The sequence below is a fragment of the Adiantum capillus-veneris genome, chromosome 27 (genome assembly GCF_014529385.1).
Source record: "Adiantum capillus-veneris isolate H3 chromosome 27, ASM1452938v2, whole genome shotgun sequence".
NCBI classification, from domain to species: Eukaryota; Viridiplantae; Streptophyta; class Polypodiopsida; order Polypodiales; family Pteridaceae; genus Adiantum; species Adiantum capillus-veneris.
In genome coordinates this window covers 127,153,809-127,297,987 of record NC_140957.1, presented here as the reverse complement: position 1 = coordinate 127,297,987, position 144,179 = coordinate 127,153,809, and the positions used below count along the sequence as shown (strand labels likewise).

The 144,179-nt window shown below is 42.7% G+C and overlaps 2 protein-coding genes across 4 annotated transcripts; one reads left to right on the top strand and one right to left on the bottom strand.

Moving 5' to 3' along the window:
- The first annotated feature begins 36,713 nt into the window (after nucleotides 1-36,713).
- Nucleotides 36,714-98,724, top strand: LOC147422730 (diacylglycerol kinase 1-like). 3 transcript variants are annotated; one of them, XM_086503174.1, is made up of 8 exons: nucleotides 36,718-38,319; nucleotides 96,905-97,082; nucleotides 97,185-97,283; nucleotides 97,375-97,451; nucleotides 97,534-97,653; nucleotides 97,728-97,889; nucleotides 97,966-98,103; nucleotides 98,189-98,724. In XM_086503174.1, the coding sequence occupies exons 1-8, from the start codon at nucleotides 37,117-37,119 to the stop codon at nucleotides 98,336-98,338; spliced, it is 2,127 nt and encodes a 708-aa protein (XP_086359300.1). In that variant the 5' UTR covers nucleotides 36,718-37,116; the 3' UTR covers nucleotides 98,339-98,724. The 3 variants fall into 3 exon arrangements, with proteins under 3 accessions (XP_086359301.1, XP_086359300.1, XP_086359299.1); XM_086503173.1 differs by having other exon boundaries at nucleotides 36,719-38,319; nucleotides 96,905-97,283; XM_086503175.1 differs by lacking the exons at nucleotides 97,966-98,103; nucleotides 98,189-98,724 and having other exon boundaries at nucleotides 36,714-38,319; nucleotides 96,905-97,283; nucleotides 97,534-97,664; nucleotides 97,728-97,883.
- A 24,483-nt stretch (nucleotides 98,725-123,207) lies between these two features.
- On the bottom strand, nucleotides 123,208-124,682 carry LOC147422729 (uncharacterized). Its single transcript, XM_086503640.1, has one exon. The coding sequence runs from the start codon at nucleotides 124,142-124,144 to the stop codon at nucleotides 123,521-123,523; it is 624 nt and encodes a 207-aa protein (XP_086359766.1). The 5' UTR covers nucleotides 124,145-124,682; the 3' UTR covers nucleotides 123,208-123,520.
- Nucleotides 124,683-144,179: the final 19,497 nt, after the last annotated feature.

Genomic DNA, 144,179 nt, shown 5'->3' with positions numbered 1-144,179 from the left:
GCTTGAGCTCCAGAATCAAGCAATGTCGTCTATTGAACTTGGTTGCTACCCACTTTGACTTCAATTATTAACTCCACTTTGACGTCATCAAACTTCGTTAGTCGAATGGCATTGATTCGCAATGGTGCTCCACATTGTTGTTGTTGTCACAGAAGTCTTCTTTTTGCAATGCGTTCTTGTGCTTCTGCTTGAGCTTCTTCTCGTACCCTCTGTTTCTCCTTCATTCATTGTTTTCCTTGATGGATTTGTTGAAGCATATCCTGTGTTAGTGGTAAATGATATTTCTTTAATCGACACCCACTAATCCAATTTGACATTTCTTCACCTACTAATGTAGCAAGCTTGACAGGTCCGCTTTGTAATAGATCACTAATCACAAAAGGTCCCATCCCTCGCTTTTTAAGTTTCTTGGCATGTTGCTTCAAATTATAAACAAGTACATAATCACCTGTTTTGAACTCTTTTGTGCGCACATGCTTGTCAAAAAACTCTTTTTGTCTTCTCTTTTTAGCATAGATAGAAGCTACAGCTCTCAAGCAAAGTTCATCTAGCTTTTCAAGGTCATCTATTCTTGAAGAGAGCTCATGCCCTGTCCATTCTAGGCGTTCCGCTACTCGTAGAGTTGGGATTAAAAACTCTATGGGTAATATAGCATTTAAGCCAAACACCATGTTGTATGGTGTCGTTCCTATCTATGTTTTGTAAGCTACCATGTATGCCAATAATGTTGAGTGTAGCTGATGATCCCAATTTGTTCTTGTTTCTGATACAATTTTAGTGAGAACCGTGCATAGTGTTTTATTTGTAGCCTCAGCTTGTCCATTTGCCTGTGGATGATATGGAGCAAAGTTCCTATGTATGACCATGAATTCCTCTAGCAAATATTCAATGACTTCATTAAGAAAATGTGTTCCACGATCACTGACAATTTCTATTGGTAAACCATATCGTACAAAAACATTCTCATACAAAAATTGTGCAGTGGTCCATGCATCTGCTTTTTGTGTTTCCTTGGCTTCCGCCCATTTTGTGAGATAGTCCGTAGCCACAATGATATATTGGGTATGGGTGCAAATATGCACGGGGTGAAATAGGTCCCACAAAATCAATGCCCCATTTTGCAAATGCCCTTGCTCCCATCATTGGCCGTAGCGGCATCTCATCTCTCTTTATCGGCACCTTGGTGCGCTGACATGCGTCACAACGCTTTACAAACTCTTCAGCATCCATATGCAATGTAGGCCACCATATTCCTGCGGTTAAGACAATTTTTGTCGTCTTATCGCCCGAAAAATATCCTCCACTTATACCTCCATGTGCATGTTCTAGAATGAGCAGGTATTCACTTTCACTTGCACAGATTCTAAGTTGATTGTCCTTTCCTCACTTATAGAGTTGGTTCCCAATTAACTGAAAGTCACGAGCCTCCAGCTCTATAGCCCTTTTCCGTGCTCTTATTATGTTTTCAGGAAACGTCCTTGTGGTTAAGAAATCAATGATATATTGACTCCATGCAGCTGCAATGTTTACCTAAAACAATGTCGCGTGATCCACTGGTCGTTTGGCACTACATATAGTACAATTGTTGACATAAGCATGTGTGTCTGCATACATAGTTGGCCAATAAATCCCTAACTATTTTAGTCTCTGGTGTGTTTTCACTGTTGAACAATGAAAAGCACAATCCTGGACATGTGCCTCTTCAAGGTAACACTCGAATTCTTCCAGATTTATACATAATTGTAGAATTTGGTCCGATCCTAGATGATACAGCCGTCCTGCAAACAACTGGAAGTTTTTTATTTGTCGAATTGTTTGTTGTTTGGATCTATCTTCCGTGTTATCAAACCTACATCCAAAGGAAAGAATGCTAACAATTTTCTAAGACCATTTGGGTATCATTTCAATATTGAAAAGATAAGCATCCGGTATGTCATCGTCCACTGCTTCAAGAGCTTCCCCATTGTGTATCCTTGAAAGATGATCCGCCCGTAGATGGGTTTTACCCTTTTTGACTACTACTCTGAAATCAAACTCTAGCAATATAATAAACCAGCGTACAATTCTCCCTGTATTGCATGGTTTATTTACCAGATACAAAAGAGCTTGATGATCTGTGAAGAACACAAATTTGTTTGTGAGTAAATAATGCCGAAATTTCTTTACAGCATAAATTCCTAACCCCTCTCTTTCGGTGGTTGTATAGTTCTTTTCCGCACTGTTTAACTGTCGGCTTGCATAAAAAACTGGAAAATCCATTGTTCCGTCTCCAGGTTGAGCCAGAATACTCCCGATTGCATATGCAGAAGCATCAATGTGAACATGGAATATTTTTTCCCAATCTGATGCTTTAAGTACAGTTGCTGATACAAGGTTTTTCTTCAGCTTTTGGAATGAAGTTTCACACTCCTCGGTTTAGTCGAAATTGACTAGCAAACGATACAGAGGTTGTGCGATGACTGCATACATATATATGAATCTTCGATAATACCCACAGTGTCCCATGAAGGATTGCACTTATTTCGCATTAGTAGGCCTGGGTAGGTCTACTATGACTTTGACTTTGTCTAGGTCAGCGGTTATGCCATCTCTTGAGACAATGTGTCCTAAGATGCGGCCTTGCCTAACCATGAAAATGCACTTTTCCGGGTTAAGACAAATTCGATATGTCCTGTATTTTTCAAATACCTTTTGCAAATGGTTAATATGTTCCTCTCGTAGAAGGGAGTGTACACAAAGATCATCCATGTATATTTCTAATAATATTCTCAGGTATTCTTAGAACGCGTGCGTCATTAACCTTTGAAAGGTAGCTGGGGCATTATTTAAGCCAAACGGCATAACTCGATATGCATATATTTCCCATTCTGTGGCAAACGCTGTTTTGTGTTGATCCTCCATTGCAATTACCAATTGTATCCTGAAAACCCGTTCAGAAAGGAATAAGCCCGTTTCCCGTCCACCCTCTCAAGTACATGTTCAGTGATTGGCAAGGGATAATTATCCCTTATGGTGGCTGCATTTACCTTTTTGAGGTTTACACACACTCGCAATTTTTCGTTCTTTTTGGGGACTACCACAATGGGTGACACCCAATCGGTATGTTTGATTTCATAAATGAATTCATCTTCCATCAGCTTGTCAATCTCCTCCTTGATTCGTTTAGCAAATGTGTCATTATATGTATAAGGACGTTGTTTGCTAGGTTTTGCATCCAATTTCAAAGGAATTGTATGTTGACATATCGATGGATCAACTCCTTTGAGGTCTTTATAGGACCATGCAAACACATCTTTATACTTCTTGAGAAGTTGTGTTAGCCGTTCTTCTTATTCAGGCTCTAAATCAGTTGCGATATAGACCAGCTGAGGCTTCTCACCTGGTTCCGCGAGGTCTATCCTTTTTGCATTTTCTGGCCCATCGTAAGATTCCTGGTTTGTTCTTTCCCTGACTGGTGGTGTCATTATGATTTTTCTGTCCTGGATGGTGAATTTCCGATAGTGTGATGGTACATTCATGTTTCTCTTTTCTGACTCCCCTTTACCATCACTATCTTCCTCAATAGTCCATATCTCTTGTAAAGACCGTTTCAGTTCTTGGTATTTCTGTTTACGCTCCAGTTTGGTCCACTCTTGGTCGTTCGTTGTTTCTTTTTTTTATTTTTGAGATTTTTGTGATTTTGTTTCTGTTTTAGCTTTTCGTACTTGTTTTTTTTTCTCTCGCGTTCTTTCTTTGAACTTTTGAGAACCTTCCTGATATTTGATCTTTTACACAATCACCTGCTTTTACAAGCATCAGATAATGAGTTTTACCTTTTATCCTGGGCATCAGGTTCTCTCTCGCTTTGTTTTCTGCCCATTTTCTCCTATAGCGTTCTTGGCGTCTAGGGTGCTGATTAGCAAAATCATAAAACTTGATATTCCTAGTTTTCCCCCCATGCTCACTTGAGTTGTCTGAACACTTATTATCTGCATCGTTGTTTACTTCCAGATGTTCAGAGGAGTTATAAAACTCTTCTTGTTCTGGTGGTTCTATCGTCTCATCTCCTCCTGGTATAATGCTTACCATGTAGTAGGGTAGCAGATCATAGCCATCCTTATCACAAAATTTTGTTGTTGGACTATCTGTAATGGTACAGACATCCAATGTTGCTAGTATGTGTTCCCATTCCAGAGGTTCTAAGGCATCTTCAGAAAAAGGTTCCAAAATATACTCCTTGTCCTCAATCGCTCTTTCTAAGACGCATTCCTCTCTTTTTAGGCTTCACAATGTGAAGCTCCGCACATCCATAGCTCTTTTTGTTTCCCTAACCATGCTAGGAGTTCCGATCCTGCGACTGTAGCTGAATCAAACTCTTCCACTGGTGTCTAGTTCACATCCTTGTAACTATGGTCTTTCAGGTGTATTTTTGTTGTTGTCTCGCCATGTCTGAGGTATATGTGGTCGTAACCCCAATCCTTGACCATCTTCAATTGTCTCATGAATGGTCTTCCCAAAATGATCTCGTCATTGTTCTTTTTGTCGAAATCGACTATTGCAAATGTATGTTCATACTCGATTCCACACGAAGTGACAATCACTTTTTCTAAGAGTCCTAGAGGCTTCTCCATGAACCCATCTGCCAATTGCAATTTCATTCTGGTAGCTCTTAAAGCTGGTTTTTTCCATTTTTTCCAGATTTCTTTGGTGGCGATAGCAACTCCTGCACCACTATCAAGAATAGCTTTGGAAACTACTCCTTGGAATTCTACTGGTAGCGTTGTGTTTCCATGTTCTCCTTCGCAATACTCTCCAACTTTGTTTGATGGTACTGGCCTAGTGTTTAGTTGAGGCCTGTCCAATTCTCTGATCCCTTCCTGAAGCTTCGAGGTGGGGTCTTTCACTCCAAATTTTTCTAGGCATTTGCCTACTGTGGTCCACATGTTTGGTCGTAACCTTAGGAGTTCGGCTAATGTGATTGTGCATGCCACCGGGGTGGATAATAACTCAATCAACCCTTGTGAATCCATCACTTTATTAGAAGAAAGTCTTTGAGATGGGATGGCTCTCACCTCAGACTTGGCTTCATACTCTCCTAGGTAAGAGGGTAGAGTTTTCAGCGAGTCTGGTTGGTTGTGCCCCGAACTAATTGATCCCTGGTCTCCCCCTTGTGAATGTATGTCAAAGTTCACTTGTGATCTTGCCTCAAATTCTTCAATAGGAGGTAAGATCTCATTTTTCTCTTTTCTCGTGTTGTTCATGTGGTTACTCACCCTGTTAGCCTCGTTGGCCTCACGGATTTGCTTCCACAGATCATCTAGACCGTTACAGTCCTTACCCATTTCTGTCAATGTTTTAGGATGGAACCCGTCACTTGCCTCATCTGTTGTTTTTGGCACTATGATAGGCTCTCCCTTGGACTCATAGGCATTTGTGAGTCTTTCCTTCGTTTCTACTTGTTCCTCTAAAGCTGGTTGGATAGGGGTTGGAGCTGGTACCTCATGCCAATTTGCAGGTTTACCAAGCGGGTTTTCTATCAAAGATTGAGTTGTTTCAATCATCTTTCTACACATTTCCAACCTTTATTTTTCTATTTCAGCATATGGATAAGTCATCCATCTTTGCTCTTGGGTTTGGTTCTTTTTGAGTCTGGCTTCATAAGCTTTTAGAAGTGCATCCAACTGCTCATTTACCTTGTCTGCCAGTATTGATCCTCTTGATCCTGCACTTTTGGGCTCTGCCATTTCCTTGGGTGCTATGGTTGCCGCGGTGTGTGAGCTTAAGCTGGCTAGATCCTCTAACCGCTCTAATCTATCCTTTGTGTGTTTTAACTCCTCGGATAGAGCTGTTTGCTCTCGTTCTTTCCTGGCTTTTATCCGCGCCTTTCTAGCTTTCCAAGTGCTTCTCTGATTTTCCGTTTCTGAACTTGGGGCATCGGTTTTTGTCTCTTCAATTATGGGCTCGTTCATCAATTTTTGATCTTGGGCTGTGTCACCGCCTGAATAGGTATGATTGTTTCATTTTCTGACCCTCCACTGGAAGGCATTGTTTTTAGTATGTTCAAGATAGTTTTTTCTCCTTTGCTCGGGTTCTTAGGATAATCAGGAATCAAATGAGTAACTCCACACTCAGTGCAATATGTGTTGACTCTAATGATGTCATCATGAGGACAGTCTCTTAGCCAATGGTCTCCACCATACTTGTAGCAGGGTCCTTTAGGCTGTTGAGGTTCTCCTTGAGCTCCTCTTTGTGGGTATGCATGTCTCTGTCCGCCCATGCCTCCGTTGGCTATTAACAACAATGTTCGTTCATCTAAGCTATATCTTCTTTCTCCTGCTGCATGTGCAGCTGTTGGTGGTCCTGTATTTCCTATCATGCTCCATGGTTCTGGTGTCGAGGGTTCTTCCAGTGGATAATAGACAAGGTTTGCCGCATATCCATTTGGATCTTCATAATATGCATGCATAGGCACCAAAGCCTTCTCTTCTGATTCGGTTACAGTTGGTGTGTATCTTATGCCGACTGGTCGTAATCCTAGTAGGGGTGGTTGTTGCCCCAACACTGGTTGTGGTCTTTCCACACCTACAGGTCCTGGTAGGTTTCCTACTTGATATATAGGCATCGGTGGAATTTGAGGAGAAGTTACCTGAGCTTGGGGAGCGTAAGGTCTCTCTCTCACATATCCCTTGTTGTAATAACATTCCTCCGTTCCATGGTTTGTCCATTTTTGTTCAATAGCACACCACTTGGGCTGTTTAGCTTAGGGTTTGGCGTACAAGTTAATCTTTTTTAGCACTTCCTCCACAAGCTGCTCCTGGTTTACAGCTACTTCTCCTTTCTGGGCTGTCATAGAAGAATTGCTTCCACTTTGTTGTGAAGATGAATCGTCGTCAAGATCCTTGAACTCACCCTCTTTGTAGACAGCACAATTGTCTACAAGGTAAAGAGCCTCCTTGGTTAACTCATTCAACGTTGTGCTCCTCTTCATATGTAAGTCCTTCTAGAGATCTGCATTCCTTAGTTCTTGGATAAATCTAAGCATAAGTCTGGACTGAGTTGGCAGTTCTTTCACAGGACAAAACTTAACATATCTTTTTAGTCTTAGGACTGCCTTTCACACAGATTCCCCGTCTTTCTGTTTGAATTTATGGATTTGTGAGACGGTATTATGAGCTATCCCCCTTTGTGAGAATTCCTCGATAAACTCGTCAAACACCTCCTGCATAGACTCAAAGTCTCTACGCTCCACAGAGTCAAACCAAGTAGCAGCGTCATCCTCTAGGGTTAGTCTAAACCCTACAAATTGGGTAGGGAAGTCTAACACCTCTTCCGCTCTAATTACATGCACAAAGGCTGCTACATGATCTCTTGGATCTCTGTTTCCCGTGTATTTCTTGTTTACCCATTTTTGCACTTGAGAAGGTCTAATTCTACGATGGTCTACAAACCTCATCATTGGATCTTCACGTCCTAATCGATATACTTCCTCTGGTCTTCTGTAGTAAGCTGGTTCCTCTCCCAATGGTGCTCCTAAGCCATAATTTCTAACAGTTCTTGCAAGAGATGGTTCATCTCTTCGAACTCGTTCTATGGGTGGTCTTCTAGGCTCTGTTGACCCTTGAGTCTTTGGCTTACTCTCTCCTTAATACCTTGAATAGAGTGGTGGTTCTTGCAAATCCCTTAGCCCTCGTGCAGCTTGATAACCATCTCGATTTCAGTCTTGCTCCAATGTTGCACTCTGTCGAAGCCATGCCTGCAATGATGGCTGAGTTGCTGGTTGATTTTGGTTGTTGCATGTCTGCGGTCGGGTAGAATGTGAGGTAGCGTCATACTCCTCTGAAAAGGGATTTGTAGACTTGCTAGGGGTGTAGGTGGCTCTTGGCACTTCATCGGGGGCATATGTTGATGCTCCTGGAACTGTTGCCTTTTCTACCTCCTCTGGGAGAATACATTGGTATTCCCGCCCGTACCTATCAATAAAAACTATATCCTTCCCCATAGCAGTTTCATAAGAGAATAAGTAAAGAACCTTGTCTTTGCTTAACTCAGTTAAGTATGGTTCTTTGCAGCGAAAGTAAGAGACTAGTCCCTCGCTCTCATGCTTGTAGATTCCCACGTTCTCATTATAAGTTGAAACCCTGGTTGTTTTCTTATCATACATAAAAATTTCTCCAGGTCGATCAATGTTTGGTGGCGGTTCTTGAGTTTCTGAAACCATTTTCCCCTTTGCCACGTTATCTCCATATCTGTTGTAATCTTTAGGGTTACTAACTATCAGATAGTGGTTCCCCTTTTCGTCTCGGAATCTATCTCCATCATCATAGATTTGAATTATCTCCAATCTCTGAGCCGGTCTTTCTTCAATACAAATGCACTTGCGTCCTCGATAATCAAAATAGACTAGGGCTCCCCTTGAGTTTGTTCCTTCTAAGAAGATCAGAGTGAACTTGGAATCATTCAAAGAATTTAGGGAGGTGCTTCCTCCTGGCATTGGTCCGTCATAGGTAAAACCTCCTGGATATTGGCCACCCATCATGAAGAAAGATCTGTCTGACACAGTGTCAGTATCACTACCCTCCTCAATAATCGGTGCTAGTGGATCTAGCCTTGCCTGAGTTACACTCTCTTCGGTGGACACTAAGCTACCTTGGTCACCTCCCACCTTCTGGTCTCTAAAAATGTATCTTCCTGACCTTAAATTCATCAAAACTTATCAATGCAATTTCTCACAAATCCAACCACTCACCTGGCAATGGATCAGTCTCCGCACAACTTCTTGCTTTGCTGCTGAATAACCTGTACACAAGCGTTTAATTTTGGCAATTGAATCAAAGCATCTAACTGCTAGAGATTATCTTAGTAATGATTGGTATAACTGGAGAGTTAACCTCAACCACTATTGTATTTTATACATTGCTGATGTTCTGGATTAGGTCTGCTAATCTGGAACTGTACTTCCTTCAGATATTGGTCAATTTACGTGAAAAAGTCTGAATTCAGTCTTTGCTTCGTCAAATGGACAAACAAGGTCCAAACTCACTTCTAAAAGAAGTTCTGGAACCCTTAAGCCAAATGGAACCTCACTGTCTAAGCCCAGAAAAATTCTCTTCACTAAGCCCCAGTAGACATCCTACGCGTAGGATGTCTCCTGCTCTGTTTTGCCTGGATTTTTGCACTATGAATTCCCCTTGATGTGCTGAGTCCACGTCTGTTTTTACTTTTTGATTTGGACACCTATAAGCTGGTCAATGGATCAGAAATCTGTTTCGACGGCCTGTTGCTGCTGGTCTTGATCAGTCTAATCAACTCCAATTTGGACCAAAATTGACTAGGAGGCTTGCCTCAGGCTATACAACACCTTGCTATGTCCACAATCAGTATCTGGCTTCATTTTCTTGCTTTAGACATCCTACGCGTAGGATGTCTTTTTGCCCAGAATGGCTTCAAATGCAAAGCACAGGCTCCCCTTGATGTGTTGATCACTTTGGTATGCTCAAAATTAGGTTTGGAGTGCAAAATCACACAGATGGCATCCTACACGTAGGACATCTTTTTGGCCTGTTTAACCCCAGACTTGACCCACAGCTTCCCCTTGATGTCAGCAACCCAGTGGTATGCTTAGATTTTGGTTTGGATTTCAAAAGTCCCCAATTTTAGCTGTTCTAGCCTTTTTTAGTCAAAAGTGCTAAAGTCTGCTTTAAACCCAATTTTCTCACCCAAATGAGATGAAGCCTCTCTCAGTCACTCAATATATCATGCAGATCCTGCTCATGCAGCCATCCTATGGTTTTGGTCCTAAAATAATGCTTTGGTACAATTTGGGTAGGATGTCTGGCAATTTCAGTCTATCTGGCCTTATCCTGTTAAGATATGGTCAAATTTCCACTTTCCAGGTGAAAATAGAGTAAACCCCACCTTCTGAACACACTGGTTTACTCAAAATTCCAAAATTCCCGCCAGATTAGCCTGTAGACATCCTATGCGTAGGATGTCTCCTAGCTTAAAACTAAATTCTTTTCTGACAGAAATGCTCCTGATGCTTTGCAGCTCTATCAAAAACACTCACAGTAACTTTTGGACTTCACTTCAGCTTTCAAACACACTTTTGCGTCTTTTTGCATCTTTTACAACCTTGTGATGAATCTACCAAGCAAGTATACATGCATGAAGTGCTCTAGATCCTAAATCATGATGTCCTACTTACTCTACTCCCACTCATCATGGGAAATGATGATAATGGTGTTTTGGTTGCTTCATGGCCTCTCCGGACTCTCAAGCTCTCCTCTCACCGCTTCTACCACTCCAACTCCTACTCAAGAACTTAGCTAATATCTAAAACTATCTCAATCTACCTAAATCTACCTAAGTCGAAGGATCTAGGCCAGACACACGCTTCCTAGACTCCCTCTAAGACCTAGAGAGTCCTCCACCCTCTGATCCTATCTAAATGTAAAAAAAAACTCTTGGCAAGCCAAAGAATCCCTATCCTCAAGGACTAGTCTCGGTCACCTACCTAAGGTTTTCGTCCCCAGCAACGGTGCCAATGTTGGACGGATACGCCACGATGGACGTCAGCACAGCGAGAACTCACCTAACAAGATTTGTCAGCTAAGGATGAAGCTCGACCCGCAGGCACGTGGAAGCAAGCATAGGGTGTCAACCTACACTCGATCGACTCTTTACTAATTCCTACAGAGGTCTCTACCCAATGTCTAAGTCACAGCCTTCAGGAGTGCATAAGAGGAAACTTCCTACAACGCTTTCTAGAGTTGAACACCCATCAAACAATCTCGAAACACCACAAAACTTAAAGGAGACCCTACTAATACCAATAGGTCGCTCTCCCTAAGGTCTATGAAGCAAAACCCCAACCCAAAACACCCAGTGCAAAATCACGTAGGATGTCTGGCCGAAAATTGTAGGTCTTCGTTTCCGAAATGTAAAGTACCTAATGTGTAGCTCTACTCAATGTGAATGCGTGGATATGCTGCAATGCAAAATCGGACAATGTATGCTCACCGAATCACCATATGAAGCTCGTAGATGGAGCTCGCAAAACCGAACCGTACGCGCGCAATGTAGGTATCGGCGCATAGCTCTCGTCGAGGGCAACACGTTGCACTTCTCCGCACTCGATTCTGACCACCGGTGCACACATAGTGTCAAGATAAAGCTCACACTCTCTCTCATACACAGTAGCTCTCGTCGGGGGCAACACGCTGCACTTCTCCGCACTCGATTCTGACCACCGGTGCACACATAGTGTCAAAATGAAGCTCACACTCTCTCTTGTACACGTACGCTCACTCACAGACTTCAAAACTTTTTTAAATGACAAAAGGTTTTTTTCATTAAGGTCAAAAAGTGGTATAAATACCTTACAATTCTCAAATCCTAAAGTTCCAAATTAACCATCTACTCAATCTAAATGTCAAAACTGGGATACAATCTGGGAACTTCTGTAAGCCCCAATATTTACAAGGTGAAATGTCGGGTTTTCTCAATAAATGAATAATTACAAAAAAATGATAATTTGCTGAGCAGTCAATTTCCGTAGGGTGTGTCCAGCTTCTAACACCTCGCCTCGATGGTTGTGCCCCCCCTTTGGTGAGCTCGGATACACAGTTGATTTGAGGTATTTTGGGGTTGATTTATAGGCTCGGTGGGGGATGATTTGTGCACGGATTCATGACAACAGGTGTGGTTTGGAATTGGACAGGAGTGAGAGAGACTCATTTCATCATAGAGAGAAAGCGGCATCTTCTCAAATGCATAGCCTCAACATCGATGATTATCCTCCGACATCCCCTCTACTCCAATGAAATTCCTCTCAAAATCAACTCTTCCCCAACACACACTGACACTCACAAAGCTCCAATGGCATTCTGAAGCAAAAATCCTATGAGTGACTATGCCTCTCGAATGACATTGACTACTCAGGTATATATTGGACCATCACAAGATTTTGTAAGTCAGATGTACTTCTTAGCACACAAAGCTTGGAGGATATGTATGCTTTCTAAGGTTATAGGCATTTGATTTCCTTATGTGTCTGATTTTTAGATGACGAGATTTCCGGCTAGTGAGGTAGTGTGTCAAGCTTCAACTTATGTATTTTCTCATTGATAGACATTCCAATGAAGACATTTTGCTCACAGGTTTCAATGTGGATTATGGTGCACAAGTTATATGCTCATGTATGATTGTGTGGATCATTTTAGAGAGGTTTATACAATAGATTTATGGAGATTTTATCAAAATTGACATTTGTGAATACAAGTTAGCTAGGTACATCTTGCAAGTGGTATATTTGCAGGTGTACATGCTTTGGACACGTGGAGTTTTCCAAAGGCTACTCGTGCGAAAGTGACCTCTATTTCCATGCTTTTGGCCTATGTATACCCATTGTGGATTCGTGAATGAGATGGTTTTTTCTCAACAAGTTCATGCATTTTGCTTCGACCCACAAGTTTTGTCTTGCTTCTTTTTGTAGGTTTTGGAGAGCCATATGGTTAGGTTTGGCTAGGTGTATGCAAACTTCTGGTTGAGAGACAGAGTCTCTAGTTGGCTTCACAAGTTTTGTATATGCCAAATTATTGGTGAGGTTTTATTTTGAGATTTTGCTCAAATTACAGAGAAAACTTTGTCTGATTTTTCCTAAGTTCTTGCCATAGTTTCGACGTATTCACGGTTTACTCTCTAATTCTTTAGTGATCAAGTATTACTCCCACTTTGACAATAATTGAATTTGACTCTCACTTTGACAAGTTGTTTTGTAACTTTCGACGGACACACATCAGTGTGCTTGTATCCAGCCTCATAGGACTGAGATTTACATATGCTCATACTAGCTATAGCTTACATGTAGTCACAGATTATCGATTCTATTGGTTTACAACTACAGGTTTATGCAGTTATTGGATTTTATAGCACTATTTGTGGGATGCGTAAGCATTGTATTTTCTATTTACTTATGTATGTGGTCATGTATTTTATGCTCAATTGAGACTTTTTCATCCTAGTCTTGAGTCTTTGCTACTTGTTGTGCTTGCGTTATCACACAACACTTGGTTATGCATGTTTTTTTGCTTGGCTTATCAGAGGTTGGACACTAATTCTGTTATCTTTCGGAAGAGCTATATGTAGATGGTGGGAAAAACCTCCTAGAAGCTTCTGGACTTGTTCAATATGAAGAAAGCAATAGTGGAATTCTATACTACATGACTAAGTAGAACAACTAGAACCCCAACGACATTATCTATAAATAGGGACTCTACTCCCATTTTGGGACTTCGAAGATGCTAACCCTTATGACACTTAAGCTCTTAGACTCTCCTTGCCTCACGCAACTGAAGCTTCCTGTTGAGCTCTTTCTAATTCCATTTGTGCCTCTTATGCATTTTCAAATGTGTCACCATACGATACACATATTATGCAAGACCATGCACGTTGCTACCATTTCACAATGCTTCAACATGATTCGTAAGTGACTTTTAAGCATTCCAAAACCCATTCCACGGGAATATTTTATATAGTCGCTACCATTTTGGGAGCATTACTCAACAACATATCACAATGCTTCAACATCATTTGGAAGTGACTTTTAAGCATTCCAAAACCCATTCCACGGGAAGATTTTATATAGTTCTAGTATGCCTACTCTCGTGTAAATACATCTTTGTAGCCTTTAAAAGGAGGAAGCATCAAGTATGTGTGTTGAAACACTTTCCATTCATGCATTGACACAGCCCAACCAATATGCTAATCCCACACCAAACACTTAGCTATGACGACCATTTGCAAGAGAACACTATGGGGACCTTTGTGATTAAAGTAATCTTCATGGTTGTGACATGGAGAAATCGTAGGAATATGGCTTCCATCCACAACACCAATACATTCAAAATGCCTTGCAATCCTTGAAATTTAGCAACAAGAGGTCGCATGCACATTGACAATGACCCCTTGATGTATAAATCATGCAGCTTAGACTTACGAATAACATCACAAAAGTTAATAACTATCCTTTGAGTTGTTGATACAGGGAGGTTGTACAAGTCTACTACCACACCTGTAGATTTTCTCCACTTTCCAAGCGATGCAAAGCTATTGCAACTCGCTTAAGCACTGGTCTGAAAGTAGTATCCTACCTTTGCAATTGTGGTCCCAACCTAGCAGTAAGGACGTCGTATGTGCCTCGGCTAATGCACAATCTACTCTTGAACATGCAATTTTAATATGTCGACATGAGTGCCCTGACTAATGTGCAATCTGCTCTATTGACATGTGTTGAGCATGCGGTCTGAATATGTCAACATGAGTGCTCTATCCAAAAACTCATGTGGCCTAGGATAGCCCAACAAACCCAACGCTCATGTCTTCTACGAACAATGCACTATTTTCAAGCGAGAATACCTTGAGCAACCCCTTCGTGAGTGGTTAGTGCGGCTTGGATCGGACTCTTACAACATTGTTCAACCATGTCATCGGTTGCGTATATCTCCAACACACTAAGCAAGGTGATTTTGGTACAAAAAACACCAATGACACAGTACAACAACATTGTTGGCTAAATCATATTTGGAAAAGGAAAATAAGGCAAAATCTGTTGGGGTATAAAGCCCAATGTGGTCGCCCAGGTAAGTGGGCGGGCTGCCAGGTATGTACACATATTCTTTTGTAAAAACCTAATAAGAACTCACTATGCTCTACACATTACAGTAGAGCGAGTTCACCATATCGTCGTGCTCTTCTTCTCGCACTTTCTCTCGCGTCGCACATCCGCTCGTACTCCTTCAACTGGTATCAGAGCTCAGATCGAGGCTCGGGGCAGCACTGCAGGAGGCTAGAGTCACCAACTCAGATTGGAGTGAAATTCGGCAGGCAAAGACACGGCCCCAAATCTTGTGGGCAAGCCCGAAGGGCTTGGTGTTGTCAGAATTTCATTCTGAGGTCATCTCGGCCACCGTTAGGCTTCGACAAAGGTCTGCGCAGGCCATTTTCGACGATGTGGTCTCGACGGGTGCAGATCCGACTCTGCAAATTTGGGGTTTTCGGCCTACGACTGCAGGTGCTGAGGATATCGACACTCCCAGAGTGTTGATTTGTGGCTGTCTACACATCGAAGGACGGCTCACAGTTCTTGGAGGCGTGTCACATACGACACGGGCGCATCTACACACAGACTGTAGGCGACATCCACTGGTTCATCAGGTAGCTTGTGTTTGCTGCTTGATATTCCAGATTTCATCCTAACATTGCAGGTACTTCCACATGGGATGTATTGTTAGTGATGATGTATGTCTGTTGAGGGTTTGCTGGCTGTGAGTTACGCAGCAAACAACCGCCGCAGCGGTTACATCATATAGTGGGAAATTTGTGGATGTATGACTTTGTGGGAAGTCTATGTACTGTCAGATTTAGTGCAGCCTTTGTTGAGGGTCGAGTGAGGTTTTATTGAGCTGGGGGATTCTCGAATGTTGAGATCCTTTCGGTGATACAGGTCTTGGAGCGATCCCTTGAGCACCCTTAGATAGGCAGCTAGGGTGTATTGACTGTGAGTTAGACAGTTGGGATTGCATCTTTGCTTTACTGCCGTTGAGGCATTGTCGCAGTCTATGCTTACAGGATAGTGACAGGACAGTGAGAGACAGTACCGGTGCAGGACAGGTTTACCAGCAGCTTACAGTGTCAGAGAGACTGTGTTTTTTGAGCTGTTTTTGGTCTGTTTTTTAGTACACCAGAGCCATTTTACAAAGGAGACTCTGCCGAAATTTATACAGAATCTGAAGCTTTCTTGGTTCATTTGACAGGTTGATATTGGTTCAGAGGTCAGTTTACAGGGGAAACTCTGCCGAATTTTTCCCAGAAAAGTAAACTACTGTGAAGCGTAGCTATGGCTGGTGGATCACAAGACATTGCTCTTTACAATATCAAGAAGCTGGATGGAACCAATTTCCCATTGTGGAAGAAGAAGATTTGGCACGTGTTGGTACAAAAGAAGCAGATAAAACCTATAAAGCTTAAGGGGATAAAACCAGAAGATATGGACGAAGATGAATGGACCGAAATGGATGAATTGGCAATTTCTACCATTATGCTGACTTTGGCAGAAAGCATTTACTTCAATGTAGCACACGAGATGTCGGCTTATCAAGCATGGTTAAAGCTGAGTGATCTTTATGAGAAGCAGAGTGCAGCTTCACAGGTATACTGGCTTAAGAAGCTACCATTGTGGCAAGAAGGGTCACATGAAAAGAGACTGCAGAGAATGGAAAGCAGAAAAAGGCAAAGAGAAAGCTGAAGACCATGGTGAGAAGAACAAGTCCTCAGTGAAGATTCAAGAAATAAATGTGACAAACACTGTTGCAGAGGATGACAGTCTAGTATCAGGAGACATCTACTTCTTGAAGAATACAATGGACTCAGCTCTTCTTACATCATCTGATGGAAATGCACTGAGTGACTGGATTATAGACTCAGGGGCATCACTTCATGTGTCTCCAAACAAGGAGTGGTTTACCTCTTATGTGACCACTAAAGATCATGTTCGGCTAGGCAATGGGCAGACATGTGAGATCTTAGGTGTTGGAGATGTTCAATTGAAGTTTCAGAATGGCTCTTCTTTCACGTTGAAGAATGTGAGACATGTTCCCGCAATTACAAAGAGTTTGATCAGCACAGGTTTACTTGATGATGTTGGCTACGTCACCACTTTTGGACAGAACATGTGGAAGATATCCAAGGGTTCTATGACAGTAGCACATGGAGTAAAGTCTGGAGGACTTTACATGATTTATGTATCAAATGTCTCTAAAAATGTAATCAATGTAACCGAGCAGCCGAACGTTTCTTTGTGGCATAGCCGGTTAGGACATATGTCCAAGAAGGGAATGGAAATCTTGTCTCATTCTGGTTATTTGCCTGGCTTTTCATTTAATGATTTTGAATTCTATGAACATTGTCTGTATGGTAAGCAAACACAGCAGCCACATAAGCATAGAAGCAGTAGAAGAGATACACAGTTGGCACTTGTTCATAGTGATTTGTGTGGACCTATGCCTAACCTATCTCTAGGGGGAGCTTCTTACTTTATGACATTTATAGATGATTACTCGAGGAAAGTATGGGTTTACTTTCTCAAGCACAAGGATGAAGCGTTTAGTATTTTCAAAACGTTTGTGACACTTGTGGAGAATCAGAGTGGAAGGAAGCTTAAATGCTTACGCACTGACAATGGTGGAGAGTATGTTTCAAAGGCCTTTCAGGACTTTTGTGAGTCAAAAGGTATAAAACGTGAACTTACTGCTCCTTACAATCCTCCTCAAAATGGTGTTGCTGAGAGGATGAATAGGACCATACAAGAGAAGGTTAGAAGTATGTTGTCTAATGCACAGCTGCCAAATGGGTTTTGGGCTGAAGCTGTATCAACAACTGTTCATCTTGTAAATAGATCTCCTAGCAAGGTTTTGCTGAAGGATTCAGTGCCAGAGATGGTATGGTCAGGCAAAATGCCCTCATACAAGCATCCCAGAGTCTTTGGCTATGAGGCATATACTCACGTTCCAAAGGAATTCAGGAACAAACTTGAGCCAAAGAGTAGAAAGTGCATCTTTCTAGGCTATGGTAATTCTGGTGAGATGGGGTACAGACTTTGGGAACCCCAATCCAGAAAGGTTGTCCGTAGCAATGATGTTCACTTTAATGAATCCAAATATCATTCTAAACCAGGGAGGGTTGAGGAGATTAGAAGAGTTGTCTTCCAAGAAGATGGACCTGCACGTGCAAGACAAAATGTCAGGGCTCAAGAGGAGCAAGGACAGGATAGAGTGGAACCAGAGGTTGTGGCTGAGCCTGAGCCACCTATTGTGCGTAGATCTGGACGTGTCACGTGACCTCCTGATAGGTTTGTTCCATCTATGAACTATGTCATGTTGACTGATTGCAATGATCCTTCATGTTACAAGGAAGCAGTGGAAATGAAGGACTCCGGGAATTGGCAATTGGCCATGCAGTCAGAGATGACAGCTCTGCATACAAATAAGACATGGAAGCTAGTTAAATTACCACAGGGCAAAAAGGCTCTACCTTGTAAATGGGTTTACAGGTATAAGATCACCGCTCATGATAGTCAGCCAAAGTACAAAGCAAGGCTTGTTGCCAAGGGCTTTAAGCAAGAACAAGGCATTGACTTTGTTGAAGTCTTCTCTCCGGTGGTCAAGATGACTACATTGAGATGCTTTCTTGCATTGGTTGCCATATTAGATTTGGTGTTGCACCAAATGGATGTCAAGACAGCGTTCTTGCATGGTGATTTAGATGTGGAAATTTACATGCAGCAGCCAGAAGGGTTTGTTGAGAAAGGCAAGGAAGATTGGGTATGCCAGTTGTTAAAGAGTCTTTATGGCTTAAAACAATCACCGAGGGCATGGTACCATAAATTCCACAAGTTTATGCTTTCTCAAGGCTACAAACGTAGTGAGTTCGATCACTGTCTATATACAAAGAAGGCTAAGGATGGTAGTTGGCTGATCCTTATTTTGTATGCGGATGACATGTTGATTGCTGGCAAGCACTTGGAAGAAATCTCAGCTTTGAAGTCAAAGATGGCAAAATCGTTTGACATGAAAGACATGGGTGAGGCAAGTCATATACTTGGTATGCGCATTGAGAGAGACAGATCAAAGAAGTTGATTTGGTTATCTCAAACAGAGTATATTGACAAGGTTTTGCAACGTTTCAATATGGAGAAGGGAAAGGCACTGAGTGTTCCATTGCCACCATATGTGAAACTTAGAAAACAAGATTGTCCTGTGTCTGAGGAAGAACAGGCTGAAATGGATAAGATTCCATTTGCGTCTGCAGTGGGTAGTTTGATGTATGCAATGATTGCTACTCGCCTAGACATTGCATTTGCAGTGGGAGTAGTAAGTCGATACATGTCAAACCCAAGCAAGAAACATTGGGAGGCAGTGAAAGGAATATTGAGATACCGGAAAGCTACAAAGAGTATGCGTATATGCTATGGGAGTCAGGAGCTAAGTGTAAAGGGTTTTACAGACTCAGATTATGCAGGTGACTTAGACAACCGAAGGTCTACGTCAGGGTATGTCTTTACATTGGCTGGTGGAGCAGTATCATGGCGTTCTAGATTACAAGATTGTGTTACTCAGTCTGCTACAGAGGCTGAATATGTTGCAGCATCAGAGGCATGCAAAGAATCAATTTGGCTTAATCGACTAGTAACAGATTTGGGAATCAAAGAAGAGATGCCTGTGTTATATTGTGATAGTCAAAGTGCTATACAATTGGCTCGCAATCCAGTTTATCACTCAAAGACAAAGCATGTGGATGTGAAGTATCATTTCATCAGGGAAATGCTCGAGGATAAGAAACTTCAGCTTGTCAAAGTTCACACCACAGAAAATCCTGCTGATCTACTTACAAAAGGACTTCCCTCAGAGAGCTTTGCGCATTTTCGCAAGCAGATAGGTGTAGGGTAGTACATCACTTCTCTACATCTCTTGTATATTAGCTTGTATAGTAGCTTCTCTCACACTTAAAGTACCACATTGGACTTTAAGTGGGAGGTTGTTGGGGTATAAAGCCCAATGTGGTCGCCCAAGTAAGTGGGCGGGCCGCCAGGTATGTACACATATTCTTTTGTAAAAACCTAATAAGAACTCACTATGCTCTACACATTACAGTAGAGCGAGTTCACAGTATCGTCGTGCTCTTCTTCTCGCACTCTCTCTCGCGTCGCACGTCCGCTCGTACTCCTTCAAAATCCACAAGTTCATTTAGATGCTCAAACGGGCTTAGCAAACTATGGCAAATATCTTATCAATGGCATAATAAATAAAGTGAGACATCAATCAGAGGACATGTATCCAACAAACAACACATATCAAGAGAAAATTGACAAGGATTGACACACAAAATATTTTCATGATACATCAATGATCTAGCATGCCTCCAAGTGTGTCAACTAGTTTGACCGAGTACTTGCATTTTCTTCTTCTGCTCCGTTGTTCGCTCCTCATTGTCCTCTTTAATCAGCTGAGGGATTGCCTTGGAGGAAGACGTCATTCCTCTCATGGAATCTTCAATTTTTGGTGCCTTCTTTTGCCATGCAATTGATGCATTGGCCTTTGTAGGAAGCATTGAAGATTGTGAATCTCCTTGTTGATTGTAGTCTTGGCATACACCTCTTCTTTATGATTGTCATTAATCTCCTCAATGTTTATCCACATCCTCTAACATTGTGTGCGTCGAGAAGCAGATGCGTCGATTGCCACTATTCCTATGTCAGTGAACAATATCAAACCATTGACATGTAAATTTTTTTAATCATAGCCAGATATTGAGATATAAAATTTGTCCTTCTTGTTCTACACTATCCTATTGTCCTACACTATTCATGACCACTCAACAAGCCTAGGTCATATCTCAACTTGATTAGGCATGAAGAACTATATGCAGTGTATGACAGACATTGAAACCAAGGATATGCAAGCACTTGTGTATGCTCTGTAAGTTCTCTTGACCACCTCACGTAAAGAATGAGCACAGAAGTGAACCCAAATAGTCTATCTAAAGGAACAAGCCAACAAGAAAATAAGCTCTTTGTACAATCTCTTTCCAATTGCAAAACGGAATATAGAAAACCAACATGTTGAGATCAAGCCCTTTATGCAAGCATTTTATTTGCCATGAATATCAAGAAGATTTTCACCAAGCAAACTATCGTGAACGAGCTCTTTATGTATCAGTGATCAACAATAGAGTGTGTGTGATCGATTAAAAAAAAAAAGCAACACTAAATTCTATTATTCTTGTACATCAAATGAACAACATTGAAAACAAAAAAATCAACAATTCTAGTTGTCTGAAATAGTAGCTTATTCACACTTCTTAATGTCAACCGTTCTCTTTGATGCAAAACACATGCAATCAATGATGCTTGAGAAAATGTAACAAAAGCCATTCTTGCAAAAAGAGCATAGAGAGGAAGACTCACTGCTCCTACTCTATACTACATACTGGATACATTTTAAAGAAACCCCATTACTTTGAGAGATTCTCTGGTGAGATTCTCTCTTCTCCCCTTTCAGCAGCCTTTCAATACCCCCAAATACCTCCCCGTCCCCCACATGTCTCCTCGATCCCCTCTGGCCTCACTCGCCATGCTCCTCTGTGATGACTCTGCCTCCCCTTGTGCGCCTCGTGTCATGCCAAGGGTAGGACCGGGCACGGCCAAGGGCTAGGACAGACATGCAGTCAAGGGGGTCTCTATGTTTAGCAGGCCAAGGGCCTATATAGAGCATGGCTGGGTGGAGACTAGCATGTTCTGATCCCCTCTGCCTTTCATTGGTATCAGATCAAGGCTGTGAGTTGTAAAATGAAAAGGTTTCATTGTTTGTACCTAGACGTGATTAATGTTTCACCTTCTATTATGGTTCAAACGGCATTTCAGCAAGGCTTGCAAATGATTGCACTAGAAGGTATTTAGTTTCTTTTCATAACTATTTACACTCCCCTTTTCATGTGTGCTAGGAGAATCACATTCGCCATAAGTATTGGCAAGTATGATCATGGATATGCAGGTTCGGATATGTTTTTGCTAAATGCATGCACTCTAGGTGTTATGGGCCCTAGTGTTTAGCACAAGCTGATTTGGAGCAGCATGCATATTCATCACATTCGTGCTATGAAGCATTTTTCACTCTATGTGCAGTATCTCTATGAGGTTATGTTTGGATCTACCAATCACCAATAGAGGTCATGGCTTGGTTTGGGTGCTTGTGGATCTTTCAAGTTAACTATGATGGTTATTCATGACATTATCATTTTCTTAGCAATGTTGTATGACAATCTGATCCCTATTTACCAGTCCTTTGGAAGATTGTCTGTAAAGTGTGGAGAATCCCAGACACTTCACTACTGTCGGTATCCAAGGGGATAGACAGATTACAATAATTATGAAACTGTGAGTGTCCAAGGGGATAGGCAGATTCGAATAGTTATGCTATTGTCAGTATCCAAGGGGATAGGCAATTTAGGCATATTACAAAGTGTAATCTTGTGCTGAAGGATATGAAAAGTGCATACGTTAGCACTAAGCAATTCAATTAGAAAGCATAGTTTGCCCTAGTTGGAGTTTGCTTACTATAAATTAAGGCAAGGTTGCAACTAGGTTAAGTCTCTTCAAGTATCATTCAGGTTCTCAACCTTGACCACTGGCTATGATGAGGTTGTTTATTGATACGAGAAGATAACAAGTCAAGGACTTAAACTTGCCTGATGAGTTACGTCAACAAGTTACTTTTATGGAAAGTGATAGAGGTACTCTTTCGGGTTCATCTTAGTTGTGATAACTCATTTAGCATGCTCATGTGCGTTCTAAATGGAGTCTACATACTATGTTGGATAGGAGCCGGTAACACAAGATGGTTGCAAATGGACAACAATGTCGAAAATCAAGATGTTCCTTTTGGTTACATTGAACCTCCTATTGAACAGTATTTTGGTCAAGCAAATAGATGGATCCATGAAGGATGCCACTGTGGAAAGCATTAATGTATCATCACTCTTGTTTTCGAGGATGAAAACGCTTCTCCAAGGGGGGAGCAATGTCATGCCAAGGGTAGGACCGGGTAGGGCCAAGGGCTAGGACGGACATGCAGTCAAGGGGGTCTTTATGTTTAGCATGCCAAGGGTCCGTATAGAGCATGTCTGGGTGGAGATTAGCATGTTCTAGTCCCCTCTGCCTTTTATCTCGGGGCTGATGCCCCCAGCTTCTGCCCCCTTCTGCCTCTGCGTGCAGAGAAAGAGAGAGAGTAGTGAGTGATAGAGAGAGAGAGAGAGAGCTCTTAGCACTGAGCTACGTACAGAGAGAGCTTGTAAGCTGAGCAGAACGAAGGAAAGAGGGTCCTCCACTTTTTTTCCCCGCATCAATTCTTACACAATTCTTACCCTCCCTCACCTCGTCCACCACTGTCGGAGGAAGCTGCAACAGAGAAAGAGACAGAGACTAAATCCTATCTCCCTCTCGTGCCTGTGTGTGTGTATGTGTGTGTGTGTGTGTGTGTGTGTATATATATATATATATATATATATATATAGATAGGGACCGACAAACTATTGAATGATGGCTCTCATAACCCTTCATATACTATATGACCTTCGGTTCGCCTAGCCTCGATAAGCTCTCAACTCAGATAAGCCTGACTTAGATAAGCACGATAAGGTTAACTTGGATAAGCTAGACGGCCAAACGGTGGCTTGCCCTTGACCAACACCACCTAATAAGAAAAGAAGGCACGATAAGGTTTGAAGTTGCATTTTTCTCGCAGGACTTGTGGTTTTCGTGAAAGGGATAGCAGGTGACGGGATTCAGAAGGGTGGAAAGCAAATAAAATGAATCCTTCATCTCCTCAAGCTACTTCAAATTTATTTAAAGGACCCACATCTTCATCTACTAAAGGTACTTTACCTGAAGCACCTGCATCTTCACCCATGACTTCATCCACTAAAGGTACTTCGCTCAAAGTAACAACACCTTTCATCCAGTAAAGCTAGTTCACTCGAAGTACCTGTTCCAGACTCAAAGAATGTACCGTCGAAATTGCGTGCAGGCTTCTTTTCTTCCAGATTACAGAAACTGCAGAGAAAAGACACTTACTTGAAGAATTAGCGTTAGCTCGTGGGAGAGAGCACCTAATAATGGAGGAATTTCGCAGGATTTCTTGCGCGCGCTAAAAGTCGAGTCAACTAAAGGCCGATTCCTCCCCTTCTACAAACCACCTAACCTATAGGTTAGATGATCTATCTCAAAATATGGAGAAACCCAGTTGAGTAGTTCTCGTCCTACCCTGAGCATTCCACTTTCACGAGAATTAATATGGTAGCTTTGCAGAGTGGGTTGATGATTCATCATCAGATTGTTGACTGAAATCGACGATCAATGTTGAAATGTACCCCACCCAGGTTTGGTTCATCCAGCCGCTATTTTATTTTAATGGCGGGGCAGAACAGGCGCAGTACGATAGGGAGTGGATTTGTAATCTTGAAGAAGGGAAGGGTTTGATTGCGTGCTTGACAAGGATTTTTCACAACTTCTTTGGCACTCTCTCCTCCATTGCGGCGCCCTTTCTTTCATGGCTTAACGTTTCAAACAACAGCCTTTTAGGCAGCCTCCCGATGGGTATCAGCCAATGCAAGACACTTAAACATCCTAACATTTCCTTTAATCAAGGAATTGGCAAAATACCTCTTAAAGCCTTCTTATTATCTACCTTGAACCTCACAACTGCCATAGTTGGTAGTTGCTTATACCTAACTCTGCTAGATCTCTCTAAAAAATTTATAACAGGCCAAATTCCCACATCCCTCGGCTCTTGCCAAAGCTTGCGCCATGTCAACGTCTCCTTGAACTCCTTCATTGGAAATAATCCCACCATCTTCAACCAGCTAGTAAGCCTAGAGGTGCTTTTTTGGCAACAAGAAGAAACAAGATAATCCCAATTGCCATCTCTGCATAAGGTTGTATTGAGCTTCAACAAGTTCACGGGGTCTCTTCTTGTATCCCTCCCCAAATCTAGTAGGTTAAAGGTACTTGACCTCAGTGCAAATGCCTTCACACGAAGTATTCCTGGCAAGATTTGTGGTCTTTCACTCCGCAGATTGCTATTAGCAGACAATGATTTGTCTGGGGTGGTGCCCTTGGAGAGCTGCAGCAGCCTTGCTGCAATAGATGTCAGTTGCAACTTCATGACTTGCGCCTTCTCGACACCGCTACTAGCTATGCCTAACATGAGAGAGACGGTTATGTAGGGAAACTTTATTGAGAAGGAAATCCCCGATGACATCCACAACGGAACAAGGAAATTATGGCTAATGGTGCTCAACCTCAAACTTATCAACGGCACCATCCCACCCACCCTCTCAAATTACAGCAGCCTAAAGTGGCTAACTCTTTCAAATTCAAACAACGTCTCACAAGTCACAATCCGTCGAAGGTGGGGCTTACGCCAAGAATCAATTTTTTGCATCTCAACAACAATTCATTGTCGGGCACAATACTGCCTACAATGGAGAACTCCAAGTATCTATCGTGGGTTGATCTCAACGGCAACAAGCTAGATGGTGCCGGTGAGGTGGTTATGCGACACCGAAAGCTTTTTGTGGTAAGGAAAATATTTCATTATACTTTCTTTGGATTGAAGGGAGCTTTGAACTAAAATAAACTTTGGACTGAATGGAAATCTTTCTCCTTGGACAGGAGAGAACTACCCTAGGCTACGAAGCCACCTCACCTTAAATTGAAGGGAGCTAAGCTATTTAGTATCCTTTGGACTGAAGGAAGCTGGCAAGAAAGCTTTCCTTTGGGAGCTACTTTTCTTTGGACTAAAGGAAGCTTCTGATGTCTTATCATGTTACTTCGGATTGAAGGGAGCTCTTTCATTGATGTCTTATTATGTTAATTTGGAATGAAGGAAGCTCTTTCATTAAAGTCGTCTTATCATGTTAATTTGGATAGAAGGGAGCTGCTCTCTTCTCTCTTGTTAGACTAAAAGAAACTTACTTTTTATCCCATACCACAGAAAGCATCCCGCCCTTCTTTTGTGGTCCTTCTCGCAAGAAGTTGTTGCTTGCAGTTAATGAATTGTCTGGGTAGTGCCCTCAGACAATTTAACCTTGTCACATTAGATATCATAATTTTGTGAACAACAAAGCCATTGTCCATCGTCTTGCCTTGCCTGCAGGAAGGAGTGGGCCAATCTCATTTCATTGAGGGAGAAGACTTGACATCTGCTCAGCGACAAGCCAACTGTGGTTGTTGGTTCTCACCTTTTCAACGGCACGGCACAATTCTACCCACCTTGGCAAACTGCAGCTTAGAGTAGCTCACTCTTCTCACAAGAAACCTCTTTACATCACAGACAACATTCCTTTAGTAGTCTCATGCTAGCAAATCAAATACTTGCATCTAGGCCCTTGTCCGACACCATCATGCCCACCTTCTCAAACTGCAGCAGCCTAGAGTAGCTAACTATTTCAAACAATCGTCTCACAAGTTACATTCCGCTAGAGTTGGGGCTATCTTGATTTCCAACTCTCGCAAGCTCTCTACCTTTCTAGCTTTGCCAACAATCCTTATTGTGTGGCACACCTCTCCCACCATGTTAGGCAGCGTCTCCTCCATTGAATAGTTCCATACCTCCATGAACAGCTTGTCCTTGAGCCACCATCGGTGATTCAGATCCGGTTATTGTTTCTGTGGTTGCAGCGTTACTCCTTGTTGTAGGTCTTAAGTGTTCATTTCATATGATTGAAACACAGAAGCACGTGAAAGAGCTGATGCACGATAATTCCATGGACAAGCTATCGATCACTTATATGTCCTCAAGCAGCATACACCACATATCATATTTAGCAAGAAGAAATCTAGAAACGTCACTTAGCATTAATGTCGCCTTATGCAAAGGTACATGGCTTTGCAAGATATCCTACAAAGAGCCATTATAGGCAGTGAAGGCTTTAGCATAGTCTACAAGGCCACCTTAGACGATCAAATTGTGGTAGCGGTTAAGAAGCTCATCCATAAGATTGATGAGAAGGGTGAGCCAAGAGATTTTCAGGCAAAGATAAAAACAACAGGGAAAATCAAGCACCCTAACCTCGTCTCTTTGTGGGGTTATTCTCAGACAGACAATGAAAGGTTGTTCATCTATGAGCACATGGAAAATGGCAGCTTGTATAATTCATGGCAACAAAAAAAAACAAGATGATCCCAATGGCCAGCATGCGGCTACAATAGGGCTTAGCTGGGAAAGCCATTAGATTACAATAGCTTCAAGAAAGTATCATGTTAGCCCATTGTCACTCAGATTCAATACTTCAAGAGAGAAGCTGTAATGGAAATGGCCTATGAACTTTGAGAGTAGCGGAATTAGGAAATTAGATAAAGCACTTTTGTGAGATTACTTTGTGAGCATAGCGGGTGAACTTAATTGATGGTAGCAACATAAACATGTTACTTAGTTAACTTGGCATGAACAATACTTTTGTAAGAAAGAGAGTTTAGAGAACATGACAATAGTTGAGGACTGGATTCATACGGAGCCGGTCCCCCCTCCAATAGCCATTTGTATTATAGTTTCTCCCATCAAGAGAGACTTGGTGCAATACAATCTTTGTGTTCCTTGTGACCTAGGTGATGCATGAAGCTTGCAATGAAGATGGAAAGCTTCATGCATCACAAGCATAACATAAACTTTGTAGAAAGCATTAACTATCCCAAGCCTCAGTCCCAAGGCCCCAAACACCTTCGAAGGTGGAGAGAGGAAGAAGAAACATTCCATAGGAGAAAGAAATAGTTACTCACTTATCATCACTCTTCTTGCTAGCATACATAATACCATAGTAATGAAGATGGAGAAGATGTCAAGCTTAAGCATTGAAGCATGGCTCTTGGTTGGATTTGCATTCCATAGCCAAGAGTGTTGGTGTAGGCTCTCACTTCTCATCACAAGTTTGGAGAAGGAGGTGGAGTTCCTCTACTTTCACCAAGTGAGAATGAATCCACAAAATGAGTGTGTGTGTGTGTGTGTGTGTGTGTGTGTGTGTGTGGTGTAGATCCCCCCAGCACCCCCCTTGCTTGATTGGGGCGAGTTGTAGCATTTACACATGTTTCAAGCTCATTGGACCCCTCTCCCCCCTAGCCAATCACATGCAGCATGCATTCAAGTACATGGGTAGTAGTCTTTGGACAACTGTCCTCCTTACCCCTTAGAGAGAGAGAGAGAGCTTGAATATATCTAGATATTTGTTGGATGGAACTAGAAGCTCATTGGACCCCTCTTTAGCCCAACCAATAGCATTCAAGCACACCATGTGGCTAAGCATAGGGAGAGTGTGACATGTGTCCCATGTGCCCCTTGAGAAAAGGGGTGCCCTTTGGGTGAGTGAAAGGTTAAGTCAAAGATTCCCCCAACTTTGGGACTTTTCCCCTCCTTTGTAGGGTCTCTTTTTGACTCAAGCATCTTACCCCCCATGCATGGGAAGCTTCTCAAGCACCTTCCCCATTAAGTATGACAAGCACCTCAAGTACCTTAGTCATCAAGCACGACAAGCACCTCAAGCACCTTAGTCATCAAGCACGACAAGCACCTCAGGCACCTTAGTCATCAAGCATGACAAGCACCTCAAGCATAGGTCGGGTTCCCACCTCAAGCTCAGCCCTAACTTGCCTAAGGTCAAAGGACTTTTAACACTAACCATTGGAGGTCTTTAATGAAGCTAACCCTAAGGTCTTTTAAGCTCCATTAGTTGCACGTTGCTCTTTGATAGACTACCTCCTTTTGGAAAAGTATTAAGATGTAACCATCTCTCCGCTTGGTCCCCTGCTGAGATAAGTCTAGAAGCACTTAATGCACATTGCTCTTTGGTAGACCATCTCCTTTTGGACCCCTATTGAGATGCAACCATCTCTCGTTTTGGTCCCTTGCTGAGATAGGTCTAGAAGCACATGTCTCAATTCTAACTCTTGTTCTCGTTTATTTTCCCACATTAAATGATCAATTTAATATGAGAAAATCATTTGGGTAAGCTAGATATTAGATTTTATGACATTACTCTCTCTCTTGAAATCATAGTCGTCCTCGACTGTGAGGTAGAGAAGATAAAGCCTAGTCATTAGTATATGTTTCTTAGCGGGTAGAGGATCCCTTTTTACCCTACAACATCATTCCAAGATGGATGACTAATTCATTTGGTGCTTGGGAGACGTAGCTGCCGCAAGCATGTCTGCTCTTTAGTCCATATCATACTTCCAAAGTAGAGTGACAAGTTCTACTTGGTGTTTGGGAGACGTCGTCACCACAAACATGAATCTAAGCATTCATACTTTTTAAATTTGTGCACAATAAAAAGAGAACTAGTCTTATAAGACAAAAACATTTTTCATTTAAAATGCATTTTCATACGCTTACTCTAGTGCAGCATTGTAAGCATTTAGAAGGTTCATATTATCCTTAAGCTAGGTTCCTTGCATCCATTTAGCATATTTAATTGGATAATTCTTTAACTTAATAAGATATTGTCAGATAATCTTACCGTTTCTTAATACCTTGTCTTTACGTCATAGGATGAACACAGATTGAAGTACTTCTTCTTGATCTTCGATTTTTGGAGGGTCTACAACTATTGCTTCTTTTGATGGCACTCCTTTGTAAGGCTTACGTAGGCTCTCATGGAAAACATGGTGCATGAGCCAATGGTTGGGGCAACTTAATTAATTGATAAGCCATCTCGTTGATTGGCTTAAGAATTTAAAAAGGAACATAGTATCTTTTTGCTAATTTAGCATAATACTCTTGGTGGCCCATAGGATTCTTGCCCGTAGTATGCCTTAGACAAACCTTGAGAAACTTTAGCAAGACCTAATCATTTTACTTAAAGTCTAAGGCTCTTCTGTGCTTATTAGCAACATCCCTTTTTGCCTTTCCTTTGAGATGAATATAACCCATTTAATCTTTAGAAAAGATTCTTGTAGGTCTCGACTATATTCATTACAAAGAAGATCTTCCCATGTACTTTAAGTAGTAAGGGACTTTTGGATCTTCCTTCTTTAACCTCAAAAGGTACTTTCCCCATAGAAGTATATACAATATCATTGCACGCATACTCTAGAAGAGGTAGATACTTTTATCATTGAGAACGTTGATCTACTTCCATGACATAGGCTTTTAGTAGATTCAAGAATCATTAGATTAGTTATTTTGCTTTGGTCATCCGTTTGTGGATGATAGGCCGAAAGAGAAATTTAATCTACTTTTTAGATTCCAAAAGAGACCCTCTAAAAATTAATGGTCATTCTAGGATCTTTGTCCGACACTATGGATGTTGGAAAGCCATGATGCTTGAAAATTTGAGATCTAAAGAGGGTTGCCATTTGATGTGCCTTAATAGTCTTTTTGACATGCATAGAGTGTATTTTCTTGTTAAGCCTATCGATTGAAACAATCCAAGTTGCTTCCCTCGATCAAATTTCAACTTTTGGTATACCACGCATTTTGAAACATACTCTTGTATGTTTACTTTTCATGGTAGACCAGTAGAAATACATTTCTACTGCATGAAGAGTAGACTATGGAATCCCTCTTTGCCCTGCATAAGGAGAAGTATGGGATTCATACATGACTTTCTTATTGTATGGGTGATTAACACATAGCCTATTGCCATTTGGAAGATAACCATCCTTCAAGGTGAATGGTTCTTTTTTCTTCCCTATTGCAAAGGCTGTAATTATGTACTTAAAGTTTCGGTCAGTAGCATACTCATCTATCATAAAAGATAGATCATTGTGAGTTGCTATAGACACCACATTTACCCTTGGTCGTTGTGAAAGTGCATCGACCACTTGATTGTGTTTGCCAACAATGTGAGCAATATGAAATTTAAATTGCAAAAGAAAATTTGCCCACCTCATTTGTTTGTCGAAGAGCTTGGTTTGCGTCATGAAGTTCTTGAGGCTTTGTGATCCATTCGTAGGATGAATGGAGTCCCAAGAGATAGTTTTTCCACGTGTTTAGGGCATATAGAATAGCTAGTAGCTCTTTTTTGTATTTGCCCAATACTCACTTGTCGAAGTTGAGTCTTCGACTCTCATATGCTATGGCATGCCCTTCTTGAAGCAATATAGCTCCAAGGCAATTACCACAAGCATTACATTGGACCTCAAATGTCTTTGAGAGATCTAGTAGTGTGAGCACACATTGAGAGATAAGATTCTCCTTAAGCTTCTTCAAAAGCTTCTTGCACTTTTTCAGTCCATGAATACTTAACGTTCTTTTTTGTTAAGTCGTGTAATGGACACACATACTTACAAAGCTTCGTACCTCTTGTAGATTCCTTGGATTAGGCTATCTTTTTATTACCTCTAACTTTGTTGCATCCATACGGGTACCATCTTTAGAGATAATGTGACCTAATTATTGAATCTCTTGTAGAAAAAATTCACGTTTCTTTTGATTAATGAAAAGCTTATTCTCTCTCACAACTTGAAAGATTACCTGGAGGAGTCCCTTGTACTCCTCAAGAGAATTTGAATGTCCTGAAGTTTTTTGTCCATCATGAGCTTGAATGCGTCTGGAGCATTTGTCGAGCCAAAACTTGTAAATTATCAAATAGATCTTCTACCCAAGGCACGCGAAATCTATTTTTGATGGTGATCTTATTTAGTGCTCTATAGTCGACACACATGTGATATGTGTCGTCTTTCTTTTGCACTAAAAACAAGAGTGAACAAAATGGAGAGGAGTTAGACCTCACCATCCCTTTTTTCACCAATTCGTGCACTTGCTTCATGATCTCCTCTTGTTGATCTTGTTAAACTCGATAAGGAGCTTGTTAGGCGGTGAGCTTCTTGGTAGGAGCTGAATTGCATGGTCATCATCCCTCATTTTAGAGATAGCTCACTAGGGATGTCATCAATGAAAACATCTTGGAATCCATTTAGGAAATTAGACAACTCTAATTCCTCTTTATTCCCTTTATTGCAGGGATATGGTGTTCCCCAACTCATTACCGTCTATATACATGCTCTCTCCCATGTAGGTGAAGTAGATTCTCCTTTTAGGGAACTTCATGTCGGGAGCCATGCGGTTAAACCATGGTGCCCCAACGATAACATTCTCATGTTTGAGAGGAGAGATGAAGAAATCCTTTTTGTCTACATAGCTTTGGACATGAAGACTTTGTTTTTCAATTAAGGAAGTAACTGAGATGTCTTGTCCCTGGATAGCTCCATTGGCTTTCAATGCATCTCCCACCTCGTGGGCTTGTATGCCTAGCTTAGTGGTCAATTCCGTGGATATGAAGTTGTGAGTTGAACCAAAGAAAACAAAATAAAGGCATCATGCTCTTCCATCTTCCCCAAGCATAGGAAAGGAGAAATCATTGGCAATGAGCATCTTCTTTTGGAGCTTCAAACATAAAGGCTCTAGGAGTCTCATTGCGGGCAATTCTTTTGGGGCAATGACGATAACCATGGCCTTGCTCCCCACACTTAAAACATTTGTGATCCTTACAAATAAAATAAAAATAAAAATCTTCTAGCTCTTTAGGAGAGAGTTTATATTTACCTTTGTAAACTCCCTTCTTCTTGGACTGATTGTTGTTGTTGTTGGAATAGCCTTGGTAAGAATTTTGGGCATTGGTTTTCCTCTTCTTGGACTGATTGTTGTTGTTGTTGGAATAGCCTTGGTAAGAATTTTGGGCATTGGTTTTCCTCTTCTTGGATTGATTGTTGTTGTTGTTGGAATAGCCTTGGTAAGAATTTTGGGCATTGGTTTTCCTCTTGGCATCACTTTTGTCGTTATTTTCCATGGGCTTGACATTCCATCTAGCCCCTTGTTGGAAATTGATGCGCGAAGCAACCATGGTGTGGTGGATTACATCGATGATAGAACCAAGCCATTGAGAGTTGACATACTCGGCCATCTCTTTGGATAATCCCGCACAGAATTGTTTCTTTTGCTCGGCAAAGTTTATCTTTTGAAAGATAGTAGCCTTGAGATGTAAATCCCAAAACTTTTCCACATATTTGTGGATAGACTCACAAGAGAGAAGCCTCAAACTCTGCCATTTGGAGCACTTTGTCCTTTTCATCGATTGCAAGGAATTGCTTCATGATGGAAACTCGTAGAGTTTTCCATATCTTTGGGGCCGTTTCCACGAAGGCTAGCACACCATTGACGAGCCGATTTTTTTTGGAAGTGCATAGCTACATGGCGTAGCTTGGAGGACTCCATGAAGCCCTCGTCTCCAAAGGCCGCATCAAATTGTTGGATGAAGGCCAATACTTTGTTGGTAGCACCATAGGTACCATCATAGGTGAGAAAAGAGATACTCTTTCCTCCCTCTTTGAACTTCTTTAGCTTTTGTGACCTTCGCCATGCAGGGTAAGATTTGCGATGTCCTCCCCTCTTGTATTCTCTAGGAGAATAACTATTGCTTTCGTCAGAAGAGGAGGAAGGTGAAGAAGAAGGAGAAGAGGGTGACCTATTTCTTGTCCTTTTCTTCCTTTGTTTCCTCTCTTCCCTTTTTGAAGTGATGAGGAGAAGGACTATGGGTTAACCATTTCCTCTTGGGAGGAGTTGACGATCGTTTAATCCGCCGTCTTCAGCCACATCTTTGGAGGAACTTAGGGATTCATTACTTTCTTGTTCTTTGGATTCCTCTTCTTGTATGGGAGAGAGTCTTCTTTTGGGGGTCTCATCAAGAGGCCTCCTAAGCTCTCTCTCCTCTTGGAGAGGAAAGGAAATCCCATAAGCACGAAGTTTTTGAGTAACTTCGGCTTGCAAAGCGGGGTTGCCCATAGCTTGTTGCAACCTAGTGAGACAAGATAGTTAACAAACATGGGGGCATCATCATTAGCACCTTCATGTGCAAAATCAAAGTTATCAATGTTCATCCTACTCTCTTGGTTATTGTCATCCATGTTAATTAAACTTATGTGTTTACTTAGTGTATGCTTTGGCAATTCAAAACCTTAGTTGCTAATCCTCTTAGCGGGATAGCTCCTTTCGAACTTCTTATGGCTCAATAATGGTAAAGCCGTAGACAAGTCTAAGAAGACTCCATTAGTAAGACCAAAGCTCCCGAGATGTGCACCATATCCCACATAGTGAGCTCAATAAAACCGATAATAGATCCCAATCTACTTACCCTAATATAATTAACAAAATCAACCATTAATAGGCTACTTAAGGACCTCTCTTCTTAAGCAAGAAAAGAGAAACCAAATTCTTTGATACCAATGTAATGGAAATGGCCTATGAACTTTGAGAGTAGCGGAATTAGGAAATTAGATAAAGCACTTTTGTGAGATTACTTTGTGAGCATAGCGGGTGAACTTAATTGATGGTAGCAACATAACATGGCACTTAGTTAACTTGGCATGAACAATACTTTTGTAAGAGAGAGAGTTTAGAGAACATGACAATAGTTGAGGACCGGATTCATATGGAGCCGGTCCCCCCTCCAACAGCCATTTGTATTATAGTTTCTCCCATCAAGAGAGCCTTGGTATGATACAATCTTTGTGTTCCTTGTGACCTAGGTGATGCAATAAAGATGGAAAAGCTTCATGCATCACAAGCATAACATAAAATTTGTAGAAAGCATTAACTATCCCAAGCCTCAGTCCCAAGGCCTCAAACACCTTCGAAGGTGGAGAGAGCTAGCGGGGAATGAGAGTAGGGAAGAGGAAGAAGAAACATTCCATAGGAGAAAGAAATAGTTTCTCACTTATCATCACTCTTCTTGCTAGCATACATAATAGCATAGTAATGAAGATGGAGAAGATGTCAAGCTTAAGCATTGAAGCATGGCTCTTGGTTGGATTTGCATTCCATAGCCAAGAGTGTTGGTGTAGGCTCTCACTTCTCACAAGCTTGGAGAAGGAGGTGGAGTTGCTCTACTTTCACCAAGTGACAATGAATCCACAAAATGAGTGTGTGTGTGGTGTATATCCCCCCAGTACCCCCCTTGCTTGCTTGGGGCGAGTTGTAGCTTTTACACATGTTTCAAGCTCATTGGACCCCTCTCCCCCCTAGCCAATCACATGCAGCATGCATTCAAGTACATGGGTAGTCTTTGGACAAGTGTCCTCCTTATCTCTTAGAGAGAGAGAGCTTGAAAATATCTAGATATTTGTTGGATGGAACTAGAAGCTCATTGGACCCCTCTTTAGCCCAACCAATAGCATTCAAGCACACCATGTGGCTAAGCATAGGGAGAGTGTGACATGTGTCCCGTGTGCCCCTTGAGAAAAGGGGTGCCTTTTGGGTGAGTGGAAGGTTAAGTCAAAGATTTCCCTAACTTTGGGACTTTCCCCCTCCTTTGTAGGGTCTCTTTTTGACTCAAGCATCTTACCTCCCATGCATGGGAAGCTTCTCAAGCACCTTCCTCATTAAGTATGACAAGCACCTCAAGTACCTTAGTCATCAAGCACGACAAGCACCTCAGGCACCTTAGTCATCAAGCACAACAAGCACCTCAAGCATAGGTCGGGTTCCCACCTCAAGCTCAGCCCTAGCTTGCCTAAGGTCAAAGGACTTTTAACACTAACCATTGGAGGTCTTTAATGAAGCTAACCCTAAGGTCTTTTAAGCTCCATTAGTTGCACGTTGCTCTTTGATAAACTACCTCCTTTTGGACCCGTATTGAGATGTAACCATCTCCCCTCTTGGTCCCCTGCTGAGATAAGTCTAGAAGCACTTATTGCACATTGCTCTTTGGTAGACTATCTCCTTTTGGACCCATATTGAGAAGCAACCATCTCTCCTTTTGGTCCCCTGTTGAGATAGGTCTAGAAGCATATGTCTCAATTTTCACTCTTGTTCTCGTTTATTCTTCCACATTAAATGATTAGTTTAATATGAGAAAATCATTTGGGTAAGCTAAATATTAGATTTTATGACAGAAGCACTTTGTAAGAGAGGCCCACAAAAGAATTTTCCAATACCAGGATTAAGCATATGATCACACAAGTTGTAAGTAACAGGTGCAATTAGCCCGAATCGGCCAACATTGCGTTGACCGACACTCACTACACCTTTCATACTAACATAAGGAACATGAACACAATAGCTACTATACTCTTGTTTTAGTGCATTTAATAAATCGATTATACCTTGTGTTGCATGTACCTACTCTCGTTAGATCCATCGTCCCCATCTTTGCCTCTTTTCCAGTGACTGTATACTAAATACCTTGCACACCTTGCTATAAAAAGAGAAAGAATTAAAAGCAATTCATCTGAGAGAGAGAGAGAGAGAGAGAGAGAGAGAGAGAGAGAGAGAGAGAGAGAGAGAAGTTCTATCGCGCTTGTTGTATCTTCTTGCTTGTCCCTGCTACCCCTCTGCAGACCCATCGACGACACCTCAATGCGCATGCGAGAGAAGGAGAAGTGGTGTATGTAATAGAGACAGGCAGAAGTCAGTGCAGGTAGAAGTCGATGGAAGTCGCGAGAGACAGACAGAGCAGTCAATGAGGGAGATAGAGAGAGATCGCAGGTATGCTAGCCACCCGTAAGGCACAATAACGAAGCGAAACTAATATCCTGCCATGTAACCCTCACCCTTTCCCATCCTCTCTAGTGATCGTCTCTGGATTCCCTATAATCAGTTATTTTTCCAACATTGTCCACTCATACTTGATCCCAAGAACTGTAGCAACACTGGTGTTGATCAGAAGATAGAAGCAATGCCTTTGGTTATAGTAGTGCTCTCATAGTGCTTAAGAGGAATAGGCAACCTTTCAAACGACACTTCTCGAAGGGCTTTTTGCCGCCCTCATTTTCGATTGGGATGCTATATGTGTCGTCCATCTTTGGCCACCCGTAGCATCATCCTTCTCTTGTGCACTCCCAAGTCCTCGAAACCTTTTTCGCTTACTCCAATCTCCTTGCCTAGGTTGGCCCTATTTTCACTTTCGTGAGTTGCAACACAAGCGAGGAGGAAGAGCGAGGTGGAGAAGAAGACGGGAGGGACTGATAGTGGGGGTGCATGAGGGAATAAGAGAGAGGTTGGAGGAGAGATGGTTAAAGCTATTTTCGCATGAGAACCATTGAGAAGGATTAAAAGAATGGGGGTGTTCTGCATATAGAGTGGTGTCTTTTGGACTGTAAATGATCAGGCGCACTGCAAACTTTTAAAAATAGCGGCCTAATTAATCGGTTGACGAACTAAAAATTTGAAAGCCTTGGCCATGTGGTAGCGTTAAAATGCAACACCTCGCGCGCAACTGTACTTCGCGTCGAGAGCGTCTGCGTCCTCTATGTCAGGCTGTCCAAAGCTTGAAGTGCTTTGCAAGCTCTTCCTTGTATTCGATCCACCTTCGCTACTCTCTGTGAACTACCTATCTTGCCATCAAAGCTTTCATTTCTGGCAAAGCTCTTCACAAGGAAGGCATCTGTTTATCAGGGCTTGAAACTCCTTGGGAACGGAGAGAAGGATTGCTAAGGTTTCTATATGATTTCTCGGCATTATCTACTGCAGAGTTGAAAGCACTGGATTCTGCATTTGTAAAACGTGTTGAATAATTTTGCTTTCTACACCGAAGTATTGGATGGATGACAATGTTTTCAGCTTTTTGTCATCAGCACCCTACAAGCAGGCTCATTGGTTCTTCGCTGCTGTACTACACAGCTTCAATGAGGCACCTGTCATTGTATCAGCCTGGTTTACCACTGTACTGATCGGCATACTTACATTCACTTACCTGATTCTGCAATGGCAGAAGAAAGCCTCTCTCCACTGGCTGAAGTTTGCTTATGCAAGGTGCCGCTCAAAATCAGGAAGGACCTCAGCTGTGCCTCACACATGGACACACGAGGCTGCTCAGAAAGCTCGCAGCTCATCTTCATGCTGTGTTTGTTTGGAGTCACTGGCACCATCTCAGTCGCTCGGGTCCGTGGTTCTTACCATCAACCGGTGCATTGTATGTGGTACTGGGGCACACTTAAATTGTTGCAAGAATGCACACAATGACTGCAAAAATGTGGCTATGGCTGGACAAGTCAAGGTGCTTCTTCATCAATGGGTTGAGAAATGGGATGACACAGAGGATGAAGCAGGTTTTTGTATGCACTGTGATGAAGCTTGCAGTGGCTCCTTTCTTGCTCCAGCTGCTGTCTGGCGGTGCACATGGTGCCAGTGCCAAGTGCACGTTGGTTGCCACACAGGCCTTCAGCCTGAAACAGACGATGTTTGTGATCTAGGACCATTCAAGAGGCTGATCATATCACCCCTGTCGGTCAAGGACTTGGGAAGCAAGAGCACGGCTGGAAGTTTTCTGAGCTCCATTACTCACGGCGCAACAGAGATTGCATCTACAGTGCGTGGACAAATTAGCAAGAGAGGAGCAAAGGCCAAATCTCGAAGGCGTAACTCTGGTAGCAAAATGGTAGATGCTAGCGAGTGCAGTGGGTTTGCCTCAGACCCTCCTTCAGAATCAGAGGGCGATACAGCAAACTCAGCTGAATCTAAATCAGATGCCACTGTAGATGCCAAGCCCAATGGAAGTTTGTCTAGAATACATTGCAAAGAGGAATCTCCCCTGTCAATAGATAGGTGCATGAAAATTGAAGGTGAAGAGAGGGTCAGTTCAAAAGGTGGTATTCGCTTTGATGCTGAGAAACGGCCCAAATATGCACTTATGAATTTGCCTTCTGATGCCAGGCCGCTGCTAGTTTTTGTGAACAAAAAGAGCGGTGCCCAACTCGGGGTAACTCTGAAAAGACAGCTGAATATGCTTCTGAATCCTGTGCAGGCAAGATAATCTTACCTTTTCTATATGCAGACCTTGTAAGTAGTTTATACCTGCATTGTACTGGCTTTTGCTTTTGAGGGATTGATTTCTTTCCTTCAAATAAGTTCTTTTCATGATCCATTCTTTTATGTGGAAGATGCAAAAGTGGTATTGCATATTTGACGACCGTCGCTTATTGTATTTTGTTGGAAATATTTAATTGTTTTTTTAGAGTGTCTTCAGGCTGGCCACCCATAGCATATGTTGTACCTTGTCCGACTGCTCGAGTTTGGGGCCGCCCCCCCACTTCAGTTGGGTGCCCACCTTGGGCACTCATATATATGGGGCCAGGGGGGTACACATTTCATTATCATTTGATCATTGTACGGGTCCTCTTGTTCATGGGGGGCTGATCGCCCCTTCTTCCCTACATCAGTGTTTTTGGTGTTGTCTTCTCTCTCTCTCTCTCTCTCTCTCTCTCTCTCTCTCTCTCTCTCTCTCTCACGCTTCCGCACATGCTCACTCTCACATGGTATCAAACGCCATTACAGAGCCGAAGTTCAGCCAACCTTCCCTCGTCTTGTGCTAACGCCACAAACTGCCTCTTCTACACCTGCGTTTCCAGCGGCCACTCCCCCCCCCCCCCCCCACACACACACACACACAAAACCCCCCTCCCCCCCCCAAACCCTAGCATTTTTGGTTGCGCTGAGGAGCAGGACTTCAACGCAGATTTGCATTTTGGGGCAAGTAGCAAGGCTGCATCAACTGCGTTTTCTTTTGGCAAGGAAAGAGGCACGAGTGTTCTCAAATCAAAGCCACTTGGGGGCCTTAGTTCTTCGCGGTCTTGCGACCAAGTGCTTCATCATCAGCATCAGGTACTCCTCCCAAGGGATCAATCTAATAGCCCTTTTTGCTTCTGGCTGCTAGCGCTATTTTTTTGGGACTTTTCGTCGCCGGAAAACTCCTTTGCTCCATCTACGTTTTTAGCCAGATCTGCATTTTTTAAGATCATCTGCGTTTTTGGACTGCAAGGCAGTGTTTGCTGCACAGAGGGGGAGCGCTGGGCTTCCTACCCCCGATCTTGTCTATTGACACACAGGCTTGGCATCTGGTGCCTTGCGGGCCCGTATCCTCTCCATTTCCATCGGATTTCAGCCATATACACCTGCTGTTTTTTTTTGTTTTCAGCCCTCCGATCACACAGAGATGAACCCTACCTACACCTCTGCACCATCCCGGATGCTGTCGGGAGCGTACAAGCACGCTGAAAATCGGTGGACAGTAGCGTTTTCATCACCTCGCAGGGTTGTTTTTGGGTGGACAACAGCCACATGGCTTGTGTTTTTTACAGAGGATGAAGTTACCTCTTGCCAGGACACCATCTGATGGTGGTCCATGCGGTCTCTCAGTGACTACTATAGTACACGGTAGTTTTGACATCGGCTTGATCATACACGGACGTACAATCCTTGGGAGATCCATTCATTCCAGCCATCATTCGACGTTGCGCACTCTAGAGGGGGTGATGACTTGTGGTTTGCTGTTCGCAGATTTCAGCATCTGCGTTTTCAGTGCATCGTCGTCGCGTCGTCGCCATTGCCGTCCTCGCCGACACAGTGTCAGAATTCAGCAGATAGCAGATTTGCAGATTTCAGCCCGTCTCATCGCCGTTATCACTGTCATCGACATCGTCGGTAAGTCCATTGCATCTAGACCATTGTACCAGATTTGTGCCATCAATAGCATAGACCTCTTGCCATAGAGAGGGGGGCCCTTGGAGGAGGGTTTGACAACATTCTGGTGTCGTATTCTCTCTTCTCTCTCTCTCTCTCTCTCATTCTCAGCACCTTTATTCACAGTGTCATTCACTTTGTTTGTGATCTCTCACTAAAGGAACGGAAGGCTTTCCCTTCCGTAAGTAAAAGGAACCCTTGAGCACAATTCGGAGCACTCATCTTGAGCAAAGTTCAACATTCACTTCCGCTGCACCTTACATTCTTCTTCGGCTTACCTCTGTTGTGCTTCATTTCTTGCTTAAGAGCGATCCCGATGGCGTCATTGTAGTCGGTGGATCGGAAGACTTTAAGCCTCTTTGCGATCCGCATCCAACTTATGCAATTGAACACCAATATGCAAAATACAGTTAGAAAAAGACATTACGGGAGCTCCATTTTGCTTAAGGCCTTGCCAATCTTCTTTTAACTGATCAAGGTATTGCGGTGGTATAATACGAGCCTTGAGCTTGTCTTGGGCAACTCAAGATGCTCAGCCAATTGTGCCTCTTGCCAGGCTTGATACCAATTAATGGCATCACCCGACAAATACATGGCAGCAGTCAAAACTTTACTGTTACTGGTTTTCTTGTTAGTAAGCATTAAATTGATGCAACCAAGAATGAATCGCAGAAGCATCTAGATTCTATCTTACCATCATACTTACTGAAAGTCAACTTCTCAGTGGTTGGATTGTGGGAGTCGTTGTCTCTACCTGTGCTACGTGATGACTCGCCGGCCTCCTTGATGTTAGATTCTTCATCTCCAGATGCTTCGCACCCTACCTATAGGCTTTACACACATCACATGCATTGGCCCTTGGTTGTGGGTTGGCCACCCGTACACTTGTTGGGGAGGGATCTTCAGGCACATTTAGGTTTTTGCTCAGCACTTTACCCGGCTTCTGGTCCTTTTCCATTTTTTCCTCATTTATGGTTTTTTGTGCATGGTCGTTGGGGCTTCTAGTCTGCCCTACCTACTCCCTATTCTCCTATATATAGGAGAGGGGGATGCACTCTCCCATTCATATCTTGCCATCTTGTCTTGTACACAACAGTTTTTGCCATTTGGAGTTATTGGGGCTTGCCAGCCTTTTCCATCTGTCTCTCTTGTGTCATCGCTACTCTCTCTCTCTCTCTCTCTCTCTCTCTCTCTCTCTCTCTCTCTCTCTCTCCACCTTCCGCTACTCACTCTGACATGGTATCTAGGCTTGGATCTACCATCGCCATCTCTTGGGAGGACGTTGTGGAGATTTCCATTGCGAAGAAGGACCTTTTCTCCATCAGCGTTTTTTCCTGGCAGCAACGTTTTTTTGCTTCAGTCCTAGCGTTTTTGATGGACGGTATCCTCTTTTGCATCCCTCTGTTCTCGCCCTCCCTCCCTCTGCCCGATCGCCACCTGCTGCCCGTCCCTTGCATCTGCGTTTTTCAGCTTGCTCTAGCATTTTTGTTGCAGGAGGACAACCATCTGCCATTAGCGTTTTTCAGCCAGCTTGGCCTAGCATTTTCTGCAGGGGGATAGTAGATTTGACCAGTGTTTTTCAGCCACACTTAAGCGTTTTCTTCTTGCCGATCTTGGACAGCCGGAGCCCCGCTCCTTGCCCCTTGGTCTTCCCGCTTGGAAGCTGAACAGTTGTGACTATTGCCGGCGATTCCTCAATCACTTACTTGTTGGTTTTCAGCCTGTTTTGGTGCATTTACAACCCTCACCTTACCTTCTCGGCATCCGGTGTTCATCACCTGGCGTTTTTGCTCAACCCCTGTGTTCTCGTGGTGTTTCGAGCTCCTTTTTGCTGAGATTTTAGGTTTGAACAGCACATCGACTTTGCTTCATCGGCATCCCTTCGGGTTTCCCTTGCCTCTCCCATCACGTACTGTCACGTGACACATCCAACCCTATATGTCCGTGGACAAGCTACAGCATGATCAAGGTTCAGTCAGTCCAGTCAAGTCTAGATTAGCAGTGATCTGGCACTTTTGTGAGTCTATTCGTAGACCGTGCATGCCCAGTCACTGAGTGTAGATGCATATCCTCTAGTTGCACACAACATGATCATCGGAATTCCCATTAGAATCCATTAGAATCAGTTAGGGGAATTTTCCAGTGCATTTAGCCTATTTTCCCTATTTTTGGTATTTTTCACTTATTATTTTTAAGTGACTTTCCAACAAAAGTAGGTAGGGCAATTTTGCTAAGTTAAAATATAAGCAAACCCAAGTTAGCACTCAATGGGAGAAGAGGCAGCAGGAGCACATGCTCAACAGGCACCTTCTCAGCAAAACCCAGCAAGAAATCTTGGCGTTTTTCCCATCCTCGCCACACTCTCAAGCACCCCTAGTGTTTTCTGTGTTAAGTATGGAGCCTGATTTACCCCTTGTAATTTTCTGTGGTAAAAACACACATTTGTAAGGCCCCCATTATGAGGAGAAGCCATTGTGCGTGAAGGAAAATCACTCGCCGGAAACCAAATTTCACGGCCAAAATTCAGGGGCAACTTTAGGGGCCTCAGGGGCTTCCGTCCCCGAGACTTTTTTTTTCCCTTCGCCGAAATATTCTTTTTCGTCGGAATATTATGGCCGGTGGTCGGAAGTCAATGGCCGGTGGCCGGTGACTGAATTCAATGGCCGGTGGCCGAATTCAATGGCGGACTTGTCTTCTCAAGGGCGGCCACACATGGGCGGATTGAAGGGTCCGATTTGGACTTATCTACACAAGGGCGGCTACACATGGCTGCCTCTCATGAGAGAGGGCAGCCCTTTTGGCCTATAAAAGGAGGCCATTTCTACACACATTTCATAGTGTGAAGTTGATGCAACAAGGTGAGTGTGAGGTGGTGAGAGTGAAGCAAGGCGGGAGCTCCATTAAGGGTATAATCCCTTTGTAAACTACTTCTTGTTTTGAAGTACTAAAGCCATTGAGTGGCTGCTTTCCCGTGGACGTAGCCCACATTGGGTGAACCACGTATATCGTGTGTACTCTCTCTCTCTCTCTACTCTATAATCTCTTGTGTGTGAAATCTATCTCTCTCCATTAAGTAATCTACTCAAATATCTATTTAACTACGTCATATTTCCTAACAAGTGGTATCAGAGTAAGGTTTGCTCGTAGCTAAGTTATCTCAAGGAAAGGATTCTTTGAATTGAGTGGGAGTTATGGCGGAGGAAGGGAAGCTCAAGATTGAGAAGTTCAACGGCAAAAACTACCAACATTGGAAGATGCAGATTGAAGACTATCTCTACTAGGAGGAACTCTATTTGCCACTAGGCGGTCTTGCGAAGAAGCCCGCAACAATGGCAAATGAAGCATGGATTGTCCTTGATCGAAAGGCATTGGGAACAATCCGGTTAAGCTTGGCGTCAACGGTGGCCTTTAATGTTTCGAAGATGAAGACCACGGAGGACTTGATGAAGTCACTTGACGACTTCTACGAGAAACCATCGGCATCCAATAAGGTATTTCTTATGAAGCGCTTGTTCAATCTAAAGATAGCAGAGAATGGTTCAGTTGCAGAATACCTAAATGACTTCAACACAAACATAAGTCAACTTCGATCTGTGAAAATCAATTTCGATGACGAAGTGCGAGCTCTCCTTATACTATCATCTCTACTGGATAGTTGGGACAGCCTTGTGATTGCTGTAAGTAATTCTATCTCTGGCACAAATACTCTTAAGTTTGATGATGTTGTGGGTGTTCTCCTAAGCGAGGAAATACGAAGGAGAAACACAGGAGAATCATCAAGTGGTGCATTGTCAGTGGAAACAAGAGGAAGGCCTAAGGAGAGGTTCAAAAACCAAAAGGGTCTTGATCGCTCAAGGCGGAGCAAATCACGCACAAAGTCAGTTCTTGAATGTTGGAACTGCGGCAAGAAGGGCCACGTCAAGAAGGATTGCTGGTCCAAGAAGAAGAAGGAGACAGAGTCTCAAGAAAACAAGCCAACATCGGAGGCCAATGTGGCAGGTAAACTAGAGCAAGATGCTCTAATTCTCTCATTAGACAACGTGTCTAATTCCTGGATAGTAGATTTCGGAGCTTCATTCCATGCGACACCGCACAAGCAACATTTCCAAGATTACACCAAAGGTAATTTTGGATATGTATACTTGGGAGATGATGAAGCTTGTGAGATTGTCGGCAAAGGTACAGTTTCTGTCAAAATTGCTAACGGAAATGAATGGAAGCTTAAAGATGTTAGGCATGTTCCTTCTCTTCGGAAAAATTTGATCTCTACAGGACAATTGGACGATAAAGGTCACAACATTGCATTCGGAAACAAACGGTGGAAGATCTCAAAGGGATCTTTGGTGGTTGCCAAGGGAGAAAAGGTCGGTACACTTTACTTATGTACTATGAGCACGCAACCTTTAGCTTGTGCAGCAACTACATAAGTTGACAGTGCGGTGTGGCACTACCGGCTTGGGCATATGAGTGTCAAAGGAATGCAAATCCTTCAAACAAAGAAGCTTCTGCCAGGTTTGAAAGAAGTGGACTTAGAGTTCTGTGAAGATTGTGTTTATGGTAAACAAAAGAGGGTAAAATTTCAAAAATCAAGAAATGAAAGAAAAAATAAAAAACTTGAGTTGGTTTATTCTGATGTTTGGGGTCCTGCAAGTACACCATCACTTGGTGGCTCATTGTACTATGTAACATTCATAGACGATGCAACTAGAAAAACATGGGTTTATGTCGTGAAAAATAAGTCCGATGTATTTTCCATATTTCAAAGGTGGAAAGCCTTTGTGGAGAATGAAACAGGTACCAAAGTTAAATGCCTCAGATCCGACAATGGAGGCGAATATTGCAGCCAAGCTTTTGAAAGCTTTTGTGCTAGCAATGGCATTCGGAGGCAAAGGACAACCCTAGGACACCTCAACAAAATGGAATTTCGGAAAGGATGAACAGGACAATCATGGAGCGAGCACGAAGCTGCGGCTACATGTAGGTCTACCGCTTGAGCTTTGGGCGGAAGCTGTAAGTACGTCTGTGTACTTAATCAATCGGTCACCCTCAACAGCATTGGATGGGGGAGTTGCAGAAGAGGCATGGACAGGTAAACCGGTGTATTATGCATTTCTCAAAGTGTTTGGGTGTGACGCTTTCATGCACATAGATAGAAGCCTAAGATCAAAGCTAGATGCAAAGTCCGAAAAGTGTTTCTTCATTGGCTATGGAGAAGGTGACTTTGGGTATCGCCTATGGAATCGTGAAGATGGTAAAATCTTAAGGAGTAGGGATGTAATTTTTAACGAACAAAATATGTACAAAGATTACTTGGAAAGAAAACAAACAAAAGAAACAGGTGATGAGTACATGGAGCTTGAGGACGGTGAAGACTCAAGAACTGCAAACGGGGACAATGTGCAACAACGTCAACCAATTGAGGAGCCTCAACCTATTTCCCGAAGATCTACAAGAGCAAGTAGACCTCCAGAAAGGTTTGTTCCTTCCTTCAACCATCTCTTGATCTCAGATTCTGGAGAGCCGGAATGATACGAAGAAGCTATGCAACATGTGTTGGAATTAGGGTTGCAGAGAAACACACACAGCTTGGAGAAGACGAAGGAAGCTCAAGGCACACAATAGAGAGTGTGCAATGGAACGATAGATAGCCCTAGAGTGATGGACGTATATACAATGCACCGGGGAAAAAACCTCCTAAAGAGGGAAAAAATGCCCCGGCGGTCCTAGTGTGTTCACACACATCACTACCACATGTATATGGTAACAAATCCCCCCTGGAGTGATGCGGTGAACGAGAGCTGGCACATGAGTAAAGGGAAGTGCCATGCCCTTAGGACAGGATCAGTCCACAAAGGGGAGTAAGCCCAAAGCTTTGCGGAAAGCTTCAAGCTTCTCACGAGACAATGCCTTTGTGAAAAGATCTGCAAGGTTGTCCTGTGTTGGTACATAAGCCAAGCTGATCTCTCCTGCTGAGAGCCTCTCCCTAACATAGTGGTAATGCACCTCAATGTGCTTTGTGCGAGCATGAAAAACTGGGTTCCTCGCAACTGCCAATGCACTCTGACTGTCAGTGTAGATAGTGTTGGCAGTGTCCTGTCCAACACCCAAATCAGCGATAAGGCGTCTGAGCCATACACACTCAACCGTAGCTGTGAAGACTGCCCTGTACTCAGCCTCACAACTCGAAGTGGCCACAGTAGGTTGCTTCTTGCTCAACCATGATATACATGAACTGCCAAGCATGAAACAAAAACCACTTGTGGACACTCGCGTGTCAAAACAACCAGCCCAATCTGAGTCCGAAAAAGCATGTAAGTCTGGTGGCAATGATCCCCCCCTTGGGATAAAACAAGCCAAGATGTAAAGTGCCACTAAGGTAGCGGAAAATCCTCTTGACAGCCTGCTAATGCTTAGACCCTGGCCTATGCATAAATCTGCTGACCTGTGAGACTGCAAACTGAATATCCGGCCTCGTGTTGCATACATAAATGAGGCAGCCAACAACAGTTTGATAAAGAGTGACATCAGCAGGATCGCCAGCATCATGTAGACTCAACTTCAAACCTGTTTCCATGGGAGTGGCAATAGGTTTGCAATCCTCAAGTCCAAACTTACATAGCAATGTCTCTATGTAACTTTTCTGACACAAGGCAATACCACCATTACACTGCTTAAACTGTATACCCAAGTAATGATGCAACAGCCCCAATGTCTCTATGTAACTTTTCTGACACAAGGCAATACCACCATCACACTGCTTAAACTGTATACCCAAGTAATGATGCAACAACCCCAAATCTTTTATCTTGAAAGTAGCATTCAAATCAGCCTTAAATTCAGCAATATGTCTCTCATTTGGTCCAGTGATCAGCAAATCATCAACATAAAGAACCACGATGAGAAATACATCACGCTCACGCTTTACATACAATGTGCTTTCTGTTGGACTGTTACGAAAGCCTTGTTTGACCAAATGAGTGTCAGCTTTCTCATACCAAGCACGAGGAGATTGCTTCAACCCATACAAAGCCTTGTTACATTTGCACACTTTGTCCTCTTGTCCTTTTGTGACAAAACCGCGAGGCTGCATTACATAAACTTCCTCAAATATGTCACCATTCAAGAAAGCAGTAACAATGTCTGATTGATGTACATCCCAACCAAAATGAGCTGCCAATGCACATAGAAAACGCACAGTAGTCATACAACAAGTGGGAGCAAAAGTCTCTTCATAATCTATGCCTTTTTGCTGTGCATAACCCTTTGCAACAAGTCGAGCCTTATGGCGATCGATCTCACCATCCGGCTTGCGTTTCAACTTGTAAACCCACTTCGTACCAATGGCCTTTTTGCCAGGAGGCAAATCACATAAAGTCCTCCTCCATCGGAACGGAGCGTGCCCAAAGTACATTTCGAGAAATTTTCAGCCATAGCCAGAAATTGTTTGAAGCACATAAAAATTTCGGACTTCGCTTTAAGCGGAAATACCCATGCATGCCTAGAGTAATCATCAATGAAAGTCACGAAGTACAGGTAATTGCCCAAGGACAGAGTTTGCATGGGCCCACAAACATCACTATGCACAAGCTGCAACCTGCATGTGGCCCGAACTGAAGCATCCTTTGGAAATTTAGAACGCTGCATCTTACCCAAAATACAGCCTTCACAAACATGCTTGACAGGTGCTTCAAGAGGCGGCAAAGAAGCAACCATATCAGATTTCTGCAAACGCAGCAAACTGACAAAATTCAGATGACCAAAACGTGCATGTCAAAGTTTTGCATCTGAAATAGCCCTTGAATCTGCAACAGCATTTGCAAAGTTTTGTCCACACTTGTCATACAAAGTGAGCTTATACAGCCCACGGCACAAAAGGCCAGATGCAACAATTTCATCACCAAAACTGAGATCATGAACTGTACATCTGTCATCCACAAATTTGACTACAAGTCCAAGTCTAGGAAGTGTGGATACAGACAAGAGATTCTTCTTGATCCCAGGTACATAAAGTGCATGAACAAGTGTGAAGGAACTGCCATTAGCAGCAGTGAGCACAATCTTTCCAACTCCCTGAACTGGATAAGAGGCGTTGTTGGTACAAGTGACTGAATTCCCATGAGGGACAGACTCGAGAGAGGTAAACAATTCACGATGTGAGGTAATGTGCTTTGTAGCACCACTGTCGAAATACCACACATGTGGATCTGCAGCAACTGACAAGCATGCATCATGGACAACAGGATTGTAAGTGCACTCTGCGCTAAAAGCCCATTCTGCATCAACATCAGCAACACAGTCTCCTTTCACAGAAGACTCAACAATGGCTGCATTTATTGTGGAACCAGCATTTGTAGTGGAACCACCCTCTTTCTTCTTAGCCTCTTTGGCCTTCAACTTAGGACACGACTTGATCAAGTGATCATTGGCTTTACAATAATGGCAGCGCATCTTCTTTTTGCCCTTATCACCAGAATTGCCAGACGAAGTACTGCCAGCAGAAGCATTAGGAACAGAATTTTTGCCACTCGCAGCAGAACCATAAGAAGTGGCTGCATTACTGTTACCACCCTTTCTTTGAGAAGCAATAAAAGCCTGTTCAACTGCACGCTGCCTAGTCCTGTTTTTTCTAGAAAGTGACTCTTGCAACAACAATGTGCATAATGCATCAAACTTGACAACTTCAGGATTTCCTTGGGTCATCAGTCTCCAAGTACTAGCAAAAGTCTGGTAGGAATCTGGTGAGGCATCAAGAACAATCTGCACAAGGGAGCTGTCTGAAATGACTTCACCTGCAGAAATAAGTTGCTCATTGATATCCTTGACACTAGCAAGGAAAGTATCCATATCATCTTCCTCATGCATAATCTTCGACTCCAGCTCTTTACGCAACAAAGCAATTTTAGCCTCATTGCGGCTTGCATAAAGACCTGCTAAAATATCCCAAGCCTGTTTTGCAGATTTTGCTGAACAGATGTGAGGAACAATGGTGTGCTTCACAGACAACGCAATCAATGCATGAGCCTGCGCATCCTTAACATCCCAACGAGCTTGTTCTGCCGTAGGCAAAACAACTCTAACTGCTGCAATCCTTGCAGCAAGACCTGCAACATCCTCAACATCGCCTACATCCTCAGAACCAAGACGTACATCAATGCCCTGCACAATGTTCTAGACACCTTTTGACACAAGAACATGTTGCATCATATAAGCCCACATAGGGTAGTTGTCCCCATCCAACCTGTCCTCAGCAGCAAACATCTTGAACACATCTGTGTTGTTGTTGTCAGCCATGGTAAATGCTACACCTGATGTGAAAACTGCCCGGAAATAGGAGAAACGGAGCGGGAACAACCTGTGCTATATAGCACAAACCGTAGAAGACTATAAGGCACCTGTTATGCAGAAAACACGACACTGACAGAAATTCTGCACAAAATGACGAAATAGCTTGTGCAGTACTGTCTGTAGTGGAAACAGAGGCCGAAATGAGCCCAAATAAAAAATCTGAGCAGACCAAGCTCTTCGAGCTATCCCGAAATTTTTGTCGACCTGCGAACGCTCGCCAAAGCTCATTGAAATCGGAGAAAGTGAGCAGGCGTGTACTGGAGCAGGTGGCGACTAAGCCCGGGAGGGCGTGACGTGCTCTGATACCAATTGTTGGAATTAGGGTTGCAGAGAAACACACACAACTTGGAGAAGACGAAGGAAGCTCAAGGCACACAATAGAGAGTGTGTTACTTAGTGTGCAATGGAAAGATAGATAGCCCTAGAGTGATGGGCGTATATACAATGCACAGGGGAAAAAACCTCCTAAAGAGGGAAAAAATGCCCCGGCGGTCCTAGTGAGTTCACACACATCACTACCACATGTATATGGTAACAACATGAATCCAAAGAAGAATGGACGAAGAGCATGCAAGTGGAGATGGACTCACTACATCGCAAACATGGGAGTTGGTTGAGTTGCCTAAAGGTAAGCGGACATTTCAAAACAAATGGGTGTACAAGGTGAAGGAAGAAGAAGGTGGGAAGAAAAGGTACAAGTTTAGGCTTGTGGTAAAAGGGTTTTCTCAAAAGAAAGATATTGACTTCAATGAAATATATTCTCTCCTGTTGTAAAAATGAACTCAATCAGGCTTGTCTTAAGCCTTGTGGCTGCTCATGATCTAAATCTCGAGCAAATGGATGTAAATACGGCATTCCCTCACGGTGACTTAGAGGAGGAAATCTACATGCTTCAACCAAAGGGGTATGAAGTAAAAGGTAAGGAGAAAATGGTTTGCAGATTAAAGAAGAGCTTGTATGGTTTAAAACAAGCATCAAGACTATGGTACTTGAAGTTTGATCGATGGATGTTGGATCATGGATTCACAAGATGCAACTCGGATCACTGCGTCTACACGAAGAATTTGGGAGATGGGAAATTCATCGTCCTAATGTTGTATGTTGATGACATGTTGATTGCAAGTGCTAACATGCAGGACATCAAGGACTTAAAAGATGAGCTGTCTAAATCTTTTTCAATGAAAGATTTAGGTATTGCAAAGAGGATACTTGGTATGAAAATATCAAGGGACAGGACGAAGAAGACAATAAAGCTATGTCAAGAGGATTACATTAAGAAGGTACTAGAAAGGTTTGCAATGCAAAATGCAAAACCAGTTTCTACACCTTTGGCTGGTCACTTTAAACTAACGAAGGATATGTGTCCAAAGACACAAGAGGAGACAGCCTATATGTCTAAAGTTCCATATGCTGCAGTGGTAGGTTCTCTAATGTATGCTATGGTCTGGATAAGGAGTTCGGAGTAGGTTCATGGACAATCCAGGTAAAGAGCATTGGCAAGCTGTGAAGTGGATACTTAGGTATCTAAAAGGGACAACAACAAATGCTTTGTATTTTGGAGGAACTGATATTTTTCTAGAAGGGTATGCTGATGCAGATATGGCAGGTGACAAAGATACTCGAAGGAGCACTACTGGCTATGTGTTCACGGTTGGAGGCACAACAATAAGCTGGGCTTCAAAGCTGCAGAAAGTGGCCTCACTTTCTACCACGGAAGCAGAGTATATAGCAATGACGGAGGCAAGCAAAGAAATTATGTGGCTTCACAGATTCTTAGAAGAGCTTGGATTCAAACAAGACAATTGTGTCTTGTACAGTGATAGCCAAAGTGCTATCCATCTTGCAAAGAACTCAGCCTTTCGTTCAAGGACAAAGCACATTGAGGTGAGATATCACTTCATACGCACTCTTTTGGAAGAGGGACAGCTAAAGCTAGGAAAGGTGCATATAAGTGAAAATTCTGCAGACATGTTTACAAAGGTGGTCAACAAGGAGAAGTTGAGCTTTTGCTCATCTTCAATCGACATTCAAGGATAAGAAGCCAGGATGGAAAGCAGTCACAGGTTTGATTTGGAGATCAGTCTCCAAGTGGGAGATTGTTAAGTATGGAGTCTGATTTACCCTTTGTAATTTTCTGTGGTAAAAACGCACATTTATAAGGCCCCCATTATGAGGAGAAGCCATCGTGCGTGAAGGAAATTCACCGCTGGAACCAAAATTTTCACGGCCAAAATTCAGAGGCAACTTTAGGGGCCTCGGGGGCTTCCGCCCCCGAGACTTTTTTTTTCCCTTCGCCGAAATATTCTTTTTCACCGGAATATTATGGCCGGTGGTCGGAAGTCAATGGCCGGTGGCCGAAGTCAATGGCGGACTTGTCTTCTCAAGGACGGCCACACATGGGCGGATTGAAGGGTCTGATTTGGACTTATCTACACAAGGGCGGCTACACATGGCTGCCTCTCATGAGAGAGGGCAGCCCTTTTGGCCTATAAAAGGCGGCCATTTCTACACACATTTCATAGTGTGAAGTTGATGCAACAAGGTGAGTGTGAGGTGGTGAGAGTGAAGTAAGGCGGGAGCTCCATTAAGGGTATAATCCCTTTGTAAACTACTTCTTGTTTTGAAGTACTAAAGCCATTGAGTGGCTGCTTTCCCGTGGACGTAGCCCACATTGGGTGAACCACGTATATCGTGTGTACTCTCTCTCTCTCTCTACTCTATAATCTCTTAGGTGGAAATCTCTCTCTCCATTAAGTAATCTACTCAAATATCTATTTAGCTACGTCATATTTCCTAACATTCTGTTCCCAGCAGCAATCCCCATCTCCTTGCATTTTTCCAGCTTGGCTACATCGCCATAGATCCAGAAACCCTTGCGTTTGCAGATCGCTATCAACCAGCACCAGAAAGGCCTAGCGTTTTACTAACGCTACAGTTGCATATTTCAGTATTTTCACTAACGCTAAGCAGACCACTAGCGTTTTTGATTTTCAGCCAATTTGCCGCAGATGCACAGCGTTTTCAGCAAGCCTTAGAAGCAGACATTTCATCCCTAGTTGGTTGCAGAAGGACCCCCATTTTTAGCCATAAAAACGCAGCCAAAACAGTCATTTTCAGCCACCCAAAACAGCCCAAAGATTTGCAGCAGTTAGAAGACCACAGATTTCAGCCCTAAAGTCGTCGTCGTCATCACCGTCGTCGTCATCGGCATAGTCCAAGTTGCATCAGTCCATTGCATACGCATTGTACCACTTTGTGCAATCAAAAGCAGACCACTCTCGCTGACGAGAGTGGGGCCTTCGGAGGAGGGTTTTACAACGTCTCTGGTGTCGTATCTCTCTTCTCTCTCTATCTCTTAGTCTCATACACTTGCACGCACAATGTCCATTCACTTTGTTCGTGATCATAGCACTTTCCATTAAGAATGGAAGGCTCTCCCTTGCATAAGAACTAAAAGGAACCTTGAGCACAGTTCGGAGCACTCATCTTGAGCAAAGCGCAAACATTCATTCCGCTGCACCTAACACGTACCCCCTACTTCGTGGTCTTCGGGCGTTCTATTCGGCGTGGTTTTCCAATCCTATCCTCACCTTTGCTTCTGATTTTACACACGAGACTTCGCTACTGATTTTTTGTCTGTATCTATGGTGACACTCCCAGCCATGCCCATCTTTCCTCCCGGCGAAAAGCTTGACGGCTCCAACTTTGTTGTCTGGAAGATAAAGATCATGGTGATGCTTATGCATTTTGACCTTTGGGATTGGCTTACCGATCCTGCCAACGTCGTGTCCCGGCCTTGCTCCTGCATCTGGTGCTCCTACATCGACATCATCAACTACTACTTCTTCTGTAGTTACACGTGCTGGCTCCTCATCTACTTCTTCTCATGGTATTGCTTTTTGCGGATCAGGTACTGTGGTTACACAGGCTATGGTGGATCAGTGGAATCTGAACCATCGCAGAGTTTACTCTTTCTTACTCATCAACTGTCCGGATAGCATGTTGAGGTCTTTACGCTCTCACACCATTGCACATGAGGTATGGGGTTTCCTTTGCAACATGTAGGAGGCGAAGACACCGGGAAGAATCCTCGCTCTGGAAAAGACTTTGATGGACTTACAGGTCTCGTCATTTCCGACTATCCAGGACTTCATATCCCGCATGTTTCTCGCTCTGTGATGAGCTAGCAGCTTGTGGTCACCAGATCTCTTTCGAGGGCATGGCAACTCGGTTGCTACTCAAGCTTCCCAACACTTATGATTCCTTGTTCTAGTCACTTACTACCTCCACGCGCCCTACTCCTATCACTTGGGAGGAGCTCTTACCCTCTGTGCAGCAGATAGCTTCGCGCATTCAGGACAGAGCCACCTCGGACGCCTCTACGGGTTCTACTGCATTGGTTTCTAAATCCAGTAAGGGTGGTAATGCTCCCGGACAATCTGGACTTGGTTGTACAGCTTCTCGCCCTGACATTACTTGTATTTATTGTGGAAGAAAGTCATTTTGCAGCGAAATGTTATAAACGACGGCGGGACCGCAAGAAGGATTCAGATCTTGAGGATGGGACGGCTTCTCGACAGACGTCTGCCACCGCCATCTCTAGCCCTTCACAGGCCGATGGCTTCACCCTCTAGTTTCATCCACCTCCCCTTTTTCTCTTATGATCGAGATCACTTTTTGGCTTGGAGTTTGCCGGTTTACCACCTTGGCCGTCTATCCTTATGTGTCAGAGTGCTCTGCTTAAGGGGGGGTTCTCTCTCTTCCGTCTCTCTTCTGCTGACCTCCACCGATGAGCTCCCTACTTGTCTTCCATCTTTCCCTCATATATCCTCTTCAATGACTTGTTCTGTTGTTAGCCTCTCCATCAGCTTCCTTGTGCGACTTGATCAGCCTGACCTAGCTTCGGTCATCATCACATTGGTGCTGGACGGTTCGTCGTTTTTTGTTTGGCTGGCGCTTCTTCTTTTCACACTCTAGATTTGCCAGGCGTGTTGCATCTTCTTTTTTAGCGACTCTGCATCTGTCGTTGAGGGGGGGTGTTAGATTCTTCATCTCCAGATGCTTCGCACCCTGCCTACAGGCTTCACACACATCACGTGCACTGGCCCTTGGTTGTGGGTTGGCTACCCGTACACCTGCTGAACAGGGCTTTTTAGGCACATTTAGGGTTCTGCTCAACACTTTGCTCGGCCGGACCTATTCTGGTCCTTTTTCATTTTTTCCTTATTTATGGTTTTTTGTGCATGGTCGTTGGGCCTTCTGATCTGTCCTACCTACTCTTTATTCTCCTATATATAAGAGGGGGGGGGATGCACTCTCCCATTCATATCTTGCCATCTTGTCTTGTACACAACAGTTTCTACCATTTGGAGTTATTGGGGCTTGCCTGTCACAAAGTGATGACGTGGCTACCGACAACAAAAACCCTAATTTCTGCATGAAACCCTAAAATTCTTGCAAACCCTAATTTCTGCCAAAAACCCTAATTTCCGAAAATCGTGGAGATGGAATTTTTTTGTTTTTTTTTTGAGCGACGCAAATCCCTGCTTTTTTGGCTTTGCAAGGAAATCGGAAGAGAGAGAAAGAGAGAATATGCTTTATTTTTACTCTCATTGAGAGAGAGAGAATCTGCTTTTGCTTTCAAGCTTTTGGGGCTCTGCTTTTGGGCATCTCTTGTAACATTTAAATATGCGGTGAGGGCCTCACTTCTTAGAGCATCTGGACGCAGAGTCTGAGAGTGAAACACTAACCGCTCTTGTACTTTGACATTGATTTTAATACATAAAGAAATACCGAAAGGGGCGCCAGTCTTTGGGGCCAATATCTCTAGGCACGGAACTCCGTAGGGCCAGTATAAATCTATTGTGATCTGTGAATTGTTTTGAAGTGGTTATTTGGTGCTGTCGCAATTGATTCTTGACTTGGATGGAGTGTCCAAGTCTGTTACAGTGATATCAGAGCACGGCCGATTTCTCTTCTACGGGAAATCCGATCCCCAATTTTTTTTCCGCGGCACCTATGGCTTCACGCAAGGATCAGTCAACTCCCTCTGCATCTAGAGATGCAAGCAGGGATCACAACGAAGATTCAGACAGAGAGTATGGCCCGCCTCGGCCTACTCAGGCGGAGCAAAGAGAGATGAAGCGTCGTCAATTGATCGGCGATGCAACAAAGATGATGCTCAGTTTTGCAAAGGATCCGAAATTGGCAAAATATATGAGCGAGACTTCTTTTCAGGAAGTGCATACGCAGTGGCAGAAAACCACTACACCACCCCTGAAACCCGCTCTTAAGAAACCTTCTGATCACAAACAGTATTCAGAGAAGGAATTACAAGAGGCGGTTGATGCACGGATTGGTCAGCTTTTTGACGCGCAAAAGAAAGCCAAAAAGCATGGCAAAAAGCAGAAGAAAGGCACTGACTTCCCGGGATATTTGGGTCGTCAGTCGACATTCGACAAGGCAAAGAAACAGAAGAAGCATGTTCGATTTGAAGGAGTACCCAGTTCTTCTTCTTCTTCTTCTGACAGTTCTTCTAGCTCTTCATATTCGAGCGAAGAAGACAGAAAAGGTCAAAAGCGAAGCAAGAAACAAAGCTTCGGAAAGGGCAAGAAAAAGGCAAAGAAGACTAAATCTCGCCCAGAGACTGACAGTTCTACTGAGGACTTGTCTACATGCAGCTCAGATTCCGATTGCGGAAACTTTTATGCGAACAAGAAGAATTTTTACAAAGCCAACCAGTATGACTTTCTTGAAGATAAAAGCAAGAAAGTCCGAGAGTTTAAGGAAGGTGACCACTCGATCAAGTTTGATACTTTTTCAGGATACTCAGATACTTCAAAGGCTTTGTCTTTTATACAGCATTTTGACATCGCTTTCGTGGGAGGACGCTATTCAGAGCACTCCAAGATTTGGAGAGCTACCTCTTACTTTAAGGGGGATGCTCGTACTTGGTTGTCCACGCTTCTTTTAAACAAGACTGCGCTAGTTAAATGGCTGAAATTTAAGAAGCTTTTTATTTCTTCTTGGTTGATGCAAGAATATGAACGAGATATACGAGCTGCTTGGAACCATCTTCGGATGACCAAGAAAGATACAATCAATGCTTACTGTGAAAGATTCTGGAGCTCTTTTCTACCCGCCTCTTCATTCAAGAAGATCTCGTTCAGAGAACAGATTGAGCGGTTTACCTTGGATCTACCTACAAAGATCCGAGATCACTGCTTGGAAGAGAAGTCAGCTTCTATTCAGGAGTTGATGAGTCATGCGAAGCGGGGCTTTACCATTCACTCTAGCAGTCTGACCTACCCCACAGATGATACCATGACACTATGAGTCGAATAGACTTCTGGGAATGAAAGTAGAAAGAAAAAGAGCAACCCAGAGAAAAAGGATGTACGACTCAAGCTTACTCCTGAGGAGCGAGCTCGCTTCATTAGAGAGGGGAAGTGCTTTGGATGCGGGGAACATGGACATATCTCCGCGAAGTGCCCTAAAAAGGCACAGAAAGAACAGAATGATAAAGACGATGACAGGCCTGAGAGTTCGAGAGCAGTTGAGGAACGTGGCAGAAAAGGCAGATAGAAAAGCAGAACTGGTACCACATGGCGTGGGACCTGCACCGAATCTAATGAATGAAAGTACAAACTTTGCGGCTTTTGGGGCAAAGTGAAGGATTAGGAAGCTCTTTTGAAGGAGCCAAGGCCAACTTCTTTTCACTTGGAATTGGCGGCTCGATTTGGAATTACGCCCGACAGACTGACGCCACAGGTGGAGGTAGTTCGATTGGCATCTGGATGGGATGTTGCTATTACACCGAGCATTGGCAAACTTCGTTTGCAATGACAGGGGTGTTTAGGGCACGCGAGTTACGTTCTATTCAGGATCCCTTTGTACCACAAGAACTACGCTGTGGTTGACTACCGGGCCGAGAAAGCGAATTTGACAAATGAAGGGCTCAGAGATTGTACTTGATGAACTTTAGTTTTTCTTTACTCATTCTTATGGGAGAGACTTGAACGATGGATAAAGGTTGAATATGTTTTGACCTGAACAAAAGAACGCCAAGATTTTTCTCCACACTCATGCCGATTGCTTTTTAGAAGGGCCTGAAGATCATACCATTGATCTGATACCTGGAAGCACACCACCGAACCGGCCATCTTACTGTGTGAGCCGAGTACAGAATGAAAAGATTATGAACCCTGTGAAAGACCTCTTGGAAAAGGGTGGAAAAGGGTCTTGTCCAGCCTAGTACTTCACCGTACTGCTCTCCACTGTTGCTGGATTTTAAGAAAGACGGATCTTGGAGAATGTGCATTGATTATAGAGCTCTCAACAAAATCACCGTCAAGAACAGATTTCCGATTCCTAGGATCGATGATATACTCGACAGGTTACAGGGATCCTCGTGCTTTAATAGGATTGATCTGAAGAGTGGATATCATCAGATCCGAATCGTGACGGGAGACGTCTACAAGACAGCCTTCCGGACTACTTTTTGGATTATTTGAGTTTTTGGTGATGCCTTTTGGCTTAACCAATGCTCTTGCGAAATTTAACCGGATGATGGACGGGATTTTTCGAGAGTACAGGCTATTTGTTGGCACTTTCTTTGATGATATCATTGTTTCTCCAAGAATGATGCAGAACACAGAGATCATCTGGTTCAGAGATACACTTTTGGGGACACTTTGTCTCAGCAGCAGGAGTGCAAGTGGATTCGGCCAAGATAGAGACTATACGTGATTGGCCCGATTTGAAGAATGTGTTCGTACTATAGGCGGCTCATACGAAAGTTTGCAGAGGTTGCTTCCCCTTTACATATCTTGATACAGAAAGGATTCCCTTTCTCATGGGGATCCACAGAGGTGACTGCCTTTCAGACATTGAACAAGAAATTGACTACAGGACCAGATTTGACTTTGCCGGACTTGCAGAAATCATTTGAAGTATATTGTGATGCTTGTGGTCGTAGTCTGAGTGCAGTCTTGATGCAAGAAGGCCATGTCATTGCTTACGAGAGCCGATTGTTCTCTAGGCTGGAGATGACAGCACAGATATATGAGAAAGAGCTTTTGGCGGTTATCCATGCTCTTACTCAGTGGCGGCATTGCCTACTCGGAGCGGATTTTACTGTCTTTACAGACCATCAGAGTTTGCGCTACTTCTTGTCACAGAAGCAGCATTCGGAAAAGCAGATGCGGTGGGCGAACATCTTGTCACAGTTTCACTTCCAGATTGTCCATGTGCAGGGACAGAAGAATGTGGTGGCAGATGTTTTGTCTCGGAAGCTGTTGGTTTTGGCTATTTCAGCGATACATCATAGGAGCTTCGAGGATATGGTCGATCATTATGCCAAAGATACAGATTGAAGGAGTACGAGCGGAAGTGAGACGCGAGAGAGAGTGCGAGAAGAAGAGCACGAGGATATGGTGAACTCGCTCTACTGTAATGTGTAGAGCATAGTGAGTTCTTATTAGGTTTTTACAAAAGAATATGTGTACATACCTGGCGGCCCGCCCACTTACCTGGGCGACCACATTGGGCTTTATACCCCAACAACCTCCCACTTAAAGTCCAATGTGGTACTTTAAGTGTGAGAGAAGCTACTATACAAGCTAATATACAAGAGATGTAGAGAAGTGATGTACTACCCTACACCTATCTGCTTGCGAAAATGCGCAAAGCTTTGAGGGAAGTCCTTTTGTAAGTAGATCAGCAGGATTTTCTGTGGTGTGAACTTTGACAAGCTGAAGTTGCTTATCCTCGAGCATTTGCGAGCCAATTGTATAGCACTTTGACTATCACAATATAACACAGGCATCTCTTCTTTGATTCCCAAATCTGTTACTAGTCGATTAAGCCAAATTGATTCTTTGCATGCCTCTGATGCTGCAACATATTCAGCCTCTGTAGTAGACTGAGTAACACAATCTTGTAATCTAGAACGCCATGATACTGCTCCACCAGCCAATGTAAAGACATACCCTGACGTAGACCTTCGGTTGTCTAAGTCACCTGCATAATCTGAGTCTGTAAAACCCTTTACACTTAGCTCCTGACTCCCATAGCATATACGCATACTCTTTGTAGCTTTCAGGTATCTCAATATTCCTTTCACTGCCTCCCAATGTTTCTTGCCTGGGTTGGACATGTATCGACTTACTACTCCCACTGCAAATGCAATGTCTGGGCGAGTAGCAATCATTGCATACATCAAACTACCCACTGCAGACGCATATGGAATCTTATCCATTTCAGCATGTTCTTCCTCAGACACAGGACAATCTTGTTTGCTAAGTTTCACATATGGTGGCAATGGAACACTCAATGCCTTTCCCTTCTCCATATTGAAACGTTGCAAAACCTTGTCAATATACTCTGTTTGAGATAACCAAATCAACTTCCTTGATCTGTCTCTCTCAATGCGCATACCAAGTATATGACTTGCCTCACCCATGTCTTTCATGTCAAACGATTTTGCCATCTTTGACTTCAAACCTGAAATTTCTTCCAAGTGCTTGCCAGCAATCAACGTGTCATCCAAATACAAAATAAGGATCAGCCAACTGCCATCCTTAGCCTTCTTTGTATATAGACAGTGATCGAACTCACTACGTTTGTAGCCTTAAGAAAGCATAAACTTGTGGAATTTATGGTACCATGCCCTCGGTGATTGTTTTAAGCCATAAAGACTCTTTAACAACTGGCATACAAAATCTTCCTTGCCTTTCTCAACAAACCCTTCTGGCTGCTGCATGTAAATTTCCACATCTAAATCACCATGCAAGAACGCTGTCTTGACATCCATTTGGTGCAACACCAAATCTAATATGGCAACCAATGCAAGAAAGCATCTCAATGTAGTCATCTTGACCATTGGAGAGAAGACTTCATCAAAGTCAATGCCTTGTTCTTGCTTAAAGCCCTTGGCAACAAGCCTTGCTTTGTACTTTGGCTGACTATCATGAGCGGTGATCTTATACCTGTAAACCCATTTACAAGGTAGAGCCTTTTTGCCCCGTGGTAATTTAACTAGCTTCCATGTTTGGTTTTTATGCAGAGCTGTCATCTCTTACTGCATGGCCAATTGCCAATTCCCGGAGTCCTTCATTTGCACTGCTTCCTTGTAACATGAAGGCTCATTGCAATCAGTCAACATGACATAGTTCATAGATGGAACAAACCTATCAGGAGGTCGCGTGACACGTCCAGATCTGCGCACAATAGGTGGCTCAGGCTCAGCCACAACCTGTGGTTCCACTCTATCCTGTCCTTGCTCCTCGTGAGCCTTGACATTTTGTCTTGCACGTGCAGGTCCATCTTCTTGGAAGACAACTCTTCTAATCTCCTCAACCCTCTCTGGTTTAGAATGATATTTGGATTCATTAAAGTGAACATCATTGCTGCGGACAACCTTTCTGGATTCGGGATCCCAAAGTCTGTACCCCATCTCACCAGAATTACCATAGCCTAGAAAGATGCACTTTCTACTCTTTGGCTCAAGTTTGTTCCTAAATTCCTTTGGAATGTGAGTATATGCCTCACAGCCAAAGACTCTGACTCTGAGATGCTTGTATGAGGGCATTTTGCCTGACCATACCATCTCTGGCACTGAATCCTTCTGCAAAACCTTGCTAGGAGATCTATTTACAAGATGAACAGCTGTTGATACAGCTTCAGCCCAAAACCCATTTGGCAGCTGTGCATTAGACAACATACTTCTGACCTTCTCTTGTATGGTCCTATTCATCCTCTCAGCAACACCATTTTGAGGAGGATTGTAAGGAGCAGTAAGTTCACGTTTTATACCTTTTGACTCACAAAAGTCTTGAAAGGCCTTTGAAACATACTCTCCACCATTGTCAGTGCGTAAGCATTTAAGCTTCTTGCCACTCTGATTCTCCACAAGTGTCACAAACGTTTTGAAAACACTAAACGCTTCATCCTTGTGCTTGAGAAAGTAAACCCATACTTTCCTCGAGTAATCATCTATAAATGTCATAAAGTAAGAAGCTCCCCCTAGAGATAGGTTAGGCATAGGTCCACACAAATCACTATGAACAAGTGCCAACTGTGTATCTCTTCTACTGCTTCTATGCTTATGTGGCTGCTGTGTTTGCTTACCATACAGACAATGTTCACAGAATTCAAAATCATTAAATGAAAAACCAGGCAAATAACCAGAACGAGACAAGATTTCCATTCCCTTCTTGGACATATGTCCTAACCGGCTATGCCACAAAGAAACGTTCGGCTGCTCGGTTACATTGATTACATTTTTAGAGACATTTGATACATAAATCATGTAATGTCCTCCAGACTTTACTCCATGTGCTACTGTCATAGAACCCTTGGATATCTTCCACATGTTCTGTCCAAAAGTGGTGACGTAGCCAGCATCATCAAGTAAACCTGTGCTGATCAAGCTCTTTGTAATTGCGGGACATGTCTCACATTCTTCAGCGTGAAAGAAGAGCCATTCTGAAACTTCAATTGAACATCTCCAACACCTAAGATCTCACATGTCTGCCCATTGCCTAGCCGAACATGATCTTTAGTGGTCACATAAGAGGTAAACCACTCCTTGTTTGGAGACACATGAAGTGATGCCCCTGAGTCTATAATCCAGTCACTCAGTGCATTTCCATCAGATGCTGTAAGAAGAGCTGAGTCCATTGTATTTTTCAAGAAGTAGATGTCTCCTGACACTAGACTGTCATCCTCTGCAACAGTGTTTGTCGCATTTATTTCTTGAATCTTCACTGAGGACTTGTTCTTCTCACCATGGTCTTCAGCTTTTTCTTTGCCTTTTTCTGCTTTCCATTCTCTGCAGTCTCTTTTCATGTGACCCTTCTTGCCACAATGGTAGCATTCTATGTCACTCTTGCCTTTAGCACTGCGGGACTTGCTACGAGACTGATTCCTCTTTTCACCTTTGTACTTTTCTTTGGTCCTTCCCTGGACAACTAAGGCTGTTCCTTTGCCTTGTCCATTGTCTTTCTATTGGTTTCTTCAGTAAGCAGACTTCCTTCTACACCTGCTATGTCCAAACCATCTGGAGGTGCAGAATTACTCAAAGCTGTGCGAAAAGTGTCCCAACTTTCCGGCAATGTGATCAACAGGAACATAGCTCTAACAGGTTCATCAAACTTGACACCTTGAGCTGACAACTGACTGTAGATTGTGTTGAATTCATTCAGATGATTGGACATAGGTGTCCCTTCTTTCATCTTCAAGTCAACAAGCTTCTTAAGCCAGTATACCTGTGAAGCTGCACTCTGCTTCTCATAAAGATCGCTCAGCTTTAACCATGCTTGATAAGCCGACATCTTGTCTGCTACATTGAAGTAAACGCTTTCTGCCAAAGTCAGCATAATGGTAGAAAGTGCCAATTCATCCATTTTGCTCCATTCATCTTCGTCCATATCTTCTGGTTTTATCCCATTGAGCTTTATAGGTTTTATCTGCTTCTTTTGTACCAACACATGGCAAATCTGCTTCTTCCACAATGGGAAATTGGTTCCATCCAGCTTCTTGATATTGTAAAGAGCAGTGTCCTGTGATCCAGCCATAGCTACGCTTCACAATAGTTTACTTTCCTGGGAAAAATTCGGCAAAGTTTCCCCTGTAAACTGACCTCTGAACCAATATCAACCTGTCAAATGAACCAAGAAAGCTTCAGATTCTGCATAAATTTCGGCAGAGTCTCCTTTGTAAAATGGCTCTGGTGTACTAAAAAAAAAACCAAAAAACAGCTCAAAAACACTCTCTCTCTGACACTGTAAGCTGCGGGTAAACCTATCCTGCACCTGTACTGTCTCTCACTGTCCTGTCACTGTCCTGTAAGCATAGACTGCGACAATGCCTCAACGGCAGTAAAGCAAAGATGCAATCCCAACTGTCTAACTCACAGTCAATACATCCTAGCTGCCTATCTAAGGGTGCTCGAGGGTTCGCTCCAAGACCTGTATCACCGAAAGGATCTCAACATTCGAGAATCCCCCAGCTCAATAAAACCTCACTCGACCCTCAACAAAGGCTACAGTAAATCTGACAGTACATAGACTTCCCACAAAGTCATACATCCACAAATTTCCCACTGTATGGTGTAACCGTTGCGGCGGTTGTTTGCTGCGTGACTCACAGCCAGCAAACCCTCAACAGACATACATCATCTCTGACAATACATCCCATGTGGAAGTACCTGCAATGTCAGGATGAAATCTGGAATATCAAGCAGCAAACACAAGCTACCTGATGAACTAGTGGATGTCGCCTACAGACTGTGTGTAGATGTGTCCGTGTCGTATGTGACACGCCTCCAAGAACTGTGAACCGTCCTTCGATGTGTAGACAGCCACAAATCAACACTCTGGGAGTGTCGATATCCTTAGCACCTGCAATCCTAGGCCGAAAAACCCAAATTTGCAGAGTCGGATCTGCACCGGCTGAGACCACGTAGTCGAAAATGGCCTGCGCAGACCTTTGTCGAAGCCGAACGGTGGCCGAGATGACCTCAGAATGAAATTCTGAGAACACCGAGCCCTTTGGGCTCGCCCACAGGATCTGGGGCCGTGTCTTCGCCTATCGAATTTCACTCCAATCTGAGCTTGTGACTCTAGCCTCCTGCAGTGCTGCCCCGAGCCTCGATCTGAGCTCTGATACGAGTTGAAGGAGTACGAGCGGAAGTGAGACGCGAGAGAGAGTGCGAGAAGAAGAGCACGAGGATATGGTGAACTCGTTCTACTGTAATGTGTAGAGCATAGTGAGTTCTTATTAGGTTTTTACAAAAGAATATGTGTACATACCTGGCGGCCCGCCCACTTACCTGGGCGACCACATTGGGCTTTATACCCCAACACAGATTTTGCAGATATTTTCACACGGATATGGAATGGGGAGACAATAGCTGGATACTCCCTTCGGGAAGGCTACTTTATGAGAAAGACTATGTTGTGCGTTACACAGCCGTTGAGGGAAAAGGTTATAACTGAATGCCATTGTCCACCTTTACGGGTCACCGCGGCCTAGACTCAAAAAGGATGTGGAAGAGTTGTGTGCAGTATGCCCGAAGGTCAAGTTTGACAGGCATAAGGCACAGGGACTGTTACAGCCTTTACCCATACCCACCCACCCTTGGGAAAGTATTGCAATGGATTTCATTTTTGATCTCCCGAGAACACAAAATGATCACGATGAGATTCCGATTACATGGCACGTCTGAGACAATTGTCTCCGACAGAGACCCCAGATTTATGAGTTTGTTTTGGAAGGCAATTTGGGAGAACATTGGCACGCGGTTGCAGTTCTCGCCATCGTTTCCACTTGCAGACTGACGGGCAATCTGAGATTGCCAATTCAATGGTTTTAGATTTATTGAAGTCTTGTATCTCGGATCAGAAGACTCAATGGGAAAAGAACTTACCTTTGGTGGAATTTGCCTACAATAACACGATACACTCTTCGACGGGGAAGATGCCATTTGAGATTGTTGAAAGTGCTGCGAAGGTTCCATCCTTCCTGAGCACGAAAGATTACATATTTGAAGCGGATGAATATTCGTGAGATTTGGATACGGCTTTTGCCAAGGTTCGCGAGACTTCGCAGAAGTCTCAAGAACGGCAAAAAAAGGCAGCGGATCGCCATCGTCGCGACTTGAAATTGAAGGAGGATGATTGGGTGCTCTTACGTTTTGAGAAGGCACGCCTACGAAAGAAAAAGGGAAAGGAGAGGCTTTTTCCAAAGCTTAGTATGCGATACTACGGACCTTTCCAGATCACTGAAAAGATAAATGATATCTCCGTTCGATTGAAACTGCCAGATACTTGGAGGATTCATAATGCATTCCATGTGAGTCTCTTGAAACCTTTTAAGGGTGATGTGCCTGATGATGGGGAGCCTGATGAGCAACCCGAAGTGGAAGAAAACAAGGAGACCCTTGTTCCTGAACAGATTTTGGCACATAGGGATCCGAAGAAAGGTAAAGTCAGAAGGCTGTTCTTGGTTAAGTTCAAGAACTTTCGTGCATTTGATGCGAAGTGGATGGAGGAGGAGGACCTAGCAGATACTCCTCGGATTGTGAAACTTTACCTCGATGCTTTGGTTTAGCATAGTCTACTCCAAACGGAACCCAGAATTCAGATTGGCCGAAGATCTGTTGCAGTGGGATGCACAAGAGGGGAGTTACTCCGCTCCTTTGTCAACAGATGCCTTGGTTTTGATACTAAAGTCACTGATGTCTCTTTGAGCTTTAGGGATACTGAGAGTTGACAGTATTCTGCTAAATGACTTTATGAAATGGAATTCCTGATAATGATACTGATTTGTTCTTGGCTTCTTTTGAGTGCAGGAACTGATAGACGAAATGACTGCAGCATTTTGGTCTGTTGATCTCGAATAGACATGGTTGCAATAGGGGTTAGTCAATCGGACATCGATGAGGTCCTGATTGGACCTAGATGTGATTACTAGCTACATTGCCGATAAATCATGGTCTAAGATCCGAATGAATGTTGAATGTCATGCGATGTCTAGTGGTCCTGTGATGTCGTGTGATGTGACTGTCGATTTGGTACATGTGCTAGATGTGTGTCCCTAGTACGTAGGTACTAACAGTCAGTGTCTGCTAAGACGGTTTATGGCTTTTGTCGGTTTTGCAGCCGTAATCGCGGTCGATTACAATGCTTTCAAGAGGAGGGTATGTCACAAAGTGATGACGTGGCTACCGACAGCAAAAACCCTAATTTCTACCAAAAACCCTAAAATTTATGCAAACCCTAATTTCTGCCAAAAACCCTAATTTCCGAAAATCGCGGAGATGGAATTTTCTTTTGTTTTTGTTTTTGTTTTTTTTTGAGCGACGTAAAATCCCTGCTTTTTGGCTTTGCAAGGAAATTGGAAGCGAGATAAAGAGAGTATGCTTTATTTTTACTCTCATTGAGAGAGAGAGAGAATCTGCTTTTGCTTTCAAGCTTTTGGGGCTCTGCTTTTGGGCATCCCTTGTAACATTTAAATATGCGGTGAGGGCCTCAGAGCATCTGGACGCAGAGTCTAAGAGTGAAGCCCTAACCGCTCTTTGTACTCTGACATTGATTTTAATACATAAAGAAATACCGAAAGGGGCGCCAATCTTTGGGGGCAATATCTCTAGGCACAGAACTCCGTCGGGTGATCTGTGAATTGTTTTGAATTGGTTATTTGGTGCTCTCGCGATTGATTCTTGACTTGGAGTGTCCAAGTCTGTTACATTGCCAGCCTTTTCCATCTGTCTCTTGTGTGTCCATCGCCATTGTCTCTCTCTCTCTCTCTCTCTCTCTCTCTCTCTCTCTCTCTCTCTCTCCCTTCCGCTGCTCACTCTGACACTTGAGTGGCTCGATCTTCGTGGAAGATCAGTGCGGTCTGGTTGTGATGGCTAATTTTACTATGCCGGAATATCAAGAGTTCCGATCTGGACGAAAGGAGAAGCCAACACCTTGACAAAAGAGCCAAAAGGAGAAGCCAACTCCTTAACAAAAAGAGTGAACGGATTGTCCTTCGGAATGACTCGGAATTTTTTGAGTTGTTTTGCAGATATGCTGTAATCGAGAACGATTACTTTCTTTCAAGAAAGGGGGGATGTCACAAACTGCAGACGTGTAAGTGTCACTGAAGAACGGAGCCAACCTGCAGATCTCGACTCAGAGGCCTAAAGTTTAAAGCCTAGAAGCAGCAACAGAAGATGAAGCAAGACCAGCACGCACACACACACACACACACACACAAAAGATACATTGCCAGTTGATGATGTGGTAGACTTGTACGAAGTTCCGGGTTTTGCACTGACATGCTGACGTGGAAGATCTGTACGGATTTCCGCTGTTAGCGTGCAAACGACAAAGAAAACGAGTGCCTCTATAACCTTGCACGAGTCACACCGTCAAAAGGAAGAACTATTGCACCGCCGAAACCACCTTTTAAGATTTATTATGAACCCTTCTAACATGAAGCACACTTGGAGTTAGGAGAAGCCAAGGACATACGGACGTAGCTCTTCTCGAGTAGATGTCCGTAGAGTATCCATAGGCTAAAAACAGATAAAAGATGAGAGAGATATGGCCATCCAAAGTTGGGGGTGTACTCTCTCTTGCTAAAAAATGCTCTCTGGAAAGTTTGCAAGTGTTGCAGCTATAAAATCAGGCCTCTTTGGATCTTTTATTGAAAAGATTTCTCTTCTTTCCTCATCCGACAAGGCTCTCTTGCAAGGCTTCATTTAATTGGTTCAATTTTGGCTTCATTTGGGTAAGAAATGGGCAGCCGGTGACTTTTGGGCCAAGGGAAGGGGTGGGAGCTAGTGTTCAGGGGACCAAAAAGATGGTCAGGCGCCTGGGCAGCTGACTGGGAACTAAAAAAGGCGCCCTCTTCTCCCCCAAATGTCCACGAGTCCCCATAGCCACAGCCAAGCTCCTCCCAAGCTCCCCCCCTCCTTTGATACACCCCAAATGGGCACCCATTCCCTCTCTTATACCCTTTGCTTTGGGCCCAAGCTCCCCTATGTGGGATTATTTCCTTGCCATGTGGCACATTCCTCCCACACTTCTCCAACTCCCTCCTTTCCACAGAAAATTTCCAGCTTGCCCCTTCTCAGGACCAACTTCCCTAGAGCATAGTGCATCGCTCTGGCCATCAAATGCGATGCCGTAAAGCACGGCTTGGAGCCCATTACTTCGGCTATCTCCAGAAATTTAAAATCTCAGCATTTCTAATTTTAGATCATCAAGTTGGCCCAGTTGCCTTTGTCACATGCATCTGCAACCACTATATAAGTCGAGACCACCCACTTCGGACGCACATAACTCATGATGTACAAGTCTGATTCACAAGCTATAAAGCAGGGCTGAAAATACTTATTGAAAACCATGTTTTGGGGACTCGAACAACCCAAAACACTAGTACTCAAGCGTGGCAAAACCAAACCTTTGTACATAAATTTTACATGATCACTCCCTGTTGGGGTATAGGCATCTGTGCCTTGCCCGGCCGCCCAGAGTCTGGGCGCCCACTGACTTGTATACTTTATACATAGCATAAGTGTATAGGGGGCTGCTCACTCTTGGAGTCTCCCCACCCACATCGTATGTGTGTCTCCTTCTCTCTCTATCACTCTCCGTCTGTGGTGCTCCCCGATCCCCTTCAATTGGTATCAGAGCTATGGTGACCGCGGAGAGCACGACGGCTTTGAGAGCTTCGAGACGATAGCTCGCGCGATAGCTCGCTCGCTCTCGACGGTGGAGTTCGATCGTGGAGTTTCACGGAGAGAGATTTTAGCTTGAGGAGCATTGTCTTTGGAGCTTAGGAGCTTGGTGTGGTCAAGCTTGGTCGAGGAGGCGGTTGCGGCTTCCTTGGTGAGAGGAGCTTTTGAGCTCAGTGGAGCTCGTTAGAGAAGTGCTCGGCGGAGGAGAGCTTGACATTCGAGTGCTTGGATGCTGTTGTGGCAGAGCTCTTGCGTTGGAGCTTGCATTGAGAGGACATTGCATCATGCAGAGTGGAGCAGGAGCAGGTTCAAGACTGTGTGCCACTCGTTTTTGCCATTTTCGGGCTCTAAAACGCAGTTTTTTGCGTAGCTCCGTCATACAGAGTCAGATCTACATGATCCAGGAGTCTAGGTCAGGGTTTTGGCACTCTCCGGACGCAATGGTGATGTCTATTTGCTGAAATTCTGCTTTGAATTACAGCAGGTATAGCAGCAGGTTTATTTGTGCACTTTCGGGTCCCAAAAACACTGTTTTTGGTATATCTCACACACACGGAGTATTTTCTGCAGCAACCAACAAATTCATAGGTGTACACAGGTTTTTGGATATGCATTTTTCCAGAGAGCCACTCATGCGAGAGTGAGCTATGTTGCCATGGTCTTGGCGGTTTATGTATGCCATATATGGATTTGTGTATTTGTTTGTGGCTGAGATTATTTGATATTTGGCTCAATTTATAGAAGAAACTCTGTTGGATTTTATCCAGGTTCTCGCCATAGCTTCTACGTATCCGTAGGTTGCTCTTTGACAGTTTAGTGGTTGAGTTTACTCCCACTTTGACAGGTGATTTTCAGTCATCATTTGGTTGGAGTTTGGAGTCACTTGTGTATGCCCTTGTGTGCCGTATTTTGTATTGCCCATAGCGACAGATCTTGCAAGGTTTTGCGAAATGTTGCAATAGTTATTTGGCAGACATTTGGTCATCGATTGAAAGGTATTTTGGCAGCAATCATCACTCACATGTATGTCATTTGAGGTGCCGTTGAGTGGTACTCCGGCAAGAGCGGGTATGCTCATATGTATGACTTTGTGAGGTGATTCCGGTCGAGTTTATTCCCGGATTGGCCATTGTGGCATATATTATTGTCTCTTTGAGGTTTACTGTTGAGATTTTGCTCCAGTTACAAAGGAGACTCTGCCAAAATTTTTTCAGATATTTATGCGGATTCGAGTCATATTGGCTTGTGATTTTGTGCAAGGTTTTTCACGGTTATTGGTGCAACTTTGCATCAGATTTTACAGCCATATTTGCAGACTTTTGTTGATGCGATTCGAGCCGGTTTAGGGCTGATTTGGTTGACATTTGCTACTCATTGTTGGTTGCTCTTTTGCGAGCATTATGGCTGATTTTTCATTTGACTTCCAGCGTTATGGTTTGACACAGTTTGATGGTGTAGATTTTGTTGCTTGGAAGGAGCATATGCTTGTTGCATTGGCGGATTTGGGGCAAGATAAACCCTTGCGTGGTTTATCGGCGAAGCCCAAGTCTATGCGTGATGATGATTGGCAGGATCTTGATGAGTTAGCAATGTCTACGATTCGTTTGCATCTGGTTGAGTCTGTTGACTGGCAGGTCTCGAGGGAGACTACAACTCATGCTTTATGGCAGAGTTTACATGCTATGTACGCGACATCCATATCTACAGGGAAGTCTAGTCCCACTTCTATGTCCATGGGAGAGATTGATCCCACACGCAAGTCTCGACGGCATAGAGACTTGACATGTTAGCATTGTGGACATAGAGGGCACATTAGGCGTCGATGTTTCAGGCGTTTGAGACAACGGAGGCGACAGATGCGTGATGCAGATTTGGGCATGACAGATGCTAGTGAGATTAGTACGGTGGTTACAGAGTATGCTTGTGATGGCGATGTCACATTTATATCTAGCCTGTCCTCAGACAATCTTATGTCTACGGATTGCATATCGGATTGCACATTTTCTTCACATTGGTTACTAGATTCAGATGCTACATTCCATGTCACGTCGCATCGTGAGTGGTTTAGCACGTTTTCTAGTGGGAGACTTGGTTGTGTGCACATGGCTGATGGTGTTGTGTATGACATTGAGGGTGCAGGAGACGTATGTTTGTCCTTGCCCAGTGGTATGAGATTTACCCTGCGTCATGTGCGTTATGTGCCAGATCTGAGACGGGATTTGATCTCAATCAGACAGTTACGGAATAGTGGATGTCGGGTATCGCTGCTTGAGCGATCTTTTGCGTTGCATTTGGGTTCGTAGTGATTGCGAGAGGTGCCAGGAGTGGTACAGGTTACCCATTGCATGTGTATCACGAGAGACGGTGTTGTCTCTGTGATCACGCAGCCAGGTAGAGAGCGAGAGAGCAGGCGAGTCTCTTTTGCTCATGGGTTGCAAGGTGCTTTGCATGGAGTGCAGAGTAGTGAGCTCGTTGTGCACACAGTTGGGGCACGACTTGAGCAGTCACACAGAGAGGTGATAGTCAGACATGCATGCTTTGCTAGTGACTGAGCAAAGCAGAGAGTCAGTTGTGCGAGATACTTCTATGCAGGATAGACAGGTAGAGAGGTCTTGCTCTAGTGAGTCACGACAGAAGGACGTTGTGCAAGAGTCTATGCATACGGAGTTAAAGCATGAGAGCTCTAGTGAGTCACAGCAGATTGAGTGGTCATGTTTGCAGTGGATGATTGCAGAGGAGACTGAGATGTCAGCGATTATGCAGTCATTCCTTTCTATGCTCGACAGTGAGCATGGGGATATAGTTGTGTAGGATATGTCTTCCAGCAAACACCTAGAGCAGCTGGTTTGCTCTGAGGTTGCACGACAGGTTGATGCGTCTTTTGTGGACAGTCAGGAGATTCATGTGGCTGACACGCCTTGTCAGTCAGAGATGCCTATTGCCAGGGATATATATGTTGATGCATGCTCTGTAGAGCTAGCAGGGCCCGCTAGCATTGCATCGGCATTCGGTGGTCTCATGTATGAGATGTTGATCTTGAGACCAGATATCGCAGCTGCAGTGGGAGCATTTGCAGTTGGGGTTGTTAGTCGTTTGTTGACTGATGATGCCATAGTGCACGAGGGAGATATGCAGGTATTGCGTACATACTTGTAGTACGTGTGTGGTACGTCTGGTGGTGTATGGACTTACACGGGAGCAGGACAGCCGGATGCACACGATCACAGCCAGCCAGTGGACATCGGTTGAGAGCGGTTTTCTCTCGCCTTTTGTAGTCTTTAGACTAGGTTCTCTTGCTTAAAAGCACAGTCGCCTTTAAGTGGGAGGTTGTTGGGGTATAGGCGTTTGTGCCTTGCCCGGCCGCCCAGAGTCTGGGCTCCCACTGACTTGTATACCTTATACATAGCATAAGTGTATAGGGGGCTGCTCAGTGCTCACTCTTGGAGTCTCCCCACCCACATCGTATGTGTATCTCCTTCTCTCTCTATCACTCTCCGTCTGTGGTGCTCCCCGATCCCCTTCACTCCCAAGACTCGAAGCACTATGTACACATATATACATGAGGCTAGTTAGCAAGCTTTTTGGCATGATCTACTGACTTTATGCTCATCCAAAAAATGCATGACACCGCGTCATACTATTGCTAAACTGGCTTTATCAGACAAAAAATAATTCCAAATGAATTATTTGGATTTTCAAGTTAGAGGGTTTTTCTCATTGGAGACATCCGAGTACAGAGTATTTCTAGTGCGTCATTCAGTGTAATGATGGGAGCACTATGAACAGGAATATCTGTAAGGCCACCAGGAACGGGTACTTCTGATGCGTCACATCGGATGGGTGACAGGGAGCATCGGGAAGAAGTATCGGACCATCCGGGAACGGACATCTCTGATGCGTCATAGGATGGGTGACAGAGCATCGCGAAGGAGATTGTATTGTAAGTTCGGTAGGAAAGGACTAGGTGATGGATATTCTTGATGTGTCACAGGGTGGGTGTCGCGGGCATCGGAAAGGGAATATTCCAAGTCGAGAGGAAATTCCGAACTGTGTTAGAATTGTGCACAAGGATGAGCAAGCACTTGAATGAAGATGGTTTCAGAGGAAAATACAGTTGCTTTTTGAGAAAGCTGGTTGCTTTTCGCGAAAGCAAATGCTTTCCCGCGAGGAAGTCTATGTCTGCATTGCATTCGTGCATGTAGGGACGTCTAGGAAGTGCTATGTAAGCATGATTTTTCAACTTATAAGGTTTTATTTGAGTTTTTGGGCAAGTTCAGACCATTTTTTAAACAAAGGCCGGCCGCCCACTTAATAAGTGGGTAGGCCCTCAATTAAAATAAGGGAAAAAAAAAACCAGCGCTGCATATACAAAGCATAGCGTTCGATCCTCTTCTCTTGCTCTTTCTGGCCGAACATCAGCGATCTCTCTCTCCCTCTCTCTAGCGCCCCTCTCCCTCCCCTATTCCTGCTGGCAAGGTGGCCCCTATTCTTGCCGGTGGCCGGGAGCAATAAAAGGTGAACCCTCCCTTACTCTCAGGACGAGAAAACAGTCAGCGCTGGAAGAAAGCAGATGTTGAAGCAGAATTTCAACGGTGAAGATGACGCTGCCGGCGAATCCCATGGCTGGCCTGAACGTACCAGATGTCGCCAAGACCATGTAGTCAAGTACCATCGTGAAGAAGTGCCTACGAAGATCAAATCCGTCACGACAAGCTGCTGTTTTTCTCTGTTTTCAGCCCATAAACGTCATAGAAGGAAACCAAAAACACACCTCTGCTGTGTGTAGGATTGGAAGAGACGTTTCTTTGTGCAGAGATCTCTTTCGGGGAATTGCTTTTCGAGAACCGAGTTGCGTTTCGAGCGCCGAGACTTTGGAGGTAACGTTTTTCATGTTATGATTTGTGAATATTTGATAGCAGGTTCCTCTTCGTGAGGGAATAGGAGCAGAGGAAGGCATGAGCCTCTGTAGGAGAAAAGTGCTCTGAGGAACTAGAGCCAGATCAGCCCGAGGGTTTTGTACCCTAGTTTGGGACGTAGATCCATGGATCCGAGAGTGGTAGACTCTCGAGTTGGGATCCAAAAGTTGAGATTCCCAAGGAAGGACTTCGCGTCCTGGAAAGCAGAGTTGTTCTGTGGGAAGAGGACTCTGGAAACAGAGTTGCAAGGATGCCATGCTCTGAATTCGGAAGGTGAGATCCAGAGGCGAGAACCTTGGTTCTCGAGGATTTGGAATAAGGAATAGAAGTTCCTTGGAATAGGGTTTTGCCCTAGGAATAGGAAGCCGAGGCTTCCAAGAACTATAAAGTTTTATTCTAGAACGAACGTGGTAATACGTTCGGTTCAAGTGCTTGTATAGACTTCTCCTCAATAATAAAGGTTCCATTACGGGGGGGGGGGGAACCCAGCCCATCTTCTGCTCCCAATACTGCGTCGATCTTCTCACTCTTTTTCTCTCTCTATTTCTCTCTATACCCTCTGGCTTCAGAATTAAGTGATAAATTCTATTTATCCGAGTATATTTTATATTGTTATGCGCTCCCGATTGTGACATTTACGCTGACTGCTGACGTGACAGAGATGTACGGATTTTCGTAAAACATGCTGACAGCTTTTTGGATACAACGCTTTTGGACCATATGCTTTTGAGGCCAAGGGCCTTTAAATATGTGCAGAGGGCTCAATCTCTGGCATGCTTCAGCGTGAAGGTGTAGGGATTGGAGTACCGGCATTGTACTCAGTTGAAGCAATATAAAGAAATATCGAAAAAGACGCCAACGTTTTAGGGCCAATACTCTCTGGGGTGGAATTCCGCCACTCCATATCGCGTGTGCTCTCTCTCTCTCTCTCTCTTTCAGTTTCAATTGGTATAGAAGTGCTAAAAGTCTGTTCAGTCTGTTCTTTTCTATTGGCACGTGGTGCCCATATTGCAACAGATGCTCTCTATAGAAAGCCATCTTCGTGCCCTGCTCCTGTGTCGGCTCTATCCAGGTCCTCCTGGTATCTAGCTGAGTAAGGTTTTGACGGATGAGCCTGATGATCTCGGACTGTGTAAGAGTAAGAGAGGGTGCATCCAATGAGTTTTGGAAGGGGGGCAACCTGTCCATGCCCATGTATTGGAAACCATGATGTCATCTTCCCATGCCAACATGCTGTATCTCCCTGCATAGCTAATTGTCAAGAGGACTGATTGACAAATCACTCGTGGGCAAACCTATGCAAAGCATCCAAATGACGTTGCATCATCATCATATAACAATAGTGGAATTCATGTCCCTGCGAGTTGTGCACCTCTATCACCCTCTCTCTCAATATAGTTAGAAACCTCATCCACATACATACCAAATAGAGTAGGAGAGAGCGGGCACCCGTGCTTGACCCCAATAGTGGAGTGAACTAATGTAGATAACCCCTCTAGAGTGTGAACATACCCCACTGCTGACCTGTATAATGCATGATCCCCCAAATCACCTATGGGTACTCCCATCTCCTATAGTTTGTGCATCAATCTAGGTCTGGGCACTGTGTCATGCTTTGCAGAAGTCCACAAAGCTACAATAGATCCATCTTCCATGTGAAGTGCCCTCCTCAATAATGGCTCTGAGTGTCAGAATGTGGTAAAGAGTAGAAAAACCTCTCTTGAATCCTACATACCTGGCTGTGCGTATACCCTCACTCTCTGCCCATCTACTCAGTTGCTGCTCAAGAATGGACGCGTACAACCATGCGAATGTGTGTCCAATTATGATAGTGCGATAATTCCCAAGCTCCATAGGGTATCCTGACTTGAAGATAGGTACAATAGTAGATAAACTCCAAGTATTAGGCAAACCCTCACACATGGCACGGTTGAACATTACTGCTAGAAGCTCTGCGAGCAAATCCCTGGCAGGTATAAAATGCTTAGCCACTAAGCCATCATGATCATATGCTCTCCTATTCCTCATCCTATCAATGGCCTTCTTCACCATCTCAGCGATGAAAAAAGCACGTGTGTGTGGGCATGGCTCGGGAGGGTCAGGAAGAGGCTGCTATCCAGGAATCGTTTACAGAGATGACGCATACTGGCCACATGCCTCTGTAGAAGTAATTGCAGGAGTGGGAGAGTGCTCATGAAAGCGTCGCCATGCCTCACCTGAGTCCTGACTCAAGAATAGCTGATTTAGATCCTGCTCTAGTCGAGCCAAAAATGCCCTCTTCTGCCGCTGCACTAGGTGTTGGAAGGCAATCCTTGACTTTCTATGAGTGATGCCTCCCAAAAGCACCTCCCTCTGAAGCCTGGCTCTCGTGTCGCGGCACTCCTCATCATATTAGTTGTTCTGGGGCATGCTCCCAAAACGTCGTCTCTGCTCAGGCTGGGTGTGTGGGTATGCCTTTGCTGTTACATCATGCAATGTCTGCGTCAGTATAGTAGTAAGCTCCTCCAGAGGTCGCCCTGGCTCCTCAGTGCACAGCCGTCTATAGATCTCATCTATGTAGACAGAGTCTGTCTCCTGTGTAAAGGTGTAGCGAGTAGGGGCTGCAATCTGTGTTTTGTGTGCTACTCTAAACTGGAAAGAGATGGTCATCGACACAAGGGAACGATCTGCTGCCACACCAATAGGTCTAGGTCCAACTGTGAGGTCCTGGATACTAGAGATAGAGATAAAGCTCGGCCGTGCCATGACATAATCCACAAGGGCATTGACACAAGGGCATGATCTACTACCACACCAATACGTCTAGGTCCAAGTGTGAGGTCCTGGATACTAGAGATAAAGCTCGGCTGTGCCATGACATAACCCACTTGTCACGTGACACATCCAACCCTATGTGTCTGTGGACAAGCTACAACATGACCAGGGTTCAGTTTAGTCAAGTCAGTCTAGAATAGGAAGTGATTTGGCACTTTTGTGAGTCTGTTCGCAGACCGTGCATGTCCAGACACTTAGAATAGATGCATATCCTCTGGTTGCACACAACATGACCATCAGATTCCAGTCAGAACCTATCTGTAGCATTTTTACAGTGCATAGACCTATTTTCCCTGTTTTTGACATTTTTCACTTATTATTTTTAAGTGACTTTTGTTGGAAAGTAGGTAGGGCAATTTTACTAAGTTTGTATATAAGCAAACCCATCGCTAGCACTTTTTGGCAGAAGAGGCAGCAGGAGCATCGCTCAACAGGCACCTTCTCAGCAGGACCCCAGCAGCATGGCCTAGCGTTTTTGCAACTCAACATCAAGCTAGCGTTTTTGCAAGAACAGATCAGCCTTGGCGATTTTGCATTGCAGAGGAGCTTCGACATTAACAGACACAGCAAAACCACTTCACGACAACAGATCAGCCCTAGCGTTAGTGGATTTTATCCAGTAGCAGATTTTCAGCCATAGTGTTTTTGCATCTGCAGACACTTCAGCGTTTTTGCATATCTTCGTGATAGAATCCCCACAAGCATCAACGTTTTCAGTTTTCAGCAGTTAGCACTCGCAGAAGAAGTCCAGAACCTCGCAGATCTCACCTTCTCGTAGCAGTTCCTTGCCGCACGGTCAGATTCCGCAAGGTTTACAATTCAGTTGGGAAAACACAGATTTCAGCATCTGCGTTTTCAGCGCGTCGTCGTCGCATCGTCGCCATCGACATCGTCACCGACATAGAGTCAGAATTCAGCAGATAAAGATTTACAGATTTCAGCCCTTAGCATTTTCAGATTTCAGCCCGTCTCGTCGTCGTCCTCATCGTCGTCGGCAAGTCGAAGCATTGTAGAGATTTGTGCAATCATAAGTAGAGCGCTCTCGCCATAGAGAGTGGGGCCCTTGGAGGAGGGTTTGACAACATCTTTGGTGTCGTATTCTTCTCTCTCTATCTCTCAGTTTCAACACCTTCATTCACAGTGTCCATTCACTTTGTTTGTGTCCATTGCACTCTCTCACTAAAGGAACGGAAGGCTCTTCCTTCCATAAGTAAAAGGAACCCTTGAGCACAGTTCGGAGCACTCATCTTGAGCAAAGTTCGACATTCATTCCGCTGCACCTTACATTGGTATCAAAGCTTTGGTAGTGTTCTGTATCACTCAAGGAAAGAACCACAAGAACCACATAATTTTTTTTTTTGCTTGTTGAGGTCTCACGTAACCCAAGTTCTCTTGGGTGTGTCGATTCCTAATCGTGTTTTTGAAGAGTGACAGGAAACCCAAGAAAGAAAGGCTTGCCCAGTCTCCCCTTGTGCCTCTTTTCACTCATTGAGAGCGGACTGTGCACTTAGCGGCCGGCCAATCGACGTGAGGTGGGAAAAAGCAACCTTGGTGTGAGCGCAAGGCCGCCAAGGGGTGCGCCCGCGGAAAAGAGCAGAACTCGGGTGAAGAGAAGATCCTTCTCTAACACAGATTGCAAGTGAAAGAAGAAGCGCAAGAACCTCAGGAACCTCAAGAACTCAAGAACCCAAGAACCTCAAGAGCCTCAAGAACCAAAGACCCACAAGAATCCAAGTTCCTCGTGAACTTAAGAACCCAAAACTTCAGTGGATGGTCATCACTCGAAGCGGAATGGATATTTTGCTTAGAGGTGGTGAGCATGGGAGTGGCGAAGAAGAATCTTCCCCACCAAGAGGTTTTTCCGACCCTTCCCTATCTACACCAAAGATTGCACCAGATCCTATGGCAACTTTCGACAAGATGATGATAGACAAGAAGTTAGAACGCAAAGCAAGAAATGCCGAACGAAAAGCAGAAATAGAGCGTGAACACGAAGAAAGAATGACAGCCATAGAGCATACACAGAAAGAATGGCAGCCATAGATCGCGAGAACAAAGCAAGACAAGCAGAATTTGATCGCGAGAACAAAGCAAGAAAAGAAAAGAAAAGAGCGACCAACACATGAAAGAGTTCTTGCGACTCTTTTCTATTGTGCAGGCGCAGTTTGAACACAATTAGGAGAAGGAGACTCTCTCCGTCCCTTCTTCTCCAAAGCATGACACATGATTTGCATGATGATAAGCATGATGATTTGAATGATAATGATGAGCATGATGATAATGATTTGAATGATAATGATGAGCATGATGATTTGTTTGACAATGATAAGCGTGATGATTTGCATGATGATTTGCCTGATGACCACGATGATTTCTCACAAGCATGATGATTTGTATGATCAAGACATGATTGTTCACCAGGATGATGGTTTAGTTGATGCTTTTTCTAGCGAAGCTAACCTCGTTGTAGATTCGATCGATCACGAAGAATCGATCTTGGCTTTCGAGTCGAGGTCCGCAGCACCCCCCTATGCAGATTCGATTAAACACGACGAACCGATCTTAGCCTAGGTCCAAAGAACCCTTGTATTATGTGTTCAAATGACTCGTCAGCACGCATTGTTCGAGTGTTTCATTCGTGATCGTTTCCTGTATTTTAGTCAGCGTCTTTATGTGATCCCTTTTCCTAGGCATGACATATTGTACGTCGAGCACGTTTCACTCATGAATGAGCACGGATGTATGCGGATTATTCATGAAAAGCTGAAAAGTATGCATTCAAGGAAGTCACATTCCATGTCTCTTCCTTGGCACGACACAATTGTAGAAAGAGCACAAGAAAGTATGAGCACCAAGCATGGGCATTTCCATTGTGAATTGCCACAGTTGATTGATTTAGATCGGAAAGTCAAGATTCGACCCCATTGTTTGCGTGTATTTGATGAACGGTTTGGCACTCCGTCTCTTTGTTCATCTACATTGCATGAACAGTCTTTAAAGAAGACTAGAATTTTTCCAGTCACTTTACATGGAATGGGTATGTTCATGTTTTTGTGTTGGCAGTGGTTTCATGAATTTTCAGCCTCGAAGATTCTTGAAGAAGGTAGACGCATGACTATAGACGAAGTGGAAGCATTGAAGATGACTTTGTGTCGCTTTCAGCGTGGCCAAAGAAGAAGGCATTGGAGACCTTTATGAAGTTCAAGTATCGCACGACCTACACCTCAGAGTGGGCCGATGAAGAGTCCTTTCGAGGATTCCGGATGTTGTTGGCGATCTCCCTCGACGCCATACAGTTTGGTACCAGTACCTCACTTTGAAAAGGAGGGGATGTCACGTGACACATCTAACCCTATGTGTCGGTGGACAAGCTACAACATGACCAGGGTTCAGTTCAGTCAAGTCAGTCTAGAATAGGAAGTGATCAAGCACTTTTGTGAGTATGTTCGTAGACCGTGCATGTCCAGACACTTAGAGTAGATGCATATCCTCTGGTTGCACACAACATGACCATCAGTTTCCAATCAGAACCCATTAGTAGCATTTTTACAGTTCATAGACCTATTTTCCCTATTTTTGACATTTTTCACTTATTATTTTTAAGTGACTTTTGTTGGAAAGTAGGTAGGGCAATTTTGCTAAGTTTGTATATAAGCAAGCCTAGCGCTAGCACTTTTTGGCAGAAGAGGCAGCAGGAGCATCGCTCAACAGGTACCTTCTCAGCAGGACCCCCAACAACATGGCCTAGCGTTTTTGCAACTCAGCATCAAGCTAGCGTTTTTGCAAGAACAAATCAGCCTTGGCGATTTTGTATTGCAGAGGAGCTTCGGCATTAACAGACACAGCAGAACCACTTCACGACAGCAGATCAGCCCTAGCGTTAGTGGATTTTATCCAGCAGTAGATTTTCAGCCCTGGCGTTTTTGCATCTGCAGACACTTCAGCGTTTTTGGAGATCTTCACGACGGAATCCCCACAAGCATCAACATTTTCAGTTTTCAGCAGTTAGCACTTGCAGAAGAAGTCTCGAACCTCGCAGATCTCACCTTCCTGCAGCAGTTCCTCGCCGCACGGTCAAATTCCGCAAGGTTTACAATTCAGCCTGGAAAACGCAGATTTCAGAATCTGCGTTTTCAGCGCGTCGTCGTCGCATCGTCGCCATCGACATCGTCACCGACATAGAGTCAGAATTCAGCAGATAAAGATTTGCAGATTTCAGCCCTTAGCATTTTCAGATTTCAGCCCGTCTCGTCGTCGTTCTCATCGTCGTCGACATCGTCGGCAAGTCCAAGCATTGTAGAGATTTGTGCAATCATAAGTAGACCGCTCTCGCCATAGAGAGTGGGGCCCTTGGAGGAGGGTTTGACAACATCTCTAGTGTCGTATTCTTCTCTCTCTTTCTCTCAGTTTCAGCACCTTCATTCACAGTGTCCATTCACTTTGTTTGTGTCCGTTGCTCTCTCTCACTATAGGAACGGAAGGCTCTCCCTTCCATAAGTAAAAGGAACCCTTGAGCACAGTTCGGAGCACTCATCTTGAGCAAAGTTCAACATTCATTCCGATGCACCTAACACCACTGTGCTGGCTCCATGTGTGTGTGGAAAGCATGTAAAACCGCCCGCAACGGAAAATCTATCTAGGCCATTCAAAATGGCCAATCCATGTGCAGTCTCCATGTAAGGTGCACCGGAACTGAACGTCGAACTTTGCTCAAGATGAGTGCTCCGAGTTCTCAAGGGTTCCTTTTACTTACGGAAGGGAGAGCCTTCTGTTTCTTTAGTGAGAGAGTTCAATGGACACAAACAAAGTGGTGAACACTGTGAATGAAGGTGTTGATACTGAGAGACAGAGAGAGAAGAATACGACACCAGAACGTTGTCAAAACCCTCCTTCGAAGGCCCCACTCTCTATGGCGAGAGCGGTCTATATTGATTGCACACATCTCTACAATGCTTTGGACTTGCCGACGATGTCGACGACGATGAGGACAACGACGAGACGGGCTGAAATCTGAAAACGCTAATGGCTGAAATTTGCAAATCTTTATCTGCTGAATTCTGACTCTGTCGGTGACGACGGCGATGCAATGACAACGCGCTGAAAACGCAGATGCTGAAATTTGCGTTTTTAGGGCTGAAACTGCAAACTTCGATGGATCTGAGCGTGCGGCGAGGATCTACTGCGAGAAGGTGAGATCTGCGAGGTTCGGGGGTTATGATGCAGTATGTCTATGTTGAAACCTGAAAGCGTTGGTCCTAATTTGGGTTCTGTCACGATGGAATTGCAAAACGTTGGCTGCTATGCTGCTCCAAAAACGCTAGGGCTGATGTGTGTCCTGCTGCAAAAACGTTAGGCTGATCCTGCTGTTCTGCCAACGCGAGGGCTGATCTGTGATCTTGATGCAAAAATGCTAGTCTTCTGCTGTTCTGTTGCTGCAAGGGCTGATCTGCAATGCAAATAATGCCAGGGCTGATGATGGCTGAAAACTCTGGGCTTTTGCTGATGAAAAACGCAAGACTTTGTGTGGGGTGGGATCTTGTTGAGAAGGTGCGTGTTGAACAATATGTTCCTACTGCCTCTTCTGCCAGAAAGTGCTAACGCTAGGGAACTTGGGGTCTTGTGGGTCTGGGGTTCTTGGGTTCTTGAGGCTCTTGAGGTTCTTGAGGTTCTTGAGGGTCTTGGGGTTCTTGCGGTTTTTCTTTCGCTTGCAATCCGTGTTAGAGAAGGATCTTCTCTTCACCCGAGATCTTCTCTTCACCCGTGGGCGCACCTCTTGGCGGCCTTGCACTCACACCAAGGTTGCTTTTACCCACCTCAGGTCGATTGGCCGGCCGCTAAGTGCACGGTCCGCTCTTAATGAGTGAAAAAAAGCACAAGGGGAGGCTGAACAAGCCCTTCTTTCTTGGGTTTCCTGTCACTCTTCAAAAACACGATCAGGAATGAACATGCCCAAGAGGACTTGGGTTGCGTGCGACTGCAACAAGAAAAAAATTCTTGTGGTTCTTTCCTTGAGTGATACAGAACACTGCCAAAGCTCTGATACTAATGTAAGGTGCAGCGGAAGTGAATGTTGAACTTTGCTCAAGATGAGTGCTCATAACTATGCTCAAGGGTTCCTTTTACTTATGGAAGGGAGAGCCTTCCGTTCCTTTGAGAGAGTGCAATGGACACAAACAAAGTGAACACTGTGAATGAAGGTGCTGAGATTGAGAGACAGAGAGAGAAGAATACGCCACAAGAATGTTGTCAAAACCCTCCTCCGAAGGCCCCACTCTCTATGGCGAGAGCGCTCTACTATTGATTGCACAAATCTCTACAATGCTTTGGACTCGTCGACGATGTCGACGACGAGACGGGTTGAAATCTGAAAAGGCTAATGGCTGAATCTGCAAATCTTTATTTGTTGAATTCTGACTCTATGTCGGTGACGACGGCGATGACGACGCGCTGAAAACGCAGATGCTGAAATCTGCGTTTTCTGGGCTGAAACTACAACTTTTGATGGATCTGACCGTGCGGCGAGGATCTGTTGCGGGAAGGTGAGATCTGCGAGGTTCGGGGGTTCTAATGCGGTATGTCTATGTTGAAACTTGAAAACGCTGGTCCTAATCTGGGTTCTGTCGCGATGGAACTGCAAAACACTGGCTGCTATGCTGCTCCAAAAACGCTAGGGCTGATGTGTGGCCTGCTGCAAAAACGCTAGGCTGATCCTGCTGTTCTACTAACGCTAGGGCTGATCTATGATCTTGATGCAAAAACGCTATACTTCTGCGGTTCTGCTGCTACCGGGGCTGATTTGCAATGCAAATAACGCCAGGGCTGATGATGGCTGAAAACGCTGGGCTTTTGCTAATGAAAAACGCCAGCCTTGGTGTGGAGGGGGATCTTGCTGAGAAGGTGCCTGTTGAACAAGATGTTCCTGCTGCCTCTTCTGCCAGAAAGTGCTAGCGCTAGGTTTCTTATGGACTTGCTTGGTAAAATTGCCCTACCTAGTTTCCAACAAAAGTCACTTAAAAATAATAAGTGAAAATTGGCTAAAATAGGGAAAATAGGTCGATGCACTGTAAAAATGCTCGTGATGGGTTCCGACTGAAATTTGATGATCATGCTGTGTGCAACCAAAGGATATGCATCTATTCTAAGTGTCTGGACATGCACGGTCTACGAACAGACTCGCAAAGTGCCAGGTCACTTCCTAAGCTAGACTGATTGAACCCTTGTCATGAAGTAGCTTGTCCACGTACACATAAGGTTAGATGTGCACGTGACACCCCATGATTGAACCCTTGTCATGAAGTAGCTTGTCCACGTACACATAAGGTTAGATGTGCACGTGACACCCCATGTCTATGAAGTGCCGTCCATACCGGTATGCTCCACATCCTGTGATAATCTAGGTGGGCCCATCTCTGCAATATCTAGCTCCTTCAACATCTACTCTGAAGTATCCTAAAATATTGTCTGGTGTTGGGTAGTCCTAGCATTGAAGTCCCATAGGATGATAATGTCACCATTCCTAGAGAACTCCCATATGTCATCCAAAAGAGAAAAGGGGGACTGTCCTCTAGGTCGTGCATATACTGACGTACTCGGAGGAATGTAGCAAATAGCAATGTAGAGGTATCTGCCTGTCTCTGCCTTGAGTCTCACCCATATGTACCTAGCTTGCTCATCCCTACGGGCTATATATACCAATGGCTGCAACTCCTCCCTGAATAAGACTACCACTCCCCTTGAGCCCCATCCTCTGTGCTTTGATCGAGTCTCCTATCTGCAAGTTGTCTCCCATCTGTATCTGCTGACATGTGGCATAGATTGCCCAGGGCCTTGATGTGTCTCAGAGTAGAAGAAGATGTCCCTTCCAGTGAAATTATCCTCAGAAGCACCCACATCAAGGCGTCAAGATCCACTACAATTCCAAGTAGCAACTTTGAGTGTGGTCCCATAGGTCTTGCGCCGTCATGTGGAGCGCCTCTCCATAATAACCACCCGTCCATCTCCATAGAAGGCCAATTTTCCTTTCTCTCGGGTTGTCCTTATCTCAGGCATAACTTCTTGCATATGAGCGAGCTGTGAGAGTGGGTCGTCCCCAAGGAATATTCCCGTCTTCTTTAGTATAGGACGCTTCTTCAAGAAATCCTTCTTTGCTTCCATGGAGGGAAAGAGAAGGATCAATGCTCTCTCCTTTGAAGTCTCCCCATTTCCTTCTCTCTTCTTCCCCACTCTCCATGCGTTTGTGTGAGTGGCCTCACTACCCATCATAATTAGAAGTTCTTTGATTTCCCCCTCCACATCATCACGGTCTTTTGGACCGGTCACTCGTACATGTAAAGCTCTAGCCTTCCTCCTTTGCTCTTCCTCTAGGGTCATGTTGATGATTGTGGGAGTGGGGATGACCATTGGTTCTTTCCTTTTCGCTTTCTTGGCGATTGCTATCCATTTCGCGGCCTCATCTACCTTCTTTTGTGTTTTCATGATTACATCTACCCACGATGACGTCTTTGCCTCTTGTTGGTTCTCTTCTTCTTTGATCTTCCGCACTCGTTCTTTGATGACTTTGAGTTCCTCGTATCATCGTGGGTTGGATTTCTCCTTCAAGTCCACTCCCCACTTTAGTTTCCGCAAGCTCTCGCCTTGAGGGCTGAGACTTCTTCCCGGAGCGCTTGGACTTCCGCCTGAAAGTCTTTTCTCTCCTTTTTCCATTGCTTGTCCTTGTTGAAGGCCATTTGGATGAGGTTGGCCTTTTCTTTCCACCATCCTTCCATCTCCGTTTTCCACTCTTTCATCTCTTTTTCTACATGTGTTATCCTCTTGTTCGTGACCATGAATGTTGCCTTTGTTACCATTGAGGAAGACTTGCACACGGGTGAGCTGCTCTTGGTCTCCATTGCTGAAAATGATAGCAGCTCATTTTCGTGATGGAAACGTTCCGTGATTGGTTGGCTGCAAAGGGGCTACTCTAGACCACTCTAAAGGCGTAACTGGCCGTCCACGATGGAGTCAACCAGCTGAAAACGCAGCTGAATATGCGGACAGCAATGGGGAACTCCACAACTTCCAAGCCGAGCAATATGCTGAAACGCAGATGATCCAAATATCAGATGCAGCCAAATCCACACCAGCCAGTGTTGAGGCAGTAAGTAAATTTCTAAAAGAAGACAAACAAGCAAAGAAGAAAAGAAAAGATGGTGCACAGGGCATTCTAGTAGCAGCGCTGGAGTGTACCTGAGTATACAGATTCATTGCTGCAGCAATAAGCCTGAAAAACAACCCAGCATATCTTTTTGAGAAGTTATTTTGCGATGCTACTGGCAGAATCCAGGATCCACAGAGAGAAATGAAATGATACATGAACGTCTTCAAAAGGCCAAAATGACCTATGAGACCATCAGATACAAAGTGGTGAATCTAATACAATGTCTGAAGTACAAGTACAAAAAGTACTGAAAGTAAAAATGAAAACTGAAAATGAAGTGTGAAATGTGAAATGTGAAAATGTAGAATAGGCCCTCAATGGCAATCTGGGTGTCCCTGTAGGTCAAAAGTACCTGTCTAGGGCGGATTCCCTCACTATCTGGAAGCTTTCTGGTGAGCTGTCATAGGAATTCAGCGGACTGTAATTCTCTATTTTTCACTGTCGGGTGCCCAAAAGCGTGTACACGCATCCCAAGGCTCTCAGAGGCTCCCCTGGTGTTCCCTTGCAGTTTATGTGCAAAACCCTAAACCTGCAGAAAAACACAGCAAGCTGTAATTCCCTGTTTTGGATCGTTTTTAGCGGAGCGAACATGCCTACGCGTGTCCCAAGGGCTCCCGCATACAATGGGACAGTTCCCCTGTGAATTGGACGAGTTTTTATGCGAGAAAACTCTCCAATCTCGCAATCTTTCGCGATGGAATTGTGCGTACCTGTGGGGGAATAGCAATTAGCTAATCCGGTTCCTGTATAGAAGGTGTCACGTGACACATCCAACCCTATCTATCCGTGGACAAGCTACAGCACGACAAGGGTTCAGTCAGTCCAGTCGGTCTAGATTTAGAAGTGATCTGACACTTTTGTGAGTCTATTCGTAGACTGTGCATGTCCAGACACTTAGTGTAGATGCATATCCACTGGTTGCACACAGCATGATCATAAGCATTCGCATCAGAATCCTTCAGGAGAATTTTCCAGTGCATTTAGCCTATTTTACCTAATTTTGACATTTTTCACTTATTATTGTTAAGTGACTTTTGTTGGAAAGTAGGTAGGGCAAATTGAGTGAGTTTGTATATAAGCAAACCTAGACTAGCACTAATTGGCAGAAGAGGCAGCAGGAGCACACGCTCAACAGGCACCTCTCAGCAGAACCCCCCAAGAGACCTAGCGTTTTTGGAGCAGCCAGCCTGGCGTTGTCGGCATCCAGTAACTAGCGTTTTCAGTAGAAGAAGTCCAGCGTTTTTGCATTGAAGTGACCTGGCAACAGCAGATCAGCCTAGCGTTTTGCCTAGCAAGACAACCGACGACAGCAGAGCAGATTTTCAGCCCTAGCGTTTTTGATTTGCAGATCAGCCCCAGCGTTTTGCAGATTTACCGTGACGGAACATCAAGGAACATCAGCGTTTTCAGTTTTCAGCCCTTAGACATCGCAGATCAAGTCCCGAACCTCGCAGATCTCACCTTCCTGCAGCAGTTCCTCGCCGCATGGTCAGTTTTTGCAAGGTTTACAGTTTCAGCCTGGAAAACGCAGATTTCAGCATCTGCGTTTTCAGCGCGTTGTCGTCGCATTGTCGTCATCGACATCGTCACTGACATAGAGTCATAATTCAGCAGATAAAGATTTGCAGATTTCAGCCCTTAGCAGTTTCAAATTTCAGCCCGTCTCATCGTCGTCGACACCGTCGGCAAGTCCAAAGCATTGTAGAGATTTGTGCAATCATAAGTAGACCGCTCTCGCCATAGAGAGTGGGGCCTTCGGAGGAGGGTTTGACAACATTCTGGTGTCGTATTCTCTTCTCTCTCTATCTCTCAGTCTCAACACCTTCATTCACAGTGTGCATTCACTTTGTTTGTGTCCATTGCATTCTCTCATTAAAGAACGGAAGGCTCTCCCTTCCATAAGTAAAAGGAACCTTGAGTACAGTTCGGAGCACTCATCTTGAGCAAAGTTCAAACATTCATTCCGTTGCACCTAACATTGGTATCAGAGCTTTGGCAGTGTTCTGTATCACTCAAGGAAAGAACCACAAGAATCACAAGAATTTTTTTTGCTTGTTGCGGTCGCACGAACCCAAGTTCGCTTAGGCGTGTCGATTCCTAATTGTGTTTTTGAAGAGTGACAGGAAACCCAAGAAAGAAGGGCTTGTCCAGCCTCCCCTTGTGCCTCTTTTCACTCATTGAGAGCGGACTGTGCACTTAGCGGCCGGCCAATCGACGTGAGGTGGGAAAAAGCAACCTTGGTGTGAGCGTAAGGCCGCTAAGGGGTGCGCCCGCGGAAAAGAGCAGAACTCGGGTGAAGAGAAGATCCTTCTCGAACACAGATTGCAAGCTAAAGAAGACCCTCGAGAACTCAAGAACCTCAAGACTCTAGAACCTCAAGAACCTCAAGACCCTCAAGAACCCCAAGACCCAAGACCCAAGACCCGCAAGAACCCAAGTTCCTCGTGAACTTAAGAACCCAAGACCACAAGAACCCACAAGAACCCAAGGCTTCAGTGAATGGTCATCACTCGAAGCGGAATGGATACTTCACTTGCAGGTGATGAGCATGAGAGAGGCGAAGAAGAATTTTCCCGACCAGGAGGTTTTTCCGACCCTCCCCCTTCCCCATCTATGCCAAGGATTGCACTAACTCCTATGGAGGAGTTAGAGCAGATGTTTATGAAAAGGAAGTTAGAACGTGAAGCAAGAAATGCAGAAATGGAACGTAGACACGCAGACACGCAGACACGCAGACACGCAGAAAGAAAAGCAGAAAGAGAAGGAGAAAGAGACGCAGAAAGAAAGGCAGCCAAAGCAAGACAAGAACAGAGCGACCGACACATGAAAGAGTTCTTGCGACTCTTTTCTCAACAGCAGGCACAGATGCAAGAGAATCAGGAAAGGGAGACTCTCGCAGTCTCTTCTTCTCCCAAGCATGACACACATGATTTGCATGATGATTTGAATGACAATGATAAGCATGATGATTTGGATGTTAATGATGAGCATGATGATTTGCATGATCAAGATGTGATTTCTCACAAGCATGATGATTTGCATGAAGATGATGTGATTGTTCACAAGGATGATGTGTTAGTTGATACTTTCTCTAGCGAAGCCAACCTCGTTTCAGATTCGATCAATCACGAAGGATCGATCTTGGCTCTTGAGCCTAGGTCCAAAGAACCCCCTTCGGAAGAACCAATCTTGGCTCTTGAGCCTAGGCTCAAAGAACCCTCACAGGAAGTATTATGTGTTTGCATGATTCATACGCACGCATCTTGGCTCTTAAGCCTAGGTTCAAAGAACCCTCAAGAAGTATTATGTGTTCGCATGATTCATACGCACGCATTGGCAAACGTGCATAAACCCCCAGAACTGTACATGTTCATATGAGTAGCCCAACTAGTGGGGCATTACCATATGTGCCAAAGTTTGGCAGTGTGACATGAAACGTTTCGGGGTTTCGTGCGTTTTGAGGTTTCTGAAACGTTTCGTTTCGGAGCTCAAAGAAAGCGAAACACAGGTTTTATTTTACATGTATGTACCTATAATTATACATTGAATACATATGCAAATTCACCTGTCAAGACATGTGAAATACCAAAATCTAGATGTGAGACTTCAGTCACAAGTGAACAAGGTAAGTCGGCAGCCAACTGCAGCAACGTACAGGTATAGATGAGGGGGCTAGGCTGACGTGCAAGGTTTAGAGAGAGAGAGAGAGAGAGAGAGAGAGAGAGAGAGAGAGAGAGAGAGAGAGAGAGAGAGAGAGAGAGAGAGAGAGAGATTTTATTATCGTCCTCGGAGGTCAAATATGACCTATGGGACCAAAGTTACATGTGATGTAGTATGTGTATGGCTGATGAGTGACTCTCGATGCTCCAAAATTGTAGTGATGAGAGTCGCAATGGAGATCCCACACTTTGGCTGGGAGAGGAAAGTGTGTAGGTCTAAGTTATGGCTGAAAATGTGAGAGAAGCAAGTTCGGATGTGATCAAAAGCTGAGCACTCTAGTAGTGTGTGGTACTGAGACTCTCGAACTTGCAGTGAGCATAATGTGCACAATCGATTTGACTCTTCTCCATTGCCCCGACGCCCTATCTCGCATCGAAGGAAATGGGAGCTAAGCCGAATTGCTGCGATAGTGCGTATCGCGGACAAGGGAATAGGCTCAAGCATTTAAGTGTGAGTACGGTTTCCTCTCTCAACGAAGAACATGGTTTTGTAGTTGGGGGCAATATAGGTGGTGTAATGTATGAAGCGTGACCCACCGGATTTCTCCCAAGCCGTAATACATTGGCGTTGTAGAAAAGCTTCATTCACTTGAGAGTCAATTGAAGCATCATGTAGCAAGTGTAATGCATCCCATCTCCCAAACCACTTCTTTATGTCTTGCATCCATCCCGTGCTCAAGATCTTGCTTTTATGCGTCTTTTGAACTTTTTTGCTTGCTTCCCATGCAATTGTAGGAAGTCGATGTGAGGGGTTTTGACGCATCTTTATCATGTACTCCACAACCCTTTCCATGCCCATAACCTCAATTGGAAGAGATCCCGACTCAAGAAGTAGGAGCATACATGGTGTTTGTGTCTTAACTTGGAGAAAGTTTGTAAGAAAACGCTTTTGGACATTCTCAAACTCTTTCCAAGTAGACTTTGAGATGCTCCCGCTCCACACTTCAACTCCATGAAGAAGAACCGGTGTCACCAATGCATCAAAAAGATACTTCTTGAGAACCCAACACTTGATGTTTCCCGCATTACACATGTTCTCAAATGCAGAATATGCTCTCTTTCCCGCTTCCAAACGACGCATAGCACATTCATGCCACTTGTGATTGGATGGAACCTCAAGGCCAAGGTACTTAAAGCTCTCAACAACTTCAAGTGTCTCGTTGTTGTACACAATGCATGGCTTCTCCTTATGGTTGGTTTTCACAAGCATAACCTTTGTTTTGGATTCATTTACAATCAGCCCACTATGCAAGCAAAAGTTCTCAAGGACAACCATAAGCTTTTGTGCATCTTCTAAAGTGTGTGCTAGAAGCACTACATCATCCGCATACAACAAAAGCATGATTACCGCATTGCAAATAGTGACCTCTTCAATGCCTTCTTCTTGCATAAAGTCAAGTACCATTTGTTCCAATTGATCGATGCATAGACCAAAGAGAGTTGGTGACAATGGACATCCTTGTTTAACCCCAATAGTGCTTCCAAAAATTTCTGAAATTTCTCTTCCCATACGCAATTGACAAATCACCTTCTCATAGATTCGAGAAACCGCAAGCATAAACTCACTTGGCACTTGGAGTTCTTCCATCCTTCTCCACAAATTGTTACGTGGAATCATATCAAAGGCTTTCTTAAAGTCCACAAAACAACAATACAATCGCTTGCCTTTCAACCGACTTTCCTCCATGAGAACACGAAGAGTGACAAGATGATCAATGGTGCTATGGCATCGACGAAAACCCGCTTGTCCCTTTGCACGCTTGTCATTCTCTTCAGCCCAATCACTCAATTTCATCTCCATTATGCACCCAAACAACTTTGCCATAAGAGACCCAATCATTATAGTCCGGTAGTTGCTTACATTCTTTACATCCCCTCCTTTATGCAAAGGCTTAACCCAATTAGTACTCCAATCATAAGGCATACCATGTTGAAGTGCAAGGTTGAACATATCACACATCCACTCATGGGTAAAATCTCCTGTCCATTTGATCATCTCCGGCTTGATACCTTGAAGATCTCCCGCTTTGCGAGTGGCCAACTTTTCAAGCCCACCGCATACATCCTCAATAGTAAAAAAAGACGGCATACATGGGAGTGAACCATAAAATGGCATTTTTTCAGTATTTGCTTGCTCATATAATTGCCTACAATGTGTGTACATATCCACTAGACTCAAGTTACCAAAATTCTCAACCCGCTTGCCTCTCAAGTTTCTCCAAAATCTTCCACATGCATGTGCCTTTTCTTGGACTTGAAATTCTTGTTGCTTTACTTCCCATCTTCTTCTCTTCTTTTGAATCAATGCCTTGTATGTATGCAAATGACTTTGATAGTTGTCTTTGTCCATAGTTGCATCAAGCTTTATCAAGGACTTTCGAGCATCTTGACATTCTTTATCAAACCACCTTTTGTGTGATCTATCTTTGTTGATACCATGGAGATGCTTTATGGCAAAGCATTCTTCCGCACAAGAACAAATAGCTTTCTTGAAAGCTTCCCATTTAGTTTCCAATGGTGCATCACATTGAAGCTTTGTCATCCATAATTTTTGCTCAACCATTTCAATGTACATTGGTGCCCGTTTGAAATCCATACATAGTGATAACTTCTCTTTCCTTTGGTTGAGATTATCATGCTTAGTTGCTTCTCCACATGAAAGGTCAATACATAAGGTGCGATGGTCGGATTCCGGGGTCCATTGACCAAACATAAAACTCTTTATGCGATGCATGATGGCTTCAGAGAGTAGCATATAGTCAATCACACTATCCCCATTATGTCTCCTACATGTAAATCCATTGGTTCCACTCCACAAAGATACACCATTGGCAATGAGCATACCCGTGCTATTACACATGTGTAAAAGTAACTTTCCATAGTGATCCGGCTCTTTCTCATCCATTGAAGTACGATCATACAAGTGAACTTCCTCCAACTCCCTTGAAATGTATGGCATATCAAATTGTTGAGTATCATGTTGCAATGTTTTTGTGCGAGCATTCATATCCCCAAATACAATAACATCACCTTCACCTTTGAAATAAGCAATGTCCTCTTCCAAATCAGAAAATGGTTGATCTCTATCCATGCAAGCATAAAAGTTAGAATCATGATGAGGAATGTAGCAACCGGCTACAAAAATGGGTGCTCTTTTTGGTGTCATAATTTTCAGCCATACATAACGTTTGTACTTGTCATCTTTCACAATTGATACAAAATCTTCCAATCTTTTCTTAACCATACATGCTAACCCTCCTTGTCCTCTTCGTTGCTTGAGATTCTTTGACCACATCAATGAATGTACATTGTAATCCTCCAAGCCGTTAATCCTTTGTGTGTCATGCTCCCAAGTTTCAACAAGAAGTACAACATCGGCTTTGCTTGTTAGTTCATCAATGCCAACCCCCGCATTCCATGGGTATCCATTACAATTCCAAAAGCATATTTTCAATTGTAACTCGGTCTCATAGGTCACGCATCCCTATTTGCTTGAGAGACTTGCCTCCTCCTTGGGCACATTTTCTTCATGAGAGATCTCCTTGTTTTTATTATTCTTTTCCTCATATGCCTTGCGACGCATATTTTGTTGCTTAATAGTGCGATCTTCACATACAAAACATTTTGTATCCCTCAAATAGATCCAACTATTATCAAGGATAATCTTTCGCTTGGTCTCATCCGGCATGGTGCATACAATTGGCCGTTCTCCCGAGCGAGGAGCTCCTTGCTTCCCCACTCTATGTGCTCCATAGACCATAACTCCGGACATGCCAAAGTGGGTTTTGAAGAAATCTTCAATAATAATGGCAAGAGAAGGAGGTGTCTCTAACTTCTCTTCGGGAATTCCACGAATAACAATGTTCTTGGAACGTCGCTCCCGTTCCTTCAACTCCTCCACATCCACATTCTCAACATTCTTTGTTTGAACCATAGCTTGCATGAGTGAGGAATTAGAAACCACATTGCTACCACATACATCAGCCCAAGACTTGTTTGTGCATACATTTTTCATGTCGCATACATCCCGGCTCATAGTGTCAAATTTCTCCTCTTTCAATATGGTCATGCTCTACTTTGCTCATCCGCTCCTTCAAAGCATTCAAGTCCACAAGAGAGCGTTTACATTCCTTGACTTTCTCTTCAAGGTGCATCAAACGTGTTGTTTGCATCTCAAGTGTCCTCTTGAGATTCTCATTCTCAACCACAAGTACCCTTAGTGTGCCATTCTCCATTGCAAGTGCTCGTAAGTCTTCGCCTTGTTTGTTTACAGTCTCTTGCAATGATACCAAGTACGCCATGATCATGGTTTCCGATGTCGTTGGTTGGGTGGTCGTGTTGCTATCTCCACACTTAGGAGATTTTGGATCATTTTCCACAATGGTTGTGGACCTTGTTGAAGAAGAATAACCCTTGCGAGTGCCGGAAGACATTGTATGTAAAATAGGAGATGAGAATCAATTTTGTTGAACCTGTTCACTTCGAAAATGCTGCTACAGAAACGCCTTCCATAACTCTGAAAATTTCTGTCTTTACATCAATGCGTAGAGGACTTCGTGCTCTTTGATTGAGGCTATAGATCACCCAAATCGGAGTTCGGATGAAGAAGTTATGATCAAAAGAGTGGATTGCTGTCTACTAGGTCAAAAAACGGCTGCGTTTTTTGAGAGAGAGAGAGAGAGAGAGAGAGAGAGAGAGAGAGAGAGAGAGAGAGAGAGAGAGAGAGAGAGAGAGAGAGAGAGAGAGATTATTCGATGTTCGTGAGGCGGCCTGTTTACATGGCTTAAAAAATCCCCAAACGGGTGGTTTGACATCAACCGGTCAAAAGGGGGCCCAAAAAAAAATTCAACTCGTTTCGTTCGTTTCACTGAAACGTTTCGGCCGTTTTGCCGTTTCGAGCTTTCGGAGGGCCGAAACGCGTTTTTATGTCACAGTGTGCCAAAGGGGAGAGAGAGATGCACGAGAGCAAATCATCGTGCTACATGAGACAGAGGAGAAGGCAAGCTTTTCATTAAAGCTGGAGACCTGCACTCGCTACTCACACACACTATAGGTTTCTTATGAGTCAAATCCACCTCCTCTCTCAAATTGGACGCCCCCTCTTGCTGATGGAAGTGGCAATTTTCACCAGAAGCTTCCATGTGTCCAGTTTGCCCCTCTTGAGTTCATTTTTTAGTTCCCACTGACTTATAAAGTTATGAGTGACTTTCCGAGTGGCCCAGACTTCATTTGGCGCACACAGGCTTCCATACTGATCAGAATTCAGTGCTAACGAAGATCAGTTGATAATGAAGATCAAATTGCTGTGCTTCTCAAAGCAGTACCAGATGCAGATTTTGGACAAATTGTAACAATGCTTAAAGAGAAAGACCCAATCCCTAAAATTGAAGATGTAATAAACTCTCTTCAAGAGCACGAAAAGAAACTCATAGGCAATCAACAACAGTCAAATAGCGCTTTTGTGGTCTCATCCAACCGCTACAACCGCAATCACAAAAGGAACTTAAAGTGCACACACTGTGGCAGAACAAATCATCTTTCAAAGGATTGCTACGAAGTCAACCCTTGTCACATTATAACCATGCTACAAAATATTGTAGACTCAAAGGTAAATCTTCACAGGTTACCAATCACAAAGAACATTTCAAAGATAAAACAAAAGCAAAAATCAACCTTGCCACCACTGAAGATTCTGACGAAGATAATGACAACAATATTGGCTTGGTGTATGATGATATATTGTGAGCATTCTCTCAATTGTACCTTAACCTCTATTTGTGCCCGAGGAGGCTTGTGTGTGTGTCTACACCCTGATATTTTGTGTGCCTACACCTTTTGTGTTTAGGGGAGGTAGGTTTGTGTTCAAGGGGAGGCTTGTGAATTGTGTGCCTCACCGTAGTGTGTTTTGAGAGGAAGATAATCTTGTGTGAGTGATATGCAACGAAAACCCACTTAGGGGAGGATTGTTGGGATGCGGACTTTTGTTGCATCTCTTGTGAAAACAATCTCTTCCACCTAGAAAAGTGTCATGTGTCAATAACCCATGTGAAGAACCCCTTACAACCCATGTGTAAAGAAAGGCGACTCGTGTTTGTGCATAGGCAGCCACATCTTGTGCTCATGTGTCAAAAGGCTGTCTCTTTTGTATAAGCCTATATAGAGGCACTGTAAGTTTTATCATTTGCAAGTATACTCTATTGTATTGTCCAATAGTCTCAAGCTCTACACTAACCTCTCCAAAGCACGCCATTAGCATGAATGGCACACTAATCCACCCACCTTAACCCGACAAGCCGGGCACATCAACAAAGAAGCCCTCATTCACAAGATCTAGATGGGAAAACCTAGGAGATGACCTTCAAAACTTTTAACATACTTGATATGCTGTGTATGTATGACAAGTTATAACATACCTAGAGAATATGCACACATGGCTTATTCGAATAGGGTTTTACTCCTTGTTGATTACTTTGGGCTGGGTCCCTTATTCGTATTGGGTGGAGAGCATACCCATTTGTGTGGGGGGTGTGGGGGGGGGGGGGGGGGGTATGCGCTTGCATGCCTAGAGGCCCTTGGTTGTATAGTCGGTCATCCTTATGGGTCGGTATGCTTCCTTTGTCTGTTTTTGGGTTTTTTTTTTCCTTTGTTTTTAGGGGGGAGGGGGGACCCTTCCATTGGTGCTCTCATCCATGTTTAAGCTTTCTAGATGGTACTTCATGAGAAGAAGCATACTCATTGCTATCAAGGACTTGCTTACCTTTGCGCACATCGTAACCAAACATGTTGCTGGCCATGGGCTCCACGGTCTTCCCCTTAAATGAAGCATGCTACATCATCTGGAGATAAATCCCCCACAGTTTTCCACAGCATTTTATCTTATCACTACATGGGCATTCATGGCCTGATTTACCACATCCAAGGAAGTATATATACATGTATGAATTTTTGCATGCTTGAAAAAAGTTTGTTTTTATGTGAGGTACAAAAAAATTGCATCTTTTTTCCTTCCCTCTACATCTTTGGGTAAAGTGAACCATAGAGGTTTTAGCAATGTTCACCCTATTGAAAAACCATCTCCTAAAAGATTTCATATGAAAAGGAAGTTCACACTTCCCACAGGTCAAATTTTTCACAATGTCACAAACTTAAAAGTTGTTCAAAACTTTTATGGGCTATCCAAATTGATATGCAAATTGATCAACAGTCTTAACTCATCATGTGGAGCATGCCAACTAAGACTCACCTGATTTAGAGTTCACATGTGACATTCAAGGAAATAATCGCGTTTTTTTTCCTCCTTTTGTCAATCTGAACTTGATCTATGTCGGAGCATCTTATTCATGTGTACCCACTAAGGCCTCTTCCTTGTCCTGCCCATGCATAAGTAGTTTCAGTTGGTAGACGGTTGCCTTGGAGGCACCAACTTCCGTGACCGTCCCATGCATCTGCATTGCTTTGTGGAAGAGCGGCCAATACATGGTAGACTTTGAAGGACTTCAACCCAAATAGGACATTGTGTTTAGGTATCTTCTTGCATTGTACTTCTGTCTTGGACTGCAAAATGATCTTACTATAAGTTTGATCGATTCTTTAGGACTTCGAATTTATTTATGTCAGATGAGGTGATCAATTTTAACTGGCTGTAGGTGTTTGAGTTGAGCTCTTCTGAAGGTCCCGAAGTTGGACTGCACTTTTTCCAGAAAGTTCCACATTTCAGAGTACTTGTATGTGGTGGTGATGGCTCTGTGGGCTGGGTTCTTGATGCAATTGAAAGACAAAACTATGATTCCCCACCCCCAGTTTCCATTCTTCCAGTTGGAACAGGTAATGATCTTGCCAGGGTCCTATCATGGGGTGGTGGCTATGGTGCAGTGAAGCAGCAAGGTGGGCTACCAATGGTTTTGAGTCATATTGACCATGCTGCAGTGACAATGCTAGATAGATGGCAGGTCATGATATCAGAAAAAGCGTTCGGTGACAAAGGAGATGCCAAGAAAACAATTAAGGGCATGAACAACTACTTAGGTAACCACATTGTTGCAGTGCCCAAGTCCGATGATTCTTTTCAAGTTCACAGCCTCGTAGTAGTGCTCATTTTTGTGTGTTGGGGCTTCAGGTATTGGATGTGATGCAAAAGTGGCCCTTGACATCCATTTGTTGAGAGAAGAAAACCCTGAAAAGTTCTACAATCAAGTAAGAGTTTCTTTTAAGGACGAATCGTTTGCTTTTCTTGCACTGATAAAGTACCAATATTATTTATTGTCAATTCCATCAGTTTATGAACAAAATGCTCTATGCCAAGGAAGGTGCAAGATACATTGTGGATAGAACTTGTGCCAACATACCCTGGCAGCTTCGCTTGTTTGTTGATGGTTCAGAAGTGCATATACCAGAGGTTTTTCTCCTGTGAGTACACCAGAAAGCTTCCTTGCCTCTGCATCAGGTCTCTGATCATCCAGGTTGCTGCAGGACATTGAAGGAGTAATTGTTATAAATATTGGAAGCTACATGGGAGGGGTTGATCTTTGGCAGAATGAAGAAGACCTCGAAGAATTTCTGCCCCAGTCTATGCACGATAAAGTGCTTGAAGTAGTGGGAATCTGTGGAACATGGCATTTAGGAAAACTCCAGGTGTGCTTCTCTTAATTTCAACTGTTTCAAGATGATGGAAAATAAAATGTTCATGGATACTTTTACTGCTGTGCAGATGGGACTGTCAAGTCCTCAGCGACTTGCACAGGGTCAAGTGATACAATTCCATACAGACTCTGCCTTTCCTGTTCAAATTGATGGGGAGCCTTGGATACAAGAGGCTGGGATTCTAGAGATCAGTCATCATGGGCAGGTAATGTACGAATACTTTTTCCTTATGATCTTTTGAACGAGAAAAATCTGTGGAAAGTCTAATGGGAAGTTCACTGGTATCAAAGGCATTTATGTTGAAGTGGACAGCAGAAGAGCCCCTAGGGCATGCAGCAGCAATCATGGCGGATGTATTAGAAGATGCTGAATGCAAGGGTGTTATCAATGCAGGACAGAAGAAGTCTCTTTTGCAAGAAGTCGCTTTGCGACTTTCCTAAACACAGGTACCAGGCAACCTTGGATAAGTTTGACATAAGAGAGACCTTGCTTTCTGTAGCCACATTGGATCGAAGTCCACAGTGCGATGGATATATGAGGTTTCCCCTACCTTACATTTATAATCAGAGTGAAATGATAAAGAGGTCAATACTTGCAAGGTACTCATGTCAACTGAGTACCTTCATATTGTAAATATCAGCTCCATGTACAATCTGCCAAAGACGATTACCCAAATTAGGGAATGATGATTACCCTAATCAACATAGGATTGGTTTTAATGTCTCCAGTGAGATTTTTTTGCTTTGCAAGGGTTTTTTGTTTCCAGACTAATGATGTAAGTGTCGTGTTTGCTTGTATCCATTTAATAGTCCACCAGGTTACAACTTTTCTTTGTGTAGCAAAGCAAAGTTTTTAAACTGTATAATATATTGGGGCAGGATTTATTATTTTCGTAAGGCACTAGACCCCATGGGTCTGATAGTAGCAAATGTTTCTGATGTTTTTAACATTCCTTTACTACTTCAACATTCCAGCCTGCTATGGGCTTGGTATTAGATGCATTCTTGGAGCTGCTGAAGGGTTTGTCCTAGGCTTGCTGATGCAGCCTCCAAGGCTTCAGCTGTCACTCAGGACGTGCCACCATTGCCACTTCTCCAACAGCCCACAGATTTTTCATTCATGTCCATAAGAGGGGAGAGTGTTGTGGCATCAGCTCAATAGGCACAAGGAGTACACATAGGCAACGATTGAGATGATCATCATGAAAGGAAAGATGATGATGATGAAGCTGATGTGATAATCAATCAAGCATCACCAATGTGACACAACATCGCAAACATAACACGTATGGCACCCATCAGCCAGCTTACCGAGAGAGTTAGTGACAGGTGATACAAACCACACAGATAAAACACATACTACTCTCTTGACACCTTGTAAAACGAAAGAAAATGTATTTAGCTTGACTTATACTAGGCCAGTCTCGAGACGTGATTCCGGAGAGGCATGGGGAGAGTTCCTGGGCCAACAAGCACCTACATCCATTACCTCTGCAGACATATGGGAACAGTATAAGACTAGTCTATATACAGTGCCAGCCCAGCGTCTCTTACCATTGCCATCGAGGTCTCGACTTGAGGCTTCCGCTTTCTTTGTTGTCACAATGATTAGTGGTCATTGGTAGATTACAGATGGGTAGATCTTATCACCATCGTCCACAATGGTCTACATGTTGAGCACTTACGTCACGCCCAAGATACACTGACACCATGTGAAGGCTTCCTTGAGGGCTAGAGAACTAACATTGTTCTTCTGATATTGAAGGCTGGGGTGCAATGCTCCCTCCTAACTAAGGTAGCACCTTTTCTCCTTGCTGGCCTCTAGCCCCAAAAATTAAAAAACGAAGGTAGCACCTTGATAGGCCACACATTGGCTAAGGTCCTATGCTTCTGTGCTTGAGCACGAGCTCATTCACTGGGCGCAGAGAGAGAGAGAGAGAGAGAGAGAGAGAGAGAGAGAGAATCACGTGTTTACACTACAAGCTCTCACTGAGGAGGATTGGGCAACATGGACGTAGTATATTTTTGCTCCTTTGTGGTACTTCGGTATGATACCTAGAGTGCATACATTCTATGGTTTGGGCTATTTATGACATAGTGACAAGTAGAGTATAGTATATACTACCAGAGAACCTGTGGGAGATTGTTCACTCCGCTGTTGGATGAAGCACTCTGTCCTACACTATATTGATGAGGTATCATACGAAAATTGATAGAGAGGGATATAGAGGTGCATGATTATTAGGCTCTTATATAGTTTTAAGCAGAATGTTAAATCGCCAAAGAGGATTTTCAAAGACCGAGCAAGATTTTTTGAGCGAATTAAATTTCTAGCAACACTGATTAGGTCTCCCCAATCTCGGAAAAATAAAAATTCTTTCAAAATATCTTAACTAGCATAAGTGAAGGGTGACTTTAGGAAATGAAAACACACATGAAGGTGGATAAGCAAAAGACATACCAAGGTGGGAAGTCAAAGACATACGAAGGTGGAAAGTCAAAAGACTTCGTGTCCATATAAAGAGGTGGTTTACTTCCCATTGGTCCATTTGTGTTTCTCTTTTCTTTTATTTTTTCGTTAACGTTTCTTTCTCTTTAAAGTGGCTTCTCTCTCTCTCTCTCTCTCTCTCTCTCTCTCAATGCTATATCCTTTCTTCTCACGTCCAACTGATACTGTTTCAAATCTACGCACTTCATCATTGCGTCCGTTTCTGCATGCTAGAATCTTTAAACTAGGAATACTTTTTAATTTTTTTGAAGCCATTAGGAATAATATTGCAACATAATAACTGCACAACTTAGGTAAAGCTATTGTGATATACATGGCTATATTGACAACACACATTCTCTCTCTCTCTCTCTTTCTCTCTCCAATTGGAAGATAATGGGTCATAGCAAGCAATGCTATTGTGGGCATTTTAAAAAACTATATTTTAATTGTTGTTTTTTAATGCTTCCCCTCTCTCGTTTTCTATAGAATCGTGTATCTTTGCGTACATGATTCCTTAGAAAATCAAAGCTTTAACATTGGAATAGTCCTATCTACCCTCATTGCTTTCCTCTTTGTCTTTCCCACCCTTAATATGCCCCCCCCCCCCCCCCCCAAGGGGAGGGCGCGTGCGCGCACACACACACACACACACACACACACAAAATGTTAACAATTGACCCTTTACTTCAATTGCCTTGTGAGAATAAAATTTATGTGCATTGGAAAATAGTATTAATTTTACAATTTTTAAATCTGTTTTTTTAAATAAAATAAGAGTGTAATATCTCTTGAGATAAATGATGAAAATTTTCCACCTCTTTCTTTTGGATAGAAATTGTGGAAAATTAAACCAAACCAAAGCTCTCTCTAGCACCGCACGCCGGTGTGGAGTGCTAGAGACAATTTTCTTTTGTTAAATTTGATCTTGTGCTTAATCAATTTCCTTCAAGAAAAGTCCTATGCTTTCATCCACCAAAATAAAAAGTGCACTCGATATATCAGCAAACACAAAATTTACATAGTTTCATTCAACTAGCATTCCTTCAACAAAGGGTGCATAGGATCTTTCAGTCATTTGAATTTGAAGGCATTTTAGAAGGTCTTTCACTCAAGAAGTCAAAAGAGAATACACACCATGCACCATAGACACTGAAAATAAAGATCATGTACATTATGCAATGGGCTTACGTGCATGCCCTTAGGTGATATTTAAATTAGCAGATGCTATTTCACAAAGGCTTTAAGAATTTAATTTACAAAAATACTATAAGAAATCTACTTCTAATCTCTAAGGTGTTAGTGTAACCTTCTTTCTGTCCACAATGTATAGGTGTTTGAGTACGTGTGTGTCGACTAGGCCTACTCTTTCACACATTCCTCACCATCGTAGCTAAGTCACCACTTGCAAGCTCAAAGGCATATGAAACTCAATGTTGGAAGAGTGTGAAGTTTCATGATTGTTTCGAGCATGCATATGTTTTGAGGACAAACCCTTTGGAATCCTATGCGAACTTACAGAGCATAGGTTAAAGGCTATAATTTTTAAAAGCCACTTTTGTGGCTTTTGAAAAAAGTACACGACCGGTTGGGTACATATCTTGCAAAACTCTCCTTTTGGATCTAGCTAGGGATAAATTTGGGCCTGTTTGGCAAAGACATAAATAACGTAGGTCACAAAGTTGCATGCCTTGTTGGCACTATATAATATTGATTGGCAACGACAAACCACGCTCAGAAAACATGATGTCAAAGCTCTCTCTTGAGGTCCTTTGTAAAAGGCACATAGAAATCATTGGGTTGTTGAATGGCCCTCTGTTTGAAGGGACTTACTCACTTTTTCCTTTGCTCGAAAAAATTTGCTCGGCGTTTAGTGGAACTTGTCGCCAAAGGAACTACAAAGAGCTGGATACATTACAGAGCTATGTAGAGAGTTTTATCTGAACCTTGGCAAGGCCAATTTGATGATATTTAACACCACAACCTGGTGGGTGAGGGGCATCAACACTAGGTAGATCTCGTAAGGAAGTGCGCAGAGTCCTATAGAAACCTAGGAGTGTGTAACCATGTTCTCTATGAGAGAGTAACATCTTCGAGGCGAACACAAGGATTTGCAGCCCTTGCAAGGCTGGAGAGGATTTACACATTGGTACAAGTTCAGGAGCCCTACGCTAAGCTATGGTTTGATAAAATGGTGGCATCCACAATATTATATGTAGTACAAACTTGGGGACCTAATCTAGATTGTTGTAGTTTGTCTGGTTGGATGTATGGTGGATGGAGAGCACCATTAAAATTATCTCTAGGATGATCCCATATGTAAGGTCACAATGACACATGAGATAGAGCAGATGTTGGTTTGCACAAATGTCTCCTTTGTTTCAATTGCATGGCTTTGCTATGGACATGTGGCCACCCTTTTAGTGCTCCTTGGACACACCTTTCACACGTTCAAAGATTAATAGGGGTATAAGACAAGATCTCATGTAGATTGATACAAGAAGACATCGGCGACTACTCTTCAAGAGTTGGACAAGAAATGGATTTCTACAAAGATCACTTTTCTCTCATCATTGAGGATCCGTTTATTTTACGACCACATGCATGGATTCACACCTCTCACATGGGCTTTGATGTTTCATAAAGGTCAGCTGTAGATATAGATAGGTAGATAATCTCTCAAAAATTACATCAAAGATATATTTACGATCGTTGCATGATAAAGATAGGTACATAATCTCTCAAAAATCACATCAAAGATATATTTACAATCGTTACACCTAGGATACTATTGAGGGGCATTTAGCAACTCCTACAAGGCTCTTTGTAGAGGAGTACATTGGTGCTATGATGCAATGGTCCACAAGAAAGTTTATGGGATGGTATTTATAGGGCAACCTTTTGAGGAGATCAAGCTTTGGAAGATATGCTACAAGTTGGCTCTATTGGTTTAGCTTTAAATTTTTTCTGCTAGTACTGCTTTGGTCTCGTAGGCCACATTAGCCTATTAGAGATGTTCATAAATTCTCTCTCTCTCTCTCTCTCTCTCTCTCTCTCTCTCTCTCTCTCTCTCTCTCTCTCAAGTTGGGCTCCCAACACCGTCTCATATGTAACGGGATGACACTTTGGCCTAGGTCTATAGGTCTGACATGCATGCTACATGGAGGTGCAGACCAGAGGGGGGGAGTACAATGGATTATATTATGGTACCTTGTGAGGCTATACATCTCATTATCTCTTTCACCATTCCACCCATCCCCCATTGGAGCCAACCATGTCTACCTCTCTCTTTCTTTCACTGGAGCCACCATCTCCCATGAACTTGCTACACCCACTCCACACTCTTACCATCCATTTCACATGAGACCTAGTAGAGGTTTACATGGGTCTTTGTTGGCTCGACCCCTCTACATCTTTGTCCACACTTACCTCCTAGATCTCATACATCTTACACACATCGCCCTCAACTCCTTTCCACACACTACTCATATCGGATGTTACCACCCCCCCCCCCCCCCCAAAAAAAAAAAGGGACTATGCCACATAACTGTTGTTATGATGATGAGTGTAGAGGGCTTTACCGCACACCCTACGAACACATAGAGCTCTTGGGAAGACTACAAAGTAGGAGGCCAAAAGATAGATCAAGACACACACTACAAGCAACGAGCTTTCAAGGAGATAGATGAGATTGAGCTTTATCACCTATTCATCAGCAATGATAGTACGGCATGGAGTCTTTGTCACAAGTGTGATGATGTGGCACCTTGTATTGGCCTAGCATTGGTTATATCGATGTAGATTGCGGCTGGCCTCCATGGGGCGTCAGCTTTTGGTAACTCATGCTTTTTAGGGGCTTTGCTTCTATACCTCTTATAATGTTTATAGGTGAACCCACGGCTTCATTACCTGACATAGCATTAATAAAAGCTTGTTGAGAGGTCCTCGAGAATGTACTTTGGAAACAAGTAATAAAGAAAGAAATATCGGAGGGGGCACCCTGCTTTGGGGCCAGTACATCTGGAAGTGGAACTGCCTCTTTGTTTCGACTCTCCTTCTCTATCTCTCTCTCTCTCTCTCTCTCTCTATATATATATATATATATATATATATATTAATAGCAACACACACACACATATGTGTGTGTGTGTATGTTGCTATTAATTTCTAGCTTGGGTGTCCAATCCTTTTATAGTGGTATTTGCACCTTTAGATGATTCTTCTTCCACAAATGATATGATCCTTTTTCGATAGCACACATGTGTTCTAGCACTGAATTCGACATAGACGACACCGCTCAAAATTTGTGTCTGTAGGAAGATGAAGAGCACTCCAACGAGTGTGGCCAGAAAAAAACAAGCAGTGATACCAATGGGAACAAGCCTCCTTTTGAGGACTCAAGAGACCATGACAAGGTTTTGGTGGGGAGTGTTGACAAGATAGAGTACCGACGTTAATGAATGATCAAGCACTCCAAGAACCCAGAATATGTGCAATACCTGAATAATCATCCTACTGACGAGGTTCGGCATGTGAGACCAAGGAGTCTCTAACCTACCTCATCTCTCAGCCTCCTGCCCTTAAATAGGCAAACCCCCGAGCTCGGTTTGGATTGGCCTTTGGTCTTTAGACCCTTGGTGTAAGACCTCAATTTTCGGGTCTCTTAAGAAAAAATAGATTCCAAAGTCCACTTTTTAAATTTTCGATCCAGAATGCTTGTTGAACAGTGTTGTAAGGTTTCAAAATGAAAAGCAATGTCATTTTCATGTTCCAATAGGTCAGATGGACGCTTGGATCAGTTTTGGAAAAAGTTAATTTTTAAAAGATTTTTCTTGCTTGTTGTGCTTTTCGGTGCTTTTTGTGAAAAGCAAGGCTGGATTCTTAATCCACTAGTTTTCAAGATGCTATGGTTTAATTTTGTATAATTTTTCTTTTCGAGCGCTTGCCACATTATTTTTAGCTTTTCATGATTTTCGGTGCTCTTTAACGAAAAGCGAGTCTGTTTTCTTATTCGAATGGACAAGTGAAATCTGTGGTTTAATTTTAGAAAATTTTAAAAACTTGCTACACTAGTTTTTGTTTTTCATGTTTTTTGATGTTTTCAAAAGGCAATGTGCTTTTTAAGATGACTTAAACCTAAAACTTATATTTTTAGTCATCGATGGGTAAAAAAATGATCATACGATGAAGAAATGAGATTAAATGGGATTTTTATGGAAATTATTCAAGATTATAAAAAGAGGCATCGTAAATATGTTGGGTGGTACAAAAAAGTGATAATTACACCAAGACATTACGGTGCAGCTTAGTTCACTCATGGTCTTATTAGTTGTTGTGATACTAGTTTTATCGCATGAGAAACTAAATGGTAAGACCAAAGTTGATTGTAAAAAGAAAATTCTTTATTTTTAAAAAAGATCGGTCTTTTCCCAAAAGCAAGAGCTATATCTAATCAGAGGGGGGACGCTAATAGTTTCTTGGGGCATGCTCTAGACCGACAAAGTTAGCATATAACGAGCTCCTCTACCTAGTTTTCAGTGCCGACAATTGTAGCTACTATTGCAAGGCTATACGTACGTATTATACAGAGTGGTACAAGCTCTTGATGATCACCATCTCTATAAGAACTTGTCTGATTCACGAGAAAAAGAAGAAGAACACACTCTCTCTACTTGCTTACTATATTCTCTTTTCTTTTCATGGTGTATGAGCTTTTCATCAACTTCATGGCAAAAACCTCTACTCTCATCACCGCTCTCTTGGAGAAAAGAAAGAAGCCTTTCAATCACCAGTAATCACTTCCCACTCACGGTAAGAAGCTCTAAACTCCATAACCATCATCTCCTTCTCTCTCTACTTTGTTTATGAGTAACTACTCTCTTGATGGTTGCTTTTTCGTATATGTAGACATGTATCGGCTTGCCACATGTATATGAGAGGCTCCATACTTGTTTCATCATATTTAGCACATTGATTTATGCATACGGTGTGTATATAATCACATAGGTGCATAACAAGTGCTTTTTGTTTCACGTCATGTAGATGATAGGGACACTGTTTTGATTGTATCTCCTAAACTACTATAAATCAGGTCGAATCCTTTGAGTTAGAGATTAAACACATCATTTATAACATTTTCTCTCTTGTGTTGTCGTGAAAATTCTTCACAAGTAAAGAGTGATGGTCAAAATACAACTTGATATCCATTGCACTTAGTCAATATTTTGGACCCCAGCCTCCTTGGTGTTGGGGTATAAAGCCCAATGTGGTCGCCCAGGTAAGTGGGCGGGCTGCTAGGTATATACACATATTATTTTGTAAAAAACCTAATAAGAACTCACTATGCTCTACACATTACAGTAGAGCGAGTTCACCATATCGTCATGCTCTTCTTCTCGCACTCTCTCTCGCGTCACACTTCCGCTCGTACTCCTTCAACAGGTATCAGAGCTCAGATCGAGACTCGGGGAAGCACTGTAGGAGGCTAGAGTCACTAGCTCAGATTGGAGTGAAATTCGACAGGCAAAGACACGGCCCCAAATCCTGTGGGAGAGCCCGAGGGGCATGGTGTTCTCAGAATTTCATTCTGAGGTCATCTCGGCCACCGTTCGGCTTCGACAAAGTTCTGCGCAGGCCATTTTTGACTACGTGGTCTCGGCGGGTGCAGATCCGACTCTGCAAATTTGGGGTTTTGGCCTACGACTTCAGGTGCTGAGGATACGGCACTCCCAGAGTGCTGATTTGTGGCTGTCTACACATCGAAGGACGGCTCACAGTTCTTGGAGGCGTGTCACATACGACATGGGCGCATCTACACACAGACTGTAGGCGACATCCACTAGTTCATCAGGTAGCTTGTGTTTGCTGCTTGATATTCCAGATTTCATCCTGACATTGCAGGTACTTCCACATGGGATGTATTGTCATAGATGATGTATGTCTCTTGAGGGTTTGCTGGCTGTGAGTCACGCAGCAAACAACTGCCGCAGCGGTTACAGCATATAGTGGGAAATTTGTGGATGTATGATTTGGGAAGTCTATGTACTGTCAGTTACTGCAGCCTTTGTTGAGGGTCGAGTGAGGTTTTATTGAGCTGGGGGATTATCGAATGTTGAGATCCTTTCGGTGATACAGGTCTTGGAGTGATCCCTCGAGCACCCTTAGATAGGCAGCTAGGATGTATTGATTGTGAGTTAGACAGTTGGGATTGCATCTTTGCTTTACTGCCGTTGAGGCATTGTCACAGTCTATGCTTACAGGACAATGCGAGACAGTACATGTGTAGGACCGGTTTACCCACAGCTTACAGTGTTCGAGAGACAGTGGTTTTTTGAGCTATTTTTTGGTCTGTTTTTTGAGTACACCAGAGCCATTTTACAAAGGAGACTCTGCCGAAATTTATGCAGAATCTGAAGCTTCCTTGGTTCATTTGACAGGTTGATATTGGTTCAGAGGTCAGTTTATAGGGGAAACTCTGCCGAATTTTTCCCAGGAAAGTAAACTACTGTGAAGCGTAGCTATGGCTGGATCACAGGACACTGCTCTTTACAATATCAAGAAGCTGGATGGAACCAATTTTCCATTGTGGAAGAAGCAGATTTGGCACGTGTTGGTACAAAAGAAGCAGATAAAACCTATAAAGCTCAAGGGGATAAAACCAGAAGATATGGACGAAGATGAATGGAGCGAAATGGATGAATTGACACTTTCTACCATTATGCTGACTTTGGCAGAAAGCGTTTACTTCAATGTAGTAGACGAGATGTCGGCTTATCAAGCATGGACAAAGCTGAGTGATCTTTATGAGAAGCAGAGTGCAGATTCACAGGTATACTGGCTTAAGAAGCTTGTTGACTTGAAGATGAAAGAAGGGACCCCTATGTCCAATCATCTAAATGAATTCAACACCATCTACAGTCAGTTGTCAGCTCAAGGTGTCAAGTTTGATGAACTTGTTAGAGCTATGTTCCTATTGATCACATTGCCGGAAAGTTGGGACACTTTTTGCACAACATTGAGTAATTCTGCACCTCTAGATGGTTTGAACATAGCAGGTGTAGAAGGAAGTCTGCTTACTGAAGAAACCAATAGAAAGACAATGGACAAAGGAAACGGAATAGCCTTAGTTGTTAGGGGAAGGACCAAAGAAAATTACAAAGGTGGAAAGAGGAACCAGTCTCGTAGCAAGTCCCGCAGTTCTAAAGGCAAGAGTGACATAGAATGCCACCATTGTGGCAAGAAGGGTCACGAGTGCAGAGAATGGAAAGCAGAAAAAGGCAAAGAGAAAGCGGAAGACCATGGTGAGAAGAACAAGTCCTCAGTGAAGATTCAAGAAATAAATGTGACAAACACTGTTGCAGAGGATGACAGTCTAGTGTCAGGAGACATCTACTTCTTGAAGAATACAATGGACTCAGCTCTTCTTATAGCATCTGATGGAAATGCACTGAGTGACTGGATTATAGACTCAGGGGCATCACTTCATGTGTCTCCAAACAAGGAGTGGTTTACCTCTTATGTGACCACTAAAGATCATGTCGGCTAGGCAATGGGCAGACATGTGAGATCTTAGGTGTTGGAGATGTTCAATTGAAGTTTCAGAATGGCTCTTCTTTCACGCTGAAGAATGTGAGACATGTTCCCGCAATTACAAAGAGCTTAATCAGCACAGATTTACTTGATGATGCTGGCTACGTCACCACTTTTGGACAGAACATGTGGAAGATATCCAAGGGTTCTATGACAGTAGCACATGGAGTAAAGTCTAGAGGACTTTACATGATTTATGTATCAAATGTCTCTAAAAATGTAATCAATGTAACCGAGCAGCCGAACGTTTCTTTGTGGCATAACCGGTTAGGACATATGTCCAAGAAGGGAATGAAAATCTTGTCTCGTTCTGGTTATTTGCCTGGCTTTTCATTTAATGATTTTGAATTCTGTTAACATTGTCTGTATGGTAAGCAAACACAGTAGCCACATAAGCATAGAAGCAGTAGAAGAGATACACAATTGCAACTTGTTCATAGTGATTTGTGTGGACCTATGCCTAACCTATCTCTAGGGGGAGCTTCTTACTTTATGACATTTATAGATGATTACTCGAGGAAAGTATGGATTTACTTTCTCAAGCACAAGGATGAAGCGTTTACTGTTTTCAAAACGATTGTGACACTTGTGGAGAATCAGAGTGGCAAGAAGCTTAAATGCTTAGGCACTGAAAATGGTGGAGAGTATGTTTCAAAGGTCTTTCAGGACTTTTGTGAGTCAAAAGGTATAAAACGTGAACTTACTGCTCCTTACAATCCTCCTCAAAATGGTGTTGCTGAGAGGATGAATAGGACCCTACAAGAGAAGGTCAGAAGTATGTTGTCTAATGCACAGCTGCCAAATGGGTTTTGGGTTGAAGCTGTATCAACAGCTGTTCATCTTGTAAGTAGATCTCCTAGCAAGGTTTTGTAGAAGGATTCAGTGCCAGAGATGGTATGGTTAGGCAAAATGCCCTCATACAAGCATCTCAGAGTCTATGGCTGTGAGGCATATACTCATGTTCCAAAGGAATTTAGGAACAAACTTGAGCCAAAGAGTAGAAAGTGCATCTTTCTAGGCTATGGTAATTCTGGTGAGATGGGGTACAGACTTTGGGATCCCGAATCCAGAAAGGTTATCTGCAGCAATGATGTTCACTTTAATGAATCCAAATATCATTCTAAACCAGAGAGGGTTGAGGAGATTAGAAGAGTTGTCTTCCAAGAAGATGGACCTGCACGTGCAAGACAAAATGTCAGGGCTCAAGAGGAGCAAGGACATGATAGATTGGAACCACAGGTTATGGCTGAGCCTGAGCCACCTATTGTGCGTAGATCTGGACGTATCACGTGACCTCCTGATAGGTTTGTTCGATCTATGAACTATGTCATGTTGACTGATTGCAATGAGCCTTCATGTTACAAGGAAGCAGTGCAAATGAAGGACTTCGGGAATTGGCAATTGTCCATGCAGTCAGAGATGACAGCTCTGCATAAAAACCAGACATGGAAGCTAGTTAAATTACCACAGGGTAAAAAGGCTCTACCTTGTAAATGGGTTTACAGGTATAAGATCACCGCTCATGATAGTCAGCCAAAGTACAAAGCAAGGCTTGTTGCCAAGGGCTTTAAGCAAGAACAAGGTATTGACTTTGATGAAGTCTTCTCTCCGGTGGTCAAGATGACTACAGGGAGATGCTTTCTTGCATTGGTTGCCATATTAGATTTGGTGTTGCACCAAATGGATGTCAAGACAACGTTCTTGCATGGTGATTTAGATGTGGAAATTTACATGCAGCAGCCAGAAGGGTTTGTTGAGAAAGGCAAGGAAGATTTGGTATGCCAGTTGTTAAAGAGTCTTTATGGCTTAAAACAATCACTGAGGGCATGGTACCATAAGTTCCACAAGTTTATGCTTTCTCAAGGCTACAAACGTAGTGAGTTCGATCACTGTCTATATACAAAGAAGGGTAAGGATGGCAGTTGGCTGATCCTTATTTTGTATGTGGATGACATGTTGATTGTTGGCAAGCACTTGGAAGAAATTTCAGCTTTGAAGTCAAAGATGGCAAAATCGTTTGACATGAAAGACATGGGTGAGGCAAGTCATATACTTGGTATGCGCATTGAGAGAGACATATCAAAGAAGTTGATTTGGTTATCTCAAACAGAGTATATTGACAAGGTTTTGCAACGTTTCAATATGGATAAGGGAAAGGCATTGAGTGTTCCATTGCCACCATATGTGAAACTTATCAAACAAGATTGTCCTGTGTCTGAGGAAGAACATGCTGAAATGGATAAGATTCCATATGCTTCTGCAGTGGGTAGTTTGATGTATGCAATGATTGCTACTCGCCCAGACATTGCATTTGCAGTTGGAGTAGTAAGTCGATACATGTCAAACCCAGGCAAGAAACATTGGGAGGCAGTGAAAGGAATATTGAGATACCTGAAAGCTACAAAGAGTATGCGTATATGCTATGGGAGTCAGGAGCTAAGTGTAAAGGGTTTTATAGACTCAGATTATGCAGGTGACTTAGACAACCGAAGGTCTACGTCAGGGTATGTCTTTACATTGGCTGGTGGAGCAGTATCATGGCGTTCTAGATTACAATATTGTGTTACTCAGTCTACTACAGAGGCTGAATATGTTGCAGCATCAGAGGCATGCAAAGAATCAATTTAGCTTAATCGACTAGTAACAGATTTGGGAATCAAAGAAGAGATGCCTGTGTTATATTGTGATAGTCAAAGTGCTATACAATTGGCTCGCAATCCAGTTTATCACTCAAAGACAAAGCATGTGGATGTGAAGTATCATTTCATCAGGGAAATGCTCGAGGATAAGCAACTTCATCTTGTCAAAGTTCACACCACAGAAAATCGTACTGATCTATTTACAAAAGGACTTCCCTCAGAGAGCTTTGTGCACTTTCGCAAGCAGTTAGTAGGTGTAGGGTAGTACATCACTTCTCTACATCTCTTGTATATTAGCTTGTATAGTAGCTTCTCTCACACTTAAAGTACCACATTGGACTTTAAGTGGGAGATTGTTGGGGTATAAAGCCCAATGTGGTCGCCCAGGTAAGTGGGTGGGCCGCCAGGTATGTACACATATTCTTTTGTAAAAACCTAATAAGAACTCACTATGCTCTACACATTACAGTAGAGCGAGTTCACCATATCGTCGTGCTCTTCTTCTCTCACTCTCTCTCGCGTCACACTTCCGCTCGTACTCCTTCACTTGGAGAACCAATAGTATAGATTCAGTGGATGAAGGAACCCATTCAGCCAAATCAAAACCTTGATTAACTTGCTGATAAATGTATTTGGGTAACTGATATCGCTTAATGAGCGAGTTATTTACTGTTCTTTGTACGAGGACCTATGAGCGTAGGGGTAAACTAATGTAATATGGTGTTATCCTATGTTATGGGGCTGAGCTTGATGCATTTCGAGTTCTTTCTTTTGCATGCCATGCATGCATTTGAAAACATAAAAAAGTTGTTTTTCACATATATGTGATGTTATGGCATATGCTTGACCAAAGTGGTGGGATTGTTTTGCATCATATTGGGTTGATGTGATGATGCCATAAAATGTATGAAACCTCATGGATGGCTATGGATGTCTCATGTGTATGCGTATAGTGCTTTCCATCCTTCTAGGTCAAAACTAGCTCTATGTGCTAGAAGGGTGAGCTGTCGTCATAGTATACCACTTATGTATAGTCAAATATTATCAAAATGGGATTTTTTAGTTATATTTAGTTGCTGGTCAGAATTCTTTTACACATAAAAAGATCATTTTTCAAGGGCCATGTGTGTTGGCTCGGTTAATTGCAGTATGCATGGTCAAACCAAGTGTGGGAGTTGGTTCGGTAAGGAATATGGTATGTGGTAAAAGCTGAGATTCCTCATGGATCGTGGTTGTGGTTTTGATTGTGAAAGCCAATGTGGCTCTTGGATCATTTTTTTGGTTATGACCGTACTGTCAAAATGTTGTTGAAATTTATGCATCCATGTTATGACCGTACTGTCAAAATGTTGTTGAAATTTATGCATCCATGTTATGTGCTAAAGTGGTCTTGCAGGTTGGATGTGCATCACCTTGAGTTGGGTGGAGTACTCACCCTCTGGTGGGTGGATATCTCATCATCGGTTAGCTTTGCCTTTTTGAGAAGACAAAAAAATATCATCAGTAGACTGCCACACACAAGCACGCTTAATTCCTAGGGTTGCTTCATTACCTTTGTAGGTGGTAATGTCACACATCTTTTTTCAGAATTGAAACTTATTGGGAATTTGGGAGTTAGAATAGTTTGAAAGAAAATGCCTAGCTTTACTACCACCCATACATACTTTATTAGGGAGATCTTGTGTACTTCCAGATGCCTTCTTGTCCTTTGATAGCTCAACTGCACCCCCATGTAGACCAACGCTCGATAGAATAGATTCGAGTTCTCGTATACACTCTTCTCTTATTTTTGCAGGCTCCATATTCCAAGCGTAATTAATATGGAGCATAAGCAACTTGTCAAGAATTTGTAGACGGGCATGAAGGATGCACACATGCACATTTATTAGTGGTATTGGAAGAAAACGATCCCAATTTGGATCATCCATGTTTCGATTAGAGGGTACTTGTTGGTCAGAAATGAGGATACCTTGACGCCATTGTTGTAGCACTCTATCCACTGCTTGTGTAGCCGGTACACCTTTCATAGAGTTGACTGTAACTTTGCCACCCTTACTCTTACCACAGTTTGACTTGCTGGCCTTTGCACCCTTGCCCTCAGTTCCCATTGAGACTTTATTGTAGCAACAATAAATGCATGGAAAGAGGTTCATTGCACCTTGCTTGCACCCTAATTGTTGTTGCTGAATGACGTCAACGATTGCAGTGTGATTGAAATACCATTTTAGAGCCTCATGTGTCTCATGTGGGAGATGAAAAACTGCCAGCCACCAAATATTTTTCTCTGACTGAACACCTAAACACGGGTTTCCCTTTTCATTGGAATTTAATTCGACATTGACACCCTCCAAGTCCTTGCTCATCAATGTAACACTTACCCTTTCGAGCCGTTCAGCTTTAACAACTCGGCACTCATCAAGCTCCATAACAAATATCACTTTTCCATCACACTCTTCTTATGTCAACCAATAAAATCTTATCATTGACTCTTGGAGCTTCAACAAGTCAACATACACATTTTTGAAATTGTTGTAACGAAAGAGTTAACAGTCTTCTAATGGCATGCCATCCTCCACATATACTGAAATCCGCCCAACAAGCTTGCAACATCATTATTGGTGTACTTTTTTGCAACACTGACACTGTAAGGCGTTGGCAAAAACCGAAACAAACCTTTTGCCCGATGACTGAGTGTGAAACTTCTATACAAAGCTTCATAGGCCTTGAAACTTATTCGTGCGCTATCACACACCTCCATCATCTCTTAAGGAGACACAATGCTCTTTAGCTCACTAAAATACTTCTTCCGCAAAACATTAGCAATGCCAGCATTGGATGGATCATCCAATAGCTCAACCAACTCTTTTGGCTTGATGCTATGTTGCAACAGAGCACGTTCGGTTGTTTGAGCATCGAAATTGATTCCCATCATCATTCGAGCCAAGTTTCTACATAGTGAATTAGTATTACACCAACCTACAAAACATGTAGGAAACCAGAATCTTGCATCCGTATTCTTATCGAGTTTGACAGACACGTTTCTTTTGAGCTCCACCACTTGAGCATAGAAAAGACATCGCTTATCTCTTGCGCTTATGAATGTGGTAGTCCAGGGGAAAGTGTGAGATAAATTAATCACAGTTTTGGACATACTTTTGACTTTTCCCTAACCAAAGCACTTGAACACAGTGGAATAAGCCTTCTTACATCAAGCTAGAGCTGTTAAGCCCGAAGATCATGTCTACTCTAGAGTCAAACTCGGCTTATACAAGCTTCAAAACCCGAACGATAGAGAAGCATCCACCCGTAATGGATCTTCCAAACTTGCAGTTGATAAAGACCAATCTAAAGAGTGAAGGACTATATAGATACGTTGACAACAGAGAGGTCAACCTTTATAAATGCTCAGAGCCATACCCAGGAGAGCTGATAGATTACAAGCTCTTATATGTCTATACATACGGAGTCGACTATCAATGGAAGTCTATAGTTGTTGACAAGTATGGACGAGAATACAGAGCTGTAGAAAGCACAAATCCATTGATTCACTAGAAAAAGGTGGATATTTGGTCAATGAAGGACCACAGATACCTTCACCAAACACAAGAATTCCAAATTCCAAAAAGCGAGCCACCTGGATTCCCTTCTAGATTGATAACGAGAGATGAAATTATCACAGAGATGGCAGACATGCCTCCTCAAGTGAATCTACCTAATGGAACAATCTCCAATAGAACAACCAATCCCTTCGAGAAGAAACTAGGCATAGTGGAAGACCTGAAGCAAGAGAAGGATTGGGAGAGTCTATGGTTAGACTTGTAAACCATTGGCGGGTTAGACCATCCCAAGTCCAAAAATGGATAAACAAGAAATATGATGGAGATAACGATCCGAGAGATCACGTAGCGGCTTTTAGAAGAGTGATTATAGCATAGGAAGTTTCAAATTTTGCGACACAAGTTGCGGGATTTGGACTGACTCTAGAAGATGATGCCGCTACATGGCTCGACTCAGTGGAAAGATGTGATTTTGAGACTCTAGACGAGTTGTTGGAAGAATTAACTCACAGAAAGGCATAGCTCACAATACAGTCTCACAAATCCACAGATTTAAGCAAAAAGAGAGCGAATTAGTACGGTACAACTCAAGAGATATGTTAAGTTCTGTCTAAGAGTGGAACTTCCTATGCAAGCATGATTAATGTTGATCTTTATCCAGGGGTTAAGACATGCAGGTCTTCAAAAGGATCTGCATATGATAAGGAGTCTGACATTAAACATATTGATCAAATAAGCTCTTTATCTGGTGGATAATTGTGAGAAATATAAAGAAAACAATTGTAATAGTCCAAAGGATGACACATCCTCTTAGCATAGTGGTTCACAGATGAGTGAGTCCATTGCAAAAGTAACGACACCTATTGATCAAGAAAAATTTATCGACAAAATGGTCAAGAGGTTAGCTCCTCTTGTAAATTCTGATCCAAGGGAGCTTAAGTGGTGCTAAACTGAGAGAAAATGGATAAACCATACGAGAGAAGAGTGTTACTATGGCATGGAATATTCTAGGGAGAGGTATGTACAACCTACTCCACCTAGAAACGTTATGGGGAATGCTTCAGTCCAATAGGAGTTGCAAGGCCACAATTTGTCTTAGAACAACAACCTGTGCCACGTGCTAGATTGCCTATAGACATGAGATATACGCAGATGATGGAAACATCTAACAATCAAGCACTAGTACCAGCTACAATGTAGTATAACAACCAAAGTGGGTACTGCCCTTAAAGCGACAAAATATGAGAGAAACAAATGGAGTGGTGAGGCCGATACAACCTCCACTTCCTGCGTTTAAACCTGAAGAAAGAAGGTACAAGATCGATGAAAGGAAATTACACTTAGCTAGGTCAGAGCCTACTTATAGCCTAGAAGAATTGCAAGAAAAAGCTCCTCAACCAGGAGCAAAATGTCACAAAAGCCATAACAACCACTTGGTCAAATAATGTTCTCAGATGGAGATCACACAAGTAAATGCCTATTGTCTTGACTGTGGTATCATTCACTTGATCCCCAATTGTCCAAAAAATCCAAACCAAGTCACAAAGATCACGATAATTGTCTCAAGAATTGTTTAGCTACCCAGTAGCTTGAAAAATGACAACGTTGTACCACTTCATGTAGTTACGAGAGCGCAAGCTCAAAAGGAATCTGAGGAGAACCCAAAGACAGAGAAAATGGAAACTGACGCGAGTCCAAAGATGGGTGAGTCAAAGACCAATGCACATAGCCAAAAACCCAAGAGCAAAAAAATAAGCTGTAAAACTAGAAAGGCTAGGATGAAATCACGTAGGGAAGGAGAGCAAAAATCCATGGCTAAGAAGCTGACCCAAGTTGAAGAGAAGATAAGACAACACAAGGAAATGGTTGCACCTTCTGTTACGCAGATGTCTCAACCTCCAAAAGAACCATCCACAAATTAGAAATCAAGAAGTGCTAGTTCAGGAGGATCAGTATTGGTCGAAAAGGTTAACGAGCCATTAGATGCCCTCCTAAAAGTCTATGAAACACGGTTCAAAAACAACCAAACCCAAGAACATAGGTGGATGACATATCCATATGCGGAACTAGAAAAGGACATGCTTAAAATGTGTAAGAAAATGATTCAAACCGCCCAAGCTTTACTAGAACCACAAGTTGGAAAATCTAAGCGTGTGGTCCTTGTCCCACCTACACCAATAATCCCACCAAAGCAGGAACAAAAAGAGCTCAATTCCAGTCATGAGCACCGACGAAAGCTCAAGGACCCCGCATTAGAACCAAGGATAGTGCTGAATACCACGGATAACTCTTCCGAGGAATTTCACATAGGTATCCCTGACAACTATAAATAAACAGATGGTCTTGACGAATTGTGGAAACAAGTCAGAGAGGCCAATGAAGCAAGTGAGATAATTAGACGGGTAAACCAAACAAGTGATGGAAGAGGAGTGTCTCTTCCACCAATAGAGGAGTTTGAGGTTGGATCTCAAATGAATCTAGAAGTGGAATTATATTGGGGAGACAAAGGATATGTACAATCTATGGATAGTCAACCCCATTTGCTGAGAACACTACCATCCTATACAAGAGAGTACGAGGCCAAGTCAGATGTTGTTGCAGTCCCATCACAGAGACTGTCTCCCAACAAGGTCATTGATTCAAAAGGGCTGATAGACATTTTCTCAACACCAGTCACCTATACAATAATGTAGCCGAGTTGCTCAAAATACGACCAAACATGTGGGCTACTAGGGGAAAATTCCTAGAGAAATTTGGCGTTAAAAAAACAATGACTCAAATTGAGGAAGGGATCAAAGAGCAGGAAATGCCTCAGCTAAATACTAGACCAGTGCCTTTAAACAAGGTCAAAGAGTATTATGAGGGAGAAGATGGGAACACCCCTTTTCTTGTGGAATTTCAAGGTGTAAAAACCATGGCAATCCTTGATAGTGGATATGGTGTTTCCATCGCAACAAAAGAGGTTTAGAAAAAATGGGGAAAACTAGCAATGAGGGCTACTAGGATGAAACTGCATCTTGCAGACAGACACATGGAAAGGCCCATAGGACTGTTAGAAAAAGCAATTGTTACTTCTTGTGGCATTGAATATGAGCAAACCTTTGCTATTGTTGACTTTGGCAAGAAGAACAACTATGACACCATTCTAAGAAGACCATTCATGCGACAACTTAAAATGGTCTAAGATTGGGATTATGACTATATCTACCTGAGACATATGGAAACCACGACAAGGATAAAATTGAAGAACCATAGTTACAGGGATGTGACAAGAACACCTATGGAGGAGTTTGATTCTGCTACTGTAGCATGATAAAACTTCCAACATGGTTGGGTAAGCCTAAAGAACTATGGATCTGTGGAGCTTCGTAATGTGGAAGTTTAAAGTGAGAGGAAGGCATCCTAGAAGGGCAATTGAAGATAAGGATTATATCCAGAACCCTTTCCTGAGGAAGCATTACAACCACTTGAATGGGAACACATCTTGGCTACTCTTGATCTGTGTGCTATTCAAGACGGTCCAACACCAAAGTTTTGTGATGAAAATGGCTATGATGTTGTTCCTTACTTTGCAGTGAGTGTGATCTAGGAAAATGAAGACAAAGAATAAAACAAGTTCTATGACTATGTAGACTTCAAGAAGATGCCGACATTGGAAATCTTGAAAACCCAGAAGGTGACGTGAAAAACACTTTAACAAATGCACAATTTTATGATTGTCCAGATCAAAGACCCATGAAACAATGGCATCACTACAACAATAAAGTACATCAGAAGTGGATTCCAAAATCCTTGGTGGAAACGCAACTGCAACAAGCATCCTCATATGTGGCTCCTATACATGAAGAAAAAACTCAACCAAGAAGAACACAGGGCATGTCAATGAGCTACAAACACTCTAATCAAGTGGATACAAAAGTCATCCCAGAAACAACAACAATCAAAGAGCAAGCAAATAGTAACTTTCCATAACCAGCCAAACCACAAAGGGAAAGTGCTAGAATGCAATATTGCTGAGGATGGTAGCAATAGAGATGATTCTTTTGACATCCCCTACCAGGTACTGAGGTCATCACCCTCACTAGCAGCTTTAGTGACAACCTAGGAAGGCCAAAAGCAAAGAACAACAAGTATTAACAATGTTTTTTGAAAAATCTGGATACCAAAGAGCCAGATTGGCCCAAGATAGGTGTGGATCAAGAAGATGAAGATCCTTGATGATGACAAATCACAAGATCCAATGCCAGTAGAAGAGCTACCAAAGCCTGCAAGAGCATCTAGGAAATTCATAGAGTTGCAAGCTTTTGCAAATCGGATTTGGGTTCCAAAGTCGAAGTTGACTCAAGCACAAAGAGGTCAGGAGTTCATTTGGATTCCGAAACGGTTACATTATCAACTCCCAAAGTATCAACTCCCAAAGTCTGAACCTCGTCCTCAACCAAGCGTACAAGGGTTGAAGCAAAGACCGTTGAAGTCTCGCACAAAGACAAGGTGGATCCCAAAGAAGTCTCTTCAAACACAAACAAAGCAGGGACAAGTATGGGTTCCCAAACGAGCAACATCAACAAAAGAGCCAATAATCACAAAGAAGTGGGTCCCAAAGGAAACCAATAAAAATACTATGACTGCACCGCCGCTTGATTTCTTTCAAGTCCTCCTACGGTTACAGTGCAGTTTGAAGCGAGACCGCTCTGAGGAACAATGAAATTACGACAACCAACCACAAGGCTAAAATGGATCCCAAAGAGGCATCAAACATATAAGTAAGCCATCAAAAAATCTCGATCTACAACCTTCAATCAAGCAAAATGGAACATGAACTTCAAAATCATCACATTGATTAGAATAGGAAGCCTTGCAAGAAAATGCCAATAAGAAAAGTACTTATACCCACATCTTGCACATCATAAATCTTTTCCATGCATTGACTGTGTATGCATAATAGGGCTACATTACAAGGCATGCATAGGCACTTTTTTTAATTTCCCAAGCACAACAGATACCCTTGGTGATACCCCGTCGTCAAAGAGGACTCCAAATACAAGGGGGGAGGAATTCTAAATGCAGACCTAATACATGAATATTAGAGGGCAATGTTTTGTGAGTTATATTGAATTTTTGCGTTTGATTGTGACATTTTTTGACAAAATTCAGAGTATATGCCCTTATAATAGCATTACAAAGGGAGTATGGAGACAAAAGCCATTTATGAGTCCCTAGGGACATTGTATAGTGTATATGGCTTTTAGAATCTTATTAGAATGATTTTGCTTTTTTGGGTTGACTTGATTTTTGGTTTTATTTTGTTAATTTGAGATTTTCAAAAAAAAGAAAAAAAGGCAGGAAAAATCCATAATCCAAATGAAGAAAAGACTGAAGAGATGTTGGTCTATACGAAGCAAAGAAGGTCCAAGAAAATGACGACACTTCATGAAGCATGTCTCAAACTCCATACGCACAATGGATAATGTCAATGTTACCACATACATGTGGTTGTGAGTGTGTGAATACACTAGGACCGTCGGGGCATTTTTTCCCTCTTTAGGAGGTTTTTTCCCCCAAGCATTGTATATACGCCCATCAGTCTAGGGCTATCTATCTTTCCATTGCACACTAAGTAATAAACACTCTATTGTGTGCCCTGAGCTTCCTTTGTCTTCTCCAAGCTGTGTGTGTTTCTCTACAACCCTAATTCTAACAATTGGTATCAAAGCAGGTTACGTCCTCCCGGACTTAGTCGCCAGCTGCTCCAGCACATGCCTGCTCACTTTCTCCAATTAGAGTGAGCATTAGTGAGCGTTCGCAGGTCGACAACTATTTCGGGATAGCTCGTAGAGCTAAGTCTGCTCAGACTTCTGATTCGGGCTCATTTCGGCCTTCGTTTCTACTACAGGCAGGTCTGCACATGCAATTTTGTCATTTTGTGCAAAATTTCTATCAGTGCCGATTTCTGCATAACAGGTGCCTTACAGTCTTCTACGGTTTGTACTATATAGCACGTGTTGTTTCCACTCCGTTTCTCCTATTTTCAGGTAGTTTTTACATCAAGTGCAACATTTACCATGGCTGACAACAACACAGATGTCTTCAAGATGTTTGCTGCTGAGGACAGGTTGGATGGGGACAATTACCCTATGTGGGCTTATATGATGCAACACGTTCTTGTGTCAAAGGGCGTCTGGAATATTGTGTAGGGCATTGATGTACGTCCTGGTTCTGAGGATGTAGGAGATGTTGAGAATGTTGCAGGTCTTGCTGCAAGGATTGCTGCTATTAGAGTTGTTTTGCCTATGACAGAACAAGCTCGTTGGGATGTAAAGGATACGTAGTCTCATGCATTAATTGCGTTGTCTGTGAAGCGCACCATTGTTTTTCACATCCGTTCAGCAAAATCTGCAAAATAGGCTTGGGATATTTTGGCTGGTCTTTATGCAAGTTACCATGAGGCATGTTAAGGATATCAATGAGCAACTTATTTCTACAGGTGAAGTCATTTCAGACAGTTCCCTTGTGCAGACTGTTCTTGATGCCTTACCAGATTCTTACCAGACTTTTGCTAGTACTTGGAGACTTATGACCCAAGAAATCCAGAAGTTGTCAAGTTTGATGCATTATGCACATTGCTATTGCAAGAGTCACTTTCCAAAAAAAAATAGGACTAGACAACGTTGGAAAGGGGGAAGTGGGAAAACCACCAGCACACTAATTGAATGCCTCTCTATAGCCCAGTGATCTCATAGCACCCCGATCCCCTAGTAAACACACACCTGTAATACCCGATCTGCAAACAATCACTACCCAAGCTTAGACTCAAACACCTCAAGCTACACACACCCAATCATAAAGCATATCATCATGGTTTCCACGATTGATTGACCACCTCGGACCTTTGCAAAAAACTCTAGCAAAACCCCCAGTCTATGCCAAGCCGACATCCACTCTACATACCCGACACCCACAAAAGAATACTCAAATAATTACAAGTAGATATGAGAGAAAGGCGACATGGATCCGAGACTAAAGCGAGCAAAAAAATCTTGGAAAATCCTTTTACAATTGTGTGTAATATGAGCACATATCTCCTAAGTCGATGCGACCTTGCTGCCTTTGATCTTCCTCTCAGACAAGTCGTTTTTTGACGGCCACCACCTGCAACCTGTAGCCCTGGCGGCCCCTTACCTTGGTGGGACTCGACTCCAAAAAAATCAACTCTACAGCACCTCCCTTGATTGTAGCTGGCCACCCTCTTCTCCTCTTTGCAATCGACTGAGAGGTCCCCCCGGTGCAGCCCCTTCTCTATCTCTGGTATGGCCTGTCACTTGGCGGCTTCAACTCCTCCCCTCATGCAACTCCCACCCTCTCTGTTGATGACGCCACTCTGCCTACTGTCCGCCAGTGTACAGGCCTCCCTTACACCTGTCCCTGCATGCTCGCCCTTGGCGGCCCTCACGCCATCAAACAGGCCCTCCTCCCCCATGCACTCCTCCAGGTGGCCCGTCCTTTCCCTTCCGACTGCAGCGTCGACTGCAATAGACATAAGCTTCATTTTTTTTTGGTTATATTAATAGCTTAAAAAAAAAACTTTCCCTTCCGACTGCAGCGTCGACTGCAATAGACATAAGCTTCATTTTTTTTTGGTTATATTAATAGCTTAAAAAAAAAACTTTGGGCTTGGCCCCCTTGCACACACCAAAATCTCCGACTTTAGAATGCCTCCTTCAAACGCCCGCATGCTCCAAGTTCCGATGCCCAACTCGAAAGCAAGCCACATAAAAGTGAGCAAAGACAAGACTGCCCATCTACAACAGACGGGTCCACCATGGTATAGCCTCGCCGAATAGACCCAAGCTTGAAGCTGTACGCAACACCAAAAAACCCGACACTTTGAGCCTTCTCAACTTCCCCGATCAGTAGTGCTAAAAATTGCCCTGACCTTCGAAGAGCCACATTGAGCATACATATCCGGGCAATGCTTGCCATAACTTGCATCAGGTAGCCTCTGAAGTACTTTGCAATCTGCCTGCAAACTGCCATGCCTCGACTTCTTGCACTTCCATAGATCGACACAGTTTGGCTGTACCATCATTGCCCACCCCCTCGTTGAGCATTTATGCTCAACCACAGTGTTATTTAGGTAAAATAAGTATGTATAGAGAGCATGATAAAAATAGCTACATAGGTTGCATAAGAAAAATGATAATATAACGGCTATATAGATAGGTTAGATATAGAGAGAAGAACATCTACTACTGCATCACCCGCCAGGGTCAAATGGAAAGCTCACAACTTCCCCAATCATAGTGTAGGCTCCACCTGGATCAAAAACAAAACAATGGTCGTTGCCATCCACCTATAAAACATGCATATCCAAGCCTTTCTTTGCACCCCAATAGACAAGCCATCCTTCCAGCTCTTCATAGCATGGATCTTTGCCACTCTGTATCCATAAGTCTTCGTGTCCACCATAAGAATATTTTCGAACACTTGAAGCATTGGTACCATAAGCTTCTATCATGTCACTTGCTAGAGAACTCTCTATATCATCACCTTTATGATATGAGCAGTGAAACCTGCATAGTACACCCTGCAAAGCAACCTGGAACAACATAGCTATCAATAGCATAGCATAAAGTAACAGTACCCTGCCATTTGCCTCCACCTCGTGCATAGCCAAGCATGCCTGTTCCCTTTGCAAACCTGTATCCAAATCTTCTAAACATGGCTCCAAAACCATCTCTTCATACTCAAGAACATGACCTGATAGAGCAACAACCTGTTCTTCAAACACCTCATCACCTGCAAGGCTGGCGGAACCTTCCTTATTGCATGGAGCCTCACTCTCATAGGTTGCACCTGTATTAGCTTCCATAGAGTCATCTGCCGGAGCTAACTCTCCACGGCCACACACAAACCCTGAAACTTCAAAGCACACCTCGACATGCTCACCAAGGCAAGGTTGCCCCGCCCCCTGCATAGACGAATCACCTTGACATACCTCCGCTTCTGCTTCTAGCTTCTGCAAGTCATCCTCAAAAACCTGCTCTTCAACTAGGTCTGATGCACAATCAAACCATACCTCTTCCCCCAATAGGGACTCACCATCACAAGACACAAGAGATGCCGGTCTGCAAACAATCACTACCCAAGCTCAGACTCGAATACCCCAAACTACACACACCCAATCATAAAGCATATCGTCATGGTTTCTACGATTGATTGACCACCTCGGACCTTTGCAAAAAACTCTAGCAAACCCCCAGTCTATGCCAAGCCGGCATCCACTCTACATACCCGACACCCACACAAAGAATACTCACACAATTACAAGTAGATATGAGAGAAAGGCGACATGGATCCGAGACTAAAGCGAGCAAAAAAATCTTGGAAAATCCTTTTACAATTGTGTGTAATATGAGCACATATCTCCTAAGTCGATGCGACCTTGCTGCCTTTGATCTTCCTCTCAGACAAGTCGTTTTTTGACGGCCACCACCTGCAACTTGTAGCCCTGGCGGCCCCTTACCTTGGTGGGACCCGACTCCAAAAAAACTCAACTCTACAGCACCTCCCTTGACTGTAGCCGGCCACCCTCTTCTCCTCTTTGCAATCGACAAAGAGGTCCCCCCGGTGCAGCCCCTTCTCTATCTCTGGTCTGGCCTGCCCCTTGGCGGCTTCAACTCCTCCCCTCATGCAACTGCCACCCTCTCTGTTGATGGCGCCCCACTGCCTACTGTCCGCCAGTGCGCAGGCCTCCCTTACACCTGTCCCTGCATGCTCGCCCTTGGCAGCCCTCATGCCATCAAACTGGCCCTCCTCCCCCATGCACTCCTCCAGGTGGCCCGTCCTTTCCCTTCCGACTGCAGCGTCGACTGCAATAGACAGAAGATTCATTTTTTTTGGTTATATTAATAGCTTAAAAAAAAAACTTTGGGCTTGGCCCCCTTGCACACGCCAAAATCTCCGACTTTTGAATGCCTCCTTCAAATGCCCGCATGCTCCAAGTTCCGATGCCCAACTTGAAAGCAAGCCACATAAAAGTGAGCAAAGACAAGATTGCCCATCTACAACAGACGGGTCCATCATGGTATAGCCTCACCGAATAGACCCAAGCTTGAAGCGTTATGCAACACCAAAAAACCCGACACATTTCCGGGCAATGCTTGCCATAACTTGCATCTGGTAGCATCTGAAGTACTTTGCAATCTGCCTGCAAACTGCCATGCCTCGACTTCTTGCACTTCCATAGATCCATATAGTTTGGCTGTACCAACGTGCAGTTGAACAGGCTTTTATTGCTTCTCAAAGAAAGGGTGGTTACAACAATGCAGCCACTTCTTATGGTTCTGCTGCGAGCGGCAAAACTTTTGTTCCCAATGCTTCTGCTGGCAGCACTTCATTTGGCAATTCTGGTGATAAGGGCAAAAAGAGGATGCGTTGCCATTATTGTAAAGCTAATGATCACTTGATCAAGGAGTGTCCTAAGTTGAAGGCAAAAGAGGCTAAGAAGAAAGAGGGTGATTCCACTGCAAATGCTGGTTCCACTACAAATGCAGCCATTGTTGAGTCTTCTGTAAAAGGAGACTGTAATGCTGATGTTAATGCAGAATGGGCTTTTAGCTCAGAGTGCACTTACAATCCTGCTGTCCATGATGCATGCTTGTCAATTTCTGCAGATTCACATGTGTGGTATTTCGACAGTGGTGCTACAAAGCACATTACCTCACATCGTGAATTGTTCACCTCTCTTGAGTCTGTTCCTCATGGGAATTCAGTCACTTGTGCCAAAAATGCCTATTATCCGGTTCAGGGAGTTGGAAAGATTGTGCTTACTGCTACAAATGGCAGTTCCTTCACACTTGTTGATGCACTTTATGTACCCGGGATCAAGAAGAATCTCTTGTCTGTATCCGCACTTGCTAGACTTGGACTTGTAGTCAAATTTGTGGATGATAGATGTACAGTTCATGATCTCAGTTTTGGTGATAAAATTGTTGCATCTGGCCTTTTGTGCCATAAGATTACTTTGTATGACAAGTGTGGACAAAATTTTACAAATGGTGTTGCACATTCAAGGGCTATTTTAGATGCAAAACTTTGGCATGCACGTTGTGGTCATCTGAATTTTTCGAGTTTGCTGCATTTGCAAAAATTTGATATGGTTGCTTCTTTGCCGCCTCTTGAAGCACCTGTCAAACATGTTTGTGAAGGCTGTATTTTGGGTAAGATGCAGCGTTCTAAATTTCCAAAGGATGCTTCAGTTCGGGCCACATGCAGGTTGCAGCTTGTGCATAGTGATGTTTGTGGGCCCATGCAAACACCGTCCTTGGGCAATTACCTTTACTTCGTGACGTTCATTGATGATTACTCCAGGCATGCATGGGTTTTTCCGTAAAGCGAAGTTCGAAGTTTTTATGTGCTTCAAAAAATTTCTGGCTATGGCTGAAAATGTCTCGAAATGTAATATGGGCACCCTCCGTTCTGATTGTGGGGGGAGTAAATGTCACATGAATTCAATGCATTTCTGGCTAGTCGTGGGATAAAACACCGATGTACAGTGCCTTATACACCTCAGCAAAATGGTGTTGCTAAGAAACAGGTCACTTACGAAAATGACACGATGTATGGTCAAAAGTCAAGCTTTGCCGCATTCTTTTTGGCGTCAGGCCATCATGTGTGCCACTCATGTACTAAACAGGTGTCCTACAAAAGCTTTGTAGTTTATTACTCCATATGAAGCATGGCATGATAGAAAGCCTTCTATTGAGCACATGCATGTTTTTGGCTGTTTGGCATATACTTTGGTGCCACAAACACAACGCAGAAAAGTGGATGATAAGGGTGTCAAATGCATTTCTGTTGGTTATAGTTCTGAAAGCAAAGGTTACAGTTTGTATCATCCACAAACAAAACGTATTCTGGTTTCACGGGGTGTAGTGTTTGTGGAAGATTCTATTCAGCCCTTGTTGTCATGTACTACAGACAATAATGTAAGCTCACAGGACATTTATGACACTTTGTTGCCTCTTTTCAGTGGTGGAAATATGAATGTAAGTTCCAATGAGACAAATGTACAGCCTATGGGGGTTTCTGAAAATCTTATAGATCAGCCTATTACTGATGCAGATGTACATGATGTACTTAATGAGGAAAGGGCTGAAAATGAGCAGGCTAGAGGTATGCCAAAATGGCAGGTGCACACTTTGCGTGACAGTAAATTGGATGCACCTTTGTCTAGTTGTACTCGTTTTGGCTCTCACCATGCATCTTATGCATCAGATTGTTATGCTTTGGCTGTGTCTAGCTTACATGATGTTGAGGAGCCTCTGTCTTTTGATTAGGCACAGAATTCAAAAAATTGGATGGCTACCGGATGCAATGAGAGGATATGATGCACTTATAGAAAATGACACATGGACTTTATGTGATTTTCCTCCTGGCAAAAAGGCCATTGGTATGAAGTGGGTTTACAAGCTGAAACTCAAGCCGGATGGTGAGATCAATCGCCATAAGGCTTGACTTGTTGCAAAGGGTTATGCATAGCAAAAACACATAGCTTATGAAGAGACCTTTTCTCCCACTTTTCGTATGACTACTGTGCGTTTTCTATGTGCATTGGCAGCTCATTTTGGTTGGGAAGTACATCAATCAAACATTGTTACTGCTTTCTTGAATGGTGACATATTTGAGGAAGTTTATGTAACGCATCCTCACGGTTTTGTCATAAAAGGACAAGAGGACAAAGTGCGCAGATGTAAGAAGGCTTTGTATGGGTTGAAGCAATCTCCTCGTGCTTGGTATGAGAAAGATGACACTCATTTGGTCAAACGAGGCTTTCGTAACAGTCCAACAAAAAGCACATTGTATGTAAAGCGTGAGGGGGATGTACTTCTCATTGTGGTTCTTTACATACAATAAGAGAGACATATTGCTGAATTTAATGAGAAGTACACCCCCCTCATGCTTTACATATTGCTGAATGTAATGCTGACTTGAATTCCTGAATGGACCAAATGAGAGACATATTGCTGAATTTAATGCTGATTTGAATGCTACTTTCAAGGTGAAAGATTTGGGGTTGTTGCATTATTATTTGGGCATACACTTTAAGCAGTCTGACGGTGGTATTGCCTTGTGTCAGAAAAGTTACATAGAGACATTGCTATGTATGCTTGGACTTGAGGATTGCAAACCTATTGCCACTCCCATGGAAACAGGTTTGAAGTTGAGTCTACATGATGCTGGAGATCCTGTTGATGTCACTCTTTATCAAACTGTTGTTGGCTGCCTCATTATGTATGCAACACGAGGCCGGATATTCTGTTTGCAATCTCAATGGTCAGCAGATTTATGCACAGCCTAGGGTCTAAGCATTGGCAGGCTGTCAAGAGGATTTTCCACTACCTTAGTGACACTTTACATCTTGGCTTGTTTTATCTCAAGGGGGGATCATTGCCGCCAGACTTGCATGCTTTTTTGGAATCAGATTGGGCTGATTGTTTTGACATGCGAGTGTCCACAAGTGGTTTTTGTTTCATGCTTGGCAGTTCATGTATATCATGGTTGAGCAAGAAGCAACCTACTGTGGCCACTTTGAGTTGTGAGGCTGAGTATAGAGCAGTCTTCACAGCTACGGTTGAGTGTGTATGGCTCAGACGCCTTATGGCTGATTTGGGTGTTAGACAGGACACTGCCAACACTATCTACACTAACAGTCAGAGCGCATTGGCAGTTGCGAGGAACCCAGTTTTTCATGCTCGCACAAAGCACATTGAGGTGCATTACCACTATGTCAAGGAGAGGCTCTCAGCAGGAGAGATAAGCTTGGCTTATGTGCCAACACAGGACAACCTTGCAGATCTTTTCACAAAGGCATTGTCTTGTGAGAAGCTTGAAGCTTTCCGCAAAGCTTTGGGCTTACTCCCATTTGTGGACTGATCATGTCCTCAGGGCATGGCACTTCCCTTTACTCATGTGCCAGCTCTCGTTCACCGCATCACTCCAGGGGGGATTTGTTACCATATACATGTGGTAGTGATGTGTATGAATACACTAGGACCACCGGGGCATTTTTCCCCTCTTTAGGAGGTTTTTTCCCCCGAGCATTGTATATACGCCCATCACTCTAGGGCTATCTATCTTTCCATTGTACACTAAGTGAAACACTCTCTATTGTGTGCCTCAAGCTTCCTTTGTCTTCTCCAAGCTGTGCGTGTTTCTCTGCAACACTAATTTCAACAGTCAAAGGTAAGAAAATAATGCCAATCAGCCTTTGACTATAATAGAATGGGCATAACACTTTGGGATGGCCTTCAAGGACAAAGAAAGTTGGTGATAGACTAAACAAAAGCACCCATCAAGTGTAAAGCTGCCTATCGGATACTTCATGCAACTGCAAGGCCGTATACAGGGAGTAGATATTTATATTGTATATCTTCTATCTTGTATGTGACTTAATGAAGCCTAACGAAAAAAAGGGACTAACAGTATTGACAAGAACAAAAGGGGCAAAAATGACAGTTCAGTCATCTATTGTGATCGCTCAATGTTTGTAGGGGCAACCAAGGGTCAGCCCCATTTTGATCATCATCTTTGGTTCTACATGTGTTTGGTAGCCGAAAGGTGCTAGAGATGCCATCAGTCATTCTCGAGATTGAAATCCAAAAAAGTGTCAAATACAAGTCCAAATCAAGCCAAACTTTTTCAGGAGGCTATGAGTAGAGAACACAAGCTAAGGGTTTCAAAAAAAAAAGCTAGCTAGCTAGCCAAAGATGCAATTTTTTTCAAATCTGAAGCCATGATAGCCATCTATATACCTTGTACATCATGTATATGAGTTTTGGAGACAAATAGACAATGATAGCTTATCGATGAGAAATGATGTCAAAGAAATCCCTTTTGAAGCAAGTTACTAACTTGGGAAATTAACTAGTGTTTGTCAGGCTTTATTTAAGTCATATATCAAGTAGAAGTAGTATAATGATTTACACATCACACAAAAGCTAACATTGGAAAATGAAACTTTGATCACCTTGATGCAAAAACAAAGGAGACACCAATGCAGAAGAGTAGACACAAATCATCAACAAACCAACCTTTGCAAGATATTTTGGGCATGGTTTTTGAACCTCAAATCAGAAAAATTGTCTCCCAAACTTGGCTTGACAGAGAGACTTAGTATTGGAATGCAACTTGGCCTAAAGAAGTTGAAGATTTAGCCAGACAGTTTCTACAGAATCCTTACAAAGTTTTCATTGGCTCACAAGATCTGAAAGCTAATCATTCAGTTCTATAGATTGTAGAAGTTGTTTCTAAAAAATGAGAAAGATATAAAATTGGCAGATGTTCGTCATCTATTATGATTTTCCTAAAACATGTGAAGACTATGTACATTGAATTGGATGAATAAGACAAGCTCGTGCAAAGGCTACAACCTATACTTTCTTAACATCAACAAAGTGACAACAAAGACCACATTGACATCGACAACCAGGTCATGTCAGGAATGACATAAATTTGGCTGGGGGGAGTGCTGAGTGCTAAGTCAACAACACAACATAACTCAACAAATCCTTATTCTTTGAGTGTTATGAAATGCTAAAGATTATGGTTATAAACATCATTTGTAATAAGTAGGTAGTCTAGTTGCAGAAGCTGGGGTGCAATGGCACTTCTAGATTGTAAATACCAAGCCATTTGACCCCTCAAACTCTATTTTTGGTTAACCAAGCAAAGACATCTTGATATTCTTTTAGTAAGCTTAGCAAAATCTCTTCTTCTTCTTCTTCAGTCAAGTTGTTCGCAATGTAGACAGGTCTAGGCTCTTCTTCTGGTTCGGCTAAATCTATTTTCTTTGTATTTTTAGGTCCTTCATATGACTCACCCTGCTTTCTTAGTTCCGTTACAGGTTGTTCCACTATGATCTTTTGATCTTGGAGAGTATATTTCTTGTAATGAGGTGGAACACTCACTATATCTTTATTCTCTTCCTAGGATGTTTCCATTTCAATGGTATACACCTCCTTTAGAGTTTTCTTCAACTCTTGATATTTTTCTTTCGTTCAACCCATGTCATGGATGATTCATCATCCTGGTGCTTAGATTTTGATTGAGTTTCCTTGATGTTTTTTATGTTCCTTGCTTGTTGTATGAGGGATATCTACCCCTGATTTTTTCTTTGACACAATCATGTGCATCTATCTACATCAGAAAATGTGTTTCTGCTAGAAATTGATGGCATAGGTCTAGATTTCAAGTTTTTTGTTCTCTTTTCCTTCTATAGCATTTTTGTCTCCTTGGTTTTTGGTTTGGAAAGTCAAAAAACTTTTCCTCTCCTCCTTTTAGGAGTAGTTGGGCTCTCACATGTTCTTTTTTTAAGATCCAAAATCATAAGATGTAGCTGAATGCTTTTCAAACTCATCAGTAGCATCATAATAGAGGTCTAAAAAGACTTGTCGAGCTTTCAGTAAGTCCTTGGGTTCTTGAACTTCATCTTCAATTTGAAGGGTTGAGATCATTTGTATGGAAATTATGCCATAACCATCCTCATTGCAAAATTGAGTAGGCATAGATGTATTTACACACACATCCATTGTTGCCAAAATTTGAGTCCATTCAAATGGCTCAAACAAATGCTCTGGAAAGGCTTCATGTATATATGATTCATCTGTGCAATCCCTTTCTAAGATACATTCTCCTCGTTTTAAACTCCTGTTTTTTGAGACCACACATCCAAATAGGTGTGTCTTTGTTTAATCAAAATGGAAGTTTTGATTCAGATGAAGAGACTGAGTCAAATTCTTGGATGGTTTTTTTCATTACATCTAAAGAAGTGTGATCTTTCAAATTAACCTTTGTGATTGATCCCACTTGCTTCAAGTGCAGGTAGTTGTTTCCCCAATCTTGAATGTACTTGCTGCATGAATGGCCTTCCCAACGATGATTTCATAAGTTTCTTTCCAAAGTTCTTTATCACAAATGTATGTTGATAATCAATTCCACAAGAACTAACTATCACTTTTTCAAGCAGTCCTAGGGGTTTTCCTATGTATCCATCTTCCAATTGTAATTTCATTCGAGTTTGTCTAATGGTTGGTTTTCCCCATGATTCCCATACTGCTTTTGTGGCTATGACTATGCCTGCCCCACTGTCCAGTATTGCCATGGTTTCTACATCATTATACCTCATAGGAAGTGTTGTGTTTCCTTATTCCCCTTTGTAGTATTCTCTAACTTTGTTCATAGGGGCGGATTTAATCTCTTTTCTATCCAATTTATGTTTCAATTTATCCAAATTTTTGCGATTCGCTTTGTTATTCCCACCTTCTCTAAAGTTTTTGGTAAATCATTCCGTAAATATGGTCTGATTTTTAACAGTTCTCCCAAGGTAAGAGTACATTGAATGGTTGTTGACATGATTGAATGGATGTTCTCTACCTCCAGTGTCTATTCCGCTCTTTTTACCTGAGGGATTTTGCACACTATGGACTCATCTTCGTTGTCTCCTAAGTAAGAGGGTAGTGTTTTTAGAGTCAATGGATTAGACATTCTTGATGATTCAAAGCCGTAATCCCCATACAAAGATTGTATATCCATGTCCATATCAGGAGGTAAATTGTCCACCCTTCTTACAACATTGTGTAAAAAAATCTTGAACTGGTTTAATGTTCTTGTCAAGTTCTAGGCATTCATTTTTCCAATGATCATCTGCACCACAATTATGGCAGTGTCCAGTCTTTGGCTTAATCATGGGTCTTACCATTGAAGGTCTAACACCTTGATTAGCTACAAAGTACATCGGTGTAAGCTCTGGTGTAGCATAAATCACATGCTCTTCCATTGATGGTGGATGTGAATTATACCACTCTCCTTCTACCATTATGGTAGATGGACTAGGCTCAACATAAGTTGTAACATGCACTAGTGCTTGTTCATCTATAACTCCTTCTATTGGTCTCATGGTTTTCCATTTACCCTCAATGACATACCATTTTTGCGGCCTGATTGGTTGTCCTTTCTGAGGTATTCCTTGCTCAGGTCCTCTCATAGGATCTTTTTGCATATTATTTATCATTTTGTTCATCCTTTTGAGCATGTCTTCTATGGTTGTAAGTGGTGTTGCAGTAGTTGTTCCCACTTGTGTTGGTTTTGTGGATGTTGTTTTGTCACTCTGAGTATACTTAGGGACATCTCCTTCATTGAAAATATCACAATTGTCTCCCAAGTCAATAACATCTGATACACACTCTTCTAGGGTCGTATGCTTCTTGCTATACAGTATAGCATGAAGTTCTTTGTTGAGAAATCCTTCTAGAAACAATGACACTAACCTTTCTTCTGCTGGTATTTCTAATTATGGGCATCATCTAATGTATTGCTTCATCCTAGTTGCACAATCCCTAACAGACTCTCACCTTGTTTCTATTTGAAAATATAGATTTGAGCTACTGTGTTATGTTTGATTCATGTTTTGGAGCATGCAGCTACAAATCCCTGAGCTAATGTATTTAAATCCATGATTGCCCTTGGTAGAATGTTTTGGAACCATGTCAAATCTTTTCCTTCTAAAGTCATTCCAAATCCCTCGAATTGAGTGTGGAAATCAAATATGCGTTGTGCTCTTAGCACTTGCTTGAAGCTAGCTAAGTGGTCAAATGGATCCCCAAATCCATTGTTTTTTTGACCCATTCTTGAAAATCAACTGGTCATTAGGATCTAGGTAAACCTTAGCTCCATGGACGTTAGTCTTATAAAAGATGAGTATGTGCTTATATCTCACTCCTGATTGAGTCGAATAGGAAGAAATTTTAGATGTTGAGTCAAAATAAGTGTTTGAGACTTCTTCAAAGTTTTATGCCCAATTGAGCACCTTGATTCACACTCTCTTTGGTGGATACCCTACTAGCGGTCTCTCCAAATATGCCTTGATTTGCTAGTGTACGACCAGCTCTAAGGTTCATATAGACTTGTTAAGCCCTAGATAGATTACTTATCGATGGATTGGATTGTTATTCGTTTTTCCACTTTACTTGAATTCAACTCCTGTCAAGCTCCCAATCCTTTGCCTGCAACCTGTCCTGTGTCGGTTTTAACCAAGTCAGTTGTTTTCTCTCAAAGACTGTATAATTTTTGCTAACTATTGTGATTGGTCTATGTATATCACTTCAATCTGAGCTAAGTGAGTCAGCAAATGAGATTTCTAAATTCTACCCTTGCAAAGAGCTAAAGGACTAATCTAAAACCTAGAAACTGAGTTAACTTGTATTCATTTGGATCCGATGGAACTCAAACTTACCAGTGACCTTGTATTATGTTGCTCTAACATTGTACAAGTTCAAAAGTCCAAAATCTTATCTCTGGGACTCAAAAGTAAATAATCAAAATTATTTACTTTTCTCAGTTTTTAGACTTGTTTTGCCATATAGACACCTGGTTGTAGTCTTTGGACAAGTTTCACTGAGTTTGAACAAGATTTTTCCAAGTTATCAATTGTTTTGTGTCCGTAGACTGAGTTTTCAAGAATCTTGATTAAGTCTCACTTTTGTGAACCAGATTCCACCAAACTTGATATGAGTAGTCTACTTGATATGCTTGACCCTATGGTATACTCAGTTGGGCAAAAACTCTCAAATATGGAACAGATGTAAATAATCACAATTTTACTTCTAGGACTTTTTAGCATTTTCTTGCCAAGATGATGATATAAACAGGTAAAGCAACTACGCTTAAGCTCCCTAGCAAAGCTTTCACAAAGTTTGGATAAACCCTGCTCAATTTGTCAACAGTTTAGTGTCTGTAGATTGTCTTTACAACACTCGCCACAATTTTCACTTTAAAGATCCAAATTTGATATGAGTGTTCAATACAACATGATAGAACCTGTGATATGCTTGGTTGGCAAAAAATACTTGAAATTTGGACAAAAGTAAATAATCGTGATTATTTACATATGTCAAATTTTAGCATATTTTTTATCAATTGAGCATACACACATGTTAAACATTTTAAACTAAGCCTTTGAGTCAAGTTTCACAAAATTTGAACAAGATTTATCAAGTCAAACTCAGTTTCTCGTCGACAATCAGTATAGATTTCAATTTTTATTAAGTTTTTGGTATGTTCTGTAATCCAAACTCTATGAACTTTCACAAAAGATGTTTGTAATCATGCATAGAGTCTCTGGTATCAACCTTGATCAATTTTGAGCCAAATGTAAACAATTGCGATTATTTACTTTTGGCCTAAAATGAACAATTTTTGCAATTTTTTCAATGGTTAGTCCTTTTGTGACATGTTTTAAGCCTCTGAGTCAAGTCAAAACTCAATTTGGTCTAAATTCTCAAGAAAATATAAATAATCTGAGATTTTTCCAACTCTTGAAAATTTACCTCAAGTGCAATCCTTATGCGCTTACCCATTGGTTCATAAAACTTTTATGAGCATAATCTCCAATCGGTTTCAGTGATTGACAGTCTTTTGATGCTATTTCAATCCGTAGACCTGAAATTCTGTAACTTCACATAAACAAATCACAGATGATTCTTTTAAAGTCAGCAATGATTTGAGATCCCACCTTGGATTCTACTTACCCTACTCCTAGGTTCTGCTTCAATTGGGTTGTAAAAGGTGTCCACAAACAATTGTTTTCTTGTTTTTTATGGTTTCTTAAGCATTGATATTAAACTTGTCTTTTCCATCAATCATTCTCAAAATCCCAACCTAATTCTACAATCCTACAAGGTACTTAGCAATCCCAAGCTACCTCTACACAGCAAAAGACGACACTCTTAAGCTATGCGGTTTTAAAGATAAAGTTTACCTCTAAGTGATCCTAGAGGAAGTTAAGGGATAACTACACTAGACACTCTTGTTTTCCCTAGTTTAGGTCTACTCGTCCCCGGCCCAATGGCACCAAATGTGGATGGGTTTCCTAACCTCACTCTTATCTTATTGCAAACATAGCAAGAACCACGAATAGAATTGTCAATCCATGGGACGAAGCTGACTCAACTAGTGCATGGAGGCTACAAGAGGTCTCAATCTCTTGGAAAACAATAGACAACTTGCATCTAACTCAAGCTACACTCAAATGACCTAAGTTGTCAAAAGCTAGTCGCTAATCGACAAGCAAACCATGATCGTTACAGCATCAAACGACATCCGAATGCTATGAAACTTCTAGGACAACTATATAAGACTTAAGCACATGTGTTTATGGTCTCAAATCTCACTTTAAATGATGGGAAAAAAATGCGATTATTAACAATAGTGAGATTTTGACTTAGTTGTTTCTGACCCCGAATGCATCTAAATGCTTAGCAATGATGCCCCAATATTCTGCCTATACTTACTTTGTGATTTTTTAGCTTAAATTCCTACTTATGATGAAATTAGGCCACGGGTTGGTGACATCAAATGCTATGATTTATCATGATATGTTTACGTCATGCGTAAATCTTTTACCTGCTGTTGCAACGTAACAGACGGCATTGCAATATGACAACTGACAAGGGAGATAAAGGCATGCGAAGGAGAGAAGAGAGCGGCGTAAGCTCACGTGTATTTCTTATCCAAAACTTAATAATAATAGGAGAAGAGACCTCTCTCTCTCTCTCTCTCTAATCCTTGCCAGGCCTACTAGTATTTCTCTCTATCACGTTCTGTCTTGCAAGGTGCGGTTTAGCACTTCAACACTCTCGACATTTGCTGCCCAATGTGTAGCATGGGAAGGAGGGAGAGCTGGAGTTGGTTTGAGAGGGCAAAAGAGGGAGAGGTTGAGGGACGTGGTCACAAGAGGCTGACTTCGTCAATTGTTTGGTATGGGGAAATATTATATATTTTTTTAAAATCTCAAGTAAGTCACCACAATTTTGAAATTTCTTAATTTCAGTGGAATCAAAAGAGATTCTTGCCAAGAGACATGATCACAAAGTTAGGAAAGGGTGTTGGACTCTTATGATGCATGCATGAAACTCTCTCTCTCTCTCTCTCTCTCTCTCTCTCTCTCTCTCTCTCTTTGTCTCTCGATGCAAGCATCATCTCTTTCGAGTCTCCTCTCCATAGCCTGTCCTAACTCTTATCCTCCATATATCCAGTGTTTGTTAGGAAAGGGTGATGTACTCTTATTACACATGGATGTAGCTCTCTCTCTCTCTCTCTCTCTCTCTCTCTCTCTCTCTCTCTCTCTCTCCCCCCCCCCCCCCCCCCCCCCCCCATATCATGTCTCTACTACTACCCAACTACACAAGCATCACTCTTTCGAGTCTCCTCTCCATATCATGTCTCGACTACTACCTCCATATATCATGTGCTCTCTCTCTCTCTCTCTCTCTCTCTCTCTCTCTATATATATATATATATATATATATATATCCGTAGGCAAGCATCCCATCTTTGACTGCCCCTGCCATCTCTCATTGCCCTCAAACTCTTATAGCCATGTCGTCTCTCACTATTTTCCATCGTCGTTGCTATCTGAAGTTGTCTGTTTGTTATTTTGTTGAGTGTGATTATGGAGTGAGTATCTATTAGCTGTTTGTGAGCATGTTTGAGAGAGAGTTTCATGTGTTTTTTGAACCCAACAACCACCCATAACATCTTCTTTTCTCTAAAATTTGTGTATAATCACATTGTGTGTGCATATTGTCATGCACAAATATTAGTATTAGAGCTTAGGTGCAGCAATGATACATCAACAATAGACTATCTCCAAGAATCCCTCTATCTCCAACACCCAAAACCTATGGAATTCTACAAGACTACTCTAAGCCTTACAAGCAAGGAAACAACTAAGGCATAGACCTTGACAGATTGCTGACACAAAAAGGAAACATTGGCCACTGTTGGCGTTGCACATGTAGGAACCCTCCTCAAAGTCTTGCCACAAAAGGGGCTATAAACTCACCACCTCAACATAAAGAGCGAAGTGTTTTACACTTCACTACTCACCTTCTTTACTTACTATTTCTAAAATAATGATTTTTATTTTTTGTTTGCCTCATATATTTTGTTGGTGAGAAAATGATCTAATATATGATTGATGTGTGTTGGAAACGTAGTAGATGTGTACACAAATACTCATTCACTTCCCGTGGCCTTTATTTCCATAATAATAGCAAAATATATTTAGCTCTCATTTATCTCTTAATTTGGAGGGAAACCCCTCTTAGACTATGCAAGCTCTATTTTAAAGTGAAATGTACCTTTTTTCAAACTCAAAGTGAAATGTACCTCTCTTTTGGGCTCGCATACATGAAGGAGGAGGTCACTCATGTATGGGAGTGTCTTGGACCCAATATGTGCAGATCGTCTTCTTTGTGACCTTTGTGTGTGTTGTCTGGGTGTATTCCTGCTTGTAATAGCAATATTAGAACACCACTACAAGAGGTCACTTAAATTCCGATGCCAAATTACCGGCGTTTATCGCGGGTGTCGATATATGTGTAGGTAAGTATGGAGGGAGATGAAATTTTTAAAATATTTCATTTTTGAATTTCCGATGCCTATACCGATGTATCTTCCGGTGCCTATACCGATGTCTCTTCCTATATAGATGAATTTTTCAACGCCTGAAACGATGCCTGTATCGAGACGGAACTTGCAAAAACAAAACCGCGGGTCTTTCCCTGCACATTTCTCTAGTTTTTGTACCTCTTCTCTTGCCCTCTTCCTCCTCACCTATTGCAGATCTGTTGCCTAACAACTTGCGGGAGGTGAAAATCTTGCTTATGGACTACTCTCTAGCACCAAGGTGAGATGCTTTTCAAGTTTGCTTGTCGGTTTAGGGTTTAGGGCATAGTGTGTGTGTGTGTGTGTGTGTTTGCAAGTTCAAGGACATTTACAAGACCCTTTATTGCTCAAATAGGCTGCATATGAGTGCTTGAAATTTTAATGCATATTAAATTAATTTATATATTGAAAAAATAAAATTCTTTGGAAATTCTTTGGAAAAAATTTGTTTTGAAATTGTGGTTTGTGTTGTGAAATTATAATTTGGGATAATTTTATTTTGAAATTATGCTTTGAAATTATGTTATGAAATTACTCAACCATCTCGTCATGGTTTTTTGAAATTATGTTGTCTCAAAATTATGCTATGAAAAAGTCTTGTTTAGAAATTATGTTTTGAATTATGTTGTTTTCAAAATTATGCAATCGATTGATGAGGTTTAGGTTATAGTTTCGGCTAGGTTTAGTTTAAGTTATAGGTTAGGTTATGGTATAGCTAGGCTATAAATTAAATTAGGTTAATTATATGTTAGGCTAAGTTAGGTCATAGGTTAGGCTAGATTAGGTTTATGTTATAGGTTAGATTAGGTTTTATAAATGTTAGGTTAGTTTCTAGGTTAGGTTAGGTTATAGGACGTTAATTAGGTTAGATTACCATCCATGTTAGGTTAAAGTTATAGGTTATAGGCTAGGTTAGCTAGATTATAGGTTAGGTTTAGGCAACATGTTATGTTATAGGTTAGGTTATAGGTTGTATATATGTAAAATGCTAGGTTAGGTTATAGGTTAAGTTAATGTTTAGGTTATAGGTTTGGTTCGAAAAAAATATGATGCTCCCAACTGAAACATTGGAGTCTTATAACCATGATGTCAGTAGATTACAAAATTACTACCAAGTTAATTGTCCTAAGACTCTCTCTCACTCTGGAAAAGGGTAACACTCCTCACCAACAAGGTTTCATCAAAGGAAGATCTATTTAAGATAACACCTTGATAGTTGCAATGGTTGGATTAGAATACACACCATTCACCATGCAAGATTGTGTAGGTTATAGGTTAGGAAAAGAGCTAGCGACAAATAGTAGAAAAAACGCAGACGGACTTTGATTATGTTAGGTTATAGGTTAGGTTTAAGTTATAAGATAGGTAAGTTATAGGTTAAGTTAGGTTATAGGTTATGCTAGATTAGGTTATAGGTTACGTTAGGTTAGAGATAACGACAATTTAATAGTAGAAAAAACGTACGCAAACAGACTTCGAAGATGACTCATGTACTTCAAAAAACGCAAACGGACTTCGATTAGGTTAGGTTCAGGTTAGATTATAGGTTAGGTTTAGGTTTAGGTTACAAGTTATGCTAGATTATACGTTAGGTTAGAGCTAGCAACAAATTAATAGTAGAAAAAATGTAAACGGACTTCAAAGATGACTAGTGTACTTTAAAAACGGCATAGAGACTTCGATTAGGTTAGGTTTAGGTTATATGTTAGGTTAGATTATAGGCTAGATTAGAGCTAGAGGAAAATTAATAGTAGAAAAATTGCAAACAGACTTCGAAGATGACTTGTGTACTTCAAAAAATACAAATGGACTTCGGTTAGGTTAGTGTATAGGTTAGGTTTAGGTTATAGGTTAGGTTATAGGTTAGGTTAGTGCTAGCGGAAAATAAAATGCAAACGAACTTCAAAGATGACTCGTGTACTTCAAAAAACGCAAATGGACTTCGGTTAGGTTAGCCTATAGGTTAGGTTTAGGTTTAGGGTTATGTTAGGTTAGGTTATGTTTAGGTTATAGGTTAGGCTAGATTATAGGTTAGGTTAGAGCTAGCGGCAAATTAATAGTAGAAAAAATGCAAACGAACTCGTGTATTTCTAAACACGCAAACGGACTTCAGTTATGTTAGGTTATAGGCTAGGTTAAGGTTATAGATTATAGGTTAGGTTATATGTTCTAGGTTATGTTAGGTTAGATTAAGTTTAGGTTATTGGTTAGTTTAGATTATAAGTTAGGTTGGAGCTAGCGACAAAAAGTAAAAAAAAAACGCAAACGGATTTCAACAATGACTTGTGTACTTCAAAAAACACAAACGGAGTTCGATTAGGTTATGTTATAGGTGAGGTTATAGGTTAGGTTTAATTTGGTTATAGGTTAGGTTAGGTTAGGCTATGGGTTATATGTTAATTTTAGGTTATAGGTTTGAAAAGCGCTAGCGCAATTGGACTTCAAAAGCGCACCTAGACTTCAAAAACAATAATATATAGTCATTGACCCTGTGGTCCTAATCTTCGTGCACCTCTAGACCAAGGTGTGCGGGGATCGGGCATGGCTACACTACAAGAGGCTATTCATATTAGCGACGCTCACACAACGACGCTCAAAAAAAAAATCCCGGCGTCGCTATGCGCGTCGTAAATTTACGACGCGCATAGCGACGCCGGGATTTTTTTTTTGAGCGTCGTTGTGTGAGCGTCGCTAATATGAATAGCCTCTTGTAGTGTAGCCATGCCCGATCCCCGCACACCTTGGTCTAGAGGTGCACGAAGATTAGGACCACAGGGTCAATGACTATATATTATTGTTTTTGAAGTCTAGGAGCGCTTTTGAAGTCCAATTGCGCTAGAGCTTTTCAAACCTATAACCTAAAATTAACATATAACCCATAGCCTAACCTAACCTAACCTATAACCAAATTAAACCTAACCTATAACCTCACCTATAACATAACCTAATCGAACTCCGTTTGTGTTTTTTGAAGTACACAAGTCATTCTTGAAATCCGTCGCTCATAGCGACGCCGGCTGGGCTAAAAAAAATAACAGAGAGCGCCCAAAAACTCAGATCTCAGATCTGAGTTTTTCGGCGCCCTCAAGCAAGGAGCAGGTAACGCTCTCCCTCTCTCTCTCTCTCTCTCTCTCTCTCTCTTTCTTCTCCCACACACACACACACACACACACACACACACACACACACACACACACGAGGAGAGGAAGGAGAGCCAGGTATGCTCCTTCCCTCTCCTCACTCTCATGTTCCCTTCCCCTCTTTCTCTCTCCCTCTCTCTCTCTCTCTCACACACACACACACACACATAGTGTTTTTGAGAGAGAGAGAGAGAGAGAGAAAGAGAGAGAGAGAAAGAGTACAAACATAAACAAAAACGCACACACACATACATAAACAAAGAATGCACACACACATTGAGAGAGGAAAAGAGAGAGAGAGCATGCATAAACAAAAAACGCACACATTGAGAGAGGAAAAGAGAGAGAGAACATGCATAAACAAAAAACCGAACATTGAGAGAGGAAAAGAGAGAGAAAACATGCATAAACAAAAAAACACACACACATTGAGAGAGAAAGAGAGACAAACTAATTTAACGTCGTAGGAAACTAATTAAAATTAAAAGACCTAAAGATATAGCCGACGAGGAGTTGAACTCAAGACCTATTATTCAAGAGGGAAATGGCATAACCAATCTATCATACTTGGCAGGGGTGATAGAAAGGTTATACCATTTATCTCTTTTTATTGGCACACACATCCACACACGCGCACACACACAAGAAGAAGAGAGTTATAACGTCGTAGGAAACTATCCTAAAAGATGTTAAAGATTAGGTTAGATGTAGACTTACGTTAAATTAGATTTAGGTTTATTTAAGTTAAATTAGATTAGATTTAGGTTTATTTTTAGTTAGATTTTACGTTTATTTACGCTAGATTTAGATTTTCGTTATATTAGATTAGATTTAGGTCTCCATAGACTGCGATGCCTGCATGAAGCGGGTGAAGAAAGCCCTCAATGGAATATAAGGTATTGCTGCCTTCACTCATGGTGGGTCCGTCGATCCAAAAGTACTGGTGAAATGTCTTCAGAAGATAGGGAAGAAGGTGGATCTTCAGGGCGGCAAGAGTCACTACATCCTCTTGTAGAGCTAGAGAATGTGAGGTTGTTAGAGCTAGCGGCAAATAGTTGAAAAAATGCAATTGGACTTCAAAAGCGCCTTGTGTACTTCGAAATGCAAACGAAAATTGATAAACGAAGTAAAATAATATAATCAGACTTCAAAAGCGACACAGACTTCAACAACCTTAATATATAGTCATTGACCAATAAAGACAAGATTATTATCCTATGGTCCTAATCTCCGTGCACCTCTAGACCGAGGTGTACGGAGATCAGCGTGGCTAGAGAATGTGAGGTTGTCATACATTGTCATGTAGTTAGTAGTGTGTAGCTATAACAACTAGAGTGTTTTAATTATTTGTTGCATCATTGGTAGATAAAGCATGGACGATAGGATGGCGTGTCCTTGTGCGTATTGCAAGCATCAGATGTTTCAAAAATAAAAAATCTATGACCAGCACATACACAATCATGGTCTCTTTTCGATAGAGCAACTACAAGACCTGCATTATCGATCTCATGGTGCAGAGACAATATATTAAACTCCACAAGTAGATATTACTCCAACTTCTTTCTAGAGAAGACGATTTTCAAATGAACAACCATCGATTGAGTCCTCACAACCAATATCTAATGTGGCATTCCAAGAAGTAGAGATGGAGCAGATGCTAGACGCGTTCTTTGACATGGATCTCATCATTAAAAACATAGAAGAGAAAAACATTCAATGTAATACTGTGGACCAACCTCAGCCATCCCGTCCATATCGACGGCATGATAGCAACGATAAAGAGGGGAGATGATGAAAAATCTTGCATGCATGCCGCTTTACAATGGTGCAAAAATGTGAGTTCTCCGTACCGCTTTGGCAATGATTAATTTGCAGTCTGCCTACGGATGCTCTGACGCCTCAGTCATAGAGCTTTTCAGGTAAATACATTGTATCCTAAGCATGATAAATTGCACATGGTCGATTCAATAATGTGAACAAGGGGCTGACTTGTTCATGTAATGACAGGTTGCTCAATGAGAAAATCTTGCCAGAAGGGAATCACGTCCAACAGCTAAAAAGCTTCTTACTAATTTGGGCCTAGATTATCACAAAATACATGCATGTCCTAATGATTGTATAATATTTTGCAATGAGTATGCAAATTTGGAAAAATGTCCCAATTGTGGATCAAACAGGTATAGAGAGGACACACAAGAAAATTTATCCCGGCAAAGGTCCTTCGACACTTTCCTATCATTCCAAGAATAAAGAGCATGTCTAGGTGCAAGTCCATAGCCGCTTTGATGACATGGCACTCAAATACTAGATCGACAGATGATGTGATGCGGATACCTGCTGACTCTCGTGCATGGAAGCACATAA

What these genes read in the sequence shown, in the direction of transcription:
- LOC147422730 (XM_086503173.1), top strand. Translation starts at nt 37,117, where the DNA reads ATGGATGACAATGTTTTCAGCTTTTTGTCATCAGCACCCTACAAGCAG. An exon ending in GGGCATGAACAACTACTTAG is followed by an intron (nt 97,284 to 97,374) that starts GTAACCACATTG and finishes TTGGGGCTTCAG; the next exon opens with GTATTGGATGTGATGCAAAA. An exon ending in CTGAAAAGTTCTACAATCAA is followed by an intron (nt 97,452 to 97,533) that starts GTAAGAGTTTCT and finishes CAATTCCATCAG; the next exon opens with TTTATGAACAAAATGCTCTA.
- LOC147422729 (XM_086503640.1), bottom strand. Translation starts at nt 124,144, where the DNA reads ATGCAGGGGGCGGGGCAACCTTGCCTTGGTGAGCATGTCGAGGTGTGC.